This window comes from Mytilus californianus, unplaced genomic scaffold, assembly GCF_021869535.1.
Source record: "Mytilus californianus isolate M0D057914Y unplaced genomic scaffold, xbMytCali1.0.p SCAF_30, whole genome shotgun sequence".
Taxonomy (NCBI): domain Eukaryota; kingdom Metazoa; phylum Mollusca; class Bivalvia; order Mytilida; family Mytilidae; genus Mytilus; species Mytilus californianus.
In genome coordinates this window covers 375,341-519,519 of record NW_026262680.1, presented here as the reverse complement: position 1 = coordinate 519,519, position 144,179 = coordinate 375,341, and the positions used below count along the sequence as shown (strand labels likewise).

Below are 144,179 nucleotides of genomic sequence, written 5' to 3'. Positions count from 1 at the left end.
GGTATACTTTTGTGTCATTTTGGTGAACATTTCCTTTTCATATACCATTAATTTAAATTAATTCTTAAATTGAGTAAATTAATGATTTTAAACTTTTTTCCAGAACAATCGGTGATATAGGCACGACAGATGCTAAAGTCGGAACAAATGCACCAGTCACAACAAATGCTGCAGTCGGAACAAATACACAAGTCACAACAGATGCTAAAGTCGGAACAAAAGTTGAAGTCACAACACCACATCCGATGGAATCGACGACCGATTATTTTTATTACTAGTTATAATTTCAATCCTACAATTACAACTACACAACGTATAATTGATTCGATATCCTCTGTAACAATCGTTATATCTTTTAAAAAAATATATAGATGTAAACACATTTTCCAATAAAATAGTGCAATGATCACAGTTTAAAAGTCATTTCGGGTCTTTTATAGCTGACTATGCGGTATGTTTTTTGCTCATTGTTGAAGACCGTACGGTGACCTATAGCTGTTAACTTCTATGTCATTTGGTCTCTGGTGGAGAATTGTCTCAATGGCAATTATACCACATCTTCTATTTTTTTAATATTGAGTGTGCATATATGATATTATCTTACTAAATCATTGCCAATCAGACATGTCCCTGAGAGTGTTCTATTGTGTTGTACGAACTCATTTATTTCGCCACAGGGCAATAAGAGAATTTTTTAATGGCATGCAGACCTAATTTGGTGTTTTTGGAATTTAAAAACAGATTATTTCCGAGTATACTTGAAGATGTCCCACATATTTTAGGATTCAAGACAAGACAAGACAATTTTATTCTTTAAAACCATTGTATACACATTGGTACAAAGAATGAAATAATAATACATAGTATACAAAATAAATTGTGCACATGACAAGATATGAATGTTACAATAACTATACAAGATCATTTAGTTATTATAATAGAAAAACAGATAGACAAAGGCTAACCAGGAAGACATGCTAATGAATTTATAACCTTTATAAATTTACATATATTTTTTAACTTATTTCTATGTGTTGTTTGTAATAATTTACAAAATTTAATTACATTTACTCTGTTACAATAACAATTATCCAAAAACAGTTTTCTTGAGTCGTCTAGGGATCTACAATTCAGAAGAAAGTGAAATTCGTCACCTAATTCTTGACATTGACATAAATTACAATATCTCCTTTCTCTATCTAAACCTATCCATCTACCAGTTTCAATTGGTAATCTATGATTACCAGTTCTAAATCTACAAAATATAATCCTATCTCTATCTGGTAATATATCTAAATATTTTTCGAATTCAAACTTATCCTTATATAATCTGTACGATAAACCTTTTGACGAATTACATATATCTGAACGCCAGTTTTGTTGAAATTGGTCAAATAACTTCTGTTTTAAACTATTATTTAGCCATTTTGTGTTACAGCCAGTTTGTGTTAACCAGATATTACTATAGCCACATGTTTCAAGAATATTTTTTATAAAAATAACCCATTCAGACGTACAATTATTCTGTGAATATTTAAAAAACATAAAGTTATACAAAATGTGTGACAACTTATTTTCTTTGCCGTGAACAATTCTACACCAATAATTTACCATACGCAGTTTAATGTAGACTGCCATGGGATAGACACCAAGTTCGCCATAAACCATAAAGTTTGGGGTCGACTTCTTCAAGTTCAGTAGTAGCTTGCAAAATTTCAAATGTACTCTCTCTATAATATCTATATTACTGAACCCCCAAATTTCACACCCATAAAGTAAAATAGGCTTCACTATCTTATCGAACAAATCATACTGACATCTCACAGAAAGGTTATGAACTCTCCCCTTTTTAAGTACATCGTACATAGCTCGATATGCCTTAGTAGATAATATCTTTTTAGTACTTGCAAAGCTACCTATCCTTGAAAAAGTCAATTCCAAATATGGAATTTCTTTGACAACTTCTAATTCAATATTATTAAAATAAAAATGAGGATTTTGCAATAAACGTCCACTAGAAAAAATCATAATTTTCGTTTTACTAGAATTTACACTAAGTTTCCAAAGTTTACAATATTCACTAAATGTATTAAGTTGAGACTGAAGAGATTCAACTGATTCAGCAAATAGAACAGTATCGTCTGCATATAATAAAGCAAAAAGCTTAATATAAATATTCATCTCATTCTCAATTTCTTCAGATATACAGCTTAGTCCCACAACATCATGCATTTGTAAAAAAGATTCCAAATCATTCAGATATAGGGAGAATAAAAAAGGAGAGAGATTTTCTCCTTGTCTTACACCAATATTACAAGGAAAATAGTCAGATGATTGACCATTATATACAATTCTTGATTTAATACCACTATACATATTGAATATTACGTTATAAATTTTACCATTAATTTCGTGTCCAAGCAATTTCTGATACAATCCATTTCTCCATACACTATCAAAGGCTTTAGCGAAGTCAATAAAAGCACAATACATTTTTTTCTTTTTACTTTTCATTAAGCTAAATAACATGTAAATAACAAATAAATTATCTGTAGTACTATATCCATTTCTAAATCCTGACTGATTTTCACAAATTATCTGATAATCATCAGAAAAATTGTTTAATCTTGTATTCAAAACAGAGGTAAATAATTTACCAAAGCAACTAATAATAGTGATAGGCCTAAAGTTTTTGGGATCCAATTTGTCACCCTTGTTTTTATATAATGGTATAATATTTCCCAATAACCAAATCTCGGGAATAATGCCACTGTCAAATATAATATTAAACAGCTTTACTAATATACTAGATAGAATATGAAATGAATGCTTCAAATACTCATTTATAATAACATCGTCACCAGAGGCTTTATTATTTTTCAGATTTTAACTGCTTTTTCAATTTCATCTACAGTTATGGGTACATTCAATGACGTATTTAATCTACCAATGTCGTTTTGGTTGTTTACATTTTCGCCATCTTCATTTGCGCTACCAGCATTCAATGTTTTAAAATAATCTAACAATACATTCATAGGTATATTAGGGCTTTTCTGTTTTTTTCCACTATTCAAAATTTTCCAATATTCTTTTGGATTAGTGGATTTCAAATTATTTATTCTATTTCTAATTTTTTTCCTATGTTTTCTCATACTTTTATCCATAGTCCTCTTATATTTTTTCTCTAATGATTTAGTTTCGGCCTCCTGAAATTGAGATCGATTTCTTCTCAACTTTCTTTTTGATGATTTATAATTTTTCCTGGCTTCTTTACAATCATCGTCAAACCACGGTTTGGAGGCCTTCTCATATTTTTGTAAATTTGGATTAACTTTTTGCTGGGTATATGTGCCAAAAGTACTCTTAGCTGCATCGGTTAGTAAATTACTAATACTCTCTACTGCGGTCTTTATGGTTGTTTCACTTATTGTTGCGTTGTCAACCATATTTACTAGTTGAGTCAGTATTTCTTTTACTCTTTCTCCGTCTATATTATCAATAAAGTCTGCAGTTTTAGTACTCTCCCAGTTTTTAATCTTTTCATACGATGGTTCATCTTCAACCACTTTATTTTCAATTACTGATCGAACATACGGAGTTGCATGTATATATACCTTAAAAAAAAATTTGGGAGCAGAGTTTTACATCAAAACTTCTTTTTGTTTTAATTGTGATTTAGGCACCGTAGAGAGAAAAGGTCGGTGAATGCTTGATCATTACAAATTATGCATAAAAGCCAATTAGATAAAGGACATGCTTACAAGTTAATATAGATGTATTGTATGTAAGAATGGATGTTAAACACGCTAATTAAAAAAACACACACACCATGAAATACTTTTAATATGATATAATTTTGATATCCTTATTCATAGAGCAAGGTATGCTCCATGTATATTATTGGTGCTCCATGTATATTGTTGATAAATGGCATAACATCCGATATATTGATGTCATAACAATTCATTCATCGCAGAATATTTACGAAAAAAGTGTGAAGGATAATATTGATATTTTCTAGTATAACTTAAATGTAAGATAAAAACAATGTGTAAAAAAAACTTTTTTCTCTCTCTCTAGCATTTGAATGATTATAAAAGCGAGGCGAAAGATAACAGAGGGACAGTCAAACTCATAAGTCGAAAATAAACTGACAACGCCATGGCTAAAAAAATAAAAAGACCAACAGACAAACAATAGTACACAAAACACAACATAGAAAAACTAAAGACTGAGCAACACGAACCCCACCAAAAACTGGGGGTGATCTCAGGTGCTCCAGAACGGTAAGCAGATCCTGCTCCACATGTGGCATCCGTCGTGTTGCTCATGTTAGTATAAGTTACTGACAAGCCTTAAGTGGTTTGTTGTATTCAGAAAATAACAGAAAGTGTATGCTCTTGTCCTCAATCAGCTAGAACATTGTAAAGATAAACAAATACAAGGTCTAGTTTATCCTCCAAAATTGGATGTCTTGAATTGCCAACTACCAAATAACACAATCAACAGATACAATACTTACCAAAGGTTCAACTGCATTAATTTTGTTGCAAAAACAGTGACTTATATCGTGAATGAGATGTTAGAAGAAAACATTAATGGGATATGAATTTGGCGGCCATATTTAAAACATGTGATCAAATGTGGCCTAGTACTTTCATACAAGAGTTGAAAGGTTGAAAATGTGACTTTCAAGATTTTGTATGTTAAATATGTTACCAATCAAGTCGTGTTTGCCATTCGATCAAAATAATGAAATTGTGATTTTCCGTAGGGTTTCAGTGGGACATATATGTCACCACATTAAATGGAGTCTGGTTGAGGTTGACATCAAAATCATCAATCTTTTTTGGAAGCAATTCATATAGTTGTTTCAGACTTTTCAAAATCAGCCAATCAGTATCAAAGATTGGTATTGGCTTTTTTTATTCGTCCTATCGAGGCCGATTTATCATGCATTGTACATATAAAAAGAAATAAATTAATTAGTGAAGTGTTTTTTTGAAAATGATAAAAAATGTATAATGGTCAAGGCCTAGGGCCACGACGGTTATGTTACAGCAGTTGGTCACATGTTTTGATTAATGTCTCATCCCCGGGAGATGCTAAATATGCATACTCCATGCGACACATTACATTTCGATTAAAACGATAAATCCAATAAATATTGACTAGGAAGCTGGCAATGAGCTTAATAATATATATGAATTCACTTTTATATAAAAGATACGGAAATAAGTTACCGAAAAGTAGTTTTATCCTGAAACTTGCATTTGAAGTCACAATATCAGCGACAGGGAAAACTGAAGAGGGGTGTTTGAGAAAACAGAGAACTGGGGACGTCGGCTTCTGCTTGTTTGAAATAAACTATAGGTCGATATTCCCCTGAACAACATGGTTTGGTAATAATAATCAAAATAGAAAATTTGATACTTTTACTTACCTTGATCATAACCACCATCCCGTGGAAAACATAGCTAACACCCCACACGATGGGTATTGTAGATATTTAAATTTGATTCATTTAATATACTATTCTTTGCCATAGTTTTTCGTTTTTAACTTTGATAAAAAGGCGTTATTTTAGAAGTACCTTTGACCTTTTAAAAAACATGCTTACCTCAAATAAAAAATTAACCCTATTAACCTTAACCCTAATCTATGACATTATCATGAAGCAGTCTTAGATCTTAATAACCTAGACTAGTTGTCTGATCTGTAAATTTGTCGATTGTGTCCTTTCCCTACTGTGACATTTTGACTAAGGGTGGATTCGTATAATGGATGAAGCATTCATAACAGGAGACGCTTACCATTTTTCACTATTCTTGGACTTAATGATGTACTAAGGTGAAATTAAAAAAAAAGGATTTTAAATTGATACTATAAGTCAGAAGAGCATTAGTTAAGGAACAAAATAAGCTAAGAATATTGATAGGTTATTGAGCTCCTTTTCGAGATATTTATTTTTTTTTAAATGGCAGGAAAAGGCTGACTCGGACTTTTACCTTATATTTGCATTGGTACTATTTGGGTCTCAAATCGAAAGAAAAAAAATCTAGAATCTGCTTAAATTTTTTGATAATGACCTCTTATGAGCTATTGAAGTCTTATATGAAAAGAAAAATGGGTGTTATGGGGCAAAATATTTTACCCTGTATCGTAGGAAAAAAAAACATGGAGTCCGAACATCTGACAAAAATTCATAAACCCGACCTAAGTACATCCTTAATGCGAATCTCCAGATGTGTTATCTTTGTTTGTTTATTCAAAATTAATGTACGGGATTTGAACATCAGATAACTATTGTTGCCTTTAACGACTTTGTGATATTTTTTTTATTTTTCACCATTTATCACCTGTAAATGAAAATAAAACATTCAAATAGCTACATGTATATAATAATTTTAAATCATAGTTTCTGACATTTATCTCAATTTTTTAAATCTTAGTCAATGCGTAAACTCTTACAAGCTATTAAAATTGAACTTTACAGAATTCAATTATCTTGATGACAGGACTGGTTGTATATTAAAAACGATATTGGACAATTAGAACCAATTTCAACACGAAAATAAATGTAAATGACATCGGAATTATTAACGATCCATAATTAATAAAATGTCGAGCGATTCTTTAAAATTCTATGTGAACCGGTCAATATTCATACTGTGTATGGTTAATTACTATTTCTATGAGCATGTAATTTTAGAAAATGATCATTCTTATATGATTTGCATATTTTGAAATACGTTAATATGATTGATCGAGAAGGCTTCCAGTAGCTGTTTTTGAAGTGAATTATTTTTAGATAAACGATGATGACGTTACTACTTTTATTACATTCACACATGAAGCAAATCCAATGAACAAAAACACAATAACGTGTGATCGACGTTACAAACGGGGAAAACAAACTCATTATCTGCGATTATAAAGGATAATAAGGATTAAACACCTTTTGAAAGGAATTTTTGTGTATATAAACTGGACCAAGTCACTCAAAAACATATCATGAAAGTCCTTTAGGACTTTTATTTTATTTGTTTGTGAGTGACTTGGTCAGGTTAATTCACACTAAAATTATTCTACCGGTAATGGAAATTGTTTGTGTGCTGGTGGTTGTACCGCAGGATTGTGCATGCGTCTAGTGTGGTAGGAGCCATAGGCTTTTTATCACCGCTGGCTACCCTGCTTGCAAGTGAAAAGAAAGCCGAGTGAGTAAGTCTTTCTGCCAGTACATAGCCTCTGCACTATTCAAGACTTCTGCAATGCCTCCCCGCGACAGCACATGGTAACTAGGGTCTTGCATCCTAGGCATAATTGCAGGGGATCTCGGAGCAGCAAGGGCCTTAGAGGTGCAGTGTGTAGGCCCACCGGTGTGTGGATATGCCCTAGCACTCATCAACCGTGCCCCAGCTATGGGTAAATAGTTGATCAGATGAAGATCATAGCTCCGTTAAAGCAGTTCATCTAAGAGAAGGACAACTTGATACAAAACCAATGGCTAGATGAGAGTCATAAGCTTTGGCTAGCAGCTTATCTAGAGGAAGGAAACCTTGATTAATAAATCCCTAGCCCTCCTGGTAGGGGGTTTGGCGTCAGGCTAATCACCTTGCCCTGTAAAAAAACAGCTGATTACAGAAACTATTACAGCCGTTAAACATGCTTGCCCCTCTAGGGTTGGAGCAGAAGTTGTTTTTAATGCAACTGACCGCCATGCGATGCAGAGAATGACGTCTAATAAACCGATACCACTGTTTTCGCCCAAAAAAGTCACTAAAGTTGCGCAATTGAATGTACGCACAATGTATGAATGCGGAAAATGTGCTCAGATAGCAAAGGAGATGAGAAACTATGATATAAACATACTTGGCATAAGTGAAGCAAGATGGAACCAAAGTGGAGTTTTGACACTGGTAACAGGTGAGGAGATTCTATACTCGGGAAACCCAAATGAAAATGATTATCACACCAAAGGAGTAGCAGTAATGCTTTCCAACACATCAAAGAAGAGCCTGATGGAATGGGAACCAGTAAGTGAGAGAATAATGTGGGTGAGACTAAAAGCTAAGTGCCAAAACGTAACTTTCATACAGTGTTATGCACCAACCAATGATGCCGAAGAGGATGTAAGGGAATGTTTTTATGAACAACTACAACATGATTGGGACAACATTCCCAAAAGAGACATCAAAATAGTCATGGGTGATATGAATGCTAAGATTGGGAAGGAGAACAAGGACAGAGAGAAAACATTAGGAAAACATGGTCTAGGAGAAATAAATGAGAATGGAGAAAAGCTAGTTGAATTCTGTGAGATGAATGAGCTTGTAATAGGAGGCAGTTTATTTCCACACAAGAATATACACAAGGAGACATGGGAATCACCTGATGGGAGAAAAAAAATCAGATTGACCACATCATGATAAGTCAGAGATGGAGAAGCTCACTTCAAGACGTTAGAGTAATGAGAGGAGCAGATATCAGCTCAGACCACCATCTTATCATAGCCAAAGTAAAAATAAAACTTGCAAAAGGGACCAAAGTCGAACAAAAACGTATAAAGTATAATGTGGAGAAGCTCAAAGACCTACATCTCAAAGATCAATTCCAAATCGAGCTCAGAAACAGATTTGAAGTACTTAAAGATGGGCCAGACCTGGACATAAATAATGAATGGGAAGTGGGAAGAGACATCATCAAGGAAGTGTGTGAAGATGTACTTGGAAGACAAACTAACAAAAGAAAGATTGGATGTCACATGGAACATGGGATAAAGTAGAAGAGAGAAGGAAAATGAAGGAAAAGGTAAACAATGTAAGAACAAGGGCTCAGAAACAAGAAGCACAAAACAAACACCAGTTCCTCTACAAAGAAGTAAAAAAATGTTGTAGGAAAGACAAGAGAGAATATGTAAATGACCTTGCAACTGAAGCAGAAATTGCTGCATATAAGGGTGACATCAAAACCTTGTACAATATCACCAAAACTCTTAGTAGACGTAAAACAGCTAAATCTAAACCGGTAAAGGATAAAGATGGAAAAGTCCTAACCAATCTTAACGAACAGATGGAAAGATGGAATGAATACTTTGTCAATGTTCTAAATAGGCCAGAACCAGACCAACCAGTAAGAGTAGAGCCAGCTGGGGAAGATTTGAACATAAAAATAGATAATATCAAGAAATATGAAGTGAAAAAGGCCATCAAATCACTTAAAAATGGAAAATCCGCAGGCATAGATGGAATACCACCTGAAGCTTTCAAATCTGGAGGCAATGAAATAATAGAATATATGTACAAACTCCTGAATAAAATCTGGCAGGAAGAAAAGATACCAACGGAATGGTTAAAGGGTTTGTTAGTGAAGCTGCCAAAGAAAGGAGATTTAGGGCTATGTGAGAATTGGAGAGGCATAACACTTCTATCAGTAGCTAGTAAAATACTGTGCAAAATTATACTCAGCCGGCATTCGATAGTGTCAACAGAGAAGTGATGTGGCAACTGCTAAGGCATTATGGTATACCAACAAAAAATTGTGAACATGATCAAGGCATTGTACGAGGATTTCACAGTACAGGTGATACATGAATCATCAATCACCAACCCTTTACATGTAAATAATGGTGTGAAACAAGGCTGCCTACTCTCCCCTACACTATTCTTGATAGCTATAGACTGGGTAATAAAGCAAGCACTAGATACTACACCAAGAGGTATACAGTGGAACTTCGCACAAAGGCTAGAAGACCTAGATTTTGCAGATGACCTGGCTCTGTTATCTCACCTTTTGAAAGACATGAGAGACAAAACCACCAAACTCCATGAAACAGGAAAAAAACTAGGCCTAAAAATCAACATTAAGAAGACAAAAATTATGAAAGTAAAGACCAGAAAAGGAGGAACAGTTTCAATTGAAGGAGAAAATCTTGAAGAAGTAGACCAATTTACTTATTTAGGAAGCATCATGGATAGAACGGGTGGGACAGATGCAGACATTAGGACAAGAATAAGTAAAGCTCGGCAAGCCTTTGCTATGCTGAAGCCAGTTTGGAAATCAACAGCATTTACAGAAAACACCAAAATTCGAATTTTCAACACCAATGTAAAATCATTCCTTTTTTATGGAGCAGAAACCTGGAGACTTACAGCAGGGGTACAACATCAAATCCAGGTTTTTATCAACAAATGCCTGCGCCAAATTTGTAAGTTTTGGTGGCCAGAAACAATAAGTAACAAATGCTTATGGGAAAGGACCAACCAGGAACCCGCAATTAAACAGCTAAAGAGAAGAACATGGCAATGGATTGGGCACACTTTGAGGAAACCTGTAGGTACCATCACTAGACAAGCATTAGAATGGAACCCCCAAGGACATCGGAGACCGGGGAGACCATTTCACAGCTGGAGAAGATCAAGGCGCAAGGAGCTGGAGGAGATTGGATATACCTGGAACGAAGCAAAAAGAATAGCCCAAAATAGAGTAAGGTGGAAAGCAACTGTGGCAGCCCTATGTTCCACAAGGAATGAAGAGGATTAAGTCAAGTAAGTCAAAGGAAATTGTTATTGATAATTACATTGCGTACCTGCTACAGAACTCCCTTGTTCAGCGTCCCACTTGCTTGTTTTTAAATATTTTATACTCACCATTGCAATTGAAAACGCATATCCTATAACAAATGACACTATGTTGTCTGATGGTGTTCAAATGTCTACCAATTAGTATTTCATGAATGCCCGCGAAGACATCAACGTTACAAATGCAAGATGTCGCTGCATGTTGACATAGACTTAAAACAACAATCCCGTTCCCTTTTCTCCGAATGTGACCTACCGATTAGATTTATCACTAGGTTTGTACTTACACGAGCAACAAGATGGGTGCCAAATATGGAGAAGGATCTGCTTACCCTTCCTGAGCACATGAAATCATCCCAAGTTTTCGGTGGGGTTCGTGTTGCTCAGTCTTTGTTTCTTTATTTTTTGTTTTGTGTATTGTTGTTTGTCTTTTTGTCTTTATCTTTTTTAGTCATGGCATTGTCAGTTCATTTTCGACTTATGAGTTTAAATTTCCTTTTGGTATCTTTCGCCTCTCTTTTACAAAAATAAAACGCTTACGTAACCACCGATAGTACAGTGGCGTCACCTGACGTACAAAATTCCGTCAATGGAAACCATTTGAGTGTTAGTTATGATTCAATTCTGAATATATCAAGCGATATCTTATTCTCACTCGTTATGAAACCTAAAAATACATTGGATGGTGCTATAGCTTATCCTAAGTACTTAACAAGAAAACATAGATGCCATGGTGAATAGTCTAACGTTTGATTTTGTCATTTTTTTATGGACGTCCCTTTTTTAATTTACCTTGGAGTCCGGTATTTTTGTTGATATTTATTTTGGCAAATTACCGAGTGTGTTTCTAATTTCCATTTGTTTGGCAAAGGGATGCAACACATGAAGGATAACATGTATCCCCCTTTTCAATGCAAGTAAAACGAGCACGGTGAATGTTGCGGGATCGGACAACAGTTTTCACTTCGTATGTACATTTACATTTATATGATAAATGGGATTCAAAAAAATGTGTTCAGTCTTTTAAAGAATTGTTTTAAAAAAAAAAGCTTCCGTACATGAAAACCATCAAATGAGGTTTGTTTAGGCAGAGGTACAGTTTGTCCATTTCCAAATTAAACAAAATAAAATTAGAAACAACTTCGATAATTGGAAAACGGACTACTTAAAAATTGTGACTTGGATGGAGAGTTGTCTCATTGGCACTTATACCACATCTTCTTATATCTATTATGTAGAAGGGTCTGCATCATTTCTGTATTATTTACACTTTTGGGCTATTTTTTTCTCAATTCTATTTTTTTTTGGCCCACTATTATCTATTCTTTATTTTTTAGCACCCAATTATTTTCTATTGCCCTTTATTCTGTACATTTTTTAATCTCGGATTTGTATCCCAAGACATTTGTTATCCGCAAAAAAAACTTAAATTATGCAAATAATTTTGTTCCATTTTTCTCAGACATTTAACATTTTTTTTTAAATTCTTGATGCAAACATTTTTTTCTTTATTCCAAAGAATTTTTTTTCGCAGCCACGTCCGAAAAGAATGACGACGTTAGATCCGATGTCTCGTGAAGAGAGTCAACGAAAGTCTTCTACGCCAATTTTTGATCCAAAAAAAAGAACGAAACATAAACTTGACACGTTTTTTTATATATTTAGTAAATGAAGTGTAGCAACAAATATTTTTAATTTTTTAATTAATTTTTTTTTTCATTTCCAAAATTAACTACCGTATACTATTCAACAGAACAATAAATGAATTATTGTAACAAAGAAAATAAAGCAAAAGATGATTTTTTTTACTCAACAAAAAGCATAAAAAATCAATAGTAAAGATGTAAACCTTTATTTTTGTTTTTTTATAATATATGTTACTAAATTTGTTTTCCTCAATATATAGATGAATGGTTTAAAGATAGAAAATATATATATTTCAGATATTCCCGAAGAAGATAAATGGTTTAAAGATAGAAAATTGATGTATAAATGTATATATTTACAGAAAAGTGATACTGATGCGGTATCACAAAACTAAACTTTCGCCAACTATATGTATAGATTGAATGTTGATTATATATATATATATATATATATAAGGAAGAAAATGTTTTGGACATGGAAAAGTTTCGTGCCAATGAACTATTAATACGGGGGTGTTTAACGACCTTGACTAGCTATGAACCCTGGCATGGTCGGTGAACAAGAAATTAACCAGGCATGTTTTAGCCTTTTGGGGGGTAAAATTGACATCCTGAAAGAAAAATGATTGATACCAGAAAACGTCAATAGTTCAAAGTTCTGATATTAACAGCAGTATAAACTTGTGAAGTGTAAATGTACTTTACGTGTGTAAGTTTTACTGACTTAATGGTCAAGGAATGGAATATGTTCGAAGTACATTGTTAACAGTGGGAAAACCGATGGCGCGAAAACAATTGAAAAGTTACTCTTCTTATATAAAAGTTGACAAAATCAGTTGTAAAACAATGCTGGTAACCATACTAATTAAAAGCTATTCTTAAGAGCAATCTTACAATTTAAATTGTTAAACTGTGTTATTAGAAACATGCTTGCAAATATATGATGTTTTAAATTTTCATTTTTTATCGGGATAATTGCATTAGAAGATTGTTTAATTGATAAACCTACAAAATCTAAAGCTCTCTGAAGTCAACAATTTTCGAAGTGTTCCAATAGTCCTTAGCATGTTAAAAATTCCCAAAATACACCTATTTTCCACATCTAAGTTTCAAGTATTCCTATACGCTCATTGTGACGTGAACTTTCAATATAGAAATATCGTCTTTACATGAATATATATAATGAATAAAAAAATTATGGTAAGATAACTATTTTTACAAAGTAGGTTATTCATTTAAAAAAGTGGAGAAGTCAAATGTTTAGGAACATCCTAAACTACGAAATACTAACCACGCTAACTGCTTATGTTTTTTTATTCGTAATAAGTTGTCTCATTGTGTGCGTTATCCATCATTTATGATTAGGTGCTATGGCTGCGGCACCACGTGATAGATTAATGGCAGCGCACATGATAATTAGGTCAGATCTTGAAAAATGTGTCTGACACATGGGGACACTGAAAAAAAGTCAAGTTGTTGTTATATGTTGAATACCACTAGTGTCAAGTCCCTTTATGTATCTGTCCCAAATCTATTAAAACATAAAATCACTGTGAGTAGGTATATACATCATATATTTATAAATATTTGTGAATTTTTTATGTTTTTAAGACGTTAATACTGACTTTTAACCAAAATAATGGTGAGGGTGCCATAAGGAACTCTTTTAGTACGAGTTCACGAAAGAGTGAAAATTTGATAAATTTGGTTAACCGTTGTTTGAGGACTTCTTTTTTAAATATATTTTTGTGTTAAAAATGTACACCATCATACGAGTATTAAGTGGTTTTAATACCTACCATATTTTCGTTTAAAGATTGTATACATCAGTCAAGATTTCAGTCTGACTTATATGGCAAGTTGTTTTTATATTTTTTCAATTTCAAGATGTAAAATTAATTAGATATCTTATAAAATTAATTAGATATCTTATAAAATTAATTAGATATCTTATAAAATTAATTAGATATCTTATAATATCGTACAAATCTTTTTACGAGATCTTGTATTCTTTGTGAGATATCTTATCTAATTTTAAGTTCGTACGGTATCTTATATAATTTTATCTTAATTAGTTTATAAGATATCGTATTAAAAATATATCCTTAAATGGAAAAAAAAAATATACAAGACATCTTTTAAAATAGACAGGTACCTTTATAAATTGTTGAATAAGATATGATGATATGTTATTAAATTTATTTGACATCTTACACACTGTATGAGATATCTCGTTATGTTCATATGATATCTTAATAAATCTATATGATATTTTATGAAATGTAGAAGGTATTCTACTTAACTTTTTAAGATGAATATAAAACGGCCTGCCATAGGCTTAACTAGCAAAAATTTTGAACTAGGGCGACTAGATGTTTATGAATTGTGGAAAGAGAAATGAAAGCGTTAAACATGTACTGTTTAAATCTAAATTTGGTTAGAATAATTATAGCAAACAATTCTTAACTACTAGTATAAGTGCACATTAAAGCGCTGACAAAACAGCCCATTTAAGTGCCAGATTAATCCGTTCACCTGTATTTTCGTCATCCCATTTTAGATAAACTTACCCAGTTGATAGATACTTACGTTTTTTAGTCAAGGATTTATATATCTGTGTCATTGGTAAAGTTAAACATGAAAATGAATGTAAAAACATATATATGGCGAAATGCGCTAACTCATCGAAAAATTATCAGAAAACCATGAAATGCACACAAGATGAAATGAAAGGACAATTCTTACTGCAATTCTATGATCGATGTCTGGAAAGACCATTTATTATGTACGATACCTTAATTATCCCAGAGTTACTGGTGAAAAGAAATATGGACAATTAGGTCTTCTTCCAACCGGCAGTAAAACCCTTGCCAAAGTGAGGCGTCCGTTTGATTGTGCGGGATGTACAAGTACGCAGCCACGTCCGGTCATAATCGGAACGTGAAATTCGATGCATCGTGTAAAGAGAGTGTCATGCTCTCTGTATGTTAAGAACCCTTGCAATAACTCTTTGAGTGGTCCGTATAGGTGGCCTTTTGCAAAGCAAAATTTCTGTCCCCTTCAATATTCCCTCATTTTCCAGTGGCAGTTCAATTTACCCGACCTTCATTGGAGACAGCCTCTATTACAGGACTAGAACGAGTTCTTCTGTCTCTATATATAGCATATATTTTCTGATATTCATTTGCTTTTTACTATTTTTGATTTTTTCTATTTTTTTTGTTTGTTTGCCCTATACATGTATATGCAAAAAAAAAAAGCAAAAATAGTAAAAAGCAAATGAAGATCAGGAAATATATGCTATACAGAGACAGAAGAATTCAGTCTTTTACAGGACATGGCTGTTGTTTTTATTCATAATGTGTAGTTCTACTCCCTCGGGGCTGTGAATACCACAGTCTATTGGGGACAACGTCCAGAATATGCATAAAATATTTGCCACTGGACGTTAAGCAACCAACAATCAATTGATTATAAATTCCAAGCGAGAAATAAATGTTTAAAGTAATTAAGACTGTTAGTGCTGCATTTCATTTTAACGAATATCAGATCTTAATATTGAGCTCTTTTCACATAAAATAAATAATAAATTTCTATTCTCTATCGTAAAGGAGTAAAAGGGATTATTTTAATTTGTCGCTAAAATGGGGAACTAACAAGTTAAGTTTTCGCTAAAATGGATTAAAAATATGGCACTAAAACGAGTTATACCAGAGACATGGCTATGCTAAGGCGCTTAAACGTCCGTTTTTTTAGGGGGGGCTAATATGTCGTTCCGATTCGCTAAAATGTCTTTCGCCCATCTATTTACACATTTTGACTTTGCTTCAACAAATTGAAGAAGAGAATGTTAAATTACATTTATCTTTGTGTCGTCTTATGCGAGATAACTCAGAAGAAATATAGTTACTATATATATATAAAAATATTAATTTTCGCGAACCATTTAGGTCACGGAAATTCCATTTTTTGCCATCAGTAAGGAGAGTTATACAAATAATGTGAATACACAGAACCCCGATCCAATTCATCTTTTGCTAAAAATATTTATCATTTTCTGTTTTATATCTCCTAACATCATTCCATTTTTCTCTAATTTCGATTAAAATATGCCAAAACCTGCAGTAAAAATAGATGTATGCCCCAAATAAACATTCCCCGATTGGTTGAACTAATATGGCGTCAATGTAATGCAACTCAAGCCTCGATGTAAAGCAACGCAAGCCTCGATGTAAAGCACACGCTTCCCAAGAGTAAGGAGAGTTGTACAAATAATGTGAATTCACAGACCCCCGATCCAATTTATCTTTTGCTAAAAGTGGTCATCATTTTCTGTTTTGAATTTACCAACAACATTCCATTTTTCTATAATCCCGATTTAAACATGTCAAAACCTGCAGTAAAAATAGATGTATGCCCTAGGTAAACATTCCCCGATTGGTTGAAAAGCTGTAGCCTCGATGTAAAGCAACGCAAGCACACGCAAAAATTTCCGTTCATATGTTGAACTTCCGACCCCGGGCCGATTCACAAGAAGACTTTCTTGCGCTCAAATGTAATTCTAAGTGAAGTATACTGGGAAAGTAAAATTATATTCTTTTACAGAAACATTAACACATTTTATCATTAATGTATTGTCATGCTTCTGCATATTTACGCTGAGCTTTGGTAAAATATAATTCTATACAAATTTTGTTACGTCAAGCATTAAGAGTAAGAATATATTTCGCGCCAAAACAAGAAAATAATCTGTGTCACCAAATAAGTTTATCAGCATCTTTCTGAAATTTTCCAACAGAAAATAGCGTTAATTATAGAGAAATTTTGGTGAGTATTACTTATTAATGTTAAGGTTCTCCAGAGGTGGTTCTCTACACCTTCTTGGCGGTCAATTTAATCCCATTTATCAATTTTCCCCGATGGCGATGACACCCAGTCAATTTGTGTCATGAGTGAAAATCTTATCTATTTGATGAAATAACTTCTTCATTAACTGTACATGCAATATTTTTGTAGTTTTTGATAACCGTGCACATTCCCATTGCATGTCCGCAAGATAAATGGGTTATGCATTTGTGAATTGTGCAAGAAATGGCGGAGGATAAAAATTTGTGACGGTCAGTGCGTGATCACGTGACATTATTATTTGTAAACAAACGGGCTCCCCATGTAACACGTGTCGGAACTATCCATACAAGGTGCAATCAATCTTATATTTCACTATTTGATGATATTTCTGTGTCTGTTTGTAGGTTTTGAAGATCAGATGTCATAGTGTAGTAATTTCATAGACAAAAAAGTACCATGATTGTTCCTGTTCAGTATTTGTGATTTTTTTTATAGAATTAGAAGTAAGTCTACATTAGTCATTATTTAAAGTCTGAAAAAAATGACTCAACGCTCTGTTATTTTTCCCCAATTTTTGAAACATGCATAATTTAAAGCATTTGCTTCCCTTGAACCCTTCCCCCTACAAATTGCCTAAAACTCATACTCATAGTCCGAGATTACTCTGATGTCCAACATCTGTTTTTGCGATTCCTGCATTTTAACTCTTTATTTTCAAATTGAACACACTCGGCCATTCAGCTTATTTGCATCATAAATGAACTATTAGATTATGTTTTCCTATTGAATAAGGGTCATTTTCATAAATCAGCTCTCATAATGCATTGTAAATTACTTTTTCTGTTGGTCATGTTACAATCTTTTAAAGTTAAAGTAAAAATACCAGTATTGATGTGTCAATGTGAAAACTGTCCAAATGTGAGAAAATAGCGGGTGTCAGGTCGATTAAACTTACTTAAATGAAGAGAAAAATGAACTAATTGAGGCTCGATTTATATAGATTGTTTTCCTATTGAATAAGGGTCATTTGCATAAATCAGTTCCCATAAGGTTGGTCATGTGACATTCTTATAAAGTGAAAGTTAAAATGAGGGTGGTAATGGGGGTACCTTCATGACGAATAACGGTAAAAAATCTTGCCAAATGACGTTAACAGTAATTTTTGGTGCATGACGATAAAATGAAGACTTTCTTCAAGACGATAAAAAAATTGACAGATTTTGACAAATCACATTAATTTTTTGCCAAAAATAACAGTAACGATAATTATTTTAGACCTCTGATGAATCACGATAAGGATATGTTGATGAATCACGGTAAAATGTTAACATACAAGTATTTGACTCTAACAGTAGCCGAAAATGACCGTTAGACGCCTGACGGTAAAGGGCATTCATACCCTCTAAAATGTCAGTATTGATGGCAGAGGCGGATTTAGGGGGGCCAGGGGCCTGGGTCCCCCCTTTTGTGGGATAAATTTGGTTGATTATATAGGGAATCATTGAAGCATGACTGGAGTGGGCCCCCTCTTAGGCAGTCAGTGGGCCCTTCTTATGAAAATTTCTGGATCCGCCACTGGATGGGTCAATGTGAAAACTGTCCAAATATGAGAAGATAACGGGTGGCAGGTTGATCAAACTTACTTAAATGAAGAGAAAAATGAATAAATTGAGGCTTGATTTATATGGATCCAGTCGACTCCAGAAGCAACGAAGCAGCACATCCACTTTGGACGGGCAAATATCATCTATCTGATATGGGACCAGCTGAAGTCCCACTGCCCTAGCTGGTGTCGCAAAACAATCGTTGGAGGTTAGAGTAATCTCCGACTACAAAACTCAATTCCAATGACAAAAATGCCCTAATCTTAAATTAAAAGCATTGGAAAAGTAAACTGTAAATTATAATTTTGACAATGACCACAATTTGTTTTAGTTCAATGTACATGTAATAATATGCGGGATAATACATGAACTTAATACTGCTTCAAGGTTATACAGGTTTGTCAATGTAAAAATAAAATAATTTGTTTGCTAACTTAGGGAGCTACCATTTGAATTTTAGGGGGGGGGGGGGGGGGGGGGGGGGGTCTAGGATGAAATTTGAAAAAAAGGCAGGATGAGACTATGAAAAAAAAAAGGCAGGATGACAATTTATGTAAAAACAAGTCGGGATAAACTAATAGAAAGAAAGGCAGGACAAAAAAGAGTGAAAAATAAAAAGGCAGGACAGATTACATCTCGAACTAAAAAAAAATGCTGGACAAAATTTTTCATCCTAGCCCCTTTTTTCCCCCATAAAAATGGAAAGGAAGCTCCCTTATAGTGTTTCCTTCAGAGGGTGTTGGCCTGGAATGGTACCCTGCAGTTTTCATACGCATGTTCATGAGAAATATTATGGTACAATGTATGCCTTTGTCCGTCTGTCTGCCCTGATCTGTCTGTTTCTAGCATGTTGTTCACTAACTCACCAATTTGCATGAAACTTTGGTGAATTGATTATATCTACTGACGTGAGCTCCCTTTTAGATTTTTAGGAATTTTATAATATACATTTTCAAAATGTGAGGTTTTATTCATTAAAAAAGGGGGATTTTCATGTTAACGCCCATTAACTTTAAAAATGCTTTGTTCACAAACTCTTCAACGCTTTCACCAATTTGCATGAAGCTGTTGTGAATTGATTATTTTATAAATATTAGGTTTCCCGTTTCAGAGTTATATGGGATTATATTCATGTATTGATGTGAGCTCCCTTAAGATTGTTTTGGAATTTTAGAATTTACATTATCCAGTTCCAATGTAAGGGGTTTTATTCATTCAAAAAGGGGGATTTCCATGTTTTTGGACATTAACTCGAAAATGCTTTAAGCAGTTGTCATTTGTCATGAAACTTTGGTTCAAAGTATAAAAAAATCTTTACGCCTTAGGCCTAGTGACTAGTGAGCACTAGTCCTTTTCCAACTTGATCAAGTAAGGAATCAAATATAATCACGGTCTTTGGTGAGATTTGATAGGGGAAATAAATGTACAAGAGAAAAAGAAATAATTGAATTTTATATTTAAAACTTTATGGCGGATTCAATTTTTTGCAGGACAGGGACAGTTGCAAATCGACGTTATAATAAAAAAAAAATAGCGTTCGTTATGCTTGGGATTTATGTGGAAGTTAAAATGATTTCTGTATTTGAATTAGTGGAAGTAGAATCATTACCAATTCATTGTAGACTATTTAAACTACCAAGGAGAATTACAAAGGGACAAGTTTACATTCATACCTTGACGTAAGTACATTTAAAAAAATGTATTTCATCTTATAACCATCTATCCGATTTTATAACTTACAATACTACTACTACTAATAATAATAATAATTAATAATAATGCATGTGTGATAATAAAAAATAATGATGAGGGGGCCCCCAAATGATGAAACTGAAACTGTAGAAACATGTGTTGATGAAGACATAATCTTTCAATCAGTTTAACTGAGGTCTGGAGCTGGCATGTCAGTAACTGCTAGCAGTCCTTTGTTAATTTATGTATCGTTGTCATCTTGTTTAGTTTCTTCTGTTACCTATTCTGATATCGGACTCGGACTTCTTTTAAACTGAGTTTTACTGTGCGAAATGCTGTGTGTTCGTTTATTCTACATTGGCTAGAGGTATAAGGGGAGGGTTGAGATCTCACAAAACAATTTTAACCCCGCCGCATTTTTGCGGCTGTCCCAAGTCAGGAGCCTCTGGCATTTGTTAGTCTTGTATGTTTTTTTTTAATTTTAGTTCTATTATATGCTTCGGAGTTTAGTGTGACGTCCATTTTCACTGAACTAGTACACATTTTTGTTTAGGGGCCAGCTAAAGCCCGTCTCCGGGTGCAGGATTTTCTCGCTGTGTTGAAGATCCATTGGTAGCCTTGGGCTGTTTTCTGCTCTTTGGTCGGGTTGTTGTCTCTTTGACATATTTCCCATTTCCATTCTCAATTATATGTTGTATTTTGGTCTATAAGACCAATCTGAGACTACCATGTGTGTTATAGTAGTAGGGGGCCTCGGTGACCGAGTGGTCTAAGTAGTTACTACTGTAATCACTAGCCAGTCAACACTGAGGTTGTGAGTTCGAACCCCGCTCGTGCGGGTGCACTCGACTCCAATCTTAATTGACTAGGATAGTCAGTTTTCCTGTCGAAGGTCGGTGGTTTACTCCGGACACTCCGGCTTCCTCCACCAATAAAAACTGGCCGCCACGAAATAGCCGAAAGGCGGTGCTTAAAAGTGGCGTTAAAACACCAAAAATCAACCAATCAATGTTATAGTAGTCAGGCTCTCAAGACCAGTGTAATTCAAACTAGTAGAAACAAACGTTGCAATATAAAAAGTTATATTCATTTTGACTGGTTTATGTCTTCAGGAATGAGGACAGGACTTGTTCATCAACTACTTAACATACATACAACACGAAATAGGAGATCCAAACATATTTTAAAACATTCATGTGTCACAGTATATAACATATGAAGAACTTTTTATTATACAAATCTCCACTTTTTGTAGCGTAATATTTGTCAAGTTTAACCTCTATATCATGAGTCCTCATCTACATTTTGTAATTTGGGACCAATAGATAAACATGACTTTTTGTGATAAAGGGATATGAAACGAACACTATTTTTCAATATCATTGTCCCCCAAAAATTTATTTGTAAATTGCTGTTTTGGAGGGGCATTTCTTTTTCTCTATTCAAACATGATTCTATTATTATTTCCAAACTCCTCATAGATAAGGAAACAAAATATTACACCGAAGATGCGTGTATGGTGGTATAGGGTAATTTTTATCTTCATAATGTTATCATAAAGTTGTTATTCTGCTTTCTAAGGTTAACGAATTATTCAATTCCTAAGCAAACTCTACCGTGAAATATTTCAACTTTAGTCGTTGTAATGTTTTTTATCTTTTATTTCCCGACAATTTGCCATTATGGCTTTTTATATGATTGGAAAGGGTGACTACTTGAAAAAAAAATCATTTTTTTTGTAATGTTAATTTCTCTCTTATTATGAGTAATAGGATAACTATATTTGGTATGTGCGTACCTTGCAAAGTCTTCATGCCTGTAAGATAGTTTTCACTTGACCTCGACCTCATTTCATGGATCAGTGAACAAGATTAAGTTTTGGTGGTCAAGTCCATATCTCAGATACTATAAGCAATAGGTCTTCTATATTTGGTGTATGTAATGATTGTAAGGTGCACATGTCCAACTGGCAGGTGTCTTCTGACCTTGACCTCATGTTCATGGTTCTGTTGCAAAAGTTAAGTTTTTTTGTTTTGGTCTGGTGTTTGTCGCCTTGACGGAGTCAAAAAGTGAGACATAGGTATGCTGTTTCCGGCGTGGGCGGCGGCGTCAACAATTTATTTGTTTGTGATTAGGTCTAGTTTATGTAGAACCACTAGTGGTAGGTCAATGATATTTTGTATGCAGTTGTACTAGTATTGGCACATCTCATTACCATGCAGATTATTTGGTCCTGCGCCCTCAGTCATGGTCTAGTGACTTCTAAACTTTGCTTAGTTTACATGTATTAGTTTGTGATTAGGTCAGTCTATGTGGAACCACTAGTGGTAGGTCAATGATATTTGGTATGCAGTTGTATAAGCATTGGCATATCTCATTTCCATGGAGATTATTTGGCCCCGCCCCCTCAGTCATGGTCTATTGACTTTGAAACTTTTGCTTAGTTTACATATGTATTAGTTTGTGATTAGGTCTGTTTAAGATGAACCACTAATGTTAATCCAATGATATTTTGTATGCATATGTATTGGCATATGCAAGTTTCATTTCCATGGAGATTATATAACCCCACCCCCTAAGTATGGTTCATTGACTTTGAAACTTTTACATAGTTTACAAGTAAATGTTTGTGTTTAGGTTTGTTTAAATGGAACTACTTATGGAAATTCAATGTTATTTGGTATGCAGTTGTATTAGCATTGGCACATCTCATTTCCATGGAGATTGTTTAGCCCTGTACCTTCAGTCATGGTTCATTGACTTTGAATATTTGCATAACTTACATGTTAAAGTATTGCTATTTTAATTTCAACATTTGACTTATCAAAATAACAAATAGGCGAGACATATTTCTGTGATAACAGTTTATTTTTAATACTGTATACAATAGGTCAACTATATTGGGAGTATAGAAATATTTTACGATGTGCATGACCTATAATGGTTTACTTTTATAAATTGTAACTTGGATGGAGAGTTGTCTCATTGGCACTCATGCCACATCTTCCTATATCTATGTCAGTCTGGCAGATTTTATTTGAATTGACCTCATTTTCACGGTTCATTGCTCAATGTTAAGTTTTTGTGTTTTGGTCTGTTTTTCTAATACTATATGCAATAGGTCAACTATATTTGGTGTTTGGAAATATTTTACGATGTATCTGTCAGTCTGGCAGGTTTTATTTGACCTTGACCTCATTTTCATGGTTTATTGCTGAATGTTAGATTTTTGTATTTTGATATGATTTTCTTAAACTTTAAGCAATAGGTCAACTATATTTGGTGTATGGAATGATTCTATGTGTCTGTCTAGCAGGTATCATCTGAACTTGACCTCATATTTATAGTTCATTGTCAATGTTAAGCTTTTGTGTTTTAGTCTGTTTTTCAATTAGCATACGCAATAGGTCAACTATATTTGGTGTATACAAAATTGTAAGGTGTATGTGTCTGTCTGACATAATTTATCTGACCTTAACCTCATTGTCATAGATTTTTAAAAATGTCAAGTTTTAGTAATGCTTTTAGCAAAACCTTTAGCTTTAAGATTTTCAACATAAAATCAATGGTCAGTAAAGCAGGCGAGACATTTCAGTGTGTGCACTCTTGTTGAATTGGGAGTTCAATCTGTATTGAAAAAAAATCCTGCATCCAAATATCCAAATGCCATATATTGTTAAAAAGGCAATACACTGAAGAATAAAAATCATGAACATATTTAAAGTTAATTGCATTTTCCTGAGGTAAGTTAAATTCATGCACAATGTTTAAAGTAAAACACTGGGGCCTGTTTATCGAAGCGCTCTTAGGACTAGGACATGTCATAAGATCATCTTAGGACTTGGGACGTATCTCTGTCGTAAGTGGGTTTATCTGATGTTCAGTAGTTGTTGTTTGTTGATGTGGTTCATAAGTGTTTCTCGGTTCTCGTTTTTTATATAGATTAGACCGTTGGTTTTCCCGTTTGAATGGTTTTACACTAGTAATTTTGGGGGCCCTTTATAGCTTGCTCTTCGGTGTGAGCCAAGGCTCCTTATTGAAGACCGTACTTTGACCTATAATGGTTTACTTTTATAAATTTTGACTTGGATGGAGAGTTGTCTCATTGGCACTCATAGCACATCTTCTTATCAAACGTGTCTTAACTCAGGAAAAGTCATAGGAATCGTCCTAACTTTAGGACACATATTTAGGTGTCCATGTGTTAAAACTGTTGTCTCGATGAAACAATATCTGATGGAGGTTATTCGAGGAACACGTTTTGTGCGAACGATTTCATATTATACGTATACGTCATTTACCCCCACTGGATTGATACCGTTACTTTTTGTTTTAAAAGTTTCTTTGGATAGAAAAAAAACCAAATACGTTACGTAATGTTTGTTAACAAAGCGAAAGATACTTAGTACCAAGGGGACATTCAAAACTCAGAAGTCCAGTGAAACCGACAACGACATCGCAAAAAAACGAAAGAGGACGAAAAGACAAACAAGTTCTCAAAAAAACTACATAGAGCAACATGAACCCCACCAAAAACTGAGAATGATCTCGTATGCTCCGGATAGGTTGGCAGATCCTGCTTCACTTGTGCCAACCGTCGTGTTACTCCTAGAAAATTCGTTGATAAGTTATATCAAGTTACTAGTATTAGGCATCGCATAATAGCGGAATGGTTATTGACTCTTCTCTAATTCTTCGTCAATTTGTCCCTTTCTGCACCCATTGTATAAAAAAAATTTAATCAACGTGTGGTTCGTTTGATCTCAGTTCTTCATTGGTTAAAATCCGATTATGACGTCGAATTTTCTTGCTTTCCTCTGAATTTCCTATTGTGACGGCATGAAAAAAGGCGACCATGCCTGATGACGTCACATAGAAAGAACACATCTTTTTGCAGATCATTCGAAAAGAAGGAATAAATTTGCCTGCGTATTGTTTGAAAATCATTAGAGAAACAGATTCCACCACCAAATCTCGTGTAATACGATATTTATCCACTCTCGGCAGTTAAATTTTAAATATTTAAAACGCTCGGCGAGCCTCGCGTTTTAAATTTGAAAAAATAACTGTCTCGAGTGGATAAATATCGTATCACACTCGATGCAGTGGTAGAATCTATATTTATGTAACCCTAAGACACCAACAAGTATGTAGAATATTGGTCATCTAGATTTTTAACCCTTAAAATTGAAACACGTTTTTTTTCAGAGGATGGACAAGATTATCGGTAGAAACAACACAAACATTGTAATTTAAAAAAACAGCATAAAGTGCAACACTGAAAACAAAAAAAGATCAACACGCACATCTTTCAAACAAAACTTGGGTTGATATCAGGTGCATTGGGAGAGTAAGCATATCAAACAGATCATGTTCTACTAGTGGCACCCGTGACGTTATTCGTGGTAAGTACAAATTCGGTAATGAGTCTTATTTGGTGAGGTCCCAATCGAGGAAAAGAGAACAGGATTGTCATCTGTGATACATATATTCCAGAACGGTCAACAAACCCGTGATGGCGTCCGTAAAATTTCAACTTTACCACTTGAAACCCTTTAGACACTAGTTAAGAATTCACTATATCAACCATTGACATAAGTACATGTAGTATTGTCGAACCTGCGACTTTTGTCGCAGAAAGCTCGACATAGGGATAGTGATCCGGCGGCTAACTTCTTAAAAGCTTTGTATTTTAAAAGGTGGAAGACCTGGATGCTTCATACGTTGTATATAGATGCCTTATGTTACGAAGTTTCCGTCTGTCACATGTCCATTGTCCATGACCTCATTTTCATGGTTCAGTGACTACTTGAACAAAAGTAAATATTTTTTGTAATTTTAATTTCTCTCTTATACTAGTAATGAGTAATAGGATAACTATATTTGGTATGTGCGTACCTTGCAAGGTCCTCATGCCCGTCAGATAGTTTTCACTTGACCTCGACCTCATTTCATGGATCAGTGAACAAGATTAAGTTTTGGTGGTCAAGTCCATATCTCAGATAATAGAAGCAATAGGTCTAGCATATTCGGTGTATGGAAGGACTGTAAGGTGTACATGTCCAACTGGCAGGTGTCATCTGACCTTGACCTCATTTTCATGGTTCAGTGGTTAAAGTTAAATTTTTGAGTTTTGGTCTTTTTTTCTAATACTATATGCAATAGGTCAACTATATTTGTTGTATGGAAGGCCGGATTGCAAGCTGTACATGTCTACCTGGCATGGTTCATCTGACCTTGACATCATTTTCATGGTTCATTAGTCAATGTTTAGTTTTCTTGGTTAAGTCTGTATCTTAGAAACGATAAGCAATAGGTCAACTATATTTAGTGTATTGAATGGTTGTAAGGTGTACATGTATTTGGTGTATGGAAATATTTTATGATGTACATGTCAGTCTGGCCGGTTTTATTTGACCTTGACCTCATTTTCACAGTTCATAGCTCAGTGTTAAGTTTTTGTGTTTTGGTCTGTTTTTCTAATACTATAAGCAATAGGTCAACTATATTTATTGTATGGAAGCCGGATTGCAAGCTGTACATGTCTACCTGGCATGGTTCATCTGACTTTGACCTCATTTTCATGGTTCATTAGTCAATGTTTAGTTTTCTTGATTAAGTCTGTATCTTAGAAACTATAAGCAAAAGGTCAACTATATTTAGTGTATTGAATGATTGTAAGGTGTACATGTATTTCTTGTTTGGTTTATATGACCTTGACCTCATTTTCTTGGATCATGTTAAGAACTATCAACATAATATCAATGATTAGTAAAGAAGGCGAGACATTTCAGCGTGTGCACTCTTGTTTTAATAGTACAGGCACAAAAGAAGTGGAAGATACCAAAGAGAGAATTAAAAATCAAAACGCATAAGTGAGGGGCCTGATGGGGGGGTCTCATCACGATTCACGAGTTGATTTTTTTGTCAATCACGATTCACAGAAAATAAATTTCCATGATCACGGATCACGAAAATATAAAAAAAACAAAATCTGTAGAAAAACGGATCACGATAGCGAAAATGCGCCGATCACGAAGAACTAAAATAACCCATCAGGCCCCTCACAAGTCGAAAAGAGACCGAAAAAATCATAAAAAAAGATAAAAAACGAAAAGAACACACAACAGTCCACAACACACTGCATAAAAATAAGGATTAATAACAAGAACCCCGACAAAACTCGATTATATGTCTCTGTCGTCAGAGACATATAGTGTATTATATGTCTCTGCCGTACGTTATACATGGGATGGTTTGGAAGGAAAAGTTTCAAAATACAGAAAGTTACGTGCCGAATCTGAGTACAGAAAGTAAGATTGATTTGTATGAAGCTAATTTACACTATAAATTCAAGGTTAATTGTAAATGTGCAGAAACGGTATGATTTTCCTTCGAGTTCCTCCTGAGCCACTCGCTAAGTTTATCAAACGGTCATGTTGGTTCTTCTTCGTCCAGTTTGTTAAATAATTGAAATAATCTCAGTGTATCCAAATGTATACTTATTTATATAACACTCGAGACTTCAAGAAGCAATTCTAGTTATGATGTCTCCAAACAGAGAATCTTGGTTAAATTTTTATTTGGAATCTTAAAAGCATTCTTGATTTGATATGCTGTACGTGTTCGTTTCATTGTAGATGCAAGAACTTTTGTGAGCACGCCCACGCCCACACATTGTCACTGGGCAAACAATATCTAACCAGATTCCTCAGTTCAAAGACTCATAACTCTTAACAACAGTCAACTGATATTGTTTGTGGATATGCACATCTACATATCATGTCCTCATTAGCTACAAAGTGCATGAAATCCTGTTGTGTAGTTTCAGAGGAGTTGTGCTGACAAACTGTTGCAGTAGTATATTTAGGTCAAATTTCAAAGGGCATAACTCCTGGAAAAACATCCAATCATAGTTTTCTGTCAATATGCACATCTACGTAATATGTCTTTGTTATTTACAGTTTCATGAAATTCTGTTTTGTGGTTTTAGAGGAGTTCCGCTGACAAACTGTTGCAGTAGTATATCATGGCCAAAATATTCTAAATTCAAAGGGCCATAACTCCTAGAAAAAACGTTTTATCATAATTTCCTGTCGATATGCACCTCTACATAGTATCTAATATTATCTACAAAGTTTCATGAAATTCTGTTGTGTGGTATTAGAGAAGTGGCGATGACCAACTGTTGTAGTAGCTAGTATATTAAGGCCAAAATTCTAAACTGAAAGGGGCAAAACACCTAGAAAAAAATCATAATTTCTTGTCGATATGCACATCTACATAGTATGTCTTTATCATCTACAATGATTTTATGCTTTTTTTTTTTTATGAAATTATGCTTTGTGGTTTCAGATGAGTTGCGCTGACAAACTGTTGCAGTAGGATATCATGGCCAAAAATTCTAAATTCAGAGGTGCAAAACTCCTAGAAAAAAACATTGAATCATAATTTCGTATCGATATGCACATCTACATTGCATGTCCTTATAATCTATAAAGTTTCATGAAATTGTAAAGTGTGGTTTCAGAGGAGTTTCAATGACAAGAATAGGACTGACGGCAAAATGGACAGACGGACGGTCGGGCGGACCAAAACATGATACCCTATGCAAAAAGTTGCGTGTAGTATAAAAATCGGCAAAAAGGCCGGTGCGTATCTTGTTGAACCTGACGACGAAGTTTAGAATGTCCCTCTGCATTACAAGATGCGCGAAGCAAACAAGTGCTTAGAACAGCGAATAAATAATTGCAAAATTTTATATTTCACTGTTAATTATCACAGTTCCACGGAACTGGATAACATTCAGGAATGAGAAAGAGCATATAGAAGTTTTTATTTCAGAAATCGAAATTCCAGTTACACAAAAATAATGTGAAACCGTAGGCGACGGCGTAACCTAATTGTATAAAGCTTTATTTTTGTTTATGTCTCGCCTTCCGCGACATTTGTCGCAGGCGAGACATAGGTATATATTGCTTTTCCGGCGACAACGACGTCGTTGTCGTTGGCGTCAACAATTGTTAAGTTATCTGCTTAAGTTAGTTTGATAGAATATCAATGATATTTTCCATAAAGTTGCACTACTATCAGATCTTTTCAGTTTGACGACAATTTCGAGGCACTTTTCCCAAGGTCATGGTCAAGCGACTTTCGATTAATAAGCAATTTTCAATGTTCAGTTTTCTGCTTAAGTCATTTAAATAGGAACTACTTGTGTTAGATCAATGGCATTTTCTATAAAGTTGCATTACTATCAGTACATATCAGTTTGACGACTATTTCGACTCCCTGTCACCGCAGGTCATGGTCTAGTGACTTTGAAATAATTATCAAGGTTTAATGTTAAGTTATCTGCTTAAGTTAGTTTGATAGTTTAATAAGAACAGCTTACAATAAACAACGATATTTTCTAGAAAGTTACATTATACTTTCTGTACATCTCAGTTTGTTGACCATTTTGAGGTCCTGCCCACTAGTTGGTGGTCGCGCGGCTTTGAATTAATTAGCAATGTTGCTGTCCATCAAATTGTCTTTTTCTTAATTTTATGCTGACAGACGAGAGATATCTCTGTGTCAACAGTTTATTTTGTCATGTGAATTTTTCACTTATTATGAGGAATAGGATTAATATAAGCAGTAGATCATATATGTGGTGTATGGACTTATTGTAAGGGGTACGTGTCAGTCTGGCAGGTTTAATCTGACCTTGACCTCATTTTTATCATTTTCATGGTTCATTGGTCTATTAATTTTTGTCAAGATGTAGGGATTACTATCCGGCGGCGGCGTAAACTATTTGGATAAGGCTTTATATTTCAGACGGTAGAAGACCTGGATGCTTCATACCTTGTATGCAGATACCTTTTGTTACGAAGTTTCCGTCTGTCATATGTCCATTGTCCTTGACCTCATTTTCATGGTTCAGCGACTGTTTGAAAAAAGTTTTTTTGTCATGTAAATTTTTCACTTAATATGAGTAATAACTATATTTGATATAGGGGTTCCTTGCAACGCCTACATGTCCGTCATACAGGGTTCTAATGACCTCGACCTCAATTCATGAATCCGGGATCAAAGGTTAACGTTACATGATTAGGTCCGTTTCTCATATACTATAAGCAGTAGGTCAACTAAACATGGTGTATGGAATGATGGTTAGGGTTACATGTCAGTATGGCAAGTTTCATCTGACCCTGACCTCATTTCATTGGTCAATGTTAAGTTTTTGTGTTTTGGTCTGCTTTTCAAGTATTATAAGAATCGGTCAACTATATTTGGTGTATGGAAATTCAATGGTTGTACGGTGTACATGTCGGTCTAGCAGGTATCATCTGACTTTCACATCATTTTCATGGTTCATTGGTCAATGTTAGGTTTTTGTGTTTTTGTCTGTTTTTCAAATACTAATATATAAGTCAACTATATTTGGTATATGGAATAATTGTGGGGTGTACATGTCTGTCTGATAGGTATCATCTGACCTTGCTCACTTTTTCAGGGTTCATAGGTCAATGTTATGTTTTTGTCGAGCCTGCAACTTTTGTCGTAGAAAGCTCGACATAGGAATAGTGATCCGGCGGCGGCGGCGGCTGCGGCGGCGGCGGCTGCGGCGGCGGCGTTAACTAACTTCTTAAAAGCTTAATATTTCAGAAGGTAGAAGACCTGGATGCTTCATACTTTGTATATAGATGCCTTATGATATGAAGTTTCCGTCTGTCATATGTCCATTGTTCTTGACCTCATTTTCATGGTTCAGTGACTACTTGAAAAAAAGTTAAGATTTTTTGTAATGTTATTTTCACTCTTATAATGAGTAATAGGATAACTATATTTCGTATGTGCGTACCTTGCAAGGTCCTCATGCCTGTCGGACAGTTTTCACTTGACCTCAACCTCATTTCATGGATCAGTGAACAAGGTTCAGTTTTCGTGGTCAAGTCCATATCTCAGATACTACAGTATAAGCAATATGTCTACTATATTTGGTGTATGTAATGATTGTAAGGTGTACATGTCCAACTGGCAGGTGTCATCTGACCTTGGCCTCATTTTCATGGTTCAATGGTTAAAGTTAAGTTTTTGTGTTTTGGTCTGTTTTTTAATACTGTATGCAATAGATCAACTATATTTTGGTGTATGGAAATATTTTACGATGTACATGTCAGTCTGGCAGGTTTTATTTGACCTTGACCTCATTTCATGGTTCATTGCTCAATGTTAAGTTTTTGTGTTTTGGTCTGTTTTTCTTAACTTTTAAACAAAGTTTTTGCGTTTTTGTCTGTTTTTTTTAAACTTTAAGCAATAGGTCAACTATATTTGGTGTATGGAATGATTGTAAGGTGTATATGTCTGTGTGGCAGGTATCATATGACCTTCACCTCATTATCATGGTTCATTGGTCAATTTTCAGTTTTCCTGATTAACTATGTTTCTTAGATACTATAAGCAATAGGTCAACTATATTTGATGCATGGAATGATTTTAAGGTGTACATGTCTGCAGTCTGGCAGGTTTTATCTGACCTTGACCTCATTTTCATGGTTCATTGGCCGATATAAAATTTCCATGGTTTGGTCTGTTTCTTTTATATTATAAGCAATAAGTCTTCTATATTTGGTGTATGGAATGATTGTATTAAAGGTGTACTTGTATTTCCGTATTGGTTTATCTGACTTTGACCTCATTTTCTTGGATCATAAATGTTAATGTGATACTTGTAGTAAAACTTTATATCTAGGACTATCAACATAAAATCAGTGGTCAGTATATTAGGCAAGACATTTCAGCCTGTGCACTCTTGTTGTGTTTTGGTCTGTTTTTCAATTACCATAAGCAACAGGTCATCTAATTCAACAATAAGTAAACCAGGCGAGCATGATCGTGTGTGCACTCTTGTTGTAATTACCTTCATTAATAAGTATGTCCAAATTTGGAAAGCCAAAATTATAAAATTTGGTATTCCTTCAAACTATAAATAAGCCAATTGATATTTATCCCAAAAAATTAAAGACAAATTGATTGCCCAACATCAGTTTAATTATAATCTTTGTTAGTACGTCTATAAATCCAAGGAGGCAGAATTGAAGGACAAGTTCTAATAGGTTTGATCCACCTATATAGCTACATGTTTCGAAATACAACAAAATTGTAGACATGAGCAACACGATTGGTGCCATACGTGGAGTAGAATCTGCTTACCCTTCCGGAGCACCTGAGATCACCCAGTCTTTAGTTTTCTATGTTGTGTTTTGTGTACTATTGTTTGTCTTTTTCTTTTTTAGCCATGGGGTTGTCAGTTTATTTTCGACTAATGAGTTTGAATATCCCTTTGGTATTTTCGCCTCTTTTTCTCAGATGATCCCAGACTGTCTCATATCAATTTGATAAAATTCCATTAAAAACAAGAAGAAAATAAAACAACGTAGCAGATTTCCATTTGTTTATTTCAAAGAAAAGCAGTTAATATAAAAAAAATAAAGGTAATTATATTGCACTCAAAGAAAACATAAAACAGACTAATTTATCATTTCATAGCGTAGCTAAAAACAACTATTGTAAAAAAAATAACACAGAGAAACTTGCCTCAACCTTTAAGCATGAAGATAATTTGATAGATTTTCACTTTACAAACATGGAAGGAGAAGGTATGATAGGGCCACTTTATAGGTCCCTAGTATTCAATTTTTTTTTTAATATGCAAGATTTCCTTATTTCTGTATTATAAATTTATCAAACAACATTTTTCAGATTTCCATAAGTCTTTTAAAGTATAATTCTTATTTCGAATCATATAGTTAATATTTTTACTACAGCTTCAAACTTCACGCAATTAATACAAAACAGCAAAAACTGCCAAAAGAGCATCACTTTTAGATCTTGTAATTTATATTTAGATATGAACCAAGGCCTTACAAAATTTATATTTTGCTTCAAGATGTCTTATTTAAAGCCTTATTTCATACCTATTTTTTCAACAAACTATCTGTTAAATGGCCATTTGAGGTGATCATTGCAATTCATCAGTCACAATACAAATGACATTTCTGCACTAAATTTTTCACATTATCATCCAATTAAGTCATAAATAAAAAAAAAATACAATTTTGAAAACCTTGATGAATTATACTATTTTCTTCAAATTTCAGGGGCCAAATAATAGCTTTTACCATACCTCCTCTTTATTCAAAAATATATATATATAATAAAAGAGTACCTCTATACAAAAGTTCAGGTCAATAGGTTAATGAGACAGTCTCTTTAGAGAGGTTTCACTGTGACATTTTCAACATCCTTCAATCACATGAAGTAGACAATAATCATGATAATATTTCATTGTCACTGTCACATTTTCAAATAAACCATTTTACAGTTTCTTCTTATTTTAATATTGGTTAAAGCTGCATTAGGGAAACATGGAGATTAATTTAAAAAATAATTCCCATTAAATTTTGGACAGTGTATGCAAAAATAATTTGCATAGACAGGTCTATTAAAGATGGTGCAATATTTTTAACATACAAAAACAAAATACCTTTCGAACAGCATCAAATCAAAATCAAACAGTCAAATGAAAAAAATGAGCTTCTTGGTATCCCAAAAAACTTTTAGTTTATATGTTAAACCAGAGATTTGACTCTCCTGCTTAGCAGCAAAATAAAAATCAGCAATCGGATGGCCTATCATGGATACTTCTCCATAAACACAGCAAATGTTAATTATTTCCATCCTAAGAACTTTCTAACAACTACCAAATAAAAAACTTAACATTAAAACCATGTAAAAGTTAAAAAAATTGAAGCCTGTAGCAGACACATTTTTTTGTATACTCTCCTTAAAAAACAAAAATGTAGATGCTTATGCAACAAAATATCAATATAGCAATGGCATATAAATAATATTTATTCTGAAAAGGACATTATCAAAAATCCTAAAATTTAGTGTTCCAAACAAAAAATGTTGGAAAATAGCACTTACACATCCTTAATTCTTCCTATAAACATGATATAAGACAAAAAAATCTATGATATTGGATGTACCCTAATAACCCGTGAAATGTTTAAGTTGGTGGGACAATACAAAATAAAAATATACAGAAGCGATCTTGCTGCACTACTAAGGAATGAATTATTTTTGTGGATACAAATTTTCGTGGATGGAGGAAAATTGTATATTCGTAAATATACTTAAATTCATGTTTTTGACAAATTATGCATACATAAAGATTTAGGAAATTTCTTTTTCATCAAACATTTTATTTGTGATTCACCTATTCCCACAAAATCCACAAAAATTGGTACATCACTAATAATATTGATTCCAGAGTATGATAAAAAAAAGTACTGTTTACACAAAATTAAAGGATTAGTACAAATAGACCATAGACCAACAAACAGCATGATGAGTAGATGGATAGACAAAAAACAACATGGTTCCTTTAAAATGAAAGATGGAGGTGACTTGGCAACTCTGAGGCACTTTTCCGTAACAAACGATTCTTATAATAAAATACATACAGTAAACCAACTTATTTTCGCAAGCAGAAACATAACATGAATATAAATTGTCACGAAAGAGTCAAACTAGGATCGTCACTCATTCAAATACACCAATAAAATTGTAAATCATGAAAATAAATCACCACAAAGACGGGTGGAAAGGGCTAAACTCAAAAAAAATTATCAACTAGATTATGCTGTTTTACAGTACCTGATGACTTAAATATATGTATTCTTTCTGCATTGTGTACAAAAGGCAAATAGTGATCTAGGACACACAAATATTAGATTTAGTTCAAGTTAAACCAATTTTTGGTAGTAATTTTTCACAGTGAATGCTGGCGATTGTATCTGATACACTCTAATGTATTCCTCTGCATATTACCACGGTGTAATATTTTATGATTAAGTTGAAATTAGTGCGTTGTCAACTTCAATTCGCAACAATCACCTTCTTTCATATAGTCAGTGACTCAATCCACACACCAACAAGAGTACTTTAAATAGTCTCATTTTTGTGCGTACTGTAGAAGGCATTTAAAGCATTTTATCACAGATAATTTAACAGTGTAAATACATAATGTATGATATATAAAAAAGGCCCATTCAATGGATGCTAGGAAAATGTCTATGAAATGGATGTTTACAGTAATGCAAATACAACATACTACATACTGCTTATTTTACATTTTAATGGATGACTTCAGATAATTAAATTACTCCCAATAAATAGTTTTAATATTCAAACATTTAATTTTCAGAATAACAACTATGTATTGTACAGAATATTAAAGGTGTTAAGGATGCTCGCTACTCTGTTTCAAAATAACAAGCTTTTTAAAAGACTGTTATAAATTGATAGTATATAAATAACGGAACTAAAAAAGCAGAAAAAAATGAAGGGTCAGTGTGCTTGTTTTCAAGATATAAGCCATGGAAAATTTGGCGGGAAATAATTCTCTCTAGATTTTTCATACATTTAACATTGGCAACTTTTTTCTTTCAAAAACTATGAAAAAATAACAAGGATTTCATAAGATTTTCGAATATAGCTATAAAACTATATGTAATAATATTATGAAAAGAAAAGTAGGGGTTAGCGGGCAAAATGTTTTAATGGCACTACAGGGATAAAACCAGAGGAATCCGAATATCTGACAGAAATTCCAAAACGAGAGGAGCGAACATTATCCTTAATATGATAGTTGTGTAAAAGGCATCCAGAAAACAATAATAAATTCATATTTCTTTTACTACATCATTTGTACATTTTATAGCTAATTATTCACCAAACTATTTTATCAAAAAAGTGAATCTCTTTAATAAATTACATATTAAAATATAGTAAAACATTATTTTTTTTCTAACTTTCAAATTGTGTGAAAACTGTATCAAGAAATAAGGAAAAGTATGCAAGTTTTATGTGCATTACAAAGGTACAAAATGTGAAGACAGCCAAAATCCTTCTATGACTTTCTGAATCTCAATATCAACCTTCCTGAGATTTACTATAAGTAAAAAATGAATTCATGGGATCAAAAATTTCCCTAAACCTTGGCTTGTTACCAAAATGTGTGCCCTGATAGAATCATTCCTCTATAACTTGTTATTGCCAACATGAATGTATAAAATGCTATATCCCCTTTTGAAAAAAAACTCTGTAGGGTCATGGTAAAATTGGCATTTTGACAAGACATTTAAATAACAAAATTTTACCTAAAACAAGTTCAAAACATTGTATAATCCTTTTTGATAAATGAAATGTATTTCCAAAGTAAAATACAAATTAATTATATATACAGAGTTTGTGTCAATAACTTGAATTTTGATGAATTGAAATTGAAATTTTATTTTTAGTCAAAATTCAAAATGCACTTTTTTGAGCTGAACATAGGTGTGATTGACAGCAAGCAGACACAAAAATAAATCAATTGAACATTTTACACATTTAATACATGCTTCAAAATGTGTTTGAATCAAACTTCCTGCAAACCAGATTAGGATTTTTTTTAAGTTGCATTAGCATAAAGCAAACATATGTTCACCAACTTTCTTGCAAATGGTCTTTTCAATTCAAGTTTTATCAAGAGCTATTTAAAAAATTATTAGATACGTAAATCCACATTGTTCAGGTAATATAGCTTGCTCATGGTGACCTTAAACTTGATTCACCTAGGCTCAACATTGCAGTTTCAGTTCCAATACCTTGTCTTATATAGCTCTAGATAAATTTACAATATAATTCACAACTTGAAAGAAAATAAGTTAACTAATGAAAATTGTTAAATGATTTTTTTAGTTTTTCATCATGCAAATCATCAAATATTAATCTTGGTAATTCATAAATTTTCATATTTGACAGTGTCGAACAAACTCGTAATTTTCTACAGATCATTTTGTTGCTTTCCATTTTAAGACCTATGTACTTAAATTGATAATTTCAAATAATTCAAAGTTTCGTAATTTTTCATATTACTAAGCATTCTGCTTAAAGTAGCAACATAAAAATAACAATACTTTCAAAAAACATAAGTAATGCTTAAGTTAAGTATAATTCAGTCTGCTACTTCATCACATGACGTAAATATTACGATTTATCAGAAACATTTCCAAGGATTTCAAAGCTTTCCATATCTTTGTTTTAGAGGTTGTTGTTTTCAATTTGACTTACATCAATCTCCTGGATTTTATCATTTGTTGAACTCTTACTGGTATCTGAATCTAGTGAAAGAACTTTTATATCATCAGTATCATCTGCACAAGATAGTTCATTTGTCTTGTATAGACTAGTTTCTACTGGTTCTGACTTGACTGGACAAGTATTTACTGGTTCTGACTTGACTGGACAAGTATTTACTGGTTCTGACTTGACTGGACTAGTATTTACTAGTTCTTGCTGTATTGGACTAGTATTTACTGGTTCTGGATGTTGAAGTTCCAAAGTAGGTTCTGATTCTGATTCTGAACATTGATTATTTTTATCTAATTGATAATCAATCCCCTGTTTTGAAACAGAATCATCTTTAGCACTACTTGATTCTAACATTGCTTTATCATTGAAGTTAGAATCTTTGACAGGACTTTGATTAACAGTATACATGACAAATTTTTCTGGGTCTAAGTTCAAAGGTAAATCTAGCTGTAACTGGTGTATTCCAGTTTGAACCTGCTCATCATGAGTATTAAGATCTGATTGAAGGGTACTGGTTGCATCACATGATGTTGAATTCTTTGGTTGCATTTTGTCCTTATGAGACTTCTGCTTTTTCTTTTTTTCAGATGATTTTTCACTCTCTTCTTCTTCTTCTTCACTACTGGTTAAGCTCTCAAGGTTGTCCCCACTGCTAGCCATCATGGTGTGAGAGGTCAAAGGTCTTACTACTATATCCTGCTTTGTTCTGACCCCAACAACTTTCATGACTGTGTCCAGCTGTTTCAGGTATTCACCATGTCCAGTGACCTGTGAAAACAATGAATTAATTGTTTGCTTATACACATTATAGAGATCGAATTTTAGAATTCTTTCATTCATAATAAAAATCATGATTTTTGACATAACATTACTCAAAAAAGTGTATTAATATTTCTTTCATAAAAATTTGAAAAAGATCAGTTAATAAATTTAAAAATAATCAATTTCATCATATTCACTGTATATGTACTTTTTTTCGTGTGTACTTTGATATTGCCGATGATTATGTATGTTCTTGATTTCACTGTATTTCCCATAATATATATATATGTCAATTGTATAAATTTATATTTGTGTTTATTTATTTTCGCAGACATTTACCTACCGCAAAATTCGTGAAAATAAATTAAAAATAAAAAGTACATATACAGTACTTTTCAGATTGTACAAATGTTTAATCTTTATAAAAATAAGAAGATGTGGTATGATTGCCAATGAGACAACTCTCCACAAGAGACTAAATGACAGAGAAATAAACAACTATAGGTCACCGTACAGCCTTCAACAATGAGAAAAACCCATACCGCATAGTCAGCTATAAAAGGTCTTGAAATAATAAATGTAAAACAATTCAAATGAGAAAACTAAGGGCTTGATTTTTGTACAAAATAAAGAACGAAAAAACAAATATGATATACAGCAACAAATGATAACACTGAATTACAGGCTCGTGACTTTTTTCGTTAATAAAACATTCAAGTTTTTGTTAGAATATACCCTTTTTAATAGTTATACATTTGCAGCCCTAAAATAATAATAAATTCAATAAAATGGTGAATATATGCAAAATCTTGACTACTTGATTTATGCATGCTTAGGAATAAGTTAGAGCAAATCCATGGTCCAAAAAGATATTTTGACAGTATGTGTATTTTGAACTGATCTTTTCATTGGCTTGTTCTTTTTGTTGATTTAGATACATACATGGTACCCAGGAAAGGTATTTTGAAAATTGAGGAACCAAAAGTAGAAGCAATTTTGGAGATTCTAACATTTTTATTTGTACATTCAACACTAAATTTAACTTCCACCCATAGTTAAAATAATATCTTTTTTATTTATAGATTTCCTATGGACACTTACAATTGCTGAGAGATCTATGTTGTGCATTCTTCTGTCGTTCCATTTGATTGGCTGTAACCCAGCAACACTTAATTGTACTGATGAGGTTCGGTAGAGGAACTTCAACAACCAATCAGCCCTGTAATATATCAATAAATACATTTGATTGGCTGTAACCTTACAACACTTAATTGTACTGATGAGGTCCTATAGAGGAACTCCATAAACCAATCAGCCCTGTAGTATAAAAATAAATACATTTGATACATAATTTAATTTCAAATCATTTAAGGGATGTCAGGATATCTCAATATATCAAACTCTTTTATGTCAAAAAAATCACATAAGTTGAGATATTTTTCAGTTTCAGTAATGTCTGGTGGTCTTTTATCAGTTCTAGCAAAAATTTTGTTTGCTCATTGTTTCATAGTGTATGGAATGGGTGAATATCATAATGATTAATCAGAATAATCAGACAGCTTTCTTTGATTAGATTTTCCATTATAGTTTTTAATTGATGCTAATAATGTAAAAATTTAATGACATATCTTTCCTTGTGCTATACTTTTAATATCTATTTCAATTATGAGATTATAATAATTTGTTAAATCCAATACTTTGTTTTCTGTTTTTCATAGCTTGCCTAAAATATTCCAAAAATAATTACTTTGAATATCCGTTGATGATTTTTCCTGCCACTACCTTGCCCAGGTTCTGCCAACTTTTTGCATCACCAGAAACTGGGGCTCCCAGAAGGATAACGTCTTCAATTATGCCTTCACAGCCTATAAATAGGAATAAAAGAAGCGTAAATGAAAAAAGGGAGAGCTCAAAATACGATAATTTCAGAACAGAAGGGAAATATACTTAAAGCCAATCTGTTCATTTGTTTATCACCTTCTCATCAAATCAGTATGAGATTTTGAGTTGTTTCAAACTATAAAGCACAAAATGGTTGACGTGAAAGTCTTGGAAAGTACAAATGAATGTCTGGCCAACCCTATAGGTGAATAAATGTGGAATGTGTCCATGGGACACAGATGGTGCCCCGCTTGCATATCATATAAAGATATAGAGGGACATAACTGAAGAACGGTAAAAGTGACGCCACCCAATTTTGAACTTGATCTGTATTATGTGGTAATAAGCATTGTGTATAAGTTTCATAACATTTGGTTGAGGCAAACTAAAGTTAGAGAACGGAAAAGAAAAATTCATCAATTTTTATGTTTATAAAGGGGCATAACTCAAGAACAGTAAAAGTGACGCCACCCAATTTCAAACTTGATCTGTATTATGTGGTAATAAGCATTGTGTATAAGTTTCATAACATTTGTTTGAGGCAAACTAAAGTTAGAGAATGGAAACAAAATATTCAGCAATTTTTATGTTTATGAAGGGGCATAACTCAAGAACGGTAAAAGTGACGCCACCCAATTTCGAACTTGATCTGTATTATGTGGTAATAAGCATTGTGTATGAGTTTCATAACATTTGGTTGAGGCAAACTAAAGTTAGAGAATGGAAACCAACTTTGGGACATACGGACGTACAGATGGAGGTACGTACAGACGGACAAGGGTAAAACTTAATGCCCCCTCCGCCATGGCGGGGGCATAAAAAAGTACAAATGCATCAATGGTTTTACTTTAGGTCTATAAAATATCCCAAAGATCAACATTTTCGGTTGTTATAATATTTCTTGTTATTCCTATTTGTACCTATAATTTTGCTTTCATCATTTTTAAGAAAATTTTTCATATGCTACTCGACTGAAAAGGGTTTTTCTCAGTCGAGTAGAGTGAAAACAGGATGACGTCATAAGCATGCTTCATTGAAATTACGTAGAAAAACAATAATAAACAGATTATCAATAATCTTTCAAACTCTAGGATGTTTCTCAGCTATATCTCATCTCAGAGCGATAGCCCTTCAATGAGATAGCAGCCAAGAAACACCCTCACGTTTCAAAAACCATAGATAATCTATAATTATTAAAATGATATGATCAAATCTGTTCTAAAAGTGATAAATCAACATGTAAAATACTGATGGCATTGCCTTGCTGATATGAGTACAGCTTTTCAACCCATGGCCCTTTAAGGAAAAAAGCCGCTACATTGTACTCCTGTCTGGTTTCAAATGTTTTACATCTCACCTGACTTTGGACGTGATTTGGTTCAAATGATACATTTTTATGCCGGGGCATTAAGTGTTACCCTTGTACGTCCGTACGTCTGTCCCTATCGTCCCAAAATTAGTTTCTGTTCTCTAACTTTTAGTTCCCCTCAACCAAATGTTCTGAAACTTATAGAGAAATACATCACTCATTGATTAATTTACCTGAAGCAAAAACTTTTCTTCTAAGTAGATGAAAATACATGTAATCAACTCTTAGAAGAAATTTAAAGGTCCCAATGAATAAACTACAAAGAGAACAAAAGCTATTGTATTTATTCGATAGGACAATTGAACTGACAAAAGTTTAAATATCTTGCTCAAGAGGAGATGATTCTGTGGAAGAGTTTCGTTTGGTATGCAATAAATATCAGAAGAATTTCAATAATTGTAATGCAATCTTATTATAAACAAAATTTTTTGAAAAATAAACTTTTGTTCAATTTGTATGCAGTACACAAAATCCATCACTAGTTTGACAGGGTAGTCTATGTATATTATACTAAACGGAATCACAACTAAAGTATACATAGAATAGAACCATATCTGCCAACCTTTCGAAGCTACAAAGTGGGAGATTTCCCTTTTTCCAGCTCCACTTAGGGGGAATAATGTAAGACAACATTTTTCGTTAAAAATTTTGTATTAAGGTACTGAGTGTTTTAAAGTAATTCAGCACATAAAGATCACATTTAATTATCTATAAATGGATTTAATAATTCAAAATTTTTACTGATTCCAATATTAAAGCATATGCATTGTATTTGCAATACAATGAAAGTCAACCAAAGAAAATACTATTTATGCATCTAAAATGATGAAAGGGGGTGAGAAAAGGGTGATTTATTGTCAAGGGGGATATTTGATCACCTTCAAAGGTGACAGGTCCGATATTGAGGATTTCAAATTTTTAAAGGAAAAAGAGGGAGTTACCCCATTAAACTGGTGTGATAGCAGGTATACAGAATTCCAATACCCATGCGTGATTTCCTTGCTGTGTTGAAGACCCATTAGTGGTCTTGGGCTGTTTTCTGCTCTTTGGTCGGGTTGTGGTCTCTTTGACACATTACACGTTTCCATTCTCAATTATATTATCAAAATTACTTACACTTTCTCTTTGCCATCTCTTCCAAACAATGAAATATAACCCTAGCACCTAAACTGTATCCTATCAAAGTTACTGGTCTGTTTCCCTGGAAAGAATACAATGCATTATCTTAAAGCAAAACTACTTGACTGTACTTCATGCTTTTTGTTTCTCTAATGATTTTTAGACATGTAAACAAATTTATTCATTAATCTGAAAAAAAGATGTGTTCTTCATGTTTGCCATTTTTCATGACGTCACAATAGGATTTTAAAGGACAGCCAGAAAATTTGAAGTCATAATTGAATTTTGACCAACAAAGAACTGAGATAAAACGAAACCACATGTTGATTAAAAATAAATAAAAAAAAAGAGTTCTAATGTCCCCTGCTTTGCACATATTTTATCTATCCAAGTTACAAGGACAATAACTAAAAAAAACACTTTTTTTTTTCTTTAAAAAACTTTTTATAAATATCTTAAAGAAATGAAGGCTTCAGAGCAAATGCAATGTGATTTCCATTTCCAAGGGGCATGACTCATTAAAAATATTTGATCAGCACTTACTTTCGAGAGAGCAAGACATTGCTGATATAAACCTATGATATAAGTTTCAAAAAATTCTGGCAAGAATTGTACACAGCAGAGCGCTAACAATGCAATTTTCCATTTAATCAATATTTCCAAGGAGCATAACTCTTTTAAAAAAAACTGATCAGCACTGATTTTCGAACTCGTCTAAGCCATTGATATAAACCTATAATATAAATTTCATAAAAATCTGGCAAGAAATGTACACATGCATGAGAGCACTATCAATGCAATTTTCCATATAATTAATGTTTCCAAGGGGCATAACTCTTCTGAAAATAATTGATCAGCAGTGATTTTCAAACTTGTCCAAGACATTGCTTATATAAACCTATGATATAAGTTTCATAAAAACTGGCAAGACTTGTACAAATAAGAGCCCTAACGATGCAATTTTCTATATAATTGATGTTTCCAAGGGGCATAACTCTTTAAAAAATATTTGATTGGCACTTATTTTGGAACTTGTCCGAGACATTGCTGATACAAACCTATGATATAAGTTTCATAAAAATCTGGCAAGAATTGTACACCTGAGAGCGCTAACAAGACCAGACGGACCAACGGAAGCACGGACGGACAGACGGACTGGTGCACGGTACTTCTATGTCCCCTGCAATGTGTTTGCGCGGGGGACAATAATCAACCAATTGGGAAAAAGATAAATCAGGTAAAAATTAGACAAACAAACTCATCAAACTAATTCTATGTTTTTTGATAGTTAAACGGTTGTCCCCCTAAATACAAAAATACATCTACAAGAACAAATGCTGAAACCTCTTAAATCCACTAACGTTTTTCAAAAGTTTCAAGCTATGTATTGCATTAGAAAACATACATAGGTGTTTAAGAATGACAGACCAGGAGCCTGTTTAACAAAATACTATGGCTTGATCTGGGCGGAGTCTCTGATTTGCGTCACAAAGATGGCCATACGCGATAGCATAAAAGCAATTGCTTTAAAAAGTAAGTTTTTACCCCATAAAATCACTTTAGGAATAGCTAATTATACCTATGCATCCATTTTGGTTAAAATCCTACCATAAAAAGATGCACCTCAATTTTGTTTATCTTTTAACAAAAAGTAAGCTGATACATTTTGTACAACATTTCTAAAGTAGAATACCTACATCACATTCGGAAGTAAATAATTAAAGGTGTACATTATTGTACAACAAGTACATGTTAAATGTACCTGTTCTCTAGCTAACAAGGTTTCTGCCAATTCTTTTCCCACAGTGACGGATCTCTGTAAACAAACACTCCATGGATTGTCAATAATATTAGCAGCAGATATCAGAGTCGCTGGCCAGGCTATAGCAGTTATTATCCCTAAAAAAGGAAATAAAGTCCATTTTAATGATACATGCTCCATCATTTTTTTTTCAAACTCACACAATTAGGAATAAGTGCTCATTAATTGGTTATTGAGCAGGGTTGTTATATAAAAAGATTGAAAAAGATAAAAGCTGGCAAAATTCATGCAAAATACATGACTCGCACCTAATTTACTGGATAAAATTCCTCTGCTCCTCTAAGTAATTCTTTATTATTAAAATTACCGTAAAGACCATTCGACCTCATACAAATTTTCTTGTAGGCAGTCAATTGTATTCTTAATATAACAGTATAGCTATCAAAATCTGAATACTTGGCAATCAAAATTACTGAAGCAGAACAATAGAAATGACTTATAGACTTATTTCAACTACATTTGGCATTTCCTATTCATTCAACAGCTATCAGTAGTTTTTGCCAAGCCGCAGAAAGCTCAACATAGGGATAGTGATCGGGGGGCAACAGTGTTAACTAATTACTTAAAAGAAAAGCTTTATATTTTAGAAGGTGGAAGACCTGGATGCTTCATAATTTGTATATAGATGCCTTATGTTATGAAGTTTCTATCTGTCATATGTCCATGGTCATTGACCTCATTTTCATGGTTCAGTGACTACTGAAAAAAAAGTTCAGATTTTTTGTAATGTTAATTTCTCTCTTATTATGAGTAATTGGATAACTATATTAAGTATATGTGTACCTTGCAAGGTCCTCATGCCTGTCAGACAGTTTTGATCTGACCTCGACCTCATTTCATGGATCAGTGAACAAGGTTAAGTTTACGTGGTCAAGTCCATATATTAGATACTAGAAGCAATAGGTCTACTATATTTTGTGTATGGAATGATTGTAAGGTGTACATGTCCAACTGGCAGGTGTCATCTGTCCTTGACCTCATTTTCATGGTTCAGTGGTTAAAGTTAAGTTTTTTGTGTTTTCATCTTTTTTTCTAATACTATATGCAATAGGTCAATTATATATGGTGTATGGAAATATTTTATGATGTATATGTCAGTCTGGCAGATTTTATTTGACCTTGACCTCTTTTTCATTGCTCAGTGTTAAGTTTTTGTGTTTTGGTCTGTTTTTCTTAAACTATAAGCAATAGGTCAACTATATTTGGTGAATGGAATGATTGTAAGGTGCATATGTCTGTCTGGCAGGTATCAGCTGACCTTGACCTCATTTTCATGGTTCATTGGTCAAGGTTAAGTTTTTATGGTTAAGTTTGTTTCTTAGATACTATAAACAATATGTCAACTATATTTAAATTAATGCATAGATTGATTGTAAGTGTACATGTCTGTCTGGCAGGTATCATCTGACCTTGACCTCATTTTCATGGTTCATTGGTCAATGTTAAGTTTTCCTGATTAACTTTGTTTCTTAGAAACTATGAGCATTAGGTCAACTATATTTGGTTTATGGAATGATTGTAAGGTGTACATGTATTTCCGGTTTAGTTTATCCGACCTTGACCTAATTTTCTTGGATCATGTTAAGTTTATGTGATACTTGTAGTAAAGCTTTACATTTAGGACTATCAACATAAAATCAATGGTCAGTAAAGCAGGTGAGACATTTCAACGTGTGCACTCTTGCTAAAATAACTAATGATATATCTGTAAAAATTTTGATTACTTGTATAACTTTGAGGAATCTTATGAAAAAGAAAATTTCATCTAACCTGAGAGAAGTGTATATTTTAATGCCTCTTGAGTTGCCATGGAAACAGCTCCACTTAAAAACAGTTCAAAGGCATCACCAAGGATACAGAGATGTTTAGATTCATATCGTAAACAATACTGTTCATGTGATTCTGCCAGATTCTTCCACGGAATCTTTACATCTAAAATTGAAAAATTGATACAGTGAAATCTGGCTACACTGAATGTGTAAAACAAAAACTTACATAAACTGATCCCTTGTAGCACAGCCTACATTGAATATTACTTATCTTACCTGTGTAGAACAAACATCTGTCTATTCTGAATGAAAAGGTATTACTAACTAATGATACCACACTAAAAGTGTTCGGAAAACAGGAAGTTGATGAGCAATGGCTGTGAAAACGCATCATATGAAATAGTGTGAACACATGAAGCATGCCCGTTATGCAATATTTCAGGAAGCTCTAATTGGCAGTTCCTGACATAAATTTCATACATGACTTTGTGTTGGAATATATAAGTATATGATAAACAAAAAATCGATGAAGATAGATGTGAAAAATAATCACATAGTAAAGCATGATTGCATAAAGCTTGCTACCAAATTTCAGGAAACTGTGAAATGTAGTTCCTGATAATCTAATGGAGTGAAAGAACAGACATACATACAGAAGTAATGCAGTGTACCAAGCTTCAAAGTATAAATGTCCAGTCCCTACAGTGTTCAGTTTAGTGATAAATGATTAAAAACAATACTGAGACACTAGAAAACATCGTCATATTAGAAGCTTGTAACTAGTTTCATGCATTCAGATAAACTGCATTTCATAGATCATGTAGATGAAGGAAGACATTAGAAATTAAAGTCTTGTATTAAGGTGGTACCCAACACCTTGACTAATATTAATTTGGCTCGTTTAATTTTCATAAAATTTTGACAAAATGTTTACTTTGACCCTTTGACAAAAATTTAAAAATTTCAAAAAATTTGAACCAACCACTTTATCAGAAAAATTTCATTGGTTATATAGCAGTTTGACAAACAGTAATTTTGATCATTGAGAAGCTTAATATTTCCTTAACAATACAATGTAATTAAAACGTTTAGCTGATTTTTACAGAGTTATCTCCCTGTAGTGTTAGGTACCACCTTAATTGATCTGATAAGTGATGTTTCAGATTTTGTTTTTTTTATTCACTGAAAACACAACGTTTGTGCTGAGAATGGATGGTCTATCCATTCTCAACACGATGGTCTATCCATTCTCAACAAGATGGTCTATCCATTCTCAACACGATGGTCTATCCATTCTCAACACGATGGTCTATCCATTCTCAACACGATGGTCTATCCATTCTTAACACGATGGTCTATCCATTCTCAACACAATGGTCTATCCATTCTTAACACGATGGTCTATCCATTCTCAACACGATGGTCTATCCATTCTCAACACGATGGTCTATCCATTCTCAACACGATGGTTTATCCATTCTCAACACAAGTACTGTTTTATATCCTCCAATTTAACCTTGACACACTACTTTTATTTTTTTATTTTCCCCAACAAATGCCTTTGAATTACATAGAAATTGACATGGATTAAACGCAGACAAAGGGCGGACCTCAAAATGAACTGTGACACAAACAGTAATTTTAACATTACCGATCACTCAGCAGAGAAGCAAGATCATTTGAGACTTTATAAGCACAAGTAGCATAAAGCAAAAATGTATTTGTATACCCGCAATTTGTACGATAATTGGTTGACGGTAGGATAAAATTATATCTGTATAATATGTGTTGCCTTACCTTTCATTGTGTGAGACAGCCAGCCAGTGACAGCAATAGTAACATGTAACTGTTTAGCCATAGAAGCTCTCTGTAAGGCACCACCAGATATCATTGGCTCAAAGCAAAACTCTTCAATAGCACCAAATCTTTTATGCATTTTGTGACCTGTTAAATATCATGTGATAAATTCATCTAAGTGCGATAAGAAAAAAGATATGAGAATGTGTCAAAATATTAGCTTGGTATAAAATACATAATAAGAACTATAGTTGCTAACCCTCTACGTCATTTGGTCGCTGGTGGAGAGTTGTCCCAATGGCAATCATACCACATCTTCTTATATATATATATATATTTATATGTTATGATTTTTAGTGTTGTAAAAAAAATGTGAAAAATTTGAAAGAAATATGTGAAGAATAGTTGCCAAATACAAGGTTGGATAGAAATAAACCAGCGTGGTTATACTAAAGCAGTCAGTTATCTAGGAAGATTTAAGTTTTCAAGTCAACAAACCCTGAAAATGATTATCCTTTCATATGGCTGTCTATCAAAGCATGTCTTGCAATAATTCCAATAACTCATAAACTGATCATTACATAATATTCACACAATGTTGTATTCAATTAAGACCTGAGCTTCCTTTCGATATTGGCTATATATAGATTTGATGTTCCAAAGTAACACAACTTAGATTGTAAATTCTTTACGATTATAACCAAATCTCAATTGAATTCATACTCTTTATTTCCACTCAACATTTGTAGATTTTCATTTGTTTCCGTTAACCAATGGCTGCAATATTTGTTTGTGGTTTCCTATTAAAAATGTTGCTATAACATTTCTTGTTCACAAACTGGCCATACCTGTAAGACCAGCCCCTGCTACCCCAAAAAGGGATCCTATGATGGCCACACCTGCAGTTGTACCCAAAGCAGCTGCTCCTGCCCCTCCAATAATGGCAGAGGCCCCTGCTGCTACAAGTGGAGCGGCTAGTCCTCCTGTCAAACCTGTAGATAAAAACACACATTATAAAACTACTTCAAATTTTGTTTATTTGAAATAATGTTATTGAGATTACTAAATTGATACAAACACTTTAAAAATTTGGTGTGTCTGAAGTCCTTTTCTGAATAAAACTTCATCAGGAAATCAAACCCCCAAAATTTGAAAGCCAGCCAAGCATGTAAAGATATATTAGTTCTCGATTATGTAGGGAGCTGTATATAAGACCAAAAGGGAACTAAAAATCCATTTAAGGTCAACTTTCCTGAGGCAGTTGGGATCTTATTTTCTTAATCATTTCTAAATTTATCAACAGAGAATTTAAGAGCCACTATGATATAAATCATGTCAGTAAAGAATCAGGGACTTCTTAGCAGCAGTTGTCATGTGGTACATTGCTCACCTCCAATATGGGAAGTCATAGACTTGATCCCCAGTCTTAAGTTTTTATGTGGTGTTTGGAGACTGTTTATGCTGTTATTTGTCTTTTCCTTTTTGCAAAAATTTTGCCAGTTTTTCTTTGACCTATGATTTTTTAATGCCCTTTTTGTACCTTCTACCTCTTTTGTAGCAAATTGAGTTTACCTAGAACCATGCAGTTGAGCTTGGTAACTAGCTATTTGTGACAGCAAAACCAAGTATTATGTAGGTCAAGCTTTTGATATAATTAAGTTATCTCCATTCTAACATGTCTAATGCAAAATGAATAAAGCATTCCATCTCAATTATCATTTCCCTTCTCAATTATAAGATGTCTTCCAACCAAAATCTTCATTACAATAAAGTTGCATTATAATAAAATATAGTTATAGAAATTCCCAGGACAAAGTACTTTGTAGTTATGATTTGTACTAACGAACTTACCCATCTTCCCAACGTAACTTTATACTGCTTTAAGTTCTTACCTATTAAAGCACCACCACTAACAGTTGCTATGCCAATCAAAGCATATCTTTTTATTTTTGAGTTTCTGGATTTCTTTTTCTTCTCAGTTTCTTCCTCTCTGAAAATTACAAAAAGGTACAATATTTTTGTAAAAGAAAATCCACTTAATTATAAATCCCTGCTTCAATTCTACAGCACTTTGATTAGTATAATTGGAAGCATAGGAAAAGACTTTTATAGTGAATTTGGGTATGTTCTGAAGATACATTCTGAAAAGGGACGAAGAAAAATTCTTTTGAGCAAAAGGATGAACAAAAGTATTCAATATTTTCCAACTACCAAAAACAAATTTTAAATATGTTTCCTTCAAAAGGTACAATTATGTTATTTGGTAGAAGTACAGATTTCATGTTGATCTTTCCAGGTTCAATTGTGAATAATATGTTTAGCTGCAAAGCTATCCTGATGAGGTTTAATCTATATCTCTCTTTTTCTTTCAAAATTTTAGAAATGGAGGCAGCGCTTTACAGAAAAAAAATGTGTATGGTTGAAAAATGCACTTGAAAACACTTTTTTAATAATCAAAATATTACAAAGTCTACATAAATAGAGATTGCATTGTAAATGTGCATTCTTTTGGGTTTTCTCTTGATATTTTTTAATCAATCAACTGCAATAACTCCTGGTAGGCAAAATAGAAAATAGTAATATTTAACCTGAACCTCCATTTTGTCATAAAAAAACATCTCAAAATGAAGAAAATATGGGTTGAATAGTTTTAAATTTATTGCACAGAAACAACATAAAGCATCATCTTTCTATAAAATTTGTTTAAATCATGGCCTACGTAAAACCCAAAGGAGGTAGAAAATATAAAGTTACAAATAACACGAAAAGCAAACTTCCTTGATTATCTACAATTTTTTTTCTGTAAATATAAGAATACAGGTACAACTGCAGATATAAAAATATAAATATGGAGGAAAGTGTATAATTTGTACATTGAAAAACATTTATATGAAATCATGAAGTCAAGAATAAATATTTTTAAAAAGGCAGGGCTCACACTACTTCAGAATCATAGGGAGAAGTGACTTCTCTTTTTGAAATTGAGAGGGAGAAGTGGTGAGATTTGAAAGCTAAGAGAAGTGCTTGTTTGCTCGCAGCGCTACAATGTTTGGTTTTTACTATAATATATTAAAGTGCCATAATAATATGTATCTTATTTTTTTTATATTGTTCAATTTGTACCTTTGGTATACAATTAAAATAACTTGTTTAATTTTATCATATCTAGTTGCACAATCATATGAGTCCTCTTGTCAGAAAAAAACAATATAAATTTAACAGTTAAGCTTGGACATAATACAATTATATTAGTGTAATAGTCCCAGAGTTGAGCAACTTTAACTTATAAATTGAAACTATGCATATACATGGAAATATATACATTAGTCAAGAAGATCTAAACAAAAGTATGTTAATGCATGTATAAAGCGTATTTTTTCCTTTTGGGATCAATTTTTGTCTGTCAGCAGTGCCATTCATGTGTCCGTAATCATTATCGTAAGAATCCGGATTTCGGTCATAGCCGGTCTGTTTCCGATGAAATCCCGACTCCGATCCGTAGTTGTACAATAGTATGCCCAATAATTTAAATGTCGGACGAAGTAAAATTTACAAAAGTAAACGATGTTTGACACGCTATTTGGAAGAGAATATGACATTTTTAATGCAATACATGGATAACAAATTTACTTCAGGCAAATTTCATCAAGTTCTAATGAAGTAACAACTTATTTTGTTGAATGTTAGAATGATTTGAATACGCTCTCTAGTAGGGGACAAGTACCAGAAGTGATAAAAAATTGTTTTTATGAGATAACATGCCACCAACTTAAAATAAATGCTTTAACCTCTTTTCTGATGAAAATAAAGTTTATGCCTTGAATTTCTTTACTCTTAAATGAAAAATTGCTGTTTCATCGACATGGTAAAAATTGAATATTGCCGATGACGAAAGCAACTGAAAGCGAGTATCGTAAACAACAGGGCGACTTGTATTTGCTTTTGAGGGTCTGGCAAAGCGAAGTGACGGATGGGAAAGCGACTTCTTCGCCCTAGTCGCCTAGTTGCGTGAGCCCTGAAAAGGTAAATAAATTCTTAACAATATAAAAATAAAGGAGATATGGTAGGATTGCCTGAATGAGACAATTATCCACCAGAACTCATATGGAGAAGATGTAATCAATTTTATACAAGGATATAATGAATGATAACTTAAAAGACAACAACATCCATAGTTTCCATGCGCTTCTAATTTGAACATAATTCACCACATGGGTGGCGTTTTCAGGACAAATGAGCCCCTTTTTTTAGTTGCTGAAGTACTGTACTACATCATAAATTGTGGTTACAAAATGTAACTCCATAATGTAAATATGGAAACATTATACAAGGTGAAAGTAGTGCAAAACCACTTTTTTTCAAACATAAAGGTTTACTGATATAAAATCAAAAAGTCATTTTCACCTATACATACAAAATATTGTCACTAACAAATTGAACTGCATTTCTATAGTTCACCATTCAGAGTTTATAGCATTCTTAGTTCGAAATGTTTTTAAAAGTTTACCTAAAAAATTTATCACTTATAATATAAACAACACCCATAACAATGGACATTCAACCAATGTATAAAGGAGTAGGTCCGGTAAGGGCCGATTTTGGCCTCAAAATTCAGGTTCATCTGATGAAAGATGTTGGACACTTTTTTAACACGTAAGTGTCTACTTCAGTCGATTCAATTAGTTTATGTGAAAGATTTGAACTGATTTAGTCATTAAAGACGCTCAAATTCAAGCTTAAATATGAAAAATCTATCACATATGCCATAATATGTCACTTTTCAGATGGTTTTTGTCAAAAATGAAAGTGGCCGCATCCGTGTTCATTCTCAACCTTTATATATGTTATGTATTATCATCAAATACAACTTACATTTAAATATTAAGAATGAACACAAATGCGGCCACTTCCATTTCAGACGGAAACCGTCTAAAAATTAACCAAAATGCTAAAATTTCGAAGATTTCAGTAATTTAGCATGACTTAATGATGCTAGTACCCGATACATGTGCATTGTATTGTCAAAAACAGCCCATATTTATGTAACAGAAGTATTCTTCTTTCCAATAAATAGCTAAAACTTTTCATTTTAACAATTTTGTAAAACTGCTATATTTTGGGGCCAAAAAGGGGTCTTACTGGGCCTACTCCTTTGTTTTCAATTTGATGTTTAATCAATGAAACTAATAACAGTCCTTTTACTGCTATTATAAATGATTAAAAAAAGTTGTAACACACTTGTAGTTTTAATTTGTTTACAACATTAATCTTACCTCTTGTGCTTCCTTTGACACAAAGTAAACAAAATTTAAAGGTATTATAAGCAACCTTGAGCAGTAATAATGTTTATATGACATAGTTACACATAAATCTGTTTCTCTGCACACCTTATAGGTATTTGTCGGCCATTACTGGCCATCACTGATGTTCTGTAAAATTTTGACATCATAAGAGAAAATGTTAGTTACAACAACACAGAAGTGATTGTTGTATGACATCAACAGTTCAAATGTCGCAATATCTCAGGTCAAGAGTCGCAGATTTCAAAATAGCAAGAAGGCCATTACATAGTTTGTAAAATAAGCAAACAGTTTTCCTATCAACTATTACAGAATACAAATTTTCTAGTAAATATCAAGTATATAGTTGACCCCTAAAATCGGATAATTTAAAATGAAATTAGGAGTGTCAAACTCTATCTATTTGGATGTTTACATTGAGCTATTGTTAAATTTCACCAATTCAGAATCTCCTGCATTCTAGGTAAAAAAAAGCATACACTTAAATGTTGTAATTGGCTAATAATCCTTTACAATGAAGTGAGATTTTTTCATTTTTGGGTATGAACATGAAGTTAACCATAATCCTTTAAATTCTAAAAAAGCAAATTAGAATAAGCTATTTTTATCAATAAACATCCAATATAATAATACAATAGATATAAGAAGATGTGGTATGAGTGCCAATGAGACAACTCTCCATCCAAGTCACAATTTGTAAAAGTAAACCATTATAGGTCAAAGTATGGCCTTCAACACGGAGCCTTGGCTCACATCGAACAGCAAGCTATAAAGGGCCCCAAAAATGACTAGTGTAAAAACCATTCAAACAGGAAAACCAACGGTCTAATCTATATAAAAAAACGAGAAACACTTATGAACCACATCAACAAACAATAACCACTGAACACTCAAGAAATTATCCCAAATACGTCCTAAACTGACTCAATGAAATCCAAAATAAATGTACCAAGAAAAAAGTAGGAACATGTGCTCAATGACATGAAAGAAAACTGAAGAATTATATAATTACTTTAAAGGAAGATAACTGGAGGTATGTTTGTATTCTATAAAAACTCAAAGATGTATTGGGAAGGTAGTGTAAAATTGCAAATAGTTAAGAAGTCAAGTAAGTGGGAATGTTGAAGTTTCCTTTTACTTCATACTTGATTTACATGGCCTTAGACAGATAGATTTAAAATAAGATAGTTATATGTCACATGTACGTGATACTTGTATATTTTGTTTACATTTTGTATTGACAAATTTCTATCATTATAAATTGAGCTTATTTCTAGATCTTAATTATATAAATTCAGCATGTCTACCTAGTCAAAATTTATCAATTAGTTCTTGCAAAGTCAACAGATGATATGTTAATTAAACACACAGAAATTTGTGAATAAAATTATGAGCACATGCATTGCAAGTTTTATGAGAAAGTCAGTGTAATCTACCAATAAATAAAGTGTTCTCATTGATATCTCTAATTTGAATACTGTAAACCAATTAATTTTTGCGAGCAATTTATTTTCGTGACTTTCGAGGGTAGAAAAATAATGCGAATATAAATCGTCGTGAATATAAATCGTCGCGAAAATGTAAAACTTGGATCGTTCCTTATTTAACTACATGAAGCAAATTTGAAAATCACGAAATTAAATTGCCGTGAAATGGGCTAGTAAGGGCTAAACACGAAAAATAAAGTATCCGCTAAAATAAGTTGGTTTACAGTATACATGGTTCTCCCCTGGTGGCTTCCTCCACCAAAAAATTTGGCCATCATGATATAGCCAAGCGTACAGAAAGTAGCATTTAACAACAACAAACAATACATACTCTGACATTTCATACTGCTTTGCTTCTAATGTTTCTGCCAATACAGTTTCTATCTCCTCTATATGATCCCAGCTAACTCTCAAATGCCAGGCAACATGCTTTATCAATGTCCTCATTCTCGAGTCATATCGCCCTAAAAAAGCAAATCAACATTAGAATTAAAACATTTGAAATACATTACATTCGGAAGTATTCCTTACAGCTTTATTATTGGGGTGTTCAGTCCTTACTAAGTTTAAACATATTTTACAAAGTGGTTGTTATTTGTTGCGGTATATTATATTTGTTTTTCCTTCATTTTTTTGTACATAAATCAGGCTGTTTGTCTTCCTGTTTGAATTGTTTTACATTTGTCATTTCAGGGCCTTTTATAACTGACTATGCGGTATGGGTTCTGCTCATTGTTGAAGGTCGTACTATGACATATATAGTTGTTAACTTCTATATGTCATTTGGTCTCTGGTGGAGATTTGTTTCATTGGCAATAATACCACATCATCTTATTTTTATATTCATGAGTCATATTTGTTTTCCATTTATTGTTTTTTACATAAATCAGCCTGTTATTTTTCTTGTTTGAATTGTTTTACATTTGTCATTTCAGGGCCTTTTATAGCTTGCTATGCGGTATGGGTTTAGCTAATTATTGAAGGCCGTACGGTGTACTATAGTTGCTTACCTTCTACATCATTTGGTAGCTTGTGGAAGGTTGTCTCATTGGAAATCATACCATATCTTCTTATTTTTATATTGAATCAGGATTTTTATTTGTTTTCTTTCAATCTTATATTATTAAAAATACCAAATGGTAAAACAACTAAAATACCAAACTCCAAGGAAAATTCAAAACAGAAAGTCCCTTATCAAATGGCAAAATTAAAAGCTCAAACACATCAAACGAATGGAAAACAACAGTCATATTCCTGACTTGGTACAGGCATTTTTTTATGTAGAAAAAGGGACAAATACAATATTTTTAGATTAAACATATTTTACATGTATTTGTTGAAAGCAAAAAAACGGGTCGGACACAACTAAAACGTACTTATTAAGTCTAGATCTTCTCCAAAATACTATTATTATAACAATACTATAATGGCTTGGGAGATAATCATAATAACATATCTAATAGGCAGCTTATTGAACTGGTACAAACCACTGAGTAGGGAGAAGGTTACCAGGTCAGTAACAACAGGTACACCACTGCCATTTAAACATGACTCAGTCAGAAGAATATCTGCATATGGTTTAGGATCATCAACACCTTCTCCATCTGTGATGGCTTTAACAGAGTCACGTGCCTGTTAGAAAAAAATAATAAAACTTTTGCCCACATAAAACAGGTAAATAGTATCAAACAAAAGACTTACAACTAGATAAACTTCATGTTTCGTGAATGACTGAACCTAGTCATGCTTTTTATAACTCTCCTTGATTTTGTTCATTTAGAAAAATTTCTTGATTTCAGATTTTTTGTCATTTTTTGTTCAAATCTATCCACAGTTTGTCAAGACATGAGCTGATTTAAAACATGCACTTGCCTGCACTGAAGATTACTAAATGTCCTTTTGAAGCTTTTTTCATAGAGCTCAGTTGCTGTCAATAATGCATTTGCGTGATCTCTTTTTGATTAATATCTTCCTTGTATTCATAATGAAGTGTACATTGTCTCCCCTGAGATGGTACATGTATAAATGTTGTTTTTTGGTTAGTGAGGATTCATTTCTATGTACAATGCTGTTAAAATACATTGTGTAAATAAACTGTCGACACAGAGATATGTCTGACCTTTATGTTTTTTTTAAATCATAATTGAATGTTGAAACTAAAATGGCAATACTTTAAACATGTGGGAAAATTTCAAATAATTCCTAATTAAAGGTCCTTCTAGCATTTTTAGCTTGAATTACCTTTCTATATTAATCACCATTGCTCTTATTCTAAATAAAATTTAGTACACTATCTCTCATTTGAAAAAAAACCTAAGACACATTCTTTTCGCATCTATGTTTTGATAAGAATATTTTATCATAAAGGTAAAAGCCCATTTCAACTGATTTTTAGTGTGTTGTTATGTTGCCAGAACACCATTGTCCATGGCCAGACTAGGGATGAGTTGAGGTTCTACAAACATGTAACCCAGCAACATTCCTAATGTGCCTGTCTCAAGTCAGGAGCCAGTTATTCAGTAGTTATTATCAGTTGCTGCCTGCCATATTTGTTTTTCATGTTTTTCGTTCACTGACTTTTAACATAAAGTAGGCTGTCTGTTACCTTGTTTGAATTGTTTCATACCGTGGCCTTTTATAGCTTATATTATATTGTACAGGTCTTGCTCATTGTTAAAGACTGTAGGGTAACTTTTAGTTATTTACATCCTCATCCTTTGGTCTCTGGTGGATTGTTGTCTCATTTACAATCATACAATGCCACCTTATTTTTATAAGGTTGTTTGTTTAAACAGGATAGTACCCCTTTTCAAAAGTCTTAACCGCCTCAGTGGTCTCGTAGTAGCGTGTTTGCCTCGAGTGCAATGGGCCATGGGATTGAACCCTGGTCAGGTCAAACCAAAGACTTTAATTGGTATTTGCTGCTTCTCCGCTAAGCAATAAGCACACGGCATTAAGGAGTAAGAGCAAAGAATGATTGGCTCAGAGTCAGAATAATGGTGTCGGGAAAGGTTACGTCTTTCTAAGGACTATTACCTTGTGAACTTGCACGTTAAAAATCTGGCTCAGCGTGTCAGTCTAGTACAAAGAAGGGTTAGTTATCATATTACATTAACATGTTAATGCATAATAATTTGCTGCTGGACGTAAAGCAGCCATCGATCATCATCATCAACAAAAGTCCTACATAGCAAAATCTGTGTAAATACTCAGTGATCTGGAAGGATTTTTTCTCTATGGGCCCAGCGCCACCCAAAAATAAATTCAATGGGCCATTTTTAGAGTTAATGGGCCATGTCAAATGAGTGGGCCATTCGTTTACAATAAAAAAAAAGTAAAAGAAAGTGTATATTTCAGCAAAGAGGTAGTGGTAGTAACCTGTATGATTCTAATTGATATCATGGATATTGTTCCTTGCGATTTTGTAATTTCAATTTCAATGAATATACAATAACAGAAATAATAGCAAGCTTACTTAAAAGATTATAATAAGAGAAAAATTCTCGTCTGTACTAGCCAAATTTCAGAAATTTAAAGTTGTTTATAAAAATTTATATCATGAATGATGGTTAATTACGTTTTTTAGGTAATCAGTTATACCGCATGTTGCTATTATTACCATAGGAAAACACCCGAGACGTCCCCAAAAAATATAGGTGCTCCTATCATTGGAGGGAACACTACACAGTTGTGTACACACACATGGCGACACGAAACATGATCGGAAATCCATTTGACCATATCTAAACGTTTCAAAACAAAGTGAAAAATATTGTGCGCCACGTGGGCGCTTACATTTGTCACTGTGTGCACCATTTCTGGTCGATAACCACAATTGGCGCATGGCGCATGTCCTTCCCGATCACTGAATACTTACTTGTGATGGTAACTGTAAATGAACCAAGATAGATTCTATGGCAGCCTTCTTGAATTCTCTGAAAAGTAAATGACAACTTCATAATAATATGTTGTCACTAGCAATAAACATGATAAAGGAGAATGTCAACACCATGCTAATATTATACCCAAACAAACAAAATAGAAAAGTGATGTTAATTTGTTGTATGCCAATATAAACAATTTAAATACATGTGTAAATTAAAAAAATTTCTATTTGATTATAATAGCTCAATTCATTGTATGATTTTGTTTTTGACACTACAATAAGAAAATAATCTCCAGTTAAAAAAATTGCGATATTTATCACTAAAATAATAAGACAAAATTACTCAAAATCTTCCTAATTTAAACTCATACATTTGTCATAAATTCTTAGCTGTATTGTAGAGTACAATCATTGCTGAAAAAGATATTCACACAGGTTTCTTCTGAAATTTTGATCATCATTATTCAAACATTATTATCACACAGCCATGTACATACAAATAAATTGACATGATACATGTACAGGGATCACAACATTATCAAGGGTGGAGCTCATAAAAATAGTTAGTATATTTTGTTGAAAAGATATTTATAATTTCAATTTGAATACCTTTTGCGATACTCTCAAATACATATATATGTGTGTACAAAAATGAATGTATCAAAACTCAAACCAATTCTAAACCCAATAATAGTCTTTCAACATATTAAGCAATCTAATTAAAATTAGTTCTCCGCACTTGCTCCTCATTTTCGTTCGGTTGTTTATATGTCGCACGTGGGAAAATGAGGAGCAAGTGCGGAGAACTAATTTTAATTAGATTGCATATTATACTGATGAAGAATTTTTTTCCAAACTTATCTCATAATCTAATAAAATGCTCCGCAGGGCGCAGCTTGATACAACCGCAGAGGTCGAACCCTGAACAGTTGGGGCAAGTATGGACACAACATTCAAGCTTGATACAGCTTTGCATTTGGATTGTGATTAAATATTTGACACAGCATAGGTTTCTGACACAGAATGAATGTGGTCTAAGAACTTAAAAATTTTAAATTGGACATTCACCTATTATGGTCCAATATCCAAAATCTAAATACATGGTTAGATTCAGCATATCAAAGAACCCCAAGAATTCAATTTTTGATGAAATCAAACAAAGTTTTATTTTGGACCCTTTTGACCTCAATGTGGACAAAGTTGATAACGGGGCCCAAAAATCAAAAATCTAAATACATGGTTAGATTCAGCATATCAAAGAACCCCATATATTCAATTTTTGTTGAAATCAAACAAAGTTTAATTTTGGACCCCGATTTGGACCAACTTGAAAACTGGGCCCATAATCAAAAATCTAAATACATGTTTAGATTCAGCATATCAAAGAACCCTAAAAATTCAATTTTTGTTAAAATCAAACTAAGTTTAATTTTGGACCCTTTGGACCTTAATGTAGACCAATTTGAAAACGGAACCAAAAATTAAGAATCTAAATACACGGTTAGAATCGGCATATCAAAGAACCCCAATAATTCAATTTTTGATGAAATCAAACAAAGTTTAATTTTGGACCCTTTGGACCTCAATGTGGACCAATTTAAAAAGGGGCCCAAAATCCAAAAACTAAATACACGGTTAGATTCAGCATATTAAAGAACCCCAAGAATTCAAGAATAAAACCCCATTGAAATTGGTCAAGAAATAAGCAATTTATACGAAGTATCTTCTTTTGCACAATACTGTGCAATTAAATATTTCTTGCTATTGCGCAATACTGTACTATTGACAATTTCTTGCTATTGCGCAATATTGTGCTATTGGATATTTCTTGCTATTGTGCAATACTGTGCAATTGAAGATTTCTTGCTATTGCGCAAAACTGTGCAATTGAAGATTTCTTGCTATTGTGCAATACTGTGCAATTGAAAATTTCTTGCTATTGCACAATACTTATTATATAATAATTTACACATCCTGTTTGGTGTGTATTTCCTACCATATCATTATTATTTGCTTTTAAATATAAATCATGGAAAATTTTAAAAGAAAAAAAAAGGAAAAAAAGAAAAAAAAGGAAAAAAAAAAAATCCCCCCCAAATTTTTTGAACCCCCTTATGATTCATCACTCCCAAACTCAATCCCAGCCTTCCCATTGTGGTATGGTACCTTGCAGTACAATTTCAGAGAGATCCATACACTTGAACACAAGTTATTGTCAGGAAACTAGAAAAATGTGTTTTTTGCCCCTTTTTGGCCCCTAATTCCTAAAATATTGAGGCAATTACCCCCATCATCAATCCAAGCCTTCCCTTTGTGGTATGGTACCTTGCAGTACAATTTCAGAGAGATCCATACACTTGAACACAAGTTATTGTCTGGAAACTAGAAAAATGCTTATTTTTGGCCCCCAATTCCTAAACGTTAGAGTGAGAGTGCGACAACCAATGTGTCTTCGGACGACGCCGGACGACGCCAGACAACGACGACGACGACGCCAACGTCATACCAATATACGACCACAAAAATTTTTTTGCGGTCGTATAAAAATCTAACATGTTTAAGATTAACATGAATAATGCAAAGAAACATAGTGGTGCTGGAAATCCAAGAATGGGGCTAAAAATTCAAGGGTAGAAGAGCACCACCCTTAAGGAACCTGTGGTCATCTGTGATGTACAAAATGTATGTACATGTATTACTAAGAAGTGAAATTACCATACATTGTCTTTGTCTAATGAGAACAATTTTTTTGTGTACAATGCTTGGAAATACAGTTGATCTTAAGAAAATAATGTGGGTATAAATCATTCATTCTAAGGGAACATGCAACCATTTAACTTTGACGGGGGATATGTTTTTTTTTACATTCTGAAATTTAATCATGTTAATGGCAAAAACTCTCATTCAGAAATTTTTTGTTTTTCTTCTCCCTGATCAAAATGTTTGTTTCTTCAACATGTTGCTTCAATCTATAACATTTTGTCTTAATCATATTGAATCACTAGTACGAAATTATTGTTGATTATTCTGCTCCTTGTGGGTGCTGTGATTAGCAATAACATATTTGTTTGTTTGTGTGTTTGTTCAAAGTTGGGAATCAGGATATTTGTTTAGGAAAAAAACATAACATAGTTAAATGGTTGTTCCCTAAAGATAAAGCCCCCCCTTGTGATTACAGTCTAATATCTTCTTTTCTACCTGTTCCAGTCATCATTAAACAGCTGAAGTAGTGAGACTCCACAAAGACATGAATAGGAGAATGTTCCCACATCTGTCAGTTTACTTGGAAGGCTGACAGCTTCCTATTAAATAAGAAATAAATATGTATGTACAAAATGGAAATAATAATAGTTATTGATAAACAGGGAAATTGCCACTATTGAAGAGGGCAAATCAGGAATCAGGATGACCTTTAACTTTGGGATGTTGCCATGGTTACAATCAAGACAATGCATTAAATAAACTCACTGTACACACAAAGTGTTTCAGTTAAAAATATCTCATGCTGTCATTGAGTGAATCTTTTTTAAAGATATTATATATGCATCAAGCATGTTAAGAGAGTTTTGATTCTCTGTAAGTGTTTATACATAATTTATTCCCACAATATCTGATTTGCTGATTTGATTAGAGCTTGACATTTTGTTTGTTGAAGAGACAGTATGTTGACATGTCTTTTGGTTATTTTTGTTGTTGGGTGCTGTCTAGCTGATGAGTGATGTATATTCCACATCTCCATTTATTCATAAAATGCATATGCTTTATAGTAAATGTATATATAGTTGGAGCAAACCTACATGTTGTAGCTAGGTTACAGAAAGAGAAAATATTCCTCAACTGGGATTGTGAAAAAAATACATTCTTAAAAAAAAAACCCTGATACACTGTATCAGAAGTCTTGACAATTTCATACATCATGTACATCTAATGTAGATTTATTCTACATAGTCATAAATTTCCTTAATGTAAACGATTACTTTCTGATATAATAATAAATTATATTTGGCCTAAATTAATATATTGTTTGTTTCCCCAATCCCGACCCTGCCAAGCAGGTGTGGGTAGGTAGGTAGGGAAATAATTTTATTTTTCCAAAAAGCTTGAACATTATCGGAAATCGGAAATGAATAAAATAATATTTGACTAAGTTTTGACAATAAAATTTTATGAGTAGGACCATTTTTGCAGGGTCGGTCGGGATTGGGGAAACAAACAATATTTTATTTTAGGCCTTTTCTGTTCATTTTAAGTCCCTTAAACCTCTTGAAGCAATACTGAAAACATTTTTGATTTATTTTACAAATAACAAACATATGTTATTGCAGATTTAGAAAATTTAAGGAATAAAGAGTAGACAACTCATGAAAGTATCTGTAATAACACACACAAATTATTTTCTGTAATAACCCTATAGATTTATATCTCTGACAGTACACTGTATCAGTAGTCTTGACAATTTCATACATCTAATGTAGATTTATTCTACATAGTCATAAATTTCATTAATGTAAACGATTACTTTCTGATATGATTTATATTTTCTGTTTATTTTTAAGTCCCTATAAAACCTCTTGAAGCAATACTGCAATAAAATCCAGCACAACCTTTAAATTTCAATGAACCAAAAATCAGCTCTAGTTCTGCAGTCATTACAGAATAATTAATAACTTAAGTTACAGTATCATATCTATAGTTATCGATAATATACAATAATTTAGAAAGACGCAATGATGGGCATGAGTATAGCACTGTAAATTGCTCTGCCTGGCCACATATGCTTTTGAGACGTTTCAGCCATGAATCAGTTTGGCCATATATATGTGGTTTCGACCATATACCAGTTTGGCTTTGGTCATTTTGGTCCATTATACATTTTTTCTTAATGTCTAACAATGCACATCTTCTTAAATGGTGTTTGCAACACTTGAATTACAGGAATATATTTTATATTATATATCATGTATATGTCCTCAATAACATACTTAATGAGAGATCGTCATATTTAATTTGTTGCATACTCTTGATGATTTACATTAAATCCTGAAAGCTACTAACAAGGAAAATTATTTCTACATTGAAATGTGAACATGAAAAACATTGAAAATACATGTATATAGTTTATGTTATTCATCACACTTCAGCGTTACCACCAAAGCACTTCAGCGCAACCAGTTTCAACAAGATAGCGTCACAATGCCACTTATACATGTAATCTCACGTCAGTGTGATCAAAAACGCATTTCAACATCAAACTTGATCATTTGAAAACAAGACTGTCGCCTTTTTGTTTTGTTTTAAAATGTTAAAAGAAAACAGAGAAATAAAAAGAAATAAAAAGAAAACAAATTTGTGGAATTCTGTGGACCTACATTTGTAATTGCAAATGTATTTCATCGATGCTTTTTGTCTAGATAATATTGAAAATAGAAGATGTGATATGATTGCCAATGAGACAACTCTCCACCAGAAACCAAATATTTGTCCATTGCTGACTTTTTTTTTATCTTCACATGCAGTTCAACAAGTTTAAATGCCTCACACTGGACACATGGAAATAATTACAAGGCGGAATATCAAAGGAATCAGTCTATGATTTTAGCATGTTTTATGACAGTGAATGTATGCATAAGCATGTGCTCAGCTTGGGACTGAAGCACTCTTTAAGATCAGTCAGGCCACACTTAAAATACTTTGGTTTGCCCGAACCCTACCTAAAGATAGAGACATTGTGTAGGTAGGTAGGCATTTTTTTTCCCTTTTTCAGCAAAGAGAAATTGAAGTGTCAGATGTTTTATTCTTCATGCCTATCTGATTAAAAAAACCTTTTTCATATCAGGACAATTAAAGATTTTGAGTAGGCAGATATTTTCTGGGTAGGTAGGGTTAGGGCAAACAAACATATTCTTTTTCATGGCCTCATTATTCTTTTTGAAAGTGACCAATTTGTAACAACTTCAAAGTTAAACATTTTGTACTTATTATCACAGCAATTATAAAAAAAATTTTTGGAATGGATGTGTTGTCTGCAATCAATAGAACTCCTAATTAACAACAATGATTAACCTTCAAATAATACTTACATTAAAGACAACTATTATTATAAGTAAATAGATGTACACATAATTACTCTTTTTTAATAAAACATCATTACTAAAAGTGTAATAAAGTTATTTTCTAAAGTTATAATTTCAGGTAAACATGGTAAATAAATGAAGGTATAAACAACAAAATCTCTTTTAACATAAAATAAAAGCATGGCTGAAACGACATTTATTACATGGCTAAAACGTCCAATGCTGAATTGACCAAGGCCGAACTGGCTCCTTTGCTGAAACGTCTTCTTTCAGCCACATATTACAATGATAATAAATTGCTTCGCCGAGCACAGCTGGATAAGACCGCAGAGGTCCAACCCTGAACAGTTGGGGCAAAAATGGACGCAATATTCGCGCTTGATACAGGTCTGAATTTGGATTGTTATTAAATATTTGACACATAAAAGGTTTCTGACACAGAATAACTGTAGTCAAAGACTTAGAATTGGTTATATGATTTGAATTTATATTCAATTTTTGGCTTTTGTGCAATACGCTTTGCTGTTGCGAATTGACCACCCACAAAAAAAAATAAAAAATTTACCCCCCTTTTTATTTTGCTTTTCAGCAATACACTATGCTGTTGTGTATTAACCCCCCCCCCCCCCCCCCCCACACACTTTTTTTTTGCAAAAAAAATAATATTTGAAGAATTTTTCTTTTTAATTTCTAAAATCTGAAATGAGAAAAAATTGACCCCCCCCCCCCTTTTTTCCCTCAAGATATGGTCATAATCTCAATTCAAATTTCCAATGGAGTTTGCAACCATAATTACCCATTTAAATTTACCATAGTGCTAATTATATAACTTAATCTATTTTATAATAGAATTTAAAATATGGTGTCAAATCTTTTATATGGATTTTTTGGTAAAAAAAAAAGATTTAACATTTACTGTTCTTCCTTTATAAATATGCATTTCTTAGCAAATCCTAACCATCCCTTTGTGGTATGGAAACTTGTGGTATAATTTCAGAGAGATCCATACACCGTTCCACAAGTTATTGTCTGGAAACTAGAAAAATGCTTATTTTTGGCCCCTTTTTGGCCCCTAATTCCTTAACTGTTGGTACCATAACCCCCAAAATCAATCCCAACCTTCCTTTTGTGGTATTGAACCTTATGGTAAAATTTCATAGAGATCCATTCACTTAAACTAAAGTTATTGTGTGAAAACCAATGTGTCTTCGGACGACGACTCCAACGTCATACCAATATACGACCACAAAAAATGCAAAAAATTTTGTGGTCATATAAAAATAAAGAATAGAGATATATTTACACTCTAAGGTATTTAGTAGCCCAAATAATAATCTCTGTCAAAGTCCAGATGAACAAAAAAGTCTTCAGTGTTATATGGCATTGTCATGATTGTAGGACAGCGTCACAACAAAAAATTAAAATAGCCTTTCAAGATATCATGATTATTTGGACTAGGTATTTAGATCATTATTTGCTACAAATTACCCTAGATCTATCACTGAATCACCTTCTGGCGTCATGCAACAATCAATGTTTAAATATGACGTCAAATGTTTGAAATGGGGTTCCAAGTTATCTTTCTAAGGTTTGACTTTTTTAAGGATAATGTACCCTTTTGTTGTTTCAATGCTAAACAAATGAATTTTATAAAAAAAATCCCCAGACCTTCCCATTGTAGTCCTACACCTATTTTTGACAATTTGGTGCTTAATAGATAGAGGATTATTGCATGCAGTGCTAGCAATAAATTCCCTAAAACAATTATATAAATAAAGATATTGATTAAAACAATTATTAAAATTGACTTAAATTCAAGTACACCTTCTAGGGTGCACTCAACTTAAGTGACTCTCAGCACAAGGTTTTGGGGATTGTTTAGGATTTTTTTAAGACAATAAACGCTAGCACATCATGGACAGACAAGTGTTTAATCTATGTTTACAATTTTATAATGAAAATCTCTGTACTATTACAAAGTCTGTGGTTTTAAAAAAAAATCTTGGCCTCATTTATCACCAAATCCTTATCCGCAATTTAGGGTTCTTTATAACCATTTTAATCAACTAGACCATGATCCTTCTTTATCTATGAAAGTACGCATCATTGGGAAAATTAATCACCACACCAATAGCCCTATACTAAGTACTCCTTTCTGAAAAGATAGAGAAAATTACTGGATAAGGGAGCTAGGTACTGCAATGCCATATGGTTACAATGATAAAATCAAAGGAGTAGGAAATTTGTCAAGTCCAGCCTGGAGTGATGTAAATGTAATGAGCTTATTTAATATTACTTTAAGACACCAGCGTAGTCATGGGCAAAAACATTTAATACCATCGGCCCAATGTAAAAAAGTCTTCCAAATCTAGATCACCCTCTGGGTTACACTACATTAGAACTATTCTTTTTTCACTGTCTGCTAATTTTCTAAAATGTTTGAGAGATTATGCACTTGACAATGGATGAATAAATACATTTTCTCCAATATACAGACTGGTCAGTATAATTTGTGATGTAGCTCTTTTCTGTCTTTCTAAATCAGTCAGATTGGAACCTTTACATGATGAAAAGAGGAAATTCCTTCTAGTTAAGTTTTTTAATAGAGGAGTTGATGCAGTAAACATCAGCAATGTTTTTCATCACAAAGAGGTAACATCTAAAATTCCACTTTATTCTCAAAATCAAAACCATTGCACCTACAGTATTATACTATAAGCAAGCATTGCAGGAACTTAATTTAGAAGAATACTTAAAAAACCCTCTGACATGTGACTGTTACCAATAGCCTTATATTTACCGGACCCTCTGGCTATGTTTTTACATGATTACTGGGGATCTAAACATAATTCATCATGAACATCTCTGAAAGGTGATATCTCATGGTACTAAGTTCAGAGAATCCCAACACATAAATTGGAACCATCACTTCAAAATAATTATGGATTCCATTGAGGACTACACCAGAGCATGGGCTAAACGAGAAGAAGTTGAACTGGACACTTCGTCAGAATGGGTAAAAACAATCAAGTCTCTGATAAAATGTTGAATTTATAAGTTGAAATACTGTGTGAATGATCTACCAAAGTCCATTTTCAGAGACAAAGAAGCTGTGAAATGTCTATCATCTCTTCATAATAAATATGTTGTTGTTCCTGCGGACAAAGATTCAATTGTCTTTGTATGTAAACATGATAAATCGTACTACTACGGATGTATTGTAAAAGAATTAGGAATAAATGAGCACTCAGGTAATCCAACATACAAAAACATATTATTTGACAAGGATGAGATTTTGGCGAATCATAAGTCCTTCATGGCTTCAATGAACATAACATTGAACAGTAAATCTGAGAACTTTCCTTGTTTGTATTGGATACCTAAGCTTCACAAAATTCCATACAAACAACAGTACATTGCCGGCTAATCTGCATGTTCTACAACAGTCAAAGCTATAACTCTTCAGGGTTATTAGAGAAAAAAAAAGTTCATTTGTTATTGTGGACAAAAAAATCAAAGAACTGTGATAACATATGTATGTTACATGTTTCAAAGGGCCAATATATACATCATTTGTTTTGTTAAAATGTATACAAGTTCTATTGATATTATTCATGTTATTATTGTCTTTATGTAAACTAAACTATAGAAAGATATAACAGTTCATAGTTTGCCAATCATGCATAGTACACCTATGTCCTATGTTATTACAGAAAAATATGCCTGTAATAACTAAAGGATGTTATTACAGGTTCTCTGCATCACTTCAAAGCCTTTGCTCAGACATAAATCATGCTTAATCACAATCATCAATGTATTTTAATTTATTGTAAGAAAATAATGATCAAGGCATGTAATGAGGTTCTGCGCAAGCTTCCCAGTAATTCCCAAGTGTCTCATATAATAAGTTACATGCCTTTAATAAGTTATAACTAAGCCTTGTTATTACAGCTAAGTTTATCCCTTAAAAGCCTTGTCTCATTGACTTACCATGGTTGAAGAAAAATGTATTAATGTAATTCGAAAATTAGTAATCAAGGCCATGTATTTAGCTTCTGCACAAAGTTTCAAAAATTCTCAAGTGCCCACTAAAAATTAAAATATTTATGATTTATTTAACAAATAACAAACATTTGTTATTACAGATTTAGAAAATTTATGGAATAAGGGTAGACAACTCATGAAAGTATCTGTAATAACACATGTATGATATTTTCTCTAATAACCCTATAGAGTTATATCCCTGACTGTACAAAGGAATTGTCCATTACATTGACAAATATTCTATCCGCGGTGAAAGAGGGTCTTCAGATATACTGTGAAACTGTTTACTCGCGTAGTGGTATTAACCATATGTGGATTCTAAAAAACTCTAAAGAACTTCTGGATAATTTCAAATCTTGATCTTTCTCTGAAATTAATTCCATCAAAACTTTTGATTTTTCAACCCTGTATACCACCATTCCCTATGTGAAATTGAAAAATCGTCTAAAAGAAATAATCCACAAAAATAACTTTTCAATATAAAAATGGTAGCATACCCTATAAATTCATTACTTTGGGATTCCATAAGTCATATTTTGTTAATAGTGAACAAAAAGGTAAAACATGCTACACCGAGGAACAACTGATCAGTATGCTGGAGTTGCTTATTGACAACATAACTGTTGAATTTGGAGGTAGACTTTTTCCACAAATTGTCGGCATTCCTATGGGAACGAACTGTGCACCTATCCTTGCTGACCTCTTCTTATTTTCATATGAGTCAGAGTTCCTTCAGACACTTGTCAAAAACAAGAAGATCAAAGAAGCCAGATCATTTAATTTCACATTCATATATATTGATGATGTTCTATTGTAAAGCAAAATTCTATCCGGATGAAATATCATCTGGGGGAAAAAATGTTACAGAAGTTGTTAATTTTTTATCCGGAGGAAAATATTTCACTGTGATATATTATCCATTGCCGTGAAATTCTATCTGGGAAGTTAAAATATTGAATAATCAATAAAAAAAAATTAATCTTTGCAAATACTATGTATTAATAATAGTGTATTTGAATATAAGCTAAATTAGTAAATAAAAAACCAAATAAATGTATTATAATGGGAAATAATTTCACAGATTATAATTGAAAATAATATCCTGAAATATTAAAGTAAATATCATTCTTTTAAAAGACAAATATCATGAAACATACGAAACAAAACCAGAAGTAATTTCACAGATCTTAATTGTAAAATAATATCATGATCAATTTAATATATAAAATAAGGTAAATGAAATACAGGTAAAAGTGAGTTGTTTTCAGATCTCAGTACAAATTAAAAAGTAAGTAGAAATATATTTTTTTTTAAATCATGTTTTAAGTCATCTTTTTATATAAATTAATATAAAAAATTAAGAATAAAGGAAAAATTTCACTATGAAATAGATTCTAGTCTCTGGATTGTAATATCTGTAAAATATAAATGGCTCATAATTACCTCCCTTTGATTGATAAATTATGCAAATATGTTCTACCTTGGTGAAACATTTATAATTATGGTCAGGTATATATTGATTGCGAGTACCTTACATAGTAGACAGTACGACTCTATTTCACAAGGTTCTGTGAAATATAGAACAGAAAATATATACTGGTAAATACTATCCGCATAAGACAGATAGAATTTCACTCCTCTGGATAAAATCTACCTGTGAAATACCATGTCTGGAAAAAAATTTCTGTGACAAATTATCCCCAGGATAAAATATCACAGAGGAAGAAATAAACCGTTAAACTATGCTTTGTCTATATGCCATTTTGTTTTTCTTTGTGGACAATATTTGTTTGTTTTAATAGTGATTATGATTATAACACAATGTTGACTGCTGTACCCCTATTTTTGACATTTTTATCTATAATGTCTGTTTGTTTTGTTCACACATTGTTGTCAATATAATGGACTGTCATACAAGTCAGAGGTTTACATGTACAAATGTACCTAGCTATAAAACCAGGTTTAATCCACCATTTTCTACATAAGGAAATCAGTCTTCACGATAAACTTTTGAATCCACAAGCCTGAAGCTCAATTTTACGATAATTTTAGTTGGATTCTATTGGCTTGTAGAGAAGAATTTTACAAGCCCGAAAGCAATTTTACAAGCCTGGGCTGGTGCTCTTGTGGTTAAGCATGAAAACTGGGAATTAAATGCCTGTACTAAGTCAGGAAATTATGACAGTTGTTTTCCATCCGTTTGATGTGTTTGAGCTTTTGATTTTGCCATTTGATAAGGGACTTTCTGATTTGAATTTTCCTTGGAGTTCGGTATTTTTGTCATTTTACTCTTTATTACTAAACACGTTTTAAAATGCAATGAAATATTTTATAGTATTGCTTTAAAAACGTTTTGGTATATGTAAAAAATGGCAGGTCACTTTTATTATGTATTTTTAATGTTTTTATATTGTAGCACTTTGAATATTTCGTAATTCAAAGGCCATCAGAAGGGGTCATTAACCTTAAGGGGATACAAAGTTGGGAAATAGCCCAAATGATCTCCATATGTTTGGGCCCATATGTAAAATGTGAATTTCTTAGCCCTATAAAGAACGAATTTCAAATGATTAAGTTTAAAAGTTTAAATCAAGTTTATCTGTCAAAATATTAACCTGATTGCTAACTGTCATCTGATGTTTTGACATTTTTATCAACTTTCATGTTGACATCCTCAACATTTCCTGTTGTTCGAACCTCTCTAGCCTTTTCAAGCCATACAGGTAAAGTCTCGAAAAGCAACAGTGACGCAATTTCCCTTCTAAGCGGTTTGACAGGTTGCTATGCTTTGTGAAATAGGTATTTCTTCAAGTTTCATATGAAAACTAGGTCGAAGTAAATTGCAACATCGAGAAACATATATATAAACGATTTATTGGATAAATACTTTTATTCTGCATTCCAAACATTCAGTACAACCGTGTTGACAGCATGACTTTTCAACAGGTGATTTTGGGGTCACACCTGATTTAACTTTCACCACACAGTCACAGTAAGTTATTAACAGTTCATCGGTTATTTTAATCTATGATTTAAATTTAAAGAAGCCGGACGGTGAATCAGAATTATTATACCTGTCACTTGTTTACTGTGAGTAATTTTTATATAATGTCAAATGACCATATATCATGTCGACATGTGTATATATATATATATATATACAGAAATATAAATTGGCTAGTAATAATTTAAAATCATATGTTTACAATTAATCTGCTGGAATCATGGATTGTTTTCTTGGGAGTTTAGGATTATTAGTACCACAGGTCAGTTGACGTATCAGGTTTGGTACAAAGGGCATACAGACATGACAGATACATTTAATGTATATATATATATATTGCTCACGCATCTAAGACTTTTTTTCGGATCCCTTTTTTCTAATGATTTCCTATGCTGTTAAAAAGTATCATTTATAATTTATCAATTGGTCCTTCTTTATGCGTCCTTGAAATAGAAAAGTAAAGAATGGGATGAGTACTATTTAAAAGTAGTATTTTTCACATTGTCCCTAATTTTATGACTCAAGGGACCTCAAGTACTAGAAATGATGTCCCACACATACACACATACACACAACATTTGAATGTGTCTTCATGACCCATGATGCCATACATAATTGTAGGTGTGCTTCTACTTGGTTCTCAACTTTAACCCTTAATCTCTTATACTCGTTTTGTACAGATTCTCTTCCTTCAAACTAATAATATTATCACTTAGAATATGCATCCAAATTGATTCAATTTAAGATATTTGTGTATGATGCTGATAATTTTCGTGGTAGAATCCTAGGATCTACACTAGCGCTTGCAAACAATGATGTTTTCTTCCATACAAAATTATGCTAGTCTTGTAAAACATCTGTGCAAGTCACCTAGGTTTCAACGAAATTGCCAAAATTCTGGGATAGTTTTCAACTTAGTATTTAATCAGTGTACCAGGGATACCAAAGGGTACCCAAATTGCCCATTCTTTGTAACTGATATCCATTCTGAAGGTGAGTTGGACTTATTTGAATTTTTTTTTTACAATAAAATGGTTTTAAAATAAAACCACATATGCACTGTTTCATTTAGTTGCATTACTATTATTCTTTAATTAAATACATTTTCCTAAATAAATAGACTGTGTGTACATGTATTGTCTACTTCTTTGTTTGTGTTTGTTTCTTTTAACTGTAGATTATGAATTCAATTATTTCTGGAAAAAAAACATGATAAAAGATAATTGCTTAATGATATAAAATTCACAATCCTAATTTGAAATTTGAATGATTCACAAATTTTATTATCATAATTATGTATTTCACTACAAAAAAATTATTTAACAAATTGTGTGTTTATGTAAGAATATGTTTTAATTGTTAAGTTTGAGACGTACCAAAAAAATGGATGTGTAATAATGCTCTGCATTTACATGTAATTCTTAATATTCTTTTTTGTGTGAAAATTGAAATGTATGTATTATCATTGTCTATTGTGTGTTATGTAGTACAATAATCTACATGGTACATGTACATGTAAGAACAACACCTTCAGGATATTTTGACATGTTTTGATTTGTTTGTAACATGTGTAATGTAAACAATTCAAACCATGTTTTAATTAATACATTTAAGATAAACATTTTAGCATGTTTAGTTAGTTATTGATTTGATTAGCAGATTAACCTTTTCTTTCCATTGAAGTAAAAAAAACCATTCAATTAATGATAAAAGCCAAGGTAAGAGGTATATTCTACCATTCATGCCATTTATTGTGTTTTGTATAATCATGATAATTTAGAATTAAGACAATTGAGTAAACTCTTAATCATAAATCATGATAATAGGTTATTTACTATTACATGAAAAAAAATCAAGATATATAGAAATGCTATTGATTTATTAAGTGTCTACTTAAATTTAATTGAAATTGAGCAGTTTGTGTACAAATGAAGTTTAAAAAAAATCTGCACTATCCAAAATTTACTGATTACCTCTATATTGACCAGACTTGTTATCCAATTTAGATATATGTAATAGGCCAGTGGTTCATTAAGCTTCTTATTTGATTGTATTGCCCATGTTGACATCAAGCCATTAATTGTAACACAGTAGTGTATTATAAACAAAAAAGGAAGAAAAAATAATTAGTGCAAATTTGGATAGTTATCTTTGGTTTACTAAAGAGTTATTAAGACTTTGCACTTCTGTCCCCCTTATAGCTGAATTTTCATTTGTACATTTTTTAAGATATTTGTTTAACTGCAACATTCAAATTGAGTATCTTTATTGTATATTTCAGAAACACACAATGTCAGCAAGAAGAATTCGTGTGATAGCTGCCAGAAACCAGAACCCTCGGTACGTTCAGGCTGGTCGACAAGATGTAGTCAGTAGAAAAAAGGAAGAAAGACAAATCAAACAACAACATCGAAGAGAGAAACAGATTGACTCATATTTAGCAGATGATGAAAATTTTCCAAGTTTCTCTACACAGTTAGGAAAATTAGGTCTTCAGCTTAGAGACATTCCTGGTGATGGGTAAATGTTTTTTCATTATTTGTAAATAAATAAAGTTACAGTTTGATGTAATTCAAAATTTAGTACTTTAATTTAGTTCTCTAACATGTCTTAGAACAACATATATGTCCATATTTATTATTTATTCATTATAGGGTCATAATCATGCAGACATCAGAATATATACATGACCTAATTTATTTAATTTACCTTTTCTCTTTTTTCAATTACTCTTACTTGACTAAGTTTTGCTCTCCACTTATTGCTGTTTATTTATAATAAAATTCTGACCAAATTGCAATTTATTTTATCAAACCGAACTTCAACTGGTCAGAAATTTTAACAAACTGCTGTAGAAAAACAGTCAAGTGGTAGAAAGTGCAAGGTGATAATTAACATTGATTAAAGCATAAAAGATAGATTTTTCATATTATCATTGAGATGAAATTAAAGTCTTATAGGCAAAATATCTCCAAACTGGTGCAAATTTTTCTACAGGACATGAAACTGTGCACTTGTTATTTTATTTTTTGATCTTACTGTCTTTTCATTGCTTTTGGGGTTTTCCTTAACCAAAACATGGACTTTGCTATTTCTGCTTATATTTATTGAGGGCAGCAGGTGACATATGTCTGTCTTGAAGTTTACACCAATTTTTAAACAGCTCTAGATTTTGAACATGAACACATTGCAAAAAGTTTAAAGTTTCTAAATAATCTCAATAATTCACAAGAAATAGTTTCTATAAAACTTATTGACCTGCGCTTTTATTTAATTTCAAAGTATGAATAAATTAAACTGCAAGGTGTCAAGTTTAAAACTTATTTAAATTCAAATAAATGAAGAATCTTGTGAAGTTTAACACATTATTTTCTTTTGTTAAAGAAATTGTATATGGTTAGATGCATCTTTAAAGATTCACACATATATGAAAGAAAGATAGATGCTACAGTAGATAATTCTGACTGACAGCTATCAAATTACTGTCTGGGGTTCATTTATGTTCATTGACTGAAAAAAAATTCAACAGAAACTACACATGTAATATACATGTACTTAACACATAGTGATGTCTGACAAATGATTTGAATTTGAAACCCACCATACCCTTTAGGTTACATCAAGGAGGTTGTATAGATTACAAATATTACAGACAATACCTATGTAATCAGTGTAGAATTTATTACAGCATTGTGGTGAAGTGACATCTTTATTTAAAGAATAGCTTAAAACTGCAGTTTGCCATAACTTACTGTTAAATAGTTTTTGTCTCCCTGTAAAGTTATGCCCCTATCTGTTCTCTATATAAGTTTGCCTCAACGGGGTGTTATGAATCTTATACACAATGCTTAGTTCCACAAAACACAGATCAAGTTTAAAATTTGTGGCGTCACTTTTTACTGTTCTAGAATTATGCCCCTTTACAAATGGAAAAAAATCTGAATTTTTCGTTCTGTTCTCTAACTTAAGTTTGCCTCAACCAAATGTTATGAATCTTATACATACTCATTTATTTGCTTATTACTACAAAACACGGATCAAGTTTGAATTTGGGTGGCGTCGCTTTTACCTTTCTAGAGTTATGCCCCTTTACAAATGGAAAAATTGCTGAATTCGTTTCCGTTCTCTATTTTTAAGTTTGCCTCAACTAAATGTTATGACTATTATACACAATTCTTTATTTAATTACCACAAAACACAGATCAAGTTTGAATTTTGGTGGCATCACTTTTACCGTTCTAGAGCTGTGCCCTTTTCAAATGGAAAAATTGATGTATCATCTGATCTGATCTCATATTCATGGTACATTGGTTAACATTAAGTTTTTGTGTTTTGGTTTGTTTTTTAATTACCTATAAGCAATGGGTCAGCTATATTTGGTGTATGGAATAATTGTAAGGTGTACATGTCTGTGTGACAGTTTTTATCTGACCTTGACCTCATTGTCATGGATCTTTTAAAAATGTTAAGTTTATGTGTAACTTGTAATAAAACCTTCATCTTTAAGACTTTCAACATAAAATCAATGGTTAGTAAAACAGGTGAGACATTTCAGCGTGTGCACTCTTGTGTTCACAAAGTATTCAAATTGTCACAACTCATACAGATCGTAAACGATTGAGTTCACCATTGATTTTCAAGTTTGATAGAATTTGATTGATGATTTTAATTTTGCAACCATCCAATGTTATGTTTCATGTAGAAGAGTAAGAATCTAGTATCATTTTAGTGATATCAGTAAGTAACCATGTTGTTACAATAAGTTTTTTACATAAAGGCTGGTTCAGGTCCATAAGTTCAGGGTTACAAGTGTTTACGCTATTGTCAGATTTATCACTTCTAAGAAAGTATTCTAGTCAGAATCGAAGTCCCATAAATTTGCTCTTAAAGAACCTGAACTCAGATTTTGCTGATGATTCCTGATGCCTGGAAATTTCTTTTTGCCAATGCAAACTGCGAGTTTTATTTAAACATGTTAAAAGCCTGATTTTCTACTGATCCATCCAACGTATCCCCTCCCTAATATCCAGGTCAGACACTAGCATAAGTACACTAGTTACTAACAAATTTTTAGAGAGCTTTTCAAAATTGTTTAAATAAATATCACAACCTGCCACATAGATTAAAAAAAGACCAGCAAAAAAAAAATTAGCTTTACTCCAAAATGGCTGTTACTGAGATTTTCTTTGGCATAAATCCATAATTCTATCGTATTTGCTAGTAAATCTGACATCGAGGTAAATGATATCTTACTAATTTAAACCCTTTGGACTAGTGAGTTTAATAATTTAGTTTTTAAATCATACTGTAACTAATTTTTGTCTTCTTTTTTTTTCATTTCCCTACTTAATAAAGACCACCTACAAACGAGCATTGTTATAATATTTAATTTGAAAGGACAGCTTGACACCCTATCTGGTCAAGCTTTAGCGAGCAGTTAAGACTTTTAAAGGCCACAGTACTCTGTGTTATGTTTATTCTCCTGTCCTACTTGTGCTTTGTCCATATCTTGCACAGTTCAATTTTAGAACACATAATCTTTCATTTGGATATACATTCATGTATTTAGAACAAAATTTTAATTTTCTGATATAAAAATAAAATTGTATTCCCCTTTTTGTCGAGCCTTCGACTTTTGTCGAAAAAGCGAGACATAGCGATCCTACATTCTGTCGGCGTCGTCGTTGTCGTCGGCGGCGTCCACAAATATTCACTCTGTGGTTAAAGTTTTTGAAATTTTAATAACTTTCTTAAACTATCCTGGATTTCTACCAAACTTGGACAGAAGCTTGTTTATGATCATAAGATAATATTCAAAAGTAAATTTTGTAAAAAAAAAATTCCATTTTTTCAGTATTTTACTTATAAATGGACTTAGTTTTTCTGCCAAGAAACATTACATTCACTCTGTGGTTAAAGTTTTTGAAATTTTAATAACTTTCTTAAACTATCCTGGATTTCTACCAAACTTGGAAAGAAGCTTGTTTATGATCATAAGATAGTATCCAGAAGTAAATTTTGTAAAAAAAAAATTCCATTGTTCCGTATTTTACTTATAAATGGACTTAGTTTTTCTGCCAGTTAACATTACATTCACTCTGTGGTTAAAGTTTTTAAAATTTTAACAACTTTCTTAAACTATCCTGGATTTGTACCAAACTTGGACAGAAGCTTGTTTATGATTAAAAGCTAGTATCTAGAAGGAAATTTTGTTCCATTTTTTCTGTATTTTACTTATAAATGGACTTAGTTTTTCTTCCAGTTAACATTACATACAGTCTGCAGTTTAAGTTTTTAAAACATTTATTAGATTCATAAACTATCCTGGATTTTTACCAAACTTGGACAGAAGCTACTTACAATCAAAAGATAGTATAGAGAGGAATATTTTTATTAATTTTTTTCCTTATTTTTGTTGAGCCTGTGATTAACAGCAAAAAGTAGGCGAGACACTGGGTTCCGCGGAACCCTTACGAATTTTTTAACATTTGTATTTAGTTTGTTAAGTTAAGCATTAATTTTTCTTATTCTAAAGAAAATGGAATCTTGATATATTTAGGTAAATGGCATACTAGGTTGCAAAGATTACTACAATCTAAGGATTATAAAAGCTTCCGTTGAACTTTACTAAGAAAAGATAGATAACAAAAACTGACCAATGTTTGTTCATACTAGTAGGTCAGGATGTGTTCTCTATTCAGATTAGCAGTGTTTCTCGTAAACTGGCAGTCCCAGGTCCTAACCACAGTAAATCAGATTGGACCATCGATTTTAAGAGAAGTCCTGATGTCCAACTAAAAATTTATGGTGTTTTTTTTTGTTTTTTTTAGGCAGCCCGTATATTTAGTATAACTCATGATTATCAATGATTATACAATATCTGGTATTTAGTATATATATAGCTCTTGACTATACAATGTATCTTGACAATATTTCATATGGAACCATATGTACTGTAAATTCAGAAATTATTGTGTGCATCTATAATTGCGATTTTTGCAGAATGGAAAAAAATGCGAGATTAATTATTATGATTTGTGGAAAAGCTGCAAACAGATATATCTGTCAGATATCAGAATGCAAGTTCTTATTATTGCGATTCTCACCCAGTCGCATTATTAGCAATAATAAAAACCTCGCAATAATTTCTGAATTTGCAGTATGCTACATTGCGCAAATTGGCCTATAATTTTATTTATACCTACATGTATGGAAATAATTGATTGGTAAAATTTTCTGCAAATACAGGATCACCAAATTTTCACTTGGACCACCAGATTTGTAGTGTTGGTGGTGACCCTTATGACCACCAGACTAAAGAGATTACTACAACTCTGGATTAGGTTTTGGTTATCCAACATTGTCCAAAGGTTTTATTGAATTATATAGATAAAATTCTTTATAATGTAATACTGTAGAAACATTAATTTTCGTGGGGTTAAAATTTCGTGGTTTTGTCTTTCTATAAGATTTCATGGGGATTTAATTTCGCAGTTTCCTTAAATGTAAGTGGTATTATATGATGGGTTAAATTTTCGTGGGGGTTTTAATTTAGTGGATATATCCTTTCCACGAAATAAACGAAAAAAATTCCTCCACGAAAATTTCTGCTTTTACAGTATTTGGTAAAAGATCTAGAACTTTGAATTTTATAGTCAGACCTTTCCAGATTTTAAACTTTAGATGAGATTAAAAGGTTTTTGTTTATGTTCACAAGAATGGAATGATAATTCATTGATAAGTAACTTTTAGTTTGCCTCTTTTAGAATCTTTACCCAAAACTAAAATAAAAATTCATGTTATGTTGGGACTAGATATCATTAGAAGATTTCATGATGTGTTTTGCTGAATGAAGAAATTATTTATCATTGGGAGTTAATACTTTATTTCTGTGGAGGCGTACATTAAGGTCCATTTCAAAATTTGTATGGGGTCTTTCAACATTTTACAGGTTTTGCAAGTAAACAAACCTTGGAACTGACAGGATTAATCTAATGGAAAATTTTATTCGGTTTTACCTACTTAAGTATTTTTGTACTTATTTGGTTTGATATTATGTTTTGATGAGTTTAATTAAAATTCATGAATTTGCTTTGATGTAAGTTCATTGAAGCATAACTCGATACCAAGTTCATACAAATGAATAATTTACTTTTTTAAATTCATTACATTCCATTGATGTAATCCGTGTTTATATTTAATTCATAAGAAGCCTTAACTATGTCAGACTGTTGAATTACATGTAAATATGGTATATAGTGGGTGTTTAATTTCTAAAAGACGTCACAAAGTCAGACCCATGAAGGCAAAGCATGAGCACTCTTGCACTTAAGTTGGCAAGATAATTTCATATTTAGAAACAAGTTTTCATGCCACCCCCGTAGCGGAGGGGGAATTAAGTTTTACCCTTGTCTGTCTGTATGTCAGTTCATCCGTCCGTATGTCACGAAATTGGTTTTCGTTCTCTAACTTTAGTTTGCCTCAACCAAATGTAATGAAACTTATACACAATGCTTATTACAACAAAACACAGTTCAAAATTGAATTTGGGTGGCCTCATTTTTATCTTTCTAGAGTATTGCCCCTTTACAAATGAATTTTTTCGTTTCCATTCTCTAACTTAAGTTTGCCTGAACAAAATGTTATGAAACTTAGGCCAACTAAAATTAATTAGCAGATTTTCATCCAGATTTTTGAAAAAAATGGGGCGGGTGGGAGGATTTTATCTTTTAATTTTTATCTCTTCCTAAACCCTTTTGTGACGGGTTGTTGATATGCAAGGGTAATAACAAGCTTATATCATGTATATATAAGGAATTCTACATTATTTTTCAATTCTTCCATTAATATTTCTGATTGACAAACACTACATGTAATTGCCGCTTTAAAAACCTATTTTTAGTAAATAGCAAAAATGTAGAGAAATGTTCTCTTTTAGACTATCTAGATCAAATATGTTTTGCTTTCTAAAGCTATGATTTGTAGTGCCCATAAGATGAAGCATATGCATTGGTATGCAACACAAATATTATGAGTACAGAGTGAAATGAAAACTCAAACTGTGTTGAAAATACTAGGGATGATGCTTTTAAGATTCTTATGCAAGGTGTAAATATAATTACAATGTAAAACATAAACTGAACCAAAATGAAGAAGTTGTTTAATGACTCTATTGAGGGGATGGGAACAGAGGGTGTTTGTTGTTTGTCAACAAAAACGACAACTTGGGGTAAATCTAAGGGCTTGCTATAACATGTATAATACATTTTGTACGTTGGTCGACTTTTTGTACTCAATATACGGTCATAAATCGAACAAGTTCATGCTTATGTCAATTACTTTATTCCAGTCATGTTTTTGTACCAATGTGTTTCACGATTCTTACACTTTAGATATCATTCACAGTCCAAATTTCCTGACAAAAAGTCATTGAATTTGTATATAAAAAAAAATCCACAGGTTTCTACTCACTGAAATTTAAAAACTGTAACATACCGCGATTAGCGTTCTTGGACTCTGCCTATTACTCGTAACCCGAGTATTTCATGCCGTTATAGTAATTAATCTATATTCTCAGATGATAATGTTGTCATCATTGAGAAGAAGAATATGTCGACTTATATTACTCTAAGAAATACGAAAACTGAAATTTTAAAAAGGAAGTTTTGAATGAAATAAAATTATCGGGGTTACTGGTAACGGAAATGAACGAAATTCAGAAATCTTAATTTTTGAAGAAAAAAAATCGGGGCTGGATGATTTCATAGGAGTGGGAGCGGATGAAAATGTATCAATTAATTTTAATTGGCCTTTTACACAATGCTTATTACCACAAAACACAGATCAAGTTTGAATTTTGGTGGTGTCACTTATACCGTTCTAGAGTTATGCCCCTTCATAAATGGAAAAATTGATGAATTTTTTGTTTCTGTTCTCTAACTTAAGTTTGCCTCAACCAAATGTTATGAATCTTATACACAATGCTTATTACCACAAAACTCAGATCAAGTTTGAATTTGGGTAGCGTCACTTTTATCGTTCTTGAGTTATGTCCCTTAATAACGTTATATGCATTATCTGTGTCCAATGGACACATTCCCTATTTATTTACAATTATGACAAATCAATAACATACATTGAACGAAAAATATTAGTGAAAACATTACCGGATAATTAACTTTAGTATTTTATTGATGAAGCTAACCAAATGAGACCCTTAAATACACAATCACTCAACACAGAGTAATGGAGCACGTGAAAAATAAGTGAGATGATAGACATGCAATATGTTTAATTTTTATGCCCCTGCAGCAGCATATGGGGCATTAAATGTTATCTTTGTCCATCTGTATGTCTGTCTGTAAGTCCCAAAATTAGTTTCCATTTTCTAACTTTAGTTTGCCTCAACAAATGTTATGAAACTTTATACACAATGCCTATTACCACAAAACTCAAATCAAGTTAGAATTTGGGTGGCTTTACTTTTACAATTTTTAGTTATGTCCTTTTATTATGTTATATGTAAGCAGGGGCATCATGACACATTCTCCATTTATTTTCACATTTTTCATGTGTTTCTATTTGTAAATTAAACTTTGTCATAACAGTTGTTAAATGATTTTGTGTATTAAAATTTTTCTTTCAGAATCAATTAACACTATGAATGTATGATATCTATCATCCACACTGGTATAGCTTTTCTTTCATCATTGTTTTCCTGCCCTTGATGAAGTGCTAACAAGAGATCTCGTGATAAAGGTCACTAATTCAATTGCAGTACATTTCTGAAGATTTTGATAGGATAAAGGATTTCCTTTTAAAAAAAAGTCCATGTACACATGTTTTATAGTAAAATTTAGCCACTCAAATATATAAAACATATTCAACTTTCATATGACTTTAATTTAATGGAACATTTTGTTCTTTCTTCCCTACTTAACTGTTGTTATTTGGTATTTAAAGAAAAGATTACTATTTATGAATTTGTTTTGATTCGAGTTCAATAAAGCAAATTTCGATATCCAGTATATACAAATGAATATTTTACTTTTTTAAATTCACTAAATTCCATTGATGTAATCAGGTTTGAATTTAATTCATAAGAACCTTTAACTATGTCAGACTGTTAAGTAATTTGGTATATAGTGGGCGTTTAATTTCTAAAAGACGTCACTAAGTCTAACTCATAAAGGAAATTATTTACAATGCACCAATACTTATGTTGGCAAAAAATGTCATATCCTAGAAATGGGAGATAAACTCCCCACCCACCCAATTGTGTCTACCCTATCTGCTTTATCTCACTACAACTCTACAACTGAAATGACTGTAGAAATCTACAACTTAAATGACTGTAGAAATCTAAATAAAGGAAGGTACTTTAAGAATATTTAATGAAAGAATTATGCACTGCAAAAAAGCAAACTTTCATTAACGCGATAGAAAAAATGATACAAAGGAAAATCACTACTGAAACTAAAATGCAAGTTTTTATTGTTGCAAATTTGATATTGTCACATTTTTCGCATTAATAAAAACTTCGCAATAATTTCTGAATTTACAGTATTGGATTTTTGTAACGTCTCCTACTTATATTCAAAATTTATTATTTATTGCAGAAACTGTTTGTTCAGAGCACTTGGTGACCAGTTAGAAGGACACTGTCGTAATCACTACAAGTACCGCTTCGAGATTTGTAACTACATGTCTGAACACAGAGAAGAGTTTGAACCCTTTGTAGTAGATGACACACCATTTGAAAAATACAGTATGTATATATAGGTTAAATCAGGGAATTTGGTACAACATTGACCACTCTTTGTTAATTTTGGTAAACAAAATTCAGGATTCAGAACAATTTAGAGCATGATCGACACATTATGTAGCCACTTATTTACAAATGTGTGTATTATTGCAGATTGTGAGTTGACCTCTAGACATTCTTATGGTTCTTGTGTTGTCGGGTTGCTAACTTGTCATCTGTGTATATATTTTCTTACCTCACACCTATTTTCATGACCTGTTACAAAATTTTGACGAAGTTCATTGACAGACTAATTTGATACAAACATTTTTTATGGGTAACATTAGCTCCTTTATCATTCAACACTCATGCTTGAATCTGGAATTTCAAGACTAGTGTGCCCAACTTTTATTTTGTTTTTATTAACTTGATGATTGGAAAAACAATTGCTTTTGATTTGTTTGACATTAAATTTTTTCTTTTTTCTGAAAAAAAATAATAAAAGTGGAAATATATGTTTTAATTGGGTTAAGGTATATACTATTTTCATTGTAAGACAGATTTTAACATTTTCTTTTCTTCCAAGAAATTATTTAAGCTGTACACCAAAAGATGTTAATTTGTCTTTTCACTATAACACCAAGACCTCTGTTGAATAATTTTTTCTTTGTGTACTTAAAAAAGTTAGTTGAATAATAAACTCATAGTCCCTGGTCACAGAAAAGCTATAGCTATTAACAAGAGATAAAAAACACTGAAAAAGACAATTTAATATTCAGAATTTATTATGGAAATATTCAAGCAGAAGAGGTCTAGAATTTAGCCAGTTAAAGATACTGGTATAAACATGATAAAGTAAAAGCTGCATAAATAATCCAGTCTAAATTATACTATTGGTTCACTTTTATCTTTCCTATTGATAAGTATGTTAAAAGGATAATTGATTCGCAAAACATTTTTATAGGGTTATGTTTCGTAGCCTTTAGCTATTTTAATCAAAATTTAGGTTTTGAATTACTATTACCTTATTTGAATTGATATCCCATTAGTGAACTTTCTCTTTTAAACCTGAACTCAGATTTCACTGATGCTTCCTGATGACTGGAAATTTCTTTTTGCCATGCAGTGCAACAGTTTTTTTTAAGCATGATTTTCTACTTATCCGTCCAATGTGCCACTGTGTGCACCCTCTTTTTGGAATAAAATACTGATGCTGCTTATTGCTAGTGTAAAAGGATAGTTTAATTTCATTTGCTGCAGAGCTCTAGTCTCTATCTTTGTATGGGTGTTTAAGATTTATTTGTGATTCAGTTTACCTATTTAAAATTTGCCTTTATTATTTTGAAAAGGTACTGAAATTTTGCTTTTAAACTAGGCAACATTTTGAACCCTCAATGAGTTGTTGCAGTTTTCTATAATGTTTTGAGCCTTGATGGCCAAGTGGTCTAAAATAGTTCACCTACAGTGATCAATAGCTTGCCATCTACGAAGTTGCTAGTTTGAACCTAGCTTTGGAAAGATTGTCAGATTTCCTGCTGATGGTTTTTGGTTCTTTGGAAATTTTCTTGTGTGTCTTATTTTTTTATACGTTCCCGTCAGGAATTTAACAGTTAGATTAACTCTACATCAACATGTCAATGGCCATTTATTAATGCATTCATTGTACAAGGCTGAGGAAGGTGAACCATGAACATGGCAAGAGTTGATTGCCCTCATTAAGATTAAAATTGCAAACAGACACGAAAATAAACCATTATTTACCGGTATTGTATAGCAATATGTAAATAAGAAACTTTGTGAGAAATGTTATATTAAGGTAAAGCAATGATTAAATTATTATCAGTCTGCCAGAATGATCAAATGTGTCACTCAAAATTTGTTTTTCTATTTACTTGTTCTGATGAACATGATGAAAGGAAAGTTGAAAGCAACAACAAAGACATGAACTTCTTCAATTTGAATATTAAATATTTCTTTCAAGATGATGTTCCATGTTAATGCAGTTATATATATATAGTTAAGACAAGTTTAATACTAAGGAAATTTTCGTATAAGTTTATATCTTAAAACAGATATATGTTAGGTTAAAAGTGCCAATTTTTTTTATGCCCCCCCCCCCCCCCCCCCCTCTTACGGCCTAATTTATGTACAAAAAATGAACGAAAAACAAATATGTAACACACAAACAAATGACAACCACTGAATTACAGGCTCCTTACTTGGGACAGGCACATACATACAAAATATTGCGGGGTTAAACATGTTAGCAGGATCCCAACTAACTTTAGTTTGCCTCAACCAAATGCTATGAAACTTATACACAATGCTTATTACCACAAAATACAGATCAAGTTTGAATTTTGGTGGTGTCACTTTAACCGTTCTAGAATTATGCCCCTTTAGAAAGGGAAAAATTGCTGAATTTTTTGTTTCAGTTCTCTAACTTAAGTTTGCCTCAACCAAATTTTATGAAACTTATACACAATACTTATTACCACAAAACTCAGATCAATTTCAAATTTGGGTAGGGTCACTTTTACTGTTCTTCAGTTATGTCCGTTTATAATTTTTATATGATATGCAAGCGGGGGCATCATCTGTGTCCCATGGACACATTCCACATTTATTTTTTTTTTACAATTATTACATACATAACAACATCTTTCGTCTGATGGGATCAATCATTTACTTTACTGAATATCAGAAATACAGTGAAGGCTTGGGACAGACACATGAAGTTTAATACTAAGGAAATTCAGTGATCAGATTTTCACTTGAGTATATATCTATCTTAAAAACATATTTATGTTTGATTAAAAATACAAAATAACAATTTTACAATACATAACATATATATTATAGCCTATAATATGATGGTGGAGATAATTGTCGGATTGGCTATTTAATTTATAACTGAATGTCAGTAATTCAGTGAAGGCTAAGGACAGGCACAGAAAGTTTAATACTAAGGAAATTCAGTGATCATATTTTCACTTGAGTATCTACCTAGAAAACATATTTATGTTGGATTAAAAGTACAAAATAACAATTTTACAATATTACATAACAAGATCCTATATTCTGACACTTGACATGATCATGGGATTGTCCATGTAATTTACTGAATGTCAGTAATTCAGTGAAGGCTTGAGACAGGCACATAAATTTCAATAATTCAGGAAATTCAGTGATCATATTTTCACTTGAGTATCTATCTTAAAAACATATTTATGTTGGTTAAAAATACAAAATTATAATTTTACAATATTACATGTACATAACAACACCCTATATTGTGACAATACCACTGGAGATGATCTTGGGATCGGACATTTAAATTACTGAATATCAGTAATGTGAAGGCTTGAGACATGCTAAAAAAGTTCAGGAAATTTCAGTGATTAGCATATCTAAAAAACATGTTTTTGTTAAATTAAAAATGCACAATAACAATTTTACAATATTACATAACTACATCCTATATTGCATGTATTGTGACAGTTGAGAAGATCGTGGGATCGGACATTTAATTTACTGAATACCACAGTAATATGAAGTTCAACTTTCTCTTAACTATATGTCAAGCATTGTAAAGATGTCCCGTTTACACCTATTAAAGTATATTTATTTTAAATAGCCCACAATAATAGAAATTGGGGTCACGGTTGGTTCAGATAATATATCGGGTTGGAATTTTAAAAGGTGTTATTTTCCCAAAGGCTTTAAATTTTAGTTCTGATAATTGGACAAATTGCATGTTTTCATATTTGAAAACATGTAAAAATTTTGCTTCTGAAAGTTTAAAAACTTTTAAAAGTCAATTAAGATGTTATCAAAATGCTATAAAATTGTTTTATTAGTTTATGACTGTAGGGCTAATAGTTCAGTGGTACTTTAGAGAATAAAAAAAAAAAAAAAATAATTGAGGTTGCATGATAGATCCATGTACTGTAATTTTCCATTAAGATATGGTTAAATTTAATATGCACTTTTATACCCCATTAATTTTCAATGATTTTATTTTCAAATGATATAAATTTTACACTCAAATTTATTGCATCATTAAAAGGGGTGGCATATTTGTAATCACAGAGAAATGTTGAAAATGTTGTGAAAGAAAATTTAATGTTTTTAAAAATCGGGATTAAACATAATTGGTATACATAAGAGACATGATTGATATATCTTAACCATGCATGAATCTAGTACAAAAAGTGTATTCCAAATTTTTGTCCAGATAAAATTAGACCTTTTTTCTATGCTAATGTTGTTTATATTTGACATGGAATTACCATATGAAGATATGACCTGACAATTCAAGCCATTTCCAAATGATTGGTCTCTATGGATAGTTTTCAGATTGGCAATCCTGCTACATCTCCTTATTTTTATATGAAATTACACTGTAAATTATTGGAAATCTCTCAGATAAGATAGACTACTATTACCTAATTTATTCTTTAAGGTAAAAAAGGTTAACACTGTACCATTCAGAGAAAATCTCTCAAATAAGACACACTCCTGTTACACAATTTATCTGAGATTACCCTGGTTTTTGGTGGTATTCATGTTGGTCAGTTTTTAGTTTTCATCACAGTGTTTGTGGACTTGTTTGTCTTTTCATTATTTTTTTGCTTTTTGCAATGTCGTTATTAGTTTGACTTGTAAGTTTTTAACATTTCTTTTGTATCTTCTGTCCCTCTTTTATTCATATGAATCACATTTATAGCAGAATAATACCTACCATATATTTCTCTTTACAGTTAAGAACCTGAGTGCTATAGGAACCTATGCCGGGAATGATGCCATTGTGGCTTTTGCTAGGTTGTATCAAATCAATGTTGTTATACACCAACTTAATTCACCATTTTTATTGGTAAGTTTAAAAACATCATAATATGTGTTAAAGACATGATAGTTGAGAACTTTCCAAACTATGAATGAAGTCAGTCAGACTAATGTCGCATGAACACCTGGAGGTATTATAATATGTTTAGATTTTTTAATTCAATGGTAAAAAAAGTGGGCTTATCATACCTTCTTCTTTAGGCAAAGAGAACATATACAATGATTTACTCATTTGTCCCAATCATTCTTGCAGCTTGAAACAGCACTGTCTATTGGTATTTACAAAGGACACTGTTATCGATTTTTACTCAAGTTTGAGCAATCTAGCTATATTTTGAAATGATTAGAAGCAATGTAAATGGAAAGAAACTGCATTAAGCATTTAAAAAAATGTTAGTGAAAAACAATTTGAGAAAGTAGTTAAGTAACATTATTGTTGAAAAATTTAACGTTAAAATTTTTATTTTTGAACAGATTCAGGGACCTAAGACACAAAGTCAAACAACAAAACAGATACATATCTCCTACCATAATGGAGATCATTATTCCAGTGTACGTAAACATGGAGATAATACAGAGTCTCCGGCTAATATCAGGGTAAAGGTACGTAATTTTTACTGATCATTTAAATAGAGAATCAAAAATCAAGGACATTAAAAAGAATTAAAATAAAAAGATAAAAATAACAAATAAAAAGGCTTCTTTTTCATTGAGCCTTTGAATATTTGGACTTTATTTATTCTTGACCTTGGAAATTTTTAGATCCCTTGACTTCGAAAATTTAGGGGTAAACTTTTGGTTATCTATAGAAACCTAGTGAATATCATATATTATCCAATAATGTACAAACATCCAAACCATTTTGTCAATCTAGGAATCACCTCAAGTCTATAAATGGTAAAGTTGAATAATATATCATGTTTATGATTCTTTATGCTGGTATATAACACATAGAAAATGCATATTATACCCCAGTCTAGGAAGGGGCTATATTGCAATCACCTCATCCATCTGTTTGTCCAACAAATTTTTTGTAACTTTTTTTAGAAATTATTTAACAGAATGACTTCATATTTTGTCTACAGTTTAGCAGTGATGAGTTTTAAAAGGTGTGTATTTCTGGGATCTATCTGACAACAAATTCCTGTTTTCTAATACTCTTAATTTCAAGTGGGGGTTGCATAGCAGGACAACACATGCGTTCTTGTTATTTCAGTTATATTTGAATTCATTTTAATTGTTTTGATAGATTGGGAATGACACACAATCAGCAGCTGGGAAAAAGGCACAGGCCAATGGTGTCATGAATGGGGACATCCCACATTGTGGCAGGGTCGTCAAAGCTGTCAGAGATGTTGAGATAATAGAACAGGAGATAATGGCTGCCACAGGTTGTGATGTAAGTCTTGAAATGAAATATTAAGATATTTTCAAATAAGAGATCTTTTTATTTTACCATATGAATAATCATTTATTAACTTATTGATGATAGATTTTGTTTTTATGTACTTTGGATTCATTAGTATTCATTTTCTCATGGATATTCATTAGTATTCATTTTCTCATGGATATTCATTAGTATTCCTTTTCTCATGGATATTCATTAGTATTCATTTTCTCATGGATTGCTTGGGTATAGGAATACCACAAATAAAATTGTTCAGTCATGAACATTTTTCACACACTTGTATACAGAAATTTGAAAAACCAAAAAATTAATCCTCAAAAAATGAAAAATTTCTCAATCCACAAAATTGGTATCCACAAAAAAGTAAATGAATCCACAGTATAATGAAATAGGAATTAAATGATATATTACAAAAATCTCAGTTCAGACAAGTAACTTTCCATGATTTTAAGGTTAAAGGTTTTTGAAGAAGCTATTAGATTTTGTTTATATACATATAAACATGATAAAGGGAGATAACTTTTTACATTTGAAGATTTGACTGAAACTTTCATGGTCATAATCTAAGATGGGAGATTACTCACAACATTTTGATAATTTGACATGTACAAGATATTCCCAGTTATTGATTATATACATGATATAAATGACAATGAAACTAAATATTATTTTTCTGTAGAAATTAGAATAGTAAATTGTTGCTGGTATTTGTGAAATAGGGTAAACAAAATCTAGCAAAAACTCTATTTTTCAAAATTATACAATATCAAATATGGCCATTGTGATAATGTGTCTGTCATTTTGGTATAATGGGAGATAACTTTTTCTATTTCAGGACTTGACAATGATACATGAGTCACTGTATGAATGTGATAATGATGTTGATAGTGCTATTGCCCATATATTACAGATCATGACTCTAACAGATGAAAGTAAGTATCTTGCTCTTAAAAAAAATTCTTTAACCATATATTGTGACTAAATCAAGTTTCAAAGGGCAGAGTGGTCTATGTAGTTCATCTATTATATCACTAGCCTGTCAACACTGGGGTTGTTAGTTTTTAACCCCACACATGGCAAGTGCGTTTTACTCTAATCTTAATTGACTAGGATTGCCAGTTTTCCATCACAAAAGTTGGTGGTTCTCTGCGTTCACTCCTGCTTCCTGCACTTATAAAAACTGACTATCATGAAATAGCAAATAATGCTGAAAGTGGCATTACACACTAAAAATCAACCGATCAAGTTTCCCTTAGTCTGAATGATGATGTAAATTAAATTCAGGATAACTTTTGCAAATCAAAAACAGCTGAAGACAAATTAAAGCCATGCCCGTACATGATGTAGTTAAAATATTTCTTGCAATAATTAAGTTCATTATTTCACATTTTTTGCATGAATGGAAAAAAAATTGGAAAATTAAAAAGAAAATTCTCCATGTTTAGTGTACTCCTTTTGGAGATAAGTAATTTTTGTCACATTTGTTTTCCTGCCGAAGGTTGTGGTTCTCTCCACCAATAAAAACTGACTGCCACAAAATAGCCAATAGTGCTGAAAGTGGCATTAAACACCAATCAATTAATCTCACATTTGTGTATAATATTCCTCTTGTTTCAATATAAGGTTATTATACACACTTTATATATTCTCACAAAGAAAATGATTCAATTTCAGGTTTTAATACAGAAACTTCCTCCGAGGTATCACAACGAACATCAACAGATAGTGGAGTGTGTACTGGTAACAATTCTCCTGTGTCTAACCATGTAAGAGACAACAGTTATGGTGGCAGCTCTGGATATGATTCTATAAGCAGTAATGGAGGAGCTAGACCTAAAAAGGTACAGATTTTGTTTCAATATAACTGGGAGACTTTTATTCAAATCAAGGCCATTTTTGTGGATACCAACAGTGTTCTCCCCAGATATTTCATTTAGCATCCTGGTAATCAGGGGAAATTGAAATACCATATTGTTTTTTTTAAATTATAGCATCACATCCATAACATAATCTATAAGAAAACCAATTCAGATAGCATCACATTCAAGATTATACCATCACATTACCATGATGCTAAAAGGCCCTGGGGAGAACACTGACCAATTTCCATGGATTGATGAAAAATTCTATTTTTATGGATATTTGATTTTGTAGTTTCAGCCTATAGAAATATTTTGCTTCTTTGAACATTTAATTTTGTTGTTAATCTGTACCCTTGAAATCAATGAAATCTGGTACCCCACTAATATATGAATCCACAGTAGACTTAAACACTAAATTCCTCTTTCAGGATACCAGGGTGTCAGCTAAAGAAAGAAAGGAAGCAAAGAAGATGGAGAAGAAGAAAAGAGCAGAGGAAAGACACAGGATGAAAGTTGGAGGAATGAAAACACAGTTTAGTGATGATGAAGATGTCCACACGGTCATTACTAAAGATATAGCTATGATGAAAATCTAAGCAGGATTGTTTTAATCTTTCATTTTTAGCAAGAGAAGTGAAAGAAAAATGTTGTGGTTATACTCCTTCAATTTTTGAAAATGATGTAAAAAGTAGATAGATATATATGAAAAAGACTTGGAATTACTCAGGCCTGAGAAATGTATAATTAAAATATGCTCAATTTTACAGAAAGATTATATGAATCTACAAAGCTGTACTACAGTTTTCTTCTATTGTATTTATATGTCTAATGCAGGGTTGTAATGAAGAGACCTGATAACTGACAGCTTTAAATGATGAAAATATCATTTTTATTTGACTTTGTCCAAATGTATATTTAAAGGAGTTTTTTCTAAAAGAAAAAGGAAAGCCTTAATATTAAATTCAATAGATATCAGAAAAAAATGTGAGGTGAGTTCAAGTTCATACTCTCTGCTCCCCATTTATACATTCACGGCAAAGTTAAATTTATTGCTATTTGCAACCCCTTTTATTGATTGGGTCGTACAAAGTCCTAAACCAGCTTATATTATGATGATAGGCAGGAGAGCGGAATGATGGGTGGGCTTAAGACTAGATGTATTAGATATATTTCAAGTCTCAATTGATTAAAACAAGTCTCAATTTAATCAAAAATTAAGTGTGGTAAAAGGGTAATATCAAGATTTTTTAAAGCAAAATTGTCTCAAAAGGATTGAGTATTAAGATGCATAAATGAATTTAGTAATAATTATTTCAGCTATAATTAACACAAATATGTTATAAATTACCAAGAAAAATCCTATAATCATTGTAAAAATGACATTTATAGACTTGTATGTAATAGTAGTACCTATAACCAAGTAACAGCACAGGATTTATCTGATATTTGATGTTTTATATAAACATATGTAAATATATATTACTCCTTAAGATTTTAACGATAAATTTAGAGATTAACACACTTTTTACATGTTTCAACGAGTCCTTTTTATGACATTGAGAGATCTGTCTTTCATATCTTGACTAATCCACTTTTCAAGTGACAATAAGATTTGCCGATTTTATCAGAGTTTATTCACTATTGCAGGACATACATTATTGCATTTTGATTTGATTTGTTTTTAAATCTGACTATGCATGAACTACTTGCCACTGGACATTTTGGGTAAAGAAAAATCAGTCATGTTTAATGGTGAAATTATATTTCTGTAGGACGTCATTTTGTTTACAGATATTATTCACACATGTTCTGTGTTGGCATGGTTATAAGATCATTCATTATTCCGGTGGTGATAATTCAAAAGTGTTTCATGCAGAGGACATTTACCACTGTCACATTGAATGACTTGATTTTTTTTAGAATAAGCATTTCAATATATGTAAGTTTTCTTTCTCATAACAAGTAAACTTTTTGCATAACTATATAATACAAAATTAGATTTTGGGTAACCCCCAGGGAGGCTGCAACCCATCAACTCATTTTGAAATTGACAAACTTTTCTTGCAAGTTGCAAAAAGGGTAGACAAGCAAATTCATAAGTTCAAAGTCGAGGATGATGCAAACTATATACAGATTTTGTAAGATGAGTTAACAATTATGCAAGGTTTCATCTGATATAGACCTGAACCATGTTGAATTATATTTATAGCTACTCTAAGCCCATGTGTCATTTTAGAAAAAAATTATATTTTTAGCTGAAAGAGAAAATGTGTATGGGAGTATTAGACATATACTTTGATCTCTTATTCTTCTATGTAGATTTAACTATTAAAACCAGGGTTTCATTGAATTGTAGTTGTTACAGTAAAATTATATGCAATGTGTTATATACCAAGTATTAATTATACTAGAGCCAGTAACTAATTTTGTGTAAATTTTAAAATGTTTTATTTTATATGTAGAAATATGTCTCCGTTCTTACATGCTGCCCATATTGTTATAATACTGTAAATATAATCACTAAAACTAGATTGACTCAGAAAAAAAATTGATGTTGGTTTTTCCAATTTTCATCAGAATTATACCTGTTTTTAATGTTCAGGCTTCTGTTAAATTGTGGTTCAAACAAAAAAAAATGCAAAATTTCCAAAAATATCAAAACGTGAAATTGGGAATATTATTTTTTCAAAGTTGTGTTGAATCTGTATTAAAAAAAAGAAGTTAAGGATCATCATTACAGGGTTAAAATCATGACAGTATTCAATTTAAATGTGTATATTATATAATTGTATATATGTTAATTATATGTTAATGACCCTTGTTTTGTTACAGTTTCTTATACTATTTACATGACATTTTATATACATTGTATTTGTTCTTGTTTTGGGGTGTTCCAGAATTAAACAAATGGAGGATGTGGAAGTCATTTTTAGACCCAAACCACCCATAGTATGAAATTTTCATAATTAATTATAATTCCTATAAAATTCTAAGAAAAAAAACCAACCCACAATTAATTAATTTAAAGGGCTCCAATCGCTCAACCACAACCACCATCAATTTTAGAACAGCCCTAAGCATACATGAATATTCGTTTCATTTATGATTACATTCTTTTGAAGACATTAAGCACATTCAAGATATTTCAACAATTTTACTTATCTAGGAAATCAGTTAATATATGGAACATCCAAGTTCTTGACTGTGATTTCAGTGCATGTTTATATTTTTTATTTTGAGATGTACACCAAGTGCTTATTTACAATTTGTTGTCATGACAATTAATGTGAAATCTTTTTGTTTCAGAAGATCATCGAAAAATAATTAAGTTTTGTTTTGCATACCCTAATGTGTCTTTCAGAATAGAAAAGGTGTGGATTTTAATTTTTCAAGAATGGTAAAAAAAAAGAAACGTGTATCATAAAAATATAAATCAATACATTACATTTTTACTTATTTATAGTCAATGTGTTTATGGTTATGGATTTGATGAAATTGGAAGACCCAATACAATCAGAAAAAATGAAAGAAAACCACAATGAAAAATTTATCATTGATGCATATAGTTTGTAGAAAAGGGTTTATTGGGGTTTGAAGCACTTGACATGAAAAGAAAATACTCATATATAAGATAACTTGATGTCTGCCTTGAAATTGATAGTCTGTGTCAGCAATATGCTATACCTTGATGTTCAAACATTTTGTAGCAAGAGTTGTCTCATGATTTGGAACTCTATTTTAGCCACAATTCTTTCATTTGTAAATATGTGATAATGTTATATAATGCAATAGAAATGTATTCACATATCAAAAGGGATTTATATGCCCAGTTTATGTTTTGTGTTAACTCATATTTGCTTGTTGAAATTATATTAAAAAATTATTTTATTAATTCTTTTTTATGGAGCCGAAAGTGTGTATTTGGAGTTTTTAGTTTTGCAAATCCTATCCCGTCACATTCAACACAATAATAAAAACATTGCAAAAATTTCAGAATCTACAGTATTTAAAGACATCACAGCATTTCCAGGACTCATTTTAATATCTTAATGATCAAGATATAAAAAAAACTTTGTTTGACCCTGCCATGTGAACATATATAAATATATGTATATGAAATAACAACACAACAAAAATAACCTGAAGTTATCTGAAGGATAATAAACAGTCTTCGAAAATAGGTGTCTATACAATAGCCTTTACAGTTATTGCTTGGCTACAAATGGGGAAAAACTCTAAAAGAGAGGTGAAAGATACCAAAGAGACATTCAAACTCACAAGTCATAAAATAAACTGACAATGCCATGGCTAAAAAAGAAAAAGACAAACAACAGTTCACAAAAAACAACAAAAAAAACTAAAGACTGAGCAACACAAACCCCACCAAAAACTCAGGGTGATCTCAGGAGGTCTGGTAGGGTTAGCAGATCCTGCTCCACATGTAGCACCCAACCTGTTGCCACTGTCTTGGGAGTTTGGACATAGTGTTGTGGCAAGTATAATAACAAAATAAATGAAAACAGTAAAGTTTACGGTCAATGATAATGTATAATTAAAACTTATGCTTTTGCCATAATATTCTCGACACAGAGATATATCTTACCTGTATGTATTTTGATAGTAAAATGCATACTTTCCTATTTCCTATTCTGACATCGGACCACTCTTAAACTGAGTTTTACTGTGCGTACTGTTGTGCGTTTGTTTTTTCTACATTGGCTAGAGGTGTAGGGGAAGGGTTGAGATCTCAAAAAACATGTTTAACCCTGCCGCATTTTTGCGCCTGTCCCAAGTCAGGAGCCTCTGGCCTTTGTTAGTCTTGTACCATTTTTAATTTAAGTTTCTTGTGTATAATTTGGAGTTCAGTATGACGTCCATTATCACTGAACTAGTATACATATTTGTTTAGGGGCCAGCTGAAGGACGCCTCCGGGTGCGGGAATTTCTCGCTGCATTGAAGACCCATTGGTGGCCTTCGGCTGTTGTCTGCTCTATGGTCGGGTTGTTGTCTCTTTGACACATTCCCCATTTCCATTCTCAATTTTATTTGATAATAAAATGGCAATACGTTTAACATGTAAACTGCAAAACATCCAGCCATTGAACAATGACTAAAGGTTCAGGGCCAGATAAACTCCACAGTAATGAGATAAACCAATACAAAAACAAATGCATACCAATATTTCTGTGACATCAAAAGTGGCTCCCCTTAAACTGATTTAATCACAAACCTGAGTGTTTAAGCTATGCAAAAATTCCAAAGTCAATTAACCATGAATGAGGGGGTAGAGCCATATAATCTTCATGGAAATGAGATGTGCTAAAACTAATACAACTACATACCAAATATCATTGACTTACCATTAGTGGTTCCCTTCAAACTAATCAATCACACACTTTGACTATGAGTCAATAGACCATGACTGAGTGGAGCATGGCCAAAAACCTCCACGGTTATGAGATGTGCTGATACAACAACACACAAAATATCATTGACTTACCATTAGTAGTTCCAAACAAACTGACCTAATTCAAAACTAAGCAAAGGTTTCAAAGGCAATAGACCATGACTAAGGGGATGGGGCCAAATAATCTCCATGGTACTACTTCATTGCAAAATATTCACTTGACACTTCCCATATCAAAGAAATAAGGATTGAAATAACTCTCTTGTAATGTGTCAATGAATTAGCTTAGACTGGCAAGAATTTTGGTAGTCTAGTTTTTCAATGGATTTGCATAACTCTTGCTGCATTACAGCTGTAAGTGGCTTTTTTTGGGGGTTGATCCTTAATTTCTTTGCACTAAATTGGTTAATCACATTAGTAGAAGCACTTGCACCAAAGCAATAAGCAGCTTAAGAACCAAAAATTTGGACAAGAATTGGAATGTTAAAAATTATTTTTTTTTTATGAATCAACTCATCTAGAGGCATAGTCTTAGATGAAATACAAGAGAAAGATGATGAAACCAGCCATGTCATACTTAAAGAATACTAGAGGAGATACAAACCATATCAATTCTCAGGATTCAAAATCAGCGGTAACTTGCTGGCCCCTGGCCACTTAATTTCAAGGCAGTCCAGTAGATTTTTAGGGACATCTGCTCACCAGGCTTCTTAAATTTAGGCAATTATTTCGTACATTGAATTCTTACATAATGATATGTTGGTATAAGATTGGTTAGGTCATATTTCCACATTGCATAATTTTTTTTAAACTCCTTAAGGTGGTACCCAACACCTTGACTAATATTAATTTGGCTCGTTTAATTTTCATAAAATTTTGACAAAATGTTTACTTTGACCCTTTGACAAAAATATAAAAATTTCAAAAAATTTGAACCAACCACTTTATCAGAAAAATTTCGTTGGTTATATAGCAGTTTGACAAACACTAATTTTGATCATTGAGAAGCTTAATATTTCCTTAACAATACAATGTAATTAAAACGTTTAGCTGATTTTTACAGAGTTATCTCCCTGTAGTGTTAGGTACCACCTTAATAGCTAAAGCATAAACTGTTTGTCGTTGCCAAATGGCCTTGCACTGTACAAAAGGATTATAGAGCAACATATAATTTTTTTTTTCTTCTGAGAAATAGACTGTAACACATAAACTTATACAAACTTGAATGTATATATGCAGACATGTAGAACAGATGAATAAATCTATATATGTCCAGGACAGAGAAAGTACAATGATGATGATGTTGGATGGCTTTTTAATGTCCAGCAGCAAATCAAATGCATATTCAGGACATGTAAATATGATATGAATGCTAACCCAGCTTTGTACTTTGCAGATACGCTGAGCCTGATTTTTAACATGCTAGTTCACAAGGTAACAGTCACCAGAAAAACATGTCACCCAATACAGACACATTATTCTGACTCTGAGACAACCAGTCTTTGCTTTCACTCCTTAATGCTGAGTGATTAGCAGGGAAGCAGCAAATATCAGTTTTAAACAATTTGGTTTGACCCAGCCAGGTTAGATTGACCCACAACCTCCCACACCTGAGGTTAGCATGCTGCCATGAGACCGCCGAGACAGATTAAAAAAATATGAAACAATTCAAATGAGAAAACTAACGGCCTAATCTATAATAAATGGGGAATGTGTCCATGGGACACAGATGATGCCCCTGCTTGCATATATAATGTTATGAAGGGACATAACACTAGAACGGTAAAAATGATGCTACCAAAATTTTTATTGGTCTGAGTTTTGTTGTTATAAGCATTGTGTATAAGTTATAAAACATTTGGTTGAGGTAAACTTAAGTTATAGAATGGAAACGAAAAATTCAGCAATTTTTCCATTTGTAAAGGGACATAACTCTGGAACAGTAAAAGTGATGCCACCAAAGATCAAACTTGATCTGTGTTCTGTGGTAATAAGCATTATGCATAAGTTTCATAACATTTGGTTGAGGCAAACTAAAGTAAGAGAAAGGAAACAATTTTTGGATGTACGGACAGACATGGGTAAAACTTAATGCCTCCTCCGCTTTTGCGGGGGCATAAAATGGGTTTAGATGTTACTTGTCATCACTGTCAAGATGCTAAGCAAATATGAAGCCATTCTGTTCAATAGTACCAGAGAAAAGAGAGACAAAAATATTTTTTGGAGAAAACAGATGGATGGTCAAAGTGATTGCAATGCAGCCAAGCAAATCTGACATGTAAACTTCAAAATTTAGATAAATATTTATACACTTGTAAATTGTGTACAGTGTGAAATTAAAATCTATGACACACAATTATTTTTTTGTTTTGTGCTTACAGGGATTACCAAATTAATAAATGCCATTTTATAAAAATATTTATTCAAAAATATCATCACAGATCAGTATAAATTCAACATCATTAAAATATGTTAGTTTTTCACACATCTATATTCTCATTCATTAACAAGTACACAAATATACACATAAAGTAAAAACAACCTATAGGAAGAAATGAATTCAAAATAGGTCAATGGAAGTTAAATATTGCTATAAACAACAATTTATTAATAAATGCAAAAAGCAGAAAAAAATAGAATATTTGACAGCAAGTTCAAAGAAATGAACATTGTCATGAAAAGAAAATCAGATGAAGGGATACAAGATCATACATTAAAGATTAATGCTTAAAATATTGCAGAATAAAAAAAAACATAAACGCAAATCTTCTATGAATTAATTAGTATAATTATCTCAACATTATAAAATAAATTTCAAACTGAATTTCATTCTCATTATTCTTGAATCTATAAACTTTGCCTTTTTACATTCATTTGTTGTTCTATTATGATCTACAGTTGGAATAAGAAAATAATTAGTCACAAGTCCACTTTGCTGTCATTATATATCTTTTGATACAAGTTTGTGATATAACTTAATTTATACAAAATTTGATTCGTAAATATTCTTTTCACATTTCATCAAAAACAAAAAAGTTGCTAATATTGATAGCATAAATACAGATGGGTAAAGTTGAAGATTTATTAAAACAAGTTAGTCTGTAACATAATTCGTATAAATTCTGATTGGTCGACTTTCCCATCGCCATTAATGTCAGCTTCTTCAATCATTTCCTCTAAGTCTCTCTGTGCAAACTTCATTCCTGCTTCCGTACATATTTGTTTTAAATTGTCTAATGTAATAGATCCTGAATTGTCTAAAAATAGAATTAGAAATATGTAATAATTACAAACATGATGTATGTACGGACAAGAGTAAAGGTGGGGGCATAAAAATAATTTTTACAAATCTAACGATCCTACAATATTTAATTGACTTACAGAATGACATGTTGCAGATTATGTGAGGAGGCAAAAAACTGTAATTGAGCCAATAGAAAAGAATATCTGACTTTTCACTGATGTCTCTGTGTTTAGGGTAAATTATTTTTTTTAAATTTATTCTATGTTGGTTGCAAATAAGAAGCTATCTTCATGATAAATATTGCATTATGAACCAACCTTGTTTTAAGTTTTGAAAACAAATGTTGAGACGAAGTTTGGGCAACAAAACTCTGTAAATAGTGTAATTAATTTAGTTATTTATAACAGTTTTAGTTGTGTTATAATTGATGTTCTTCAGTCAAAGTGGCATAACTCTGACTTAACTTGGAATGATATTTTAATGTTCATGAGCTCTTTGTTACTCAGTAACTAATAGAAAAAATTCAAAAACAATAAAATGAAAATTGGAATGCTTCTTTGATAGTCAAAATATCTGTAAAAGAAGAATAAATTAGGTTTGAAAAGTCATTTTGTATGTTTGATGCAGTGAGCTATTTACTAACATAGTTTTGGTCTTGTGAAAATTTTTTTACCTGTGAGACTTGTCAATCACAAGTTGTCTCCCTTTTACCGATTTTGATAGCGATTTGACTTCGCTATGAAGTCAGTCGGCTGGCGAGATTTAGCGATTTTCAAAATTCTTTGGCGACTTAAATCGTCATTTCGCCGGCAAGATTATGGCCTGATTAGTTATTTATAACAGATTTAGTTGTGTTATAATCGATGTTCTTCAGTCAAAGTGGCATAACTCTGACTTAACTTGGAATGATATTTTAATGTTCATGAGCTCTTTGTTACTCAGTAACTAATAGAAAAAATTCAAAAACAATAAAATGAAAATTGGAATGCTTCTTTGATAGTCAAAATATCTGTAAAAGAAGAATAAATTAGGTTTGAAAAGTCATTTTGTATGTTTGATGCAGTGAGCTATTTACTAACATAGTTTTCGTCTTGTGAAAATTTATTTGGAATACCTATAAATTGTTCTTTCAAATTAACAACAAATAAACTGCTTTGAAATTTACATATATTTCTAAATCCTAGATTGAAACAAATTAAAGGACAAATTTAAATTTTGGCAAAATATGGCCTTAAACTTCAACTTTATCATAAAATATCAAAAGGTCCACACTTTTCTTCTATAATAGATCTATTTCAGATGCTTTAATCCTGACTTAAACTAAACTCTCTATGATAGTACATTATAGGCTCAAAAGTCAGCACTTTTGGAGATCTTGTCAAAACACAATGATTTTTTTCAATTTTTCAGACCTAAAACCTTAAGGATAGCCTTGGCCATTACCTATAGCTACAATCCAAAATTTTCTGTACCTAAAAGGTGGCATGGTTAAATACAGAGACACACAAAAACATTCTGCATTGGGGAAGGCGGCCAAAGTAAATAATGCTAAAAACTGTCATAAATGATTGAAAAATTGGACAAAACCTAACAATACAACACAAATAATGCATAATTGGGGTTCATAACTTCATAACTTGTAATATGAGGTGTCAAAAATGTTTTCTTTTGTATAAATAGTAATATGACAACTAATTATATGTGAAATTTGTAGAACCTTGTCCTGATTTAAAAAAAAATAATAATCTTAGGACCAATTCTAGCCCTTCTTGATCCTACTCATTTAAAAAGTTATTCTTCCTAGTCCCATGTTCTAAATTTTAAAGAATTGAGATTTATCTAATACCAAAAGCCAAATTTTTTTTCAAAAATATATATAAATTTTAAAGTCGACATTTGGGAATAAAATGCATTCTCCATCTTCTAAACATCATGATAGGTTAACAAAGTGCTAGAGAAGTAATATTCAACAAATGATATTTTTTTATTTCTTGGCAATGAAACAGCATACATGTAACATAGATAAGTTTGGGAAATGCTACACTTCACAACTTTTATATACCAGAGAAACCTATATTTTTGGCCACATATGTGCCTTGCGCAAAACTTGTCTGTCGTCTGTTCAGCGAAAATTTGACAAATAATTTTACCAGAAAGTTACCAGAAAGTGATCATTCATGACTGGTATATTGAAATATTCTACAATAATGGTGACTTCCTATCCAGTTATTGTCACTGTTTTATCAAAGAATTTGATGTATATATGTGTAGATTAGAGAGCAAAATACTTCTATCTTTAACCAAACACGGATCCACTTAGAACATAATTACCTACCTTGATCAAACATTTTGAATCCCTGGAGTATTTCATCATAGATGTCTCTAGCATCATCTTGTCTGTCAATGATGACTTCTAAAAACTCAACAAAGCTGATCTGGCTACAAACGTAATAAAAGTTATACATTTGAGAGCCAAAATTTATTCTCAGTAAAAGTACAGAGTTCCAATGTCCCCCCCCCCCTTTTGCACATATTTTATCTATCCAGGGGCGATAACTAAAAAAAAACACTTTCTGTTGTTGTTCTTTAAAACAATTTATAAATAAAAAGCATGTGCTGGGGACAAAAAAGTTTTTTTTATTGTATACTAAATATTTCAAACAGACCTTCAAGGGCATTACTTATAGTATACTATAAGTTTTATAAATAAAATGCTCCCCTGGGAGCAGCTTGATACGACCGCTGAGGTTGAACCCTGAACAGTTCGGGCAAGTATGGACACAACATTCAAGCTTGATACAGCTCCGAATTTGGATTGTGATTAAATATTTGACACAGCATAGGTTTCTGATACAGAATGAATGTGATCTAAGAACTTAAAATTTTTAATTTACCTATCATGGTCCAATATCCAAAATCTAAATACATACATGGTTAGATTCAGCATATCAAAAAACCCCAAGAATTCAATTTTTGTTAAAATCAAACTAAGTTTAATTTTGGACCCTTTGGACCTTAATGTAGACCAATTTGAAAACGGGACCAAAAATTAAGAATCTAAATACACGGTTAGATTCAGCATATCAGAGAACCCCAATATTTCAATTTTTGATGAAATCAAACCATATCATTATTATTTGCTTTTATATATATAAATAAAAAATAACCAACTTAAAATGGAAAATTTAAAGAAAAAAAAAAAGGAAAAAAAAATACCCCCCCCCCCCCCCCCAATTTTTTGAACCCCCTTATGATTCATCACCCCCAAACTCAATCCCAGCCTTCCCTTTGTGGTATGGTACCTTGCAATACAATTTCAGAGAGATCCATACACTTGAACACAAGTTATTGTCTGGAAACTGTAAAAATGCTTGTTTTTTTGCCCCTTTTTGGCCCCAAATTCCTAAACGTTTAGGGCAATTACCCCCAAACTCAAACCCAGCTTTCCGTTTGTGATATGAAAACTTGTAGTACAATTTCATAAAGATCCATAAACTTACACACAAGTTATTGTCCTGAAACTAGAAAAATGCTTGTTTTTGGCCCCTTTTAGGCCCCTAATTCCTAAAATTTTGAGGCAATTACCCCCAAAATCAATCCCAGCATTCCCTTTGTGGTATGGTACCTTGCAGTACAATTTCAGAGAGATCCATACTCTTGAACACAAGTTCTTGTCTGGAAACTAGAAAAATGCTTATTTTTGGTCCCTTATTCCTAAACATTTTGGAAAATTACCCCCAAACTCAATTCGAGCTTTCCCTTTGTGATATGAAACCTTGTAGTACAATTTCAGAAAGATCCATACACTTACACACAAGTTATTGTCATGAAACTAGAAAAATGCTTGTTTTTTGCCCCTTTTTGGCCCCTTATTCCTAAATTTTTTAGGCAATTACCCCCAAAATAAATCCCAGCATTCCCTTTATGATATGGAACCTTGTGGTACAATGTCAGAACATGCTTATTTTTGGTCCCTTATTCCTAAACATTTTGGAAAATTACCCCCAAACTCAATTCGAGCTTTCCCTTTGTGATATGAAACCTTGTAGTACAATTTCAGAAAGATCAATACACTAACACACAAATTATTGTCTGGAAGTTACAAAAATGCTTATTTTTGGCCCATTTTTGGCCCCTCATTCCTTAACTGTTGGTACCATAACCCCCAAAATCAATCCCAACATTCCTTTTGTGGTATTGAACCTTATGGTAACATTTCACAGAGATCCATTAACTTAAACTAAAGTTATTGTGCGAAAACCAAGGTGTCTTCGGACGACAAACCATGACGACGCCATACCAATATACGACCGCAATTTTTGCAGTCGTATAAAAATTGTACCCGTGAGAGTGCTAACAAGAACGGACAGACACACGGACGGATGCCCAGTATTTCCATGTCCCCCGCAACGTGTTGCGCGGGGGACAAAAATATTCAAGTTAATATCATCATATAAAATAACAGAATTATCTCCCTTGTTCGGACATGTATTTACAAAAAAATTCCTAGTCTTTTAGCAAACTTTTTAAAAATTGAAGATGGCATGGCAAATCTTTTTTAGCAGTTTTCTCACAGATCTGTGTAAAGATATCAAAATATAAATTCATGCAAGGATAAATATATTCCATATTAATGTGTGATTCTCTATTCGATATACAAGCATCAAATTACAAGTTACTTGTGCATTTTATTTGTGACCTCAAACAGTTAATAATATTATTAATTGAACTTTTTCCATGATTGAACATTTACCTATGCATGAGGGTTTCAAAAGAAGGTTTTCTAAGGTCTGTCATACATGGCAAATGGGCATCTATAGAAGTTTTACCTTTTTCCTTTCACACTAACATCTGAAATCATATCTTTGGCATCATCTCTTGAACATTTAAATCCAAGTGCTCTCATTGCACGTCGTAACTCTTTTGCATTGATATATCTGAAAATGATGAGTAAAGCTTGTAGTTTAATCATACATGTACATGTACCTGAGAATCTGAACTTTACATGTAAACAAAGGGCTATATTTTAACTAGTTTACCATAACACTTCTGAAATTCTAAGGTTTTAAGTATTCTTAAAAATGCATTCAAAAATAATAACATGATAAGGAAAGAAAGCTTACACCAATACATGTGTTTAGATTTATTCCTGCTACTGCACAATTGAATATGAACAGATGAATAAACTTATATTTCACATTTCCTAGATATTGAAATGAATATTAAAGCCTCAGGTTTGGGGTTTGCATTGTACAAATGTACCCTGATTGTCAACCAGCAGTGATAAAAACTTCATGCACAATGTATATCTGTAGTAAAATATGCGATGCCTCAATCTGTGCATTGTGCACAATGATTGACATGACACTTGTTTCTTCAATAAACATGCATCAGGTATGTACTTGCTTCAGATAAATATTTAAGAAAGCAAAAATATAAAACACGAGGGGAGCAATCTTGAAATCCTCCCCGATCTCCAATGGCTGACCAATAACAACTTTGATAAATAGTCATATTTCAGGTTTTCTACTTAGAACCACTTTTTTGTAAAAAAAATATCCACAGTAGGTTTGATAAATGGTTAATCTCCTTCATGAAAGTCTTACCCATCAGAATTGGCATCAAACAATTCAAAAACTACAATCAGGTCTCTAATTTCAGAAGAGGTTAAGTTTTTTAGGATTCTGTCTGTCACTTTGTAACCATGAATTTCTTTTTCATTCACAGGATGTTGTTTCAATAGATTAATTAGCTGTAAAATAACAATTTGATATTTAAACACTAGTATGTTATCGGTCTCACTAATTAGTGAAAAGTAGAATTTTAGCAATAAGAAGCAAGAAGAAGAAAAAAGTTAGTGACAAAATGCAAGAAAGTTTATATACTACTAAAACAATAAATTTATAGAAAAAGTCAATTAATTACAGTTGATTATTTACTGTTTTATAGTTTCAAATTTTGTTATATTTAGTGGCACTTGGTACAGTAGTCTAGTAATGAATTTTTAGTAAAAATTATTTGATTACATAATTTTTAAGTATGTATCAATTTGAACATTTTGTAACAATCGCATGTCCCATCCAATATATGTACATGTATATATGGACCTTTTGAGAAAGGAATTTTGTTAGTTATACATGTATACATATACATCCTTGTTTTGATTCTACTTGAAATAAAAATAAAGATTTATAGATTATATTATAATTTTGATTTATAAACTGTAAACTAAATATATCTCTTTAAACATATCCTTGATAACAAAAAAACACTTTCTGGAACAAATGAACCAATGTTTATTTTCTTCTCCCAGTATCATGAAATAATGAAAATATGCATACATTTAAAACAAAACCACACACACACTTTAATGCATGTGTCTCTATTTATTTGAAATAATCATTATTTAGATATCTTGATGCTAAATTTATTTCTTGTCGCTCCTTGATGCCTCTTGTCGCTATACACCCCTATTATAATTATAATTAATGAGACCCATTTGTTATTGATCATCTACATGTAGCTACATTTTTTGCTTTCTATTTTTTTTATACTTAATATAAAACATTAAAATAATAAAATGTGTACATTATGTATACATCTATCTTCTAGTAAGAAAAGTCAATTTTACATTATCCTTAAATTCCACATATGTATGATGCTTAATATGTATATGGCTACATGTTTTGTATATATAATCAACATACATGTACATCTATCTAATCGGTTAATTTAACAGGTGTAACACAAGAGGAACAGGACGCCTGAATTCATGTCGCCCATTCTTTGGTTTTCCCTGCATTTTTTTTATGGTTGTTTTTATTTTATTTTAATTGTTTTTCTTCAACTTATGCTTTTTGATTTTAATTATGTATTTTCTGGGACCTCAAATATTTTTATTTCTTATGTATCATCTCATCTCCCCCCTCCCCCACACACACAGGATTCTGCACATCAGACAGAGTAAAGAAATGCAGCACATAATACAAAAAAACTTAAGTATCTTTTACTTAAGTAAAATTAATCACCTTTTCTCTTGGAAGTGGTGGTGGTGGAATAAACGCTGGAGTCATTGGATCTCTTGGTCCTTCGCTAGTTTTTGTCTCTTTCTTTGATTTCCCCTTTTTACCTTTCCCTTTCTTTGATTTCCCCTTTTTCTTCGGCATCTTTATCTTATTTTCTTAATTGATTAAATCTATTGTTTGCACAAAGTTAATTAATTTCGGGCACCTGTCGCCGCCTTTTGAAGCTTTGTTGTTGCTGTGTGACGTAGGTGAAAACTAACGGCTTAATCAACATCGCAAAGGAAACGATAATACTTTCCGGTAAAGTTATTTGTTTACAGAAAAAAAATCGTTTGGCAAACTTTTTTTTTGGATAAATCTTTGTTGTGATAATTTCTTCTGTTTAAAAAACTATAAACTTGAAACTGTGAACATAATTTTATGAAAATATTAAATTGTAATTGAAAAGATTTTTTATCCAAATTTAGTGATTCCATGAAATTGATCCGACACATATATTGTTAGTATACTCATGATCACTCATGGAAGTGTCATATTGCCATATCATAATTCCATGGTGTACTATTTAAATTTTATCTTTCATAACTCAATGTCTTCGAATCTTTCCATCAGAGATTTCGACTACTTTGATTGTATGAAGTACCCCCAAATTTTGTACACTTTTTTCTCAGAATTTCTAGAACGGGTTAAATTTTAAAAATGGAAATAACTACATGGTAATTTTTAGTGAAATCATAATGAAAATAATTACAAGTTCATACTTTTAACGTTCTATGTTTCAATCTTTTGTTGTCGGTTCTCAGGTTTAACATACATGTTAATTAGCCACATTTATTTTCGATTGACTTTGGTCAGTGTCGTCTTTTTTTAATAGAAACTTTTCCAAACACAAATCTACGTTTTACCAAAAAATCACTTATCCCAAGTGTTGATGGCTGTTTTAAAATGTTTTATGTGAGTTGGTGAAATGAAATAAAATAATGAGCAATTTGAAGATCAACGGATACAACGATTAAACACATTATTATGAAGACACTGCATGATATCCCCGAATGAAAGCTTTTTTTCGGTTTATATGATTCAACGCCAATAAACACCTATACTGAATGCTCAGTCCGGATGAAAATATTTTTTCGATTACACGATTCAACGCCATGCTTAACACTTTAACCAGCAACTAGTGACTGATCATGTTGAAAATCGTTGTAATATTATCTTGATGATTGTTTGTCATAAGTGCACACGCACATCAGAATATCAGCTACCGAACATCTCCTGTCTTAAATCATCAATGTCGAAACACGTGCATTAATGAAATTTTTGAGAATTTACCATGGATACGAACGGTAAGCTATTTCTGTTTCACTTGTAAATCTGTTTTAGATGTGTATGTGTCATTTTTGTTTACTGATATGAGATAACTTTGCGAATATATGTCGATTTATCTAAATCAAATACAAAGATGTATATGATGCACGAAGACAGTAATGCTGTGCACACTATTGCTTCTCTACCTGCGTGCATGGTGCATTACAAAGAGGTTAATATGTATACCATGTATACAACAAACCAGTGTCATTGTATGAAACTTGCAATGGTTTGATTTTTCGATAGTTTTTGTAATGAACATTTTTACAAAATATTTCGAAACAGATTCAAGTAAAAGCGTGAGAATTACTTTTCGTAAACTATTTTATTGATAACTAAAACATTAATTAACCTGGATTTTGTCCACATTCATAATCGTTTTTGACAACAATAATAACGATCAATAAATAATCTGAATGAAAATATTCCCACTGGGACCTCATAATACTGTTGATATTGATTCATATCATATTCTATTTAATAAACAGAATTTAATGTCATAGTTATTGTCCAGTTTCTGTGAGTTATAAATGATCTAGATAGATTGATTTAATCTCACTTTCAAGTTAATCTAATCCTCAAAACCAAGTTATATTAATACATATTTCACATCTCACTAAAATTATTTTCCTTATAAGTTTAAGTTTGATCGATAAAAAAAAGGAAATACATGTTTTATTCAAATATAATGACTATATATTGACTGTGGGACATAACCATTTCTATTATTAATTCTAACAGCACGAAGAGAAATAGCCAATATAGACAGGGATATATTTATTTCTTACTACACTGGTATGGGACGAGTCACAACGAGGAAAGCGTTTTATCACCTTTTTTTTTTTGAATAAATGTAAAACCACTATGTACAGCCTTTCAAATTTTCAACAAATCCGAATGGAACCTTTTTTAATTTTCTTTTGTGTTTAGATGGAAATTGGCCATGAAACAGTTAAAGGGATGAACCAGAATACTATAGTGATCTTATATACGTCCAATATTATTATACAACGACAATTTTAATAAAAAAAAAAAAAACCCTCAAAGATCTTCTATCCCTCCGGCTCAATATCATTCCCCCTTTTCACTTCCCCGGTATATGAGGAAGTTGCAGATATTCAAAACAAACAACATATTTTTCTCTTTATAATCAACAGTTGTACATACATGTTCATGTTATCCACATTTATTGGTATTAAATGTAATTAACATACATCAACGCCTCATCTCCTTACAGCTCAAAGTTTGTACAGGCTTGACATTTTGATAAACGAAATTGAAACAGCTAGTACACAATCATCTGATAATTATGAAAAGTGATGCTACTGTTTACACATACCAGTCTGATGAGTAACGACTGCTTTATTGAAATCAACAACCTTGTACTACAGAATATATAGAATGGCCGTAAAGTCGATACACACGTGTTCCATAGCTTTAAAAATCATTAACATATTTGTAGTATTCGCACAAAATCGTATCGGTAATTAATTATCAGCTCTAATAAAAACTTGATGGACTGGGTAACGAATTACCGGTATTAGGCTACGTGAAATAGTCAAGAATTGTAAATATTCATATGTATGTATGTATAAGTTATGTTATCTTGTAGTTTGATATAATCTGACGTCTGACGCCCTTGTTTTTTTTATAAATCTTGCAGTCGGTTTTCTCGTTTGAATTGTTTTACCTTTTTTTTGTGATATCGGGATTATATAGTTTACACTACGGTATGGGTTTTGATTATTATTGAAGGCCATCGGGTGACCTATGGTTTCTTACATCTACGTCATTTAGTCTCCCAAGAATGCAGTTGTCTCATTGGCAATCAAACCAGTTGTTCTTAATTTTACATTTACATGTTATTAGTTGAAATAGGAATTTGAACTAGCTTTCATAAACTGAGTGTACTCTTATGCAGGTACCTTTTTTGTCTTCTTGTTAGTCTGCTTTGTTTTTAATTGCTGATTAATAACGTCAAGTGGCAGTTTAGTTGATTTTGTAACTGTATATAGTCACGGCCTTCCCAACTAAAATTTACAGTTTTACGCCACTTTCTGTATATGCCTGTCCCAAACCAGGATTCTGAAGTTTAGTGGTTGCCGTCTGTTTCACCTGTTTTTCGTTTAATATTTTTTGCTAAAACCAGGTCTTTAGCTTTTCGATGCAGACAAAGGAATCGCCCTGTCCGTATATCATGTGAGCGCAGTACCCCTTAACGGATCGACCGAAATTTATGAAACTTTAAACAGTAACTGTTGTAGATCTAGAACACAATACCCGAGGATATTCATACAGAAATATAATCCTTGTCCTACACTATGTCCAGGGGCGGATCCAGCTATTTATAAAGGGGGGGTCCTAACCCAGGATAAAGGAGGGGGGGGGTTTCCAACTAAATGTCCCCATTCAAAAGCATTGATCGTCAAAAAAGGGGGTTCCAACCCCCGGACCCCCCTTTGGATCCACCACTGATGTCTCCAAGAACTTGAAGTCTGTAAAATTGAGTTTGCTCCGTTTCCTTTTTTGTGAATTTTTAAAGACTTTATATTTTAGGTATACAGTTTACTATATAACTGTGGGCAATTTTTTGCGAGTTCACTCACAGTTCGAGCTTTTTCTGATGTAAAGTGTTTCATATTTGTCAATCTACCGCACATGCATCTCTTTATTTTCATATGAAAGGCCGTACTGCAAAATAATCTATGAGACAACTTATCACGAAGTGCGTTTCCTATTGATAGGTCGTCATACAGCTTATATGAAAAATTCATTATAAGATTTGCACAATGAGTATTCTGGCGATTCTAACATATGATATATATAAGCTTCCCGAATACACATAAAATATTTGCCACTGGCATTAAAGCTGGAAAAGGGAAAGGGGGGGGGGGGGGCATTTCGATCATTCTGAGGTACAGTGAGCAGCTGGTAAATCCAGTACACAAATCCTTTTCATATACATAAAATACTGTAAAAATCATACCCAATCATCTTTTTTTTTTTTTACAAAACAACCAATTACATCTTAAAATAATATTAAACATTTCAGATAATTATGATATAATAAGCAACCTTATCACATAATTAATCTAAATTTCTCAACCTTATCATATATTATGAAGCTTTAAAAAGGTAACCTATTCCAGCGGTTCATCCCTACCAATCATTGCATAATAAGTGACCTCGAGCAGAAGAGCAAACGAAAGTCAATGAATGTATATTACGTAGGATACATAAATATGGCACGCCGTTTTGATATTTATTCAATTTTCAAGATGTTTTATAAACTAAATGATGTATGCTATAAAGAATATAAGATATCTTTTTAATTTCAATTAGATAAGATATATCATAAATAATACAATATGTCTTATTAAATAACTTAATAAGATATCATGAAAATGGAGTAAATATTGAAAAGGCCTGGGCTTGCCAAAAATTAATCTCCCAACAATTAAGCAACGACCACGTTGAATATTATAAATGGATTGAAAGATGACTGCAGTGACAATCACACTGAAAGCTCTTGGCTTCTATTTTTCATATACAATTATCAGTCACATATAATCCTTCTATTTAAGGAATGACTAGAAAGTCTCGGAAAATATTAAAATATGAAAAGGCTTTAGTTGTTTGCCATTTTTGAGCAATGTTACATTACATTTTGCCCCTAGCATGCATGCTTGCTGACATTTGTGATAAAATCGATGTATTCACTTGTACATTGTACAGCAACACATGTAAATCAGTATAATATATATTTATGGATATTCATGTTTTCAAATTGTTAATAAACAGCTGTTTAAACAAGAATAATTATAGGAAAAAAGTCGTGTTTTTGTGTTTTTGTGTGTTTAAGAGGGATGCAATGGTAAATATAACAGCAACTAAACAGCACATTCAGAAAACCGTTAAAATATTTATCAAGCCGGTTCTCTTTTTCTTGTTTATAACACAATTGAATGCCCTCCCCCCAATTTTCATTTATTTAACTTCATTTGTAATATGACTTCTAATGATTCTCACCGTTTTTAACGTTTTTATGAAGGCATTTTGACGGACTAGAATGTGAGCTGCAAATACCAAAGTTTGCATTTAACGAGTGTGTGGTCATTAACTTTCAATCAGGCATTTTTATGATGATTAACTTAAATATTTTCTTTAATCTGTAATTTGTAGATGCAGACGAGAAAGTTATCATGACAGGCGGTTCTTTTGCAAATGAAGACACATCTTTAGTGGTATCAACACAACCAAAAACTATTTCCAGAAGGGAGAGTGAAGCCCGGAATAAATCGGCTTTCAATGGACCATTTGATGACGCTCATTGTGAAAGAAATTGGTCGTCTGGAATATGTGCTTGCGGTAAAGACGAAAAAAGAAGCGGTAAGCGTAATTTTACACTAATATATTTACAGTAGGTGTTCATACATGCTAGCCTTTTATTGGCTGAAAGACGAATCATTTAATTCCGTCATATGCCTTCATTTCGTATGAAAGCAACCCATGCCGCATGACAGCAACACACTTGTTGTCAGGATTATAGACTTACTAGCTTCGCCTACGTTATTGATAAACACTATTTTTTCGCATTGTTCGTGTACTTCGTGCAAACTATTATGCTTTTTTAAAAAATCGCAAATTTTATTCATTTGAAAGAAGTACATGTAGTTGACAATGTATCTTTTTAAAATGAACAATTCATATAAATACATAACAATCATTATTATCCTATGATATACATTTACACTTATGAATGCAATTTGATAAATAATTTACGAGCTAACTTCTTTGAAATCGACATCTAATTCTTATGCCAATATCAGCTATATGACGTATTATAATTGATTTCACGTGGAATGTTACTGCTTTCATATCACTAGACAATTTCAAGTTTTTGTGTTTAAAGTTTTATTTTCAGATTCAAAATGGGAAAACGCATATATGTTTTCATTAGAAAATCTGTAAATATAAGAATTGAATGCTTTATTTTAAATAATTTATACGTAATGAAAGCAAGTGACTACCACATTTTTAGCAATAAGCGTAACATTTTAAGAAAAAAAACATTCAATTATAAAACAAAATGTTACATGATCTTACATAATCAAGGCATCTGTTACGTAAACAGGTTATAATTCCTTAATTAAGAAAAAGCTAAATTTAATATCCAATTTCTTAATCAACTACCGAACAGTTCTACACAAATCTTTCCTAAAATTTATAGACGCATAAATATATAGAGTGACTGCTTGTTTGCCTTATAATCAAAATGATGTTCTTTACTTGAGTAGACTTTTTAGCATTTTGGTGATTCTCGATCAGGCGAGATGAGTGAAGTGAAAATACCGTACAGAAGATTTAATCAGAAACATTTATCAAACTCTAATTTACACTGAACATAAAATCTACAAATGTTTATGATTAGGGTAGTTCCAATGTTCGTACCCCAAAATGAAAGTAATATCACGTCATTGGTTGCATTTCAACTGTTTAGGAGGTTGTACAATGTTGTAAGCCAATCACAACAAAACCCACGTCTTAACTGTTTCATATCTCACAAGCGCATTCCATTTCGGAAAAAAAAACATACTGGACCATCTCTAAATGTTGATTGCATTGCATGCATTGATTACACTGCGTCATGTTAAAAATATTTTTATCACTGTTGCATGTTAGTTATTTGTTGCTATGATTGCATTCTGTCTCATTGGTGTGTAACCCACAATTTTTTTTTTCCTCTTATTACTTTATTACAGAGGTTAGAATATACTTTATATAAATAGCAGTGACGATGGACCATAATAAGTTAGAAAAAGAATTTTAATAAATCATTGAATTATTTTTTCAGGTTGTTGTTATTTATGTTGCTGGCCTTATTTTAAATACATGATTGCAACAAGATTAGGAGAAACACCATTTATGGCTTTAATTCCATGTGCAGCATTTGCTTTAAGAATCAAAGTTAGAACTTTGTTTGGAATCAAGGTAAAAAAACTAAATACGTTTGCGATTCGATTGTTCCCGAAACCGTTGATAAGGGTTAATAAACAGAACGTCACAATTTCTAGGTTAGAAATAAGCCATGGACAAAGGAACAATAAAAGAGAGGGGAAAGATACCAAAGGAATATACAGACTCACAAGTCGAAAGCAAACTGACAATGCCATGGCAAAAAACGAAAACCGACGAAAAGTCAAACAACAGTACACAAAACACAACATAGAAAACTAAAGACTGAGCAACACGAACCCCACCAAAGACTGGGGGTGATCTCAGGTGCTCCGGACACGTTATCAGATCCTGCTCCACATATGGCACCCGTCGTGTTGCTCATGTAAGTACAAACCCGGTGATAAGTCTAATTCGGTTGGTCACATTCGATGAAAAGAGGACGGGGTTGTGTTTACAACAATTGGAATATATCCGTCGTCATCTGTGAAACAGATATATTCAATAACGGTGAACCAACTCGTGATGGCGTCCATAAAATTTTCGAAGGTGAGAAAACACTACACAGAAAAGATTGAGCGACATGAACCGCGCTAAAACTGTCAAACACTGGTGCTCATAAAGGATAATACGAAAACGTGTGACGTATATGCAGCCGCGTTTATTTACTAAAAATGGTATACATCAATGAGACAATAACCCAGAGACAAAAAAACCCAACAAGTTATATAGAGGCGACAACATACAGGCTTCTACAATATATGTTTTCGTAAAGCTTTAATTCAGCGAGCAATTTCTTTTCGCCAGCTTGTTTATGAGGCAACATCATATATAATTATTGCAAATGTAAGCAACGTATTTCACAGCAGGGCCATTTTCAAACTTTACTGAAATTTGACAAAACCATGTAAAATTTGCATTTTTTTTATCCAAATGTCTTGAACTTCATCAGCAACATGAAGCGCTGAATGTAAAGTTTTGAAGAACTTTTGAAATATATCATAAATTTCCAGTTGGGTATTTTATTTTGACTCTGTGCGTGAAACAAATACAAAGGAAATTGTCTTTTTCTCTTTGACATAAAATACTTTAAAAAGTACTCTTTTCGATACGTTTTGTAATCGTTTATAAACATTCAATATTTCTCACTTTGACATTGATTCATTGAATTAAAGCTGTTGTTTTTTTTTTTAATTTTTCATTCTTTATTGTATTTTAAAAAAAATAGTGCTGACCATTCAAACATTTATTTTATACTTTCAGGGTTCCCTTGTAAGTGATTTTTGGACCACGTGCTGTTGTGAACCATGTGCGGTGTGTCAGATGACAAAGGAACTTGATAGTATTGGCATGTAAAATGTCTCCGTCGACAGAACACGAGGATTTTGTCTCTATCTATGATTAGTGTCTTTTAGTTTAAGGGTCTCTATTGTTAGTGCCTATCTGTTAAAGGGTCTCTATAATGAATATCTCCATTAGTTCAGGGGTATCTATGATGAAAGTATTTCAGTTCGAAGGAGTAATCAAGTGTTCAAAGTCGGATATTGTAAACTATACTTAGACTTGTACAATGCTTAAGTTATCAATTTATTCAATTTTATCCATATTTTCTTTTATACGGAAACGAGGCAAATAAATATAAGGCACTTTGCATTACACTTATTCAAAAACATTTGAAAATTATTTTAAAAGAGTATGCATGATGATGTCCACATTTGCCGTGTGACAAATTCAAACGTATACAATTGTTTAAAGTAACTGTCATTTCTTGATGTTTTGTCGGATTTTCTTAAGCTACACAACAACATTCTCAAGCAATATACATTTTGATAGAACAACATCGTTTTTTCGAAACCTGTTCACCTGACGAAAAAAAGTGCCTTAAAGTTTGTCCGTGATGGGTGGAAATCACACACACAATTTGAAACAAGTCACAAACCCAATGAAAAACTTACTAGTCGTTCTGTTTCTAACTTTGACTTCATGAATATCCTCATTGTAGTTTTAAAAATACAATCGACAGCCTTGGATTTCGAAGTCAATATATTTAAAGAATCGTTTATCTAGAGTTCCAACTACGATTTGGCATTGCACAACATTGAGTAGATGAAAATTTTTTATCAAACAGATAAAAATATGGTTAAATTTAGATAGAACGTTTCATAGAAAGACAAATATAACAGTATCATAGGTTGTTCATAGTATTCATATCAATTTGTACATGTATTGTAAAAATGATTTTTAAGAAATCTTTTATTGTATATAGTGTTAATAAAAATTTCTACTCTTTTTGTTTCTTTGATTATGTGACAACACAGATGAGACCAATGGCGGATTTAAATTTCTATTCTATGAACGAGTGATGACAGACATCCCTTTTGGTACCTTCGAATTAAGAATTTTCTAAGATTCTTCGCTAAACGTAATTTTATAAGACATAACTGATGTTTGCTTAACGTCCAGAGGCAAATATTTCATGCATGTTAAGGCTGGACGGGAACAAATGAACAATAAATGCAATAGGTAGGTCCTGTAATAGAGGCCGTCCGGGATGAAGGTCGGAGAAATTTTGACTGCTACTAGAAAATGAGGGCATATTGGATAGGCCTGAAAGTTTGCCTTGAAACAGACCATCTACGGACTCCTCAAAGAGTTATTGCATAGGTTCTCTACGTGCAGCGAGCGTGGCACTCTCTCTACACTAGGCATCGGATTTAACGTCTCCGTTCTATCGAACTTGGCAGCGTACTTGTAAATCTCGCACAGCCGAATCGACGCACCACCTGTCGGAAAAAGATCAAAGTGACCATATTTCGATTCCCCAGTTGCTGTTCCATTTTATATTTATAACGACATAAACGCCCCTGTTATGTGATATAATAGTACGGAACATCTGCAAAAGGCGTTGTATTTGTACAATGCTACTTAATGCTTTTTATTTTTTTTCCAAGCAAAGAGTGATCAATTTTTACAAAAAGCCATAATGAATCTCTCAATTTCGCTAGTCTTTCAATTTTCGAGGTGTAATGACTAACTTTTGTTTTTGATGAATAAATAGATGGGATTTTTACGTCGATAAGCCAACAACCCCAAGACGTACGTCGTAGTTTTTGTTTATTGTCCATTTTCTATATTGTCCTTTAATTTAACTTATGTATCGTTCATATTTTTTTAGGGGGGGGGGGGCATGCTTTTATAGATCCCCCTTTTTTTTTAATTTTCCGGCTTTGGTTAAAGACATGCATAGTCCGAACAAGTTCAAATGTAATTTCTTGTATTATCGACAAAAGGTAATATATACAGCTGTTAGGTTGAAGATTTCTATTTTTCTCTGTCAGTCCCATGTTGGTAAATGTCTTTCCCTTTTGGTCGGTCCGTTATCAAAACATTATGATCGCCTAGATCTAGGACAAACTACAGGTCAATGTTTCCTTTATTTTTCCAAACACCTTGAATTTAGGACAGAATTTAAAAGAGTTCTATATTTGTACAGAATGAATTTGAACTGAGTACACAGAAACAGTTAATTTATGAGCATCTATGTAATTTTTCAATTTAAATATAAGACCCCAATTCATTTAAATGAATGCATAAATGTCTGTTCGGCATTTGGTTGATACGAAAATTTTTATAAATTGCAACTTCAAAGCTCCCCCATTCACACATTATGATAAGATTTAGATTGACCTTTATAAACATCTTGTTTTTGTAAAAATAATCAGACCACTGTATCAGGGACTAAAGGTAGGTCCAAAAGATTCTTTACTACAGATAGTTTTGCACTAAAAATAGTGTTCAAGCTAAAACTTTAATCGTCGTAGCATAAAATGTTTATAGAATATAGAGATCACGAAATTAAAGTATATTTTATTTATCACTATTGAACTTGCATCATAAATAGATATGTATTATTTTTCGCCTCTTCGATACATTCGGTCGATTTAGTTGTATTGTGTATTTCAAATGTTATTGATGCGTGGATGGTCGCATCTTGTTATCAAACTTAGAGGGGTCCTCCTGTAGACACGTATTATACTGTACATAATTTGTGAATTCCCGCTTGCTAGCAATAAGGCGGTGATAAGAGCCGTCTTGAATTTCAGATCAGCATTGAGTTTTTTGTCTCGTGTTTGATGACTTCATTGATGACTTCTTTGAGATGAAGAACATCAATTATAACACTTTTTCTTTGCTTTGGATTTTGTCAAATACGTTTAGGGAATTTTTGTCATGAAATGGTACACCATATATCCTTCTTTTATTCCATTGCAGTATTTCATTCTTGTTAAGATGGACGAAGAGAAGAAAACCTATAACATGATTTAATGTTCTGTTCGAGGAATGTATTCACATTTATTAAAAGTCACCCTGAAAATGGGTTTTAATTGTTCCCAAAATAATTTTGTACAGTTCAACATCTTATTGTTTTTTTCCAGTTACTTTTTCTTTTATGTTTGTCTGTTAAACTCTTTTGCTTACTTTTTACGAACCACGACTGTGCCGTGATCGCAGTCGACAGAAAAATGAACGCCAATGACATTAGAAAACAAAAACAAAGAAACGGAACTTAAATTCAATTAAAAGGAATTTTAAAAGAACAATGATAAAATATAAGAATAACAACAGCACATTACGTTCGTCGTTGGGTTGCTGTCTTATTGACGTAAACCAACTTCAAAATTTCCTCATGAATCATGACTGTTAGGGTACTCAGTTAAAATTTTACCGTTTTAATCTCAAGTAAATTCTTTTTAAATGAAATAAATGTTTTGATTCGAGCCGATGAAGATTACAGCACACTGTTAAAAAAGAGGCGGAAGATACCAAACTCATACATTTTGTAAATCAAAGAGAAACTAACAACCCATAACATAAAACGAAAAGACGAAAAGACAAACAAGTCTTTCAATAAAAGCTGCGCATGAAATTTTTTCCATCAATGTAATAGTTTTAAGTTGAATTACTAGTAAGTGCTGAAGTCCTGTTTGGATGTCCAATTCTAAAAATTTTTAAGACACGGCATGAAAATATCATTATGTTAAGTTTGTGAGTAAGCTACCTAGTTTACACATCAATAACCTCTAGAAAAAAATGTGTTTAATGGTTATCATTCTTATGCCAAACATTCGCAAGCATAGTTTTAATTAACAATTTGTTGTTCATTGGCTACTTTTTACAACCAAATGCACAATAGACATGTCGTAACTAAGGAGTAGGCCGCAATATTGACTTCCTGAAATCCACAAATGTTCGATTAATGCAATATAATCTAAAATGAAACAACACCGACCTCAAAAACTTTATTTTAATGAGATATTATCCGAATCTGAAGCTTACAAGTAACGTAAGTGACGTTAACACACCATGCCATGATCATTCATGATATTTCGCGGAGTTTTATTTTATTTTGATTTCCTACATTTTCCAAGCTTTAATGCTTTTTTTCTTTTTGTAATGTGTTAAAAGAAGAAATAACAGTAACATGTATTTGTTTATCTAATTCAATTTGTTCGGAAACCCTGGATTTCATGCATGTGTATAGCGCATAAATATATCACAGTGATATGGTTGCCAAAGGTCTTGCGAAGTGTAAACCAAGGATAAAAATTCTAACAGACCAATCCGATTCAAGTATTTGTAGATATGCAAACCATACAAGAATTATTCTAACGTGAACAGTAAATCTTTGTCTGCTTTTCCGATTATCAGAGCAATCGTGTCCTGAAAATTTTGATCTGTGTGACCTATTGCATCTGCAGTACCTATAGCTGGTAATATGAAGTTTGACAATAAGGTCTATACGCATACCCGGAGTTAGGCAGCAATTTGTTTACTTTTTAGCTTTACCGTATCATGTAAATTCGATGACAAAAGTACATGTACGAAGCACATGTTTTAATGTTACCATGATAGTATATTTATCAGTTATATCATTCTATTTTAATAAAAATTACTTTGTAATTATGATCAATTATCAATAATTGACAAAATAAAGTTGAAAACGGAAAGAACAATCTGATTGAAATCCTTATAAGCAAAGAGTGGGTACAGGGTCTTTTTTTAAACAGATTGTAGAAAGGAAAATTACTGTCGAATGAACAAGAATCACAATCTGTCTACCCGTATCATATCGACGTATGGAATACATGGACGAATTCAAAACTTTTTTTGGCTTTTAATTAGCTTTCAGTACCTGCGGGTACTCTCAAATCAATGGTACTTTCATCTTGGATACTCATAAATGTGTACATATAAATATACAATATATTCTAGACTAAATAAAATTGAGAATGGAAATGGGGAATATGTCAAAGAGACAACAACTATATATAAATAAGATGTGGTATCCAAGTCACAATGCATAAAAAGTTAACAATTGTAAGTCTAAGTACGGTCTTCAACACGGAGCCTTGGCTCACACCGAACAACAAGCTCTAAATGACAAAATTCTAATTGAGAATGGAAATGGGGAATATGTCAAAGAGACAACAACTATATATAAATAAGATGTGGTATCCAAGTCACAATGCATAAAAAGTTAACAATTGTAAGTCTAAGTACGGTCTTCAACACGGAGCCTTGGCTCACACCGAACAACAAGCTCTAAATGCTTTCATCTTGTTAATTGTCTCTTTGACATATTCCCCATTTCCATTCTCAATTAGAATTTTGTCATTTAGAGCTTGTTGTTCGGTGTGAGCCAAGGCTCCGTGTTGAAGACCTTTCATCTTGTTAATTCGTGTTAATTTGACCTGTTGACACAATTTGTTATGCATTTCTGTAATTCAATGTTTACTTATTTTGTGTTTTATCTCGTCTCACTATTTTGTACCACCTTCGATAAGTATTTAGTATGACGATAAATTTTCACTTCTGTACTCGTACTGTGAACAAAAAATTTATTAATTTTGTAAACAATGTTTACTTCCGTACTCCTAACAACACAATTATTATATTTAAACTTACCTGAGTACGTTGTTTTATTTAACGCCATTTTGTCCCAGGTTAGAGTTGTCTTTTTGACACTGTTCCTGCATCTTTTTTATTAATATTGTATTTGTATTGTGTCGTAGATCAAACTTATTCGTTCAGTGTAAGTTTACTTGTTTTTGTTTAAATGTCTTTTTGATAGAGTTAAGCCATTTCAATTGATATTTTATAGTGTGTCTTTTTATGTCGTAATGTTACACTACTGTCTCAGGTTAGGATGAAGGTTGGCGCCTATTAAAATGTTTAAACCCGCTGCATTTGTTTGCACATGTCCTAAGTTAGGAGCCTGTTGTTCAGTGGTTGTCGTTTGTTGGTGTGATTGATAAGTGTTTCTCGTTTCTCATTTTTTTTTAATATAAATCAGACCGTTGGTTTTCCTGTTTGAATTGTTTTACACTAGTCATTTTGGTGTCATTTAGAGCTTGTTGTTCGGTGTGAGCCAAGGCTCCGTGTTGAAGACCGTACTTAGACTTACAATTGTTAACTTTTTATGCATTGTGACTTGGATACCACATCTTATTTATATATAGTTGTTGTCTCTTTGACATATTCCCCATTTCCATTCTCAATTTTATTTAGTCTAGAATATATTGTATATTTATATGTACACATTTATGAGTATCCAAGATGAAAGTACCAAATCATATTTTGCTTCTAACAAACAAATAAATAAAACAAATCTGTATGATGACACATACATTAATTCTAATTTTCAATTTTAATTAAAACATAAATTGCAGTTGACAGGACTTTTAAAAACTACTAAAAGTTTGATAAATGTACCCAAATGACAGGCGTTGGGCACATATTGGCATACAACTTAAAATAAAAATGAAAGTTTACGATAAGATGACATTGAAAATTAAAAATTACCTAAAGATTATCAAAAAGAAAAAAGCAAACTTAAATAGTGAGAAAGAAATGACTTTGACGGTCAATGGCAACCATCACACAAACACACAATCAATTTATTGTATCAAATTCTATTGAAAAAATAAATAAAGTTTGATAAAGTTTACTTAAAATGGTACGATGTTTGCATACACCCACTATGCAACTAAGGTAAACATGTCATTTGAGTTGTTCCATACCGTTATTATATATAGAGATCACTAGGATTTATTATATTTATTCTCATCAGACGATCGACCATGATGTTCAAGACTGTTGCTGCCTCTGCAGTTATCTCTCTTGTTTTGTCCGCCAGCATTGGTGATCCTTTACTACACAAAGATTGGGTTACGGATATACCAGTTGCAACAAAAGCAGGTATCTAATTCTGTGTATACCAATTCCAATTTTTTTCAAAGTGAGGATTGGTTTTTTTGAATTAAGGAAAACGACTACATGTAATTGAAAATTATTTATGGCAAGGGTTCAGCCATCGCAATAATAATTTCACATGATGTAAAGGAAATTAAGAATCTTAGAAATGAACAGCGTTTTTACATCAGGGGACGACCATAATAAGGTGGGGTGGGGAGATTTATTCCTGATTGAGCACTTATTTTCATCTGTTGCTACGCATGTTTATTTTTTATTTTACCGTTCGAAAATTTATTTTAATTTTTGAACACATTTGTTTCCTGAATTTTGTTCTGCAGAATATTCGTTTCTCCTGTCTTGTGCAAAGCTAAATTTTTTCAGTTCTTACCAGGCCAAGTTATTCATTTTCGAAATCCCGGGTCCCCCTCCCCCAGAAAATCTAATTGTCGCCCCCTTACTTCATCGGTGATCGTAATTTATCGGTGATCGTAATTTGTATTGATCCAGTATTTTAGAGGTAATTGAAATACAAATGTACGAAGTAAACTCATTAAATATTTTTAATGCGTAAACATTTTATTTTCAGGTGGACATGCTCAAGGCTTTCAGGTAATAAAACTGACACGTATCAAATTTAAAGTCAATTAAAAAAAAATTCAATTCAAGAAATAAAGGGAAATTTTCACTTACTAAATCCGTTTGCAACATATTTTTTTTTATATCAATCTTATAAAATCGTGACAGAAAACCCGATCAGGATTATGCACATTCCGGTAGTATTTGCTGATCCCACAGGAGTATTATACTGAAGAAATAACTGTGTCGCATTTGTATACTTACATTATAATTGCTTAATCGTTACTGTTATATAAATTATTAGAATTAATGGAAACGTCATCTGCGATTGTGCAGATTATTTCGATAGTTTAGCAATGGATTTCACTCTCTCAAAAATATATGACGAGGTCCTATCAAAATAGATATGACCGACGAATAACACAAAAATAAAAAGCAGACTAAGCAAATAGTTGAAATGCATAAAATGGGTTAACATCTAAGAAATTTAAAAATGAAGTACATTTCAATTTTTAACATGAAAAGCTACCGACTTATACAATAGCACGGATTTTATTTTGTAATTAGTTATCTAGAATTAATTTAGACTAATAAAATTTAAGAAATAATTGCTGAATTTCAAAAAAAAAAAATAATCACGTTTGAGGTTGGAACAAAATACACGTACTTTTGAATTCATCGAAGCCACCAATGTATTTCTTCTCGGTTCATTAGTTTATACGCATAGTGTTAATCATCCTTACTTTTCAGCCATATCAAGTAGCTAATGCTGGCATCTCACAAGCAGAGAGGCAACCAATTGTCGACATTCACAACAAATATAGGCGTATGATCGGGCACAATGCTACCAATATGATGAAACTGGTTTGTAAAAAATAACAATTAGATACTTTTCCCTGACAAAATTAAAAGTATACGCGATTCTTTAATGCCACGATATTTTGAATCGGAGGTAAAACAAATTATTTTTTCAATGTCACTAAACCTGATTAGGTATTTGATGGAGGGTCCAGAATTCATATCACTAATGTGAACAAATCAGATCTATCTTGACTCGCGTCGTGAAATCAAAGACAAAATCCTTATCAGATGAATTACTCATTATGTGTATATGTTAATGGTTCAGCACAAAGTCAGAAATCTCGTCAGTGGTTGTAATTTTTCGTTAATTTGTTTTGTGCTGTAGGAATTTGTGTACAGGCAGTTTTTCGATCTTTTCTGTTGAAGTCATTCGGAACTTATTTCAAATCAGGAGCAATTTAGAGTCTGACATGTGAACTCTTGCCTATCATTAACGACTATTTGATCTGAACAGCTTCCATTTGCATTTGATTATTTCCATATGATCAAAATTCTGGATCTGGCAAGTTAAGAAGGAAACAATATCTGGCTAGCAACTATAGAAACATTGATTTTCAAAGAGGACTTGCCACATCGTTTATCATACTGTTTAATGTTTTGTTGTTTGGTTTTGGATTGGTTGTTTGTTTATGTTGATAGATAAATATATAATTGAAATTTATCACCACTTATACTTTTCCTAATATTGCAGGAATATCAGCTTCACGTATTACACTACTATGTATTCATCATACGACTTCAACGCGTATGCCACAGCACTTTATCAATTCACGTAGCTGCTTATAATTTCAACATCCAACTTCAGGTTTATATCTTCAAAATATTCCTTTTAAACACAAAAACTACTCATGACGTTATTTAAAAAAACCCAGAAAGATATGATTTATTACAATATTTTTGTGTCATGGAATCACTGTATGTTATTATATATATTATAAACAGCCTACGTGATACTGTTTTTCAGTTCTGGGACAATGATCTCGCAAAAACTGCCCAACAGCATGCTGAACAGTGCGAGTTTGGACATGACAAGCTTGTTAATAGACGACCATCATGTAAGTAAAACACGTATTTTGATTTATAAGTATTATTTACTATTTTCGAAACAGTCTATCGATTTACATCTATACTTTCTTTTGATAATGGGTATATGGAGGAAGATTTTAACCTCTAATCTAGGCTGATAACATTATATACTGTAGTAACCCCATTTGCATACGACTTATTGAATGTTTTTGGTGTTGGTCATTCAAATGCATGAAAATATGATATTATACTAATGCAGATAAAGCTTTGGGAACTTCGCTGATTAAAACCATCATAACATGTCATAACATATTGAAATATTGGTAACATTGCATCATTTATGCTATTTTTCTTTTATTGAATAATAAGGCTACAAAATTCAAAATACAAGCCCTATGATTTGAATAGTACAGATGTGCTTCCAAAATTTTAATAACATGTTTTACTGAACGTTTAAAGTTCTTATAGGAGATTTGGATTATTACAGGTTTAGAAAATTTGAGGACGACATGTACAGGAAAAAGATATGTCTATCCCCTTCGGAAGCATTGATTGATCAAGCTTCTAGTCTCAATGTTGTTTGATTCGGAAATCGGAACATAACTAATGAAATAATGTTTATCAAAGTTTACAAGTTACGATGTCATTAAATGTAATTGGATATCATGCATTTATCATGTTTTACCATAGAAAAGGTGAAACTGCTGAAAACCCCTCATAAATTATTGAAATCTAACTTCAATATCTTGGTGTAGATTAGATAAATCCAATCGGACTAACGCCCTCGTTGGTGTATCTAATACATACATGAACCTATTCTATTTTCATACTACGCTACGCTACGCTTCGCTTGGTATAAATATTTATCTAAATAAACAGAATATTCTTTGGCTTTCAGCTATGCCTGGTATATACGTAGGACAAAACATGTGTATTGGAAGTAAATCATGGGACGAATGCGTAAAACAATGGTTTGACGAGAAGGTCAACTTTGCATATGGTTTTGGAACAAAGACTCTGCGATGGACTGACATTGGACATTTTACACAGGTTGCTTTACGATTAAAATGTTGACGATATCAGAATATTCAAAATAATGTTTGTACTGCTACAGAATATATACACTGAATGTCGTAGAAGTTTGTGAAAAAGACAATTAATGTGCGGAGGCCGTAAAAAATTTTCCTGTGCTTGATGTGTTTGTTCTTACAATGTTTCAGATATGGTGTATTTATTTCTGCGACACTTTCTTTATGTGTTACTTCATTTTCTTGCTTTCGGTTTGTTTACAGAGTTGATCTATGAATTCCACCCAAATTATTTGGCCCCTTTCAATTGTATATTAGTATGTAATGTAATTTCTAGCAAAGTTATCGTACACGAATCTTGATGAGACCGGTCTTAAAAAGGGAAAACAGGAAATAAAAGATCAGCCTCTCAATGGACAAAAATATTGCTGACGAGTTTCTTTTTTACCAATAAGAACTAAACACGTTCAGTGATAAGCTAAGTTAAAGCACAAACATACACGAAATCAAAATTGCAAACACGTTGCACGAAAAGAACCCTTTAGCACACGCAGTATTGTGCCGGAGATTGTCTAAGCGTTTGTATTTTTCTGCACTGTACGGCGAGAATTTCGGTCTTTTGTTAAAGCATTTGTTACTTTTTATTTCCAGATATAATTCATGATTTGTTGATATTGCCTATATTGATTATAAATACATGAATTTTAATCCTATTCAGTAATGATCTATTTAATAATATAAAACTGATTTGTTTAAGCGGTTGTACACACATTTTACTAATTTTGTAATATTAATTCTTTGGCAATGTTTTTCATTAACAAGGAATTTAAAACTTTAGTATACACCAGTCCTCTACATAGTCAGCACACCGCTCAAGGTCTTTGATTGCAAACAAGGTTGACGATGCTTGGGTAGCTATTTGTAGAGAATTGGCCCCGTGAGTTATACACAACTTTAACTGCATGATGAAATCTGAATACTGAAATTATTCACAAAATTTTGAGGAGTTTAGATATGTCATTAGAAGTTAGGTAGCTGATTGCAGATAGAAGCGTGTCGTTCAAATATGCGCCATTCTTTTAAATCTTTTTCGGCTAGTTTGTTTACTGAGGTGGTCTTTGAAGTCCACCCGAATTATTTGACCCCATTCAATTGAATATTAGTATGTAATGTCATTTCTTGCAAAGTTATCTTACACACATCTTGATGAGGCCGGTCTTAAAAAGGGAAAACAAGAAACAAAAGGTCAATGAGTGACAAACATTAAATTTTTATCACTTCAATTACAATTAGCTTGATACTGGTAGAAAGTCAGCTATTCAAGCACTAGTTCACCAAAGTTTTTCACTAGCAAAAGTTCATGTTCATAGTTCTAGACTTATTGTAAGGTCACCTTTTACCTCATAGTTATACGAACCTATTAAAAGAAGCAAATTAACTGTTACCGTCTATATAACTTTACAATTATCTTTTTGATTCTCAACTTTATTATATTTTTTCTATTTACATTTTCAAATAAATTTGTTTGATCCAAATACAGCTATTATCTTACTATTTTATATCATTCAGTTGGCAAGTTGGCACATCACAAAAGTAGGATGTGGGTATGCAGAGTGTGTAGGCCGTGCAGATAAATCATCAATGGTGTGCAATTATGCTTATGGGTAAGTTGCTTGATGAGTGGACTTTTTGGTATGGCTTCTGTCGGTATCGAAGGCCCCTGTCGATTTTATTTATCTTCGGGTTGTCAGCGTACCCGACTAAGGCCGAAAGTAATCAGAAGGGGGTGGGGGTAGGATGAAAAAAGCGAAAACAATTTGAAGCAATCATAGTTATTATCATGGTGGCTTTGAACTATGCAAAGACTTTCAGCCTATACGTGAAATGACAGACGACACGAACGCGGTCCAGTTGATGATGTGTTGATTTATTGTTCTCATTGAAAAGAGGTATGGTTATAAACAAATACGACAGCAACCACATACCATAAAAATAGAAAGATAGAAGGATAATCTAATGAGAAGCAGTGCGATCTTCAACAACAGGAGGAAGGACAATCACATTTTCTTATGGTTGTGGAATTTTATCTATTTCCCGCATGAAGATATTGTTCTCGTATTACATTAAACGGAGCGTAATAAATGAATAATTATACGAAAAATGTGTTAATTTGGATGGCCTAACCTGGAACGTGTAACAAAATTACGACATTTCCATTTGGCTATTCTTTCGGTCAATCATCATGACAATTGTAATAATAAGCGATATCTAATTCACATACGTTTAGAAACCAGTATTATACATGTGAGGGGACATAAATATATATTGATTTCTAGTATCTACTTTACTTTCATCTTTTCTTCCTTGGCCAGCGGAAGAACAAAAGTCTCAGTAGGGAACAGTATACTAGTGATTCAATTAACTTAAATTAAGCATTCATTTTTTTATTGTGTTGCCACAGATAAAAAAAAGGAACACTTAAAACAATGATGAACAACACCGCACCAACGAACACCAGCAGTCATCGAAAACAAGCATGCAACGCATCTGTTGACACTGAAATAAAATGCCTTCTTACTCTTTGACATCGGCTGCTACAAAATTTGAACATTAAAAAAAAAGTCATGCACAATGCAAAAAAAAAAATAAAAACCAAACACGACCAACGGTTAATATTGGTTCAGAACTCAAATCCAGGAAAAAAAAAATAACAGTTGATGTATGTTCTTATTTACAATTCAAGTCAATACTATGAAGATATCCAAAGACCTTATACAGCTGGTGCTCTGTGCGGAGAATGTCCTGATCATTGTGACAATGGTCTTTGTGGTAAGCTATATGTTTGTGTTGTTATTTTCGTGTAGTAGAGAAGATACGGGAACCATAAAGTTTTCGCTTTTTCCATCAACTATTCGTTCGTTAATTCATTTTTTTTCTGGGGCAAACTCGTAAACTATTGTGTAGTGTGGAATAAATGTATGCAAATCGCCATGAAAATTGCGAAAAAATCATATTCGGGGTAAATATAAGAAATATCGAAATTGTAAGTTTAAACTATTCCTCTGGTGTTCTCCGGACGGGTATAAGAATACCCAAATAAATGTGTATGTGAAACAAGATTCTCGGAGTCTCCTTATACAACTCACCGCCTCGGGGGTCTCGTGGTAGTATGATCACCTGGAGAGCTGGAGGGCGTGGGTTCGAACCCTGGCCGGGATGAACCAAAGACTGTAATATTTGTAAAAGCTACTTTTCCGCTAAGCACGCGAAATTAAGGAGTAAGAGTAAAAGCAATCAAAATAATGTGTCTGGGTAGGTTGGCATGTCTTCTGGCGGACCTTGTGAACTAGCACGTTAGAAATCCGGCAAAACACGTCGGTCTGATACAAAGCAGGGTTAATATTCATATCTCATTTACAGGTTCTCGTCCTGGATACGCATTCATTTATAACTAGACTTTAAACAGCCATCCATCATCATCATACTGAAACAAATGACCAATCACGATTAACAACCTTGTAAAATGGAATGAAAAACAACTGAAACATACGAAGCTAATGCGACGTACTTCCAATGACATTTGTCCTGGATATGGATTTAACTTTTGTTGCTTGTTCCTGCTTATATTAGTATTTCATACATTTCGATCATAACCTCATTTTTTACACTTGTCACTAATAACAATTTCTACATTGGTTGTTCATGAATTGCATTTTTGAGGTCAGATATTTTTGTGTGTATATAAAATATCATTACTTGCTACATAAATAAATATCTTTATTTTATTTGCAGATTGTGGAAACACCACATGTGAAAATTTTGGGGTCCTTGATGTTAAAACTTGCACATGCAAATGTTTGCCATATTATAGTGGAAAATCCTGTGAACAAGGTAGGTCTTTCAAGAGTAAGTTCTCGCAGTTTTTAAGACTCTTTAAAAATACACCTTTTTGATTCAATTTGTTTCATTGATAAATTAAACTGCAATAAGAATAACGTTCGAAAGGAAGAATTTGATCATGAATTACAACCAAAAGACATACATCATACACAAAATTTGTAAATCACTCTGCCAATATATGCGAATGCTTAAACGTCGAATAAGATTAAATTCATTGTGAATTAAAACAAATTAAACGCGCTAAGGCAAGGGGAAGGACACAGAACATGATTATTTTGAATAGGCAACCACTATCAACTGATTTTTTTAACAGTTTGTTCATACATTGTGATGTTACACCACTATTCCAGGTTAAGGGAGGATTGAGCGCTCACAAATATGTTTGACCCCACCACATCCTGACTTTAAGCGCTAAGTAAGTGTGCAAAAAAATATCGAAAAAGCTAAGGTTTTTTGGTATTCGATCGATAATTATATCTGCTGCTATGGCCAACTGTCATTATTACATTTACAGTGTAGAGCGGCATGATTTTATATCAGGAGATTAAGTACTTTGAGCTTGCTTTCAGCATTCATTGACACAGTATTGTTTATTATTGTTTTGCTTGTACTTTGTGTTTTTGTTATCTTTTGTTTTATTATTGAGTATAGACCTTTTCTGGACTGATAGTTTATAGTACTTTAGTTATATATTTAATATTTTTGTCATTAGGGGTACTTATTGTGGATGACAGATAGTTTGTCTTCATTGACCGTCTATAGTTATATATTCAATATATTTGTCATTTGGGGTATCTATTGTGGATGGAAGATCTATGATAGACTCTGTTAAATTTGATCACAACTTTCAAGATTCAAGACCATTTAGACCTTGACCTGTTGGACAGTCACCGTCTATTGTTGAAGATCGTATATTGAGCCCAAGATTTATTGTTTTTTTCTTGTTTTGTTGCTCTTTTACTGACTTTTGCACCTAGCGTCTCCTTTAATTCATAGTCAAAATATCACCGAAAATTGTAGATATACTTTGTAAAACAATCAATGGATAATATTGGTAACCGCATTATAAAAAAGTGTTTTTCATACTATTATTAATATTTGAAACTATTACATTCATACTTTGTAGTTACATGTGCCACCGCGGAGCACACCACCTGTGCCAAACAGACATTGGGTGACTGTAGAACTGGTGTCAACACTGCTGCAGTCTGTCCAAGAGCCTGTGGAAGATGCAATTAACCAATTATAGACTGGAGCTTACTGAATCAGACAATTTCAATAATTTATCAAACATTTTGGATTTTTTTTATAAACTATTCCATATTCATAGATACTGTTATAATCTTGTTTATATCGCCATAGACTTCAAAATAGTCTATAGAAGATTATTCTTTACTGATTTAATCTTTTTTATATATAATTATCAAATTTCAAACGCTTAAAATAAATAAAAAACATAACCATCTCAACTAGTCATTTTTTATCCACAGCAGACTAAAATACTCAGCTACGAGTATTTCGGATAATTTCCCGATTTCTACTTGATTAATAGCTCCGTTTAGTAGAGTTACGTAAGGCGACAGTAGTTTACCGATGTTAAAATCTCGTAAATCGATTGAGAAGAGACAAATCAAGATAAAAAACAAAAACCGAAGGAATCGCTTGAACTAAAAAAAGAGTGATACCGGGTGTGTCGACACGACATACGTCTCATGTTATGCATGCATCACCCGCCATGCGAATTCACACTCAGTAAAAATGTCACAATCGGAAATAGGATACAATTGGTCAAATTACTGATCAGACGACTATACTGGTATATAAAGATCAAAGACATCGAAATCATGTCGCTCGTGAGTTGAGACACCGACACATCGTATTGGTAAACCAATTCGTGGTGGTGACCGTAAAACTTATTCAGTGTCAATTTTAGTCGTTTTTCCTCATAACTTGGGTGGAAGGGAGGAGGGGCACATTACGTGTAAGGTACACATTACAAATTAAGTCTCAAATATTGAAAGACACGATGAATAATCAAGTGATTCAATATGGATCTCTTTTATTTCAGATAGACAGTGCTCAACTTGAAGTCCAATATCTAATCTAATTGATTAAAATTGCAAACTGCAAACAAATGTTTATACAAATTCAAATGGCATAAATGAACATATATCTCGTCACCTGATGTCTATTTCGGTTAATGAAAGCCTATACCATATGACAAACAATTTAGATTTGACATTTCTTCAGGTTTCTAAACACCAAGTAAGATATTCTTGTAATTTAAGGGGTTAATGCATTCGAATTTTGTCTCTAAGAAACAAGAACTGACAAAGACATACATTTTTATATCCCTGTCAAAATAACACAGAATCTAGTAGAATAAAGAAGCTACTGCTTCACACAAATTATAATAATGTGGAAAATCCGAATAAGGACAACTAAATCAAGGAGCTTCTAGGAAATATGAACCGCTCATCTGGCATAAATATGTCTTAGTGAAATTTACATAATATTATGCAGGATAAAAATTCTTTACAAAACCTTCCAAGCAAAATGAAATGACCCTCCTTTAAGCCGTCATCAAAATATAAACGACCAATGAAATGATTTGAAGAACTCAATTTGCTTGTTTTGCTGTTAACAGTTTTTTTCATTATTGTTTTCGAACTGATGATTTTTACCCATAAACAATTATAGTAAATTAAAATTGATCAATACAGCTCAAAATATTAAAAAGGAATCGTATGACTATTTTAAAGGACAAATACAAGATTAGGATTTCAGTGTATTTTTGGTCCTTGTCAAATGTTCGCTATCTGCTGCAGTTTTCTCAATATTAGACAATTATTTGAATTTATCCGTATGTTTTATTTTCAATCATGACGGTCATGTTGATTGTTGGATATAAATCATTAAATCGGTAAAAGGGTTTCAAAGGTAACGCTGTTTTTGAAAGTGCAAAAAATGAGTAAAAAAGTCAATTAATGGCAATACATCCAATAATTAGTAAGAAGTCAGTTTCATTCACGTGACTTGATTGTAAATCTTGTATTGCCAATAATTTTTTGCTGTTTACAGGTTCTGCCTGTCTGTAAAAGTTTTCAAAATATAAGTGAAAATACTAAATTTGTTAAACATGGTCCATTATTGGCAAAAACCCAATATAAATAGTCAATCAATGGCTTAAGCTAGTATGGGAGGCTAAGCAAAAAATGACAACTAGTTTTTTATACTTTGCCGAGATGATGGTTATATTGTGCTATTTAAAAAAAATGAAAAAAACAAATACAATAAGTACAAGTCACTGAGCTTGTTATCACTCTACGAGTTGTGAACAATTGACAAATTCTGTAAGGATTTTACAGGAAAACAACAATTATTTTGTGAAAAAAACGAAAAATTAATGACAGAAATTTGAAATGAAATATGAGAAGATTGCTCTTTTCAAATGCTTTTAAAATATAATAATAGAAAGAAAACCAGTTGGATCAACTTATCATTTTTTTTTGCTATCAGACAGACAAATTGACGTTAACTTGATTATAAAATTGATGATCTGGGTTATCTCCACTTATAAGGATAAATTTGAATTGTTTGAATTAAACAAAAATATTTTGAAAACTATCGTTGGAAAGATGTAAACAGTAAAAATGCTCACAGATATACGATCTTCGATAATATTTCTACATTGAGATAGTACGGGGATATTTCGCCCTCTTGAATAATAAAACAGCAGAAATCGATCGAACAAGATGTCTGATAAAATAGGCAAATTCAAAGGCAGGAATTTAATTTATATGTAAAAATTGTGTGATTTTATCTTATTATTAGGCACAAACTTCAAAATAAGTAAAACAAAAATCAACATTTCAAGGCAATAACCCAAATAATGAGTCTAATGTCAGCCATTTTTGCATTTTTGTAGATATTGTAGTGCTGATCATTTTTGCTGTGAGCAGTTTCCGTTTATCTATAAGAATGTTCAAGATTTTAGACACAAATTTTTCATAAAGAGACAATTACTTTTGCAAATATTCGATTTATGGTCCGAATTATATAAGCACGTTTGTTAATCTTGTATTGCGTGCTAATTTTGTTTTGAACAGTTTCTATCTGTTTTAATTTTCAAGGTAATACGCAAAAATGCTTACATTATTTAATTGGGTCAATTGAGGGAAAAAAAATACTATCAAGAGTCAATTGGTGGAATCAGTCATAGGGTATATTTGTAGATCTTTGTAGATCTTGAATTCAATGCTTATCATGATAAGTGTTTGCAGTCTTTCTGTTTTTCTGTCATAGTTTTAAGTGGCCCAGCTTTAAATGCTGATATTTTTTAAGTATTTACACCGTCGATTTCTCATGGTTTTGAAGATGTAAGAGATTTCCATGCATTTAACCCAGATATTCTATTAATTTTTACCTATGGCTGCAATGTTGGTTGTTGGGCCAAAATAAACAAATCTTTGTAATAATTAAAGACGGAGAACGATGTACCCAAATGATGACACAGCTCACATGGCCCTAAAAACCTGACAAGCTGAAAAGAAGATAAGTCTAGTTTATGATTATATATCTTTTCAGTGAGATGTGTGAATTTAAAAATTGAATATCAAATTATTGCTATGTGTCGAGTGACATCGTTTTGATATCAAAATAAATGTCAAAAAGAAATTTTGCACACGTTCCGATATTTTTGTGCATAGTGACAGTCCCTTTAATTTCCTCCATGAAAAATATAACGAAATGAAGTGATTGTTCGCATTATAAATAAATAATAGAAAAGGATGATATAATATAAAATGAGAATAACTTTTGAAAAGCAAAACATTATAATAGGGTACTGTTGAAGATATTAGGAATTCAAATTATAACGGCTAAGTCGTTTGAATTTATTTATCTGGTGTATTTTAATATACATCTTAGATAACCTACATGTCAATCTAATATGACAAGGAAGTTTAAAGTCCAGTCATCAAAAATGGCGATTGCACTGGATAAAACAGATCATTTTGAAGATTTATTGACATGTACCATCTGTTTAGAGGTCTTTACAGGGCCTAAATATTTACCCTGTCTCCACACGTTCTGCAAGACATGCATTAACACTTACATTCTATCAACCGTGGGGAAGGAGAAAACTAAAACGACCTTTAAGTGTCCGATTTGTCGACAGAATGTTTTGATGGGAGAGTCAACAGGTAATCCGGAGACCTGGGCCGAAAAACTACCAGGTAATCATTTCGTTGCTTCATTGATGGATAGACAAGCAATAAGACGAAGCGAAAAAATATGCGACTCTTGTAAAGCGAACAATAAATCTAAAAAAGCGTTATCTTGGTGTATTGTATGCGAAGAGGCGTTTTGTGAATCTTGTGAACAATGTCACAAAACTTTTAAGATGAGTGCAAAACACCCGTTATTATCACTGAAGGACATTGCAAGTAACAGAGAAACGACAATCGCGTCTTCGTTAATTTATTGCGTAGAACATTCAGGGGAAGTAATTAAGGCTTACTGTGTTGATCATTCTAAACCATTATGTACATTATGTGCCACTTTATCGCACAGAAAATGCGAAGATGTCATAACAATCGAGAAGGCGGCTTCAGGAATAAAAAAATCACCGAAAACAATGGAATTGTCATCAGAACTTAAAGAAACGAGCAAACAGCTGTCTGATTTGATAAAAAACAGGAAAAACCATTTGACCGATTTCGAAAAAGAGGCTGAAGCTATTCTTATCAAAGTCAGTATCATAAAGGATAATATTTCTAAACACCTAAACAAAATTGAAACCCAAATAAAGGGGGAAATAATCAAATCCAAGAAAGAAGAAGTTCTGAAACTATCTGAAGAGTCATCAGATATTGAAAATTTGAAGAATAAGATTGACAATTGGATTGCTTTATTTGATACCTGTTTACAACATGGGTCTGAACAGCAGTGTTTACTGGAAATTGATAAAATTAACGAAAATAAGGTAAAATTTGGTGATGCATGTATCAAAGGTATAAGCGAAATAAAGAATATTTCTATGCTTCTAAAGGCAAATGACATAGCAGAAAATTTTGAAAAAAGAGTCGAAGTTATTGGGGTTGTTGAACTAGTTAAAACCCATCCAAGTTGTCCAAAATTATCGTTCGGAAAAACCGTAGATTTTCACACGGGGAAAATAAAAGTAATAAAAGTTATTGAACTTACTGGTTATTCCGTCTTTGTTAGTGGTCTTTTTATGAAAAATGAATTCATCTTTACGCACAGTCATTTATATAAAGTCTTGAAATATAATCACAACGGCAGCTGTCTCGCAGAACTAACATTACCGAAGAAACCTTGCGATATAGCTCAAATGACTGACACGATGGCTGCTGTGTCAACAGAAGGATATACATTGTTTATTGTCGATATCCAGAAAATGACACATTGCCGTAAAATTGACAATACATATCCAGTTCATGGATTCTGTCATGTAAACGGTGAATTTATTCTTGCATATAACAGTACTTTAACATGGATTAACGCTTCCACAGGGGTAAAAAATGAACAAGTTACAACAAACGGGGACACTTATTTTGTATATGGAAACAACCGTCATGATTACATCTGTGCTGATGGGACGTCGGTAGTGTCCAGAATGCTAAATAATAGAAAAGCCTTTATTTACACAAAAGATAAACCTTCAAGTTCGAGAGGTATAGACATTGACTATGATGGGAATGTGTATCTATGCGAATATTCTACAGGACATATACACCAACTTACTACAGATGGCAAACTGGTAAAAATTATTCTAGCCGATAGTATTGGAATAAAACAACCGTGGGGAATACGTTTTAAGAAAGACAGCAACCAGTTCTTTGTCACATGCTATCAAACAGGGAAAGTTGTCGTGTGCGAAATAGTTTGAAGATTGCAGTGTAATGTATACTTCAGTAGAGTTATTCTGTTCTATAATGTAGTTTTGTAGATAGATTCTAATAATTGAGTAAGTAAGACAATTATTTATTAAAGCTGATTCATGTAAATGTCAGAAAAGAATATTTTAAAAAGGATCAGTATATATATGTAGAATGTGTACACTTTTAATGTGTCAGGAGGGAGGATACAAAATAGTGATTAGATCTTTGAACACATTTATTTCCATGTAAATAATAAATGATGTAGGTTATACGTCGTTAAAAAACACACCCCATTGACACAAAATCTAGAAGTCACTATGCCGTTTTATACAATAGACAGATATACATGACAGATGTAGATGGCATCTTTGACTGACTTCTCCAATTGTAAAGTTTTAGGCTTCCATTTTTAGTTACGAGTTTTCAACAAAAGTGACGGAATGTAACACCATATTTAGTCCACAAAATTGGAATAGAATATTTATATGCGAGTTCTCATAATTGCAATGTACATTCAATCGCATTTTTAGATAACACAAAAAATAATTACATTCTAAATATTAGTATTGTTTTTTTGTCTGGTCATTTAGTCTTTTCATCTTTTCTTGCACATACAATTTGATATTGTTCTTATTTTTGTTTTCTTCCTGTGTTTTATTTTTTAAATTGTGTTTTTTTGTTTCCCGGCTATTAACCTTACGTATCCGAACACTTTTTTTAATGAGTATTGTCTATCCTAAAATGATATATTTGTTATCGCTACACATTTTAAACCGTTAAAGTTATCGACATCTTTTTGAACTTATTGTTCTTGACATCTTCAAAATTGTTCAATCAATGTCGAACAAAGTTATACGATAACTTATTATTAGAGTTATTTATCTTTCTGTACTCATTAACCGCTAGCCAATGAGAACTAGGAAATTGAAATTAAGGTGAAAGGTCAACGTCATATTTCAGATTTGTCCTTCGCTTGTTATCTCGTTACTCCACAGAAACCGAAACAGTTACATATACAAGTTTTTTGTCATGTTTAAGTTGCTACATAACTGATGATTCAAAATGATCTCGTGATTTCTTATAGAAATTTTTCTCCTTTTAGAAGTTTAAAGTTTGCTGAATCATAAACTATGCATATTAGGCTTAGGTTCTTTCTTTCTTTGAATCAATGACATTTGACGTAAATTTTGTTCAAGGCTAAATATAAAGTTGACATTGTAGGTTTCGTGTTTGCTTGCTAGTTCTTCTCCTTTGAAATCGTTAAAATAGACAAAGAATGAAATGCAGATGGTTCATGTCAGCATAATATTTTTGATTTTATTTGGTGTATTAATTTAATTTTTCCTGTACCAGTCTAGAGTTGATACACGACTAATTGGCATGCGTCATACCTCATATCCAAGGGTTATTGGATCTATATGATGTACTATTGACCCGAGAAGAATGTATTGCACGAGTTTGCGCGTGAAATATGATATGAATGACAATGCAATGTTAATTTTGCGCAATTAGCCTTTTATATACATGTATAATACCAAATAGTTTTATATAGTTACACCATTACAATGTGATTTTTAAGAAGCATTTTCGTAGGTACCCTATTTAATTCGTCTTAACTGGTTTGAATCACTAGCGGTGGTATATAATACCTCTCGTTAATGCATGTTTTCTGTCGGTTGTTTACAAGATCAGTATCGTTTTTTAACGATCTGTCCTTGAACCTATCGCAAGTTAATGGTTGAGTTAGTGTTAAAACGTCGATTGGAATCAGTTTTTAGGTATTCTATCAAAAAATGAAATCTACTCCGTTTCTACAGTGTAGGATGGCATGATTATGCTTATCGTCAGGTAAATCTCATTGAATTTGCTTTCAGTCACATTGAGCTTCTTTTGGTACGGTATTGTCTATTATTTATTGTTTTTGTTATTTTATTTTCATGCTTGATGTGCTTTTTCTTCACTGATTGTTATTGTAAGTTCTGTTATGTACTTTTGTTATATAACTGATCGAAATTGAAAAGGGGGTGGGTTGAAGTATAAAGACAATTTTATTTTTTAATCGTTTTGTATTTTTTGTAATTCGGTGTTGAATCAAAATTGAAAAAAAAATGAAAAGCCGACGACTATTTTTGAAGACCTCTAACTGTCTTTTATGTATTTTGAAGTTGGGTATCAATCTCATTGACTACAAATCTTCTTTTTATTATAGTCAAGATATTGCCTAAATTGTACGTTTTCGTATATTTGTGTTCTTTCTTTATTTTCATACTATTATCAACATTTGACATTATTAAAAACGTTTGTAGTATTCATTTTTTATAGTTAATTGTGTCATTGCAAAACCAACTGCTTATACAAACAGTTTTTGGATGACTGCAGATCTTGTGTCAATTTCGCTGCAGTCTGTCCAAGGGCAGGGAAGATGTATGTAACCAATAACAGACTGGATATTATTGAATTAGACGATACTAATAATGTATCAAACATTTGTCTCAAATTACATATTTTAGCTTTATTTTCCAATCTATTCTATATAAGATTGTTCGTTCCTTAGTGTAATTTATCTAAGTATTAAACTTCAAATGCTTTAAAAAATATAACAAAAATACCGAACTCCAAGGCAAATTCAAAAAGGGGGAAGTCCATACAAACTGACAAAATTAAACGCTATCAATCAACGGAACATGTGAAAAACAACTGACATATTCCTGACTTGGAAAAGGTATATTCCGAAGAAAATGGGGGGTTGAACCTGGTTTTAAAGCTAGCGAAACCTCCCACTTAGATGACAGTTGCTTGTAGTTCTGGTATATTGGCAAAATCAGGTTAGCAACCCAAACAGATAATATAATAAGTTAGTGTGACAATAATTGGGATCCAGCAGCCAAAACTGTGTAAACATACATCACAGACATACAACACAACTGACTAAAAAATTCAAACAAAAATAAAATAAAAGTTAAAATAGATTAAAGAACAAAATATTTTTTTGTTAAATGTAAGTCCTTAACAGCAATAATACCAACTCAGCAACTAATATTTCAGTTATTTACCCAAGTTTTGTTTGATTTCAAAGTACCCTTGGTAGAGAAAAACAGGAGAAGTTACAAATACTTATCTAAGAACAAAAATAAGAGCTTCACAAAACACAAGAGATTTTTTAAGCGTTTATTGTTTACATTTAATGTACATGTTCTACAGCATCGATCAGTCCAAAGTACGTTTAGAAGTTGTCGCAACCATTCATTATCTTATTACCAGAAAGTTGAAAATGCGAGTCTCGCTTAAAGAAGTTAGGTAACATAGGTATTGGTGCCCCATGCCACATAGCTGAATCATACTGCAGTTGTGAAGGCGTACTGCGTTGATCATTCTAAACATTTATGTACAATGTATGACACTTTATCGCAAGGAAGAGAGGCGAAAGATACCAAAAGGACATTCAAACTCATAAGTCGAAAACAAACTGACAACGCCATGGCAGAAAAAGAAAAAAAGACCAAAAGACAAACAACAGTTTACAAAATACAACATAGAAAACTAAAGTCACAACACAGAAAACTAAAAAAAAAAAACAACAAAGAAAATTAACGATTGAGCAACATTATATCTGTGCAGACGGAGTAAAAATTAAATTAGCAAAAATACCGAACTCCAAGGAAAATTCAAAACGGAAAGTCCTTTATCGAATGGCAAAATAAAAAGCTCAAACACATCAAACGAATGGTAAACCACTGTCATATTCCTGACTTGATACAGGCATTTCCTCATGTTGAAAATGGTTGATTAAACAGTGTCCAGAATTGTAAATAATACAATAAAATGCAAATAAGTCATAACAATCGAGGCAACGGCTTCAGGTATTAAAACATCTGAAAAAGCAATGGAATTGTTTGCAGAACTTAATGAAACAAGCAAACAGCTGTCCGAATTAATACAAAACAGGAAAGACCTTACAAACGAATTCCAAAAAAGGAGGCTGCAGCTATTCTTACAAAATAAACAAATCAAAGAAGGAAGTAGGCCTGAAATTTTTCGAAAAGTCAACAAAACAAAAGTGTCTGAAAAGTACTGCTGATAACTATACTACTATATTTGATACATGTTTACAACATGGGTCCAAACTGCAGTGTTTACTGGAAATGAAAAGAATTAACGAAAATAAGGTGAAATTGGTGATGTATTAACAAAAGGTATAAGCGAAATAAAGAATGTTTCCATGCGTCTAGAGACTAATGATATAGTAGAAGAATTTGCAGATAAAGTCGCAGTTATAGGAGTACCTTTCGGAACGAACGTAAATTTTCACACTGCGAAAATAAATGTAATTAACGTTATTGATCTTTCTGGAAAGAACTTGAGCTATCAAACAATCCATACGAAATAGAAGAAATCAATGGCACTATAGTCTCAGTATCAACAAATGCGAATAATATTGTTATCATCAACACGCATGACATGACAATGTGCCGTAAAATTAAGAACGCATATCCAGTTTATTGAGTATGTCATGTCAACAAACAAATTATTCTTGCATGTAGTAAGGTCTTCCACTAGTGGCAAAAATTAACAAACTGTAAAAAACGGGGACACCTATTTTATTTATTCACAAGACCGCAAACATTGTATCTGTGGAGATGGAGTAAATAAAGTGTCCAGAATTTGTAAATGAAACAAAAGTCTTTACGTATACAAATGATAAACTTTAAACCCCAAGAGTGAGAATGTGTATATTTGTGCATATTCATTGTGAAATATACACCAACTAACGAAAGATGGCAAGCTGGTAAGAATAATTTGATACGATAGTGTCGGAATAGAACAACCATGGGTTATACGTTACAAGACCAACAGTAACCAGTTTCTTGTTACATGCTATCAAGCAAGGAAAGTTGCTGTGTGTGAAATTGTTTGAGCTTTATAATGTATTTGAATAAAGTTGTAATGCAAGATCATATTTTCTCTTGACAACTGATTCAAACTACTAAATAAGTAAGAATAATTAAAAATGATTAATATTAAAAAAGTCTATACATACAAAATGATTAAGTTCCAAGTTCGAGTGGTATAAACATAAAGCGTGATTGGAATACCTATATTTTCGAAAACGTTGCAAAACAGTTGAATGAAATTTATGCTCGCCAACTTCGCAATTAGTTTGGTTTTCTTAAAAAAACCTTTTTTGATTCGAGTGCACTTGTCTTTTGTAGACGAAACGCGCAACTGGCGTACAAAATTTAATCCTGGTATCTGTGATGAGTTTATTTACGGCACGTAGGTAAATAGGGCATGCTGGTAAGAATATTTCCAGCCGATAGTATTCGATTAATACGACCATGGGTTAAAATTGTAAAGAAACACAGCAACCTGTTCATTGAGCTCAGATCAATGAATTTATTTTTGTTTTATATGAGTACAAGCTTTTGGGTAATACGTTACTGAGACAGTAACCCAACGATACACAAAAAGGTGTGACATTTCTTGGTCAATATACGATCTTCCAGCATGAATAGATTCTCTTGACAGATGTAGACCCCATATTTGACTGATCATGTTAGGTCATAGTTAAACGCTTCAATAGGGCTATCGCGAATTTTCCATTAGGTTGAAGACCAATAATACTAGTTATTCCGGTGTTAAATTTTCTAAAATTGTTTAAATATAATATAGATTTTTTAACACAAATGATAAGCTTTCGCCAATGAAGATGTGGTTCTAAAGATTTTTGAAAGTCGTAGAATGCGAGACATAGAGATTACAATTCGGCGGAGGCGGCGGGGCGTCGACGGTGTAAACTGTTTGCATAAAGCTATATATTTGAGAAGGTACAAGACCTGGATGCTTGAAAGCTGATATGCAGATACCTTATGTTACGAAGTATCCGTCTGTCATATGTCCTTTGTCCTTCACCTCATTTTCATTGTTAAGTGACTGCTTGAAAAAAAATTATAGCTTTGTCATGTGAAAAACACACTTATTAAAAGTAAAAGGATAAACTATATTTGGTATATGACTTCCTTGCAAAGTCTACATGTCCGTTAGATAGGATTCACATGACCTTGACCATTTGCATGGTTCATTGGTCAATGGTAAGTGTTCGTGGTATTGTCAGTTTATCAGATAATATAAACAATAGGTCAATTGCGTTAATGTATGGAATGATTGTAAGGTAAACATTTTTCTGTCTGGTAGGGTTCATATGATTTTCATGGTTTAATTGTCAATGTTAAAGTAATATGGCTTGGTTTGTTTCCCATGTACTATAAGCAATAGGACCAATATATGTGGTGTATAAGATGATTTTCTTGGATCATTGATAATGTTAATTTTAGGTGATACTTGTAGTAAAACTGACCTTCTTATTGCAGGCTTCCAACATGAGTTCCATCATAAGTAAATCAGGCGAGACATTTCAGCGTGTGCAATCTTGTTTTCTTATAAAAATGTTTTCCCTCAAACTATTTTTCGTCCAAAATTGTTAAAAATATCGACATTTATTATTTCCAAAGCAAAATCATAGGCTCTCCCAACTTTCCGAAGTTACTATTTGCAACTGCACATTTAACATCAATATACCATTGTATCTGTATAAGACTAACAGGACGAGAAAGCCATATAAAAAAGCTGTCTTTTTGCAATATATAATTTGAGTTGACGAGCCTTGCAGTTAGTATCATTTATATCTTGATTTATAAACATATGGACTATTGAAAAATTTGTCAAACTATATAAACCGTATGTTTTTATCACTTGCAAAGAAAGTCGCGACGGCGAGACAGAGCCATTCAATACATTCTTTTATCATTTTAGTGTCCTTTGTGTCATAACAATTTATGTTCAGTCTGTGAAACATAAATCATAAATTTATTTTTCAAGCCTTCATGGAATTTTA

At 32.3% G+C, this 144,179-nt stretch overlaps 7 protein-coding genes across 10 annotated transcripts in view; 5 read left to right on the top strand and 2 right to left on the bottom strand.

The window, feature by feature from the left end:
* Positions 1–407, top strand: part of LOC127736373 (C-type mannose receptor 2-like) — an 11,082-nt gene extending 10,675 nt beyond the window's left edge. The window contains exon 8 of the mRNA XM_052246885.1: positions 104–407. Coding sequence (XP_052102845.1) covers positions 104–278 — 175 coding nt within the window. The 3' untranslated portion in view covers positions 279–407. The remainder of the gene's footprint in view (positions 1–103) is intronic.
* Positions 408–32,798: 32,391 nt separating this feature from the next.
* LOC127736369 (transmembrane and coiled-coil domain-containing protein 4-like) lies at positions 32,799–71,607 on the bottom strand. The gene is made up of 14 exons (XM_052246878.1): positions 71,486–71,607; positions 61,951–62,054; positions 58,744–58,801; positions 56,354–56,498; positions 55,198–55,330; positions 49,972–50,069; positions 48,928–49,071; positions 48,080–48,226; positions 46,284–46,445; positions 44,454–44,590; positions 42,689–42,773; positions 40,070–40,187; positions 39,424–39,541; positions 32,799–38,328 (listed from the first exon to the last, which is right to left on the bottom strand). The coding sequence occupies exons 1-14, from the start codon at positions 71,516–71,518 to the stop codon at positions 37,510–37,512; spliced, it is 2,301 nt and encodes a 766-aa protein (XP_052102838.1). The 5' UTR covers positions 71,519–71,607; the 3' UTR covers positions 32,799–37,509.
* On the top strand, positions 71,601–95,627 carry LOC127736371 (OTU domain-containing protein 3-like). Of its 4 annotated transcripts, none has more exons than XM_052246884.1 (9): positions 71,601–71,669; positions 74,156–74,394; positions 83,493–83,641; positions 88,381–88,493; positions 88,940–89,068; positions 89,715–89,864; positions 90,709–90,805; positions 91,548–91,714; positions 92,164–95,627. In XM_052246884.1, exons 2-9 carry the CDS (start codon positions 74,165–74,167, stop codon positions 92,329–92,331), a joined length of 1,203 nt encoding a protein of 400 aa, XP_052102844.1. In that variant the 5' UTR covers positions 71,601–71,669; positions 74,156–74,164; the 3' UTR covers positions 92,332–95,627. The 4 variants fall into 4 exon arrangements, with proteins under 4 accessions (XP_052102844.1, XP_052102841.1, XP_052102843.1 ...); XM_052246881.1 differs by lacking the exon at positions 71,601–71,669 and adding an exon at positions 71,720–71,862; XM_052246883.1 differs by lacking the exon at positions 71,601–71,669 and adding an exon at positions 71,872–71,960.
* Positions 95,628–99,543: 3,916 nt separating this feature from the next.
* LOC127736374 (uncharacterized) lies at positions 99,544–107,654 on the bottom strand. Its single transcript, XM_052246886.1, has 5 exons — positions 107,416–107,654; positions 105,994–106,139; positions 105,217–105,324; positions 102,723–102,826; positions 99,544–100,400 (listed from the first exon to the last, which is right to left on the bottom strand). The coding sequence occupies exons 1-5, from the start codon at positions 107,551–107,553 to the stop codon at positions 100,228–100,230; spliced, it is 669 nt and encodes a 222-aa protein (XP_052102846.1). The 5' UTR covers positions 107,554–107,654; the 3' UTR covers positions 99,544–100,227.
* A 910-nt stretch (positions 107,655–108,564) lies between these two features.
* LOC127736375 (placenta-specific gene 8 protein-like) lies at positions 108,565–117,024 on the top strand. Its single transcript, XM_052246887.1, has 4 exons — positions 108,565–108,758; positions 112,963–113,169; positions 114,635–114,771; positions 115,999–117,024. The coding sequence occupies exons 1-4, from the start codon at positions 108,746–108,748 to the stop codon at positions 116,089–116,091; spliced, it is 450 nt and encodes a 149-aa protein (XP_052102847.1). The 5' UTR covers positions 108,565–108,745; the 3' UTR covers positions 116,092–117,024.
* Positions 117,025–122,574: 5,550 nt separating this feature from the next.
* On the top strand, positions 122,575–132,470 carry LOC127736424 (cysteine-rich venom protein TEL1-like). The gene is made up of 9 exons (XM_052246968.1): positions 122,575–122,635; positions 123,578–123,600; positions 124,318–124,431; positions 125,393–125,483; positions 126,353–126,504; positions 128,052–128,146; positions 129,226–129,311; positions 130,275–130,373; positions 132,451–132,470. The coding sequence occupies exons 1-9, from the start codon at positions 122,575–122,577 to the stop codon at positions 132,468–132,470; spliced, it is 741 nt and encodes a 246-aa protein (XP_052102928.1).
* Positions 132,471–135,366: 2,896 nt separating this feature from the next.
* LOC127736423 (uncharacterized) lies at positions 135,367–139,595 on the top strand. Its single transcript, XM_052246967.1, has one exon. It carries the CDS (start codon positions 135,367–135,369, stop codon positions 137,293–137,295), a length of 1,929 nt encoding a protein of 642 aa, XP_052102927.1. The 3' UTR covers positions 137,296–139,595.
* The last annotated feature ends 4,584 nt before the right edge of the window (positions 139,596–144,179 follow it).

Bases quoted from the DNA above. Each gene is read 5' to 3' on its own strand.
- LOC127736369 (XM_052246878.1), bottom strand. From the start codon at position 71,518: ATGTCAAAACATCAGATGACAGTTAGCAATCAG. The intron at 56,499-58,743 runs GTAAGTATTCAG...TTTTTCTAACAG, and splicing joins ATTTACAGTTACCATCACAA to GCACGTGACTCTGTTAAAGC. The intron at 39,542-40,069 runs GTAATTATTTTT...GATATATTACAG, and splicing joins ATCATCAACGGATATTCAAA to GGCTGATTGGTTGTTGAAGT.
- LOC127736371 (XM_052246880.1), top strand. From the start codon at position 72,095: ATGGATTGTTTTCTTGGGAGTTTAGGATTATTAGTACCACAG. The intron at 83,642-88,380 runs GTATGTATATAT...TTCTCTTTACAG, and splicing joins CACACCATTTGAAAAATACA to TTAAGAACCTGAGTGCTATA. The intron at 89,069-89,714 runs GTACGTAATTTT...TTGTTTTGATAG, and splicing joins CGGCTAATATCAGGGTAAAG to ATTGGGAATGACACACAATC.
- LOC127736374 (XM_052246886.1), bottom strand. From the start codon at position 107,553: ATGCCGAAGAAAAAGGGGAAATCAAAGAAAGGGAAAGGTAAAAAGGGG. The intron at 106,140-107,415 runs GTGATTAATTTT...GTTATTTTACAG, and splicing joins CACCACTTCCAAGAGAAAAG to CTAATTAATCTATTGAAACA. The intron at 100,401-102,722 runs GTAGGTAATTAT...TTCTATTTTTAG, and splicing joins ATTCAAAATGTTTGATCAAG to ACAATTCAGGATCTATTACA.
- LOC127736424 (XM_052246968.1), top strand. From the start codon at position 122,575: ATGACATTGAAAATTAAAAATTACCTAAAGATTATCAAAAAGAAAAAA. The intron at 128,147-129,225 runs GTAAGTTGCTTG...TTACAATTCAAG, and splicing joins GTGTGCAATTATGCTTATGG to TCAATACTATGAAGATATCC. The intron at 129,312-130,274 runs GTAAGCTATATG...TTTTATTTGCAG, and splicing joins TTGTGACAATGGTCTTTGTG to ATTGTGGAAACACCACATGT.
- LOC127736423 (XM_052246967.1), top strand. From the start codon at position 135,367: ATGGCGATTGCACTGGATAAAACAGATCATTTTGAAGATTTATTGACA.
- LOC127736375 (XM_052246887.1), top strand. The intron at 113,170-114,634 runs GTAAGCGTAATT...TTATTTTTTCAG, and splicing joins TAAAGACGAAAAAAGAAGCG to GTTGTTGTTATTTATGTTGC. The intron at 114,772-115,998 runs GTAAAAAAACTA...TTATACTTTCAG, and splicing joins GAACTTTGTTTGGAATCAAG to GGTTCCCTTGTAAGTGATTT.